Here is a 144,179-nt window from a genome sequence, read left to right on the forward strand (position 1 = left end):
CAACCACTATGAAGCATGAGCAATGATGTCAGAGAAAATGAATAAAAGTATTATAGAATAACACCCATCAGAATAGCTCTGATGAGAAAGATAAATAACAGTAGAGCTGTTGAGAATTTGGAGCAGCTGGATTGTTCATTCACTGCTGGAGGGAGCATAGATTGGTGAAACCACTTTGAAAAAGTTGGTAAACAATACCTGCTAAATCTAAATATATGCATGCCCCATGCCCAAGCCATTCCACTTCTAGGTATATACCCAACCTCTCATGGTCCCTCCCCCCAGGCTTCCAGCCCTGATTGGGACTGGGTGAGATGGCCCTAATCACCGGCCAGGCCAAGGGACCTCACCCATGCACAAATTCGTGCACTGAGCCTCTAGTCCTATATGATAAAAGGCTAATATGCAAATAGACCAAACTGTGGAACAACCGAACAACTGAACAACTGGTTGCTATGATGTGCGCTGACCACCAGGGAGCACGTGTGGAACATAGTGGGTGTCTGCAACAGGAGGCAGAGGGTGGAACATGGCGGGCATCAGCCACCACCGGATGGTGAAGCAGGTGAGGAGGGTGCCAGACCAAGGCACCAGTCACTGTCATTGGGATGAGCCTCTGGTGGTTACTGAAAACTCTTTGCTTCTGCATGCCACGGTCCCACCCGGTGCTCGCATCCACTGCCAGTGCTGGAGCCACCACTCGCACCCACTGCTGGTGCTCAGCACCAGCCCTGATCGCTTGGCATCATCAGCAGGTGCAAGCAGCAGCTGCTGGCCCTGATCACCCTTCAGGGCTTCTCCACCTCCCCCTGCTCCTGAGGGGCGATTGGGGCCAGCAGCGGCTTCTCACACCTTCTGCCAGCGATGGCCCCGCTTGCACCCGCTACCGGTGCCGAAGCCACCACTTGCATCGACTGCCAGTGCTGGCCCCACTCACACCTGCAACCAGAGCCGGAACTGCTACTTGCATTTGCTGACAGTGCCCGGCGTCAGTCCTGATCGCTCGGCGCCATTAGCTTGTGCGAGCGGTGGCTGCTGGCCCCAATCGCCCCTGAGGGCTTCTCCACCTCCCCCTTCTCCTGAGGGGCGATCCAGGCAGTAGCCTCTGCTCACACCCACTGATGGTGCCAGCTCCGCTTGCACCCACTGCTGGCACTGGCCCCAATCACTCTGTGCCATCAGCGGGTGTGAGTGGGACCAGCACCGTCAGCGCATGGGAGCGGTGGCGATGGGAGCAGAGATGCCAGCAGACAGGGGACTGGAGGCCATGGCAGGAGGGGCCGGGCAGGGACACAGAGGATGGGCTGAAACACACCCCTGTGCCCACCACAGCCTCACTGCCCACAGTTCCTTTTAAGGTGCATGAATTTGTGCACTGGGCCCCTAGTCCTATATAATAAAACCCTAATATGCAAATCAACTGAACAGTGGAACAACCGATCACTATGACATGCACTGACCACCAGGGGACAGAAGCTCAATGCAGGGACTCCCCCTGGTGGTCAGTGTGCTCCCACAGAGGGAGCACCGCTCAGCCAGAAGCCATGCTCATGACTGGCAAGCACAGTGGTGGTGGCGGGAGCCTCTCCTGCCTCTGCTACAGGCGGGCAGGGATCCCGGACATCCCCTGAGGGGTCCTGGACTGGGAGAGTGCACAGGCCGGGCTGAGGGACCTCCCCACCCAGTGCACAAAATTTTGTGCACCAGGCCTCTAGTTTTATTATAAGAGCTCTGGAGTCAAGGATGATTGTAGGTATACGATGAAGTGGACAACTATTGTTTTAGCAATAACCATTTACTTATATTTCCCATCCTCTAACTCATATATATTTAACACCCACACACATACTCATGTATACATGCATGCATGTATGCACACACCTTTAAAACTATTTCCTTAACAATCTAACTTTTCATTGCAGAGGACCTTTTAAATACTCAAAGAAGTGTTCATGCCCAAGGTGACTTAGTGGTTTTATTTATTTATTTATTTATGTATTTATTTATTTATATTTCTTTATTGATTTCAGAGAGGAAGAAAGAGGGAGCGAGAGATAGAAACATCAATGATGAGAGAGAATCATTGATCAGCTGCCTCCTGCATGCCCCCCACTGGGGATCGAGCCCACAACCCAGGCATGTGCCCTTGGCCGGAATAGAACCCAGGACCCTTCTGTCCACAGGCCGACACTCTATCCACTGAGCCAAACAGGCCAGGGCATGACTTAGTGGTTTTAGTGATCCAGTTCAAGGACACAGACCAAGAACACACCCACTCACCTGTGTTTCATTTATAATTCCCTTCTCATAGGGAGTGCTCAGAGGTTTGTGGCATGTATCTCAGATCCTAGTTCCTCCCCTTGCTGAGAGTACTAGAACATCCCTAGTGAAACTCTAGTTCTCCATATCCTAATATCTTTTCGCCAAAGAGGCCCCTTCCTGACATCAAATCGTTGCTTTAAAGGAAACAATTCTAGTAGGAGAGGTGGTAAACAAGATAGACTCAGCCCCAGAGTGCAAGACAAGTTTTGAGAAAACAATGTTGGGTGTAGATGTCTTGACCTATGCCAGGTCTTCCCTTATTCCCAAACCAGAACCTTTCAGAACAAGCCCTATTGCTCTCTGTCTTTCTGTCATACTCACTCCCTGAGTCAGGTATCTCAGACTCAGAAGATGCTAATTAGTTGCCATGGTAACCTGTGATTGTGCAGGATAGCCTCTTCACTTAGCCAGTTCTAGGCCTTGGACATCTGTTCTTGGTTTACCTCTTCTAATGTTCCAAAATCTAAGCTCAGGACCATATGCCAAGCTTCACAGCAACTGTGTGTAGGTGATAAATAGGTCCCTACCTACACCCAAGGTAGGAGAAACAAAGTGGAAATAAAATAACAGAAAAGCAGTGTGCTTTAATGGAACTCTTTGGGGACAGGGCGGCCAGGACTACTCATTTAAGTTAATTAAGGGCTTACTACCTGACAGCCATAGTGATGTCCTGTCCCTTATTTAACTCAATTCCCTCAAACAACCTTATGAAATACGAATCATTATATTGATACACTGTACAGATGAGGGAAATGAAAACTCAGAGAGGCAAATTGACTTGTTTAACATTGCACAGCTGTGACTTTAACCTGGTCCTAATTTGAGTTTCCAAAGCCCAATCTCATTGTATTACACTGATTTATGGTTCTTTGTTTCTTGGAAGACATTTTATAGAAATGTCTTTCCTCAATTCATGTAACTGTGCATCCTTCATAGCCTTTCCTCAGAAATAGCCCTTTTTAAAAAATGTGTTTCTCTTGCCTGGCCAGCATGGTTCAGTGGTTAACCGCAAACTATGAACCAGAAGGTCACAGTTTGATTCCAGGTCAGGGCTCATGCCTGGGTTGTGGGCTCAAATCCCCAGTGGGAGCGTGCAGGCAGCAGCTAATTAAGGATTCTCTCTCATCAGTGATGTTTCTATCTCTCTCTCCCTCTCCCTCTCCCTTTTTCTCTGAAATCAATAAAAATATTTTTTAAATGTGCTTGTCTTCAGTCCTCACTTTCTCCTTTATAGAATCCTTTCACCCTCTTTAGCAACCTCTTTCAACCCTTTTGAGGCTCTCTACAATTTCCCTCTGGTCAATTCCACACTTTTCCTATGTATATCTTTGACTTTTCTTTCCTATGGAGTATTTTCCATGGCATGAAGAGAGTGAAATGGGCTAATTTTCCTGACACAAGCAAAACACAAGACACCTGTGTTAGTTTTCTATTGGAATAACAAATTACCACAACATTTAATAGCTTAAAGCAAATCCAAATTTATTATCTTACAGTTCTGGAGGCCAGATACAAAATCAGTTTCACTGGGCTAAAATCAAGATGTTTGTAGGGCTACACTCCTTCCAGAGGTTGTAGAGATGAATCTGTTTCCTGCCTTTTTCAGCTTCAAGAGTCACATTTTTTGTATTCCTTGGTTCATGGTCACTTCTTCCATCTTCAAAGCCATCAGTATAGCTACTTCAGATCTCTCTTTGCTTCTGTCATATTATCTTCTCTGTAGTCAAATTTCCCTCTGCCTCCCTTTTATAAGGCACCTTATGACTACATGCTGTCTACATGTTATGACTACATTATGGCCCACCCAAATAATACAAAGTAATCTCCTCATCTCAAGATCTTTAAGTACATCTGCAAAATCTCTTTTGCTATAAAGCTAATATTTAGAATTTCCAGGGATTAGGACTTGAATATATTTGGGGTTAATTATTCACCTGACCACAGTATTCAAAACATGCAATTGCACCTTCATAGTGGGAACTAGTTGTCCTTCATCTGTGGAGTAGATGAACCAAAATCTCAGGAATTAGGGTAGAAGGTGTAAGTATGGACAAAGTTAGGGGAGTTATATAAATTTGAATTTTGTTGAAATAAAATATGGAGCAGGTGATTTTTGCTCTTAGAGAAGAGGTCTTTTTACATGCACACTACCCCTGCAGAGAGGTGTAGAAAGGAAGACGGACTTAAAGTTGAAGACTTCTCCCCTTCTCTTTTCCAAAATGCTTGTCTTATTGTTTTCATGTCTTGCCTGGGTAGTTTCTCTGGCAGAGGAGAGTTGAAGAAATGGTGAAACTTTAGCCCCAAAGACAAGTGGAGGTAACTAGAATCCCTCTCTTGTTGAACTCTACTCTCCCTTTCCATCTCCATACTCAATCTCCTCTTCACTCTCCTTGTTGCCAATCAGGCACCTCCTCTTTTGGGGAAGTAAGGCTACAATAAAGTGAAGCCCAGGGTAATAAATAGAGAGTGGAGGAAGGGAGGAGTTTTTCTTGGGAGGAGTTTTTCTTAGGAGAAACCCCCATGCCAGCCCACCTCAGGACAGAGTAACGTCTTTTCTGTCAAGCAGTCTGAGGGAAGTGAAGAAATGGTGATAGCTGCCAAGTGAAGTGACTGAGAGTTACAGTGACCGTGATAACAATGAACTTTTTTATCTTGGCACTGAATGTTGTTGTCTAGGATATAGGGGCCCTCAGAAACCCCTTTGCTCAAGGTTCTTTGTATAATGGCTATCACAAGGAATATCTTTAATCAATTGGGCAAAGGCTGGAGTCTAGTGAAGTGAGTGGAGAATAGGAATTTTGGGAGCTCAGATTCTGAAAACCATAGAAAGACTGGCTGGGATTGGAGTGTGGAGGCATGCTTGGCTCCAGACTAAGTTTTCATGGTCTTGGAGTGTCAGCAACAGCATCACAAGCTCAGTGATGTTTTGATTTATGAGCACTAGATGCAAAGTTGTGAACTGGTGTTTTTTTTTTTTTTTTTTTTTTTTTTTTTTTTTTTGTGTGTGTGTGTGTGTGTGTGTGTGTGTGTGTGTGTAATTAGCAGCTGGTTCCCTGTGTTTTGTTTCTGGTCCAGGACTTCATCTATCATATTGCCCAATGATCCTCCTTATATAAAACTTCATGCCAAATTCTTCTCCAAGATCAGGTCCAGGAAAAAGCTTGTTTCCCCTAATGAACGTGTTTGCTTTCTTCTGCAAAACAATGAAAGCAATGAAATCCATCATACAGAAAAAAACACACAAACAAAACCCTTCTATACCTTAGCTCAATGGTTGACATAAACTCTGAAGCTGTATGAGTTTTGAGTCTGCTGAGAGGAGGAGTGACAGAGATGAGGGAGAAGTCAAGAGGAACACACAGAGCTCATTCAAGACTGGGGAAACAGGGCAAGCCACAACTTCTGAAGAGAAGGACTAATCAGCCATATACCAAAACCTGATGTGGAATTCTGAGAATTCCCAGGCATCAATAATGGCACCAGGGTTAGAAAGACCCAGGAATACGTAGGACACAGATTTCAGATGAGTCTTTTCCTTGGACAGCACTGGCTTGAAGAACCAGGAAACTCTGGGGACTGGTAATACTCAGACAGAAAGAAAAAAGGCCTAATTTCCAATGAGAAGTTCAGGAAAATCTGCTGATCTGATAACTTTACAGTACATTGTGATGGGGTACAGGAAATACTTAATTTTCTAAATACCACTAACTCCCTAGACCTGTTCAATTATACTTTCTCGCTACCTTTTAAAATTGACTATGAAGCAAATGGGTCACATCCTGCAGAAATCCATTTAGAGACTAGCATAAATGTTACTATTATAACCCAAGTGTTAACATTGTGTTTTGATTTTTACCTTGGTTGCTAGGACACTCAGTTATAAATTATGTGCTCAATTTTTAAAAATTTATATTGAATTTATTGTGGTGATATTTGTTAATAAAATTATACAGGTTTTAAGTATACAATTCTATAATATGCCATCTGTATATTGTACTGTGTGTTCATCACCGCAAGTCATATTTCCTTATGTCACAATTTATCCCACTTTTACCCTCTTCTACCTCCTCTCACCCCCCTTTCCTTCTGGTAATCACCATACTCTCGTGTCTATGATTTTTTTCTTAATTCCTTTACCTTTTTCACTTAGCACCCCCAAACCCCATCTCCTCTGACAGCTGTCAGTCTGTTCTCCTTATATATGAGTATTTCTATTTTGGTTTGTTAGTTTACTTTGTTCATTAGGTTACACATATAAATGAAATAATATATGGTATTTGTCTTTCTCTGATTGGCTTATATTGGAAGAAACCCAAAACACTAATTTGAAAGAATTTATGAACCCCTAAGTTCATTACAGCATTATTGACAATACTCAAGATTTGGAGGCAGCCCAAGTGTCCATCAGAAGATGAGTGAATAAAACACACACACACACACACAAACTGTGCTACATTTATGCAATGGAATACTACTTGGCCATAAAAAAGGATATTAGTCTAATTGCAGAAAGTATTTACTGATTATTAGCCACTACAAGTTTTTTTAAGTAGACAAGGAATAAATAAACAAACAGATATGTAATGGTTTCTTTGTTGACTTGTTAAATTCCTCATATGTCCTTGCTTGGATTTAATGTCATAAAACTATGACTCAAGCTGTGCTCACTTTTGTTATACAGATTCGTTGCTATTGGGCATGAGGAGGCCTGGGCCAGTGTATGTCCTGCTAGCAGTTGGTAGAGTCATTGCTGCAAAGTAAAGAAAGTACCTCATTTTGTTAGATGCTCTTATTAACTGTGGCCTCACAATAATACTTCTCTCAGGTTTCTTGCTTGAGGAAACCTAATGGAAAGATGCCTTTGATACTTCTGTAACTAAAACTCCTGTAATGGAGTCCATGATGGACTCGCCTTGTTTTGTTCTATAGTGAAAAATGTTATAAGGAAGTTGCAGTATATATTTTGTTGGTAATGATGACCTAAACTATTAAGGCCATTTGTTTTTTTTTTTTTTTTAATTTTTTTATTGCTTAAAGTATTACAAAGGGTATTACATATGTGTCCATTTTATCCCCCCACCCTAGACAGTCCCCCAGCCTCCCCTATCCCCCAGTGTCTTATGTCCATTGGTTATGCTTATACGCATGCATACAAGTCCTTTAGTTGATCTCTTACCCCCCTCCCTCCTGCCCCCCAACCCTCCCCGGCCTTCCCGCTGCAGTTTGACAATCTGTTTGAGGCAGCTCTGCCTCTGAATCTATTATTGTTCAAAAGTTTATAATGGTCTCTATTATCCATGAATGAGTGAGATCATGTGGTATTTTTCCTTCATTGACTGGCTTATTTCACTTAGCATAATGCTCTCCAGTTCCATCCATGACGTTGCAAATGGTAAGAGTTCCTTCCTTTTTAGAGCAGCATAGTATTCCATCGTGTAGATGTACCACAGTTTTCTAATCCATTCATCTACTGATGGGCACTTAGGCTGTTTCCAGATCTTAGCTATGGTGAATTGTGCTGCTATGAACATAGGGGTGCATATATCTTTTCTGATTGGTGTTTCTGGTTTCTTGGGATATATTCCTAGAAGTGGGATCACAGGGTCAAATGGGAGTTCCATTTTCAGTTTTTTAAGGAAACTCCATACTGTCTTCCATAGTGGCTGCACCAGTCTGCATTCCCACCAGCAGTTAAGGCCATTTGTTATTTTCTGAAAGTAAGAGGGATAATGCTCACTAATAAAATTCACTGCACTTCAGGTAGCTCTAAGTTCTTTACAAAGTGTTTCATAGCTTTCCTGGGTCTGCCCCCAATCTTCTTATATCCTCATAAGATGGGAAGGGGGAACAGTTCTTTTAGGGCTGGGAATTAAACTCTATCTAAATCACAAATAAGTCATAAGTAAGAGGTAGCTTAATGCAAACTGCACCCTCTCTTTATAGTCCCCTCTGCTGGCCCTGGCTTCCCTATTTGCTTCTCCTTGTCTTCAGAGTCTAGACTACTTAAACCACTGTTTCTGGCATCTCCCTGAAGACACTGTCCTTTACTCTATTGCTACTCCCTATCCAGATTAAGGCACTGAAGTTCCCCTTAACCCAATTTCTCTCCAAATTGAAAATGCAAATATGCCTGCTTTATTGTCTGTATGTATTAAGCTTCTACAGGAGGCTTTGTGCTGACCACAATGCTCTATAGGAGGCAGTACGGGAAGGTGGGGATGGCAGAGCAGAATGGCCTCTAAACTCCCGTGGGTCATCAGCTGGAGTGGTTTGCACTATTCAGGCCTGTGATTGAGGTGAGAGGAACAGAAGGGGTATGTGGGGACAGAAGCAGGGAGAAGTACTGTGGGCTCCATCAGGAAGACAGAGGGAGTTGACCGGGAGAGTTGAACGCCATCACAGGAAGAGGATTTTGTAATTTCCATCTCACTACAAATCTCTGATCATAAAACTATTCACAATTCTGCTGCTATAAAGACTTCAGTTACCAGTAATGAGAAAACACACACAAACAAACATAAAAGAGGGTAGCAAGTGAGAAAGGTGGCAGGTTCCCTATCTCCTTTCCAGACCATTCCCAAGAAGCCAAAAAAGTAGTTTTTCTCAGGTACAATAAGTTTGATGTTACACACAGGGACTTGAGGCCCATGCAACATGAGTGGGACTCTCTGACAACTTTGTGTGCTAACAGTTTCACCTGTAATACTAAATCAAAATATTTATTTCTCCAGCTTCTATGTTAAAACAGCTACTGGATGTTGGACAATATATAAATTTCAACTTTGACATCTGTGAATTAAACCTACTCTAGAAGGCTGAAAATTTTAATCACTATCTGACTGAACTTAAAAACAGGTTTTTGTTATATTCCCTATGCTGTAATCTACATGTATGTGAAATACTGGGGGACCATGATTTTCTAACCACTGTGCTGCACATCTGAAACTAACAACATAATTTTGAATGTAAACTGTAGTTGAAAAAAAAAGAATAAAAGACAGAGGTTTTCATAGGGACAGGCAGAGATGATGGTGATATGTAATGCATGGATCAACAACTAGCTTATTTTAATGGACTATAAAAGCTATTTCCAGCTGAAATTCTCAGAAACACTATAGGAAATTAGTATAACTGATTGATGTGATCTCATCTAATAGAAATGGGAGCTGAAGCTTTATTCCTCTAGAACAGGTGATTAGAGGCAAATGAGGGTCAGGTTCCCATGGCAACCATTTGGCTATCTCAGACCTGAAGGAGGTCTCTGAATGGAAAGCTTTGAGAAAGAATCTGGGTTTTCAAAGGGAAGAGATAGTAGGCCTTTGCTTTTTGGGGGACATGATATAGTCCTTAGGGAATTAAGGTGATGGGGTAGTACTTCTGGATTTGTTCTTTGAGTGCTACAGAAAGATCTTAGATAATATTCCAGTCTCTTGATGCCTGAAGATCACTCTTACATGAGGTTACTCCTCTTACTCCAACCTCCTTTGAGGGGGCCATAACTAAAAGGAAGCAGGATATCTCTGGACATTACTGCAAACCTGCTCAAGGTCATGGTGGGTGTGGGTGTCAGGTGAATCCATCATGCCCAGACCCTTAATTTCTCTGCACAGATCTTCCTTCTCCTCCTTGAACTCTTATAACAAAGTATTCTATCCAAGAAATGGGATTGAGAAAATCTTTGGGGTGGCTGAGGGAAGTTGGGTAGGATATCATACTTCCTTTTATGAAGAGTTGTGGTTAAAAGCTTCCTGCTGACACTCTTTTTTATTAGATTAAGGTTCTATTTTATGGCAGCAACCAGGGGATAGGGTTATAAGCCAAAGCCAAGAGATACGCCTCTTAATTCATAATGTGGGGACTTATCCAGCCTTCCCTGATCTCTCCTAAATTACTATCAACCTGTTTTTGCTGCTTTCTTCCTTCCTCCTCTCATAAGTAATGTGTTACAAGGTCTTCTGTTATTTCCCCCCCAGCTATTTTCACTTCTCCATGGTTCCAACACCTGCTCCTACTCATCCCTCTCTTCTTCCCACAGGCCTTTGCTGTCATCTTTTTGCCTGCCCCTGGAATCTCAGAGGCCCTAAGGGATTCCTATCTAGAACAACAACATCACTGAAAAAGGAGGACAGGAGATAGGATGTAACATTTCTAAATTCCCTCTGTGTCTTCATGTATGCTGACTCACTGTATCTACAAAATAGCCCCGTAGAGTAGATTTTACTAATCATTCCCATTCTGCAGATAATGAAGTTGAGACTCAAGGTTCAAGTGACTTCCCCAAGGAGTTAGAGTTTATAAATACAAAATCAGGGTTTGAATCCCAGTAATCTGGCTCCAAATCTAGTTCTTTACCACTCCATTAGGAGAGTGTGAGGACCAAGAGAAGATGCCACTGGAGTGACGGAGGGGGATATTTGAAGACTCATTCTGTCTGACTGTTACAACTCCAGGAGCTTTGCAGCAGTGCTTAGCCTTGAGGCCTCTAATGTTTTTTCATTCAGGGTGATGGCAAGTAATTCATTATCTTTCTCCCACAGTAGAATATCCTGTTTCCACCATAGGCCTTGGTTGACCTGAGTCAGGAGTTCTCTTCACACTGGTTTCTTGATTTCTATTCAGTCATTTATTCCTCTATTTATTCATTCACTTATTCATTTATTTATTTCACTTCATTTAGTATGTCTTAGGTGCCAGACACTATGCAAAAAGTTGAGAATCAATTGATGATGAAATGATAGTCTTTTTTTTTTGTAGTTTATGGTTTGGAGGATTCAGAGACTTCAGTAGGTAATGGCAATGTGATATAAAACAGTGACACAACTATGAACTTATTTGCAGCATGAAATATTTAACCAAAGTAGGAGAATGAGGCCAGTTGTGAGGGTTTATCTTTGTAGGAATCAACCTTCACTCCCAGGTACCTTCTCCCTGTTCTGTCCCCAGATTTCTATGAGTAATCACTATTTTATTTTTAAAATAGGGTTGTTTTTTTTTGTGGGGTGGGTGAGGTATGTTTATCATATGACTCATCAATCAATGTCTTTAAAAAATATATAATGGCCAAATGCTCTTTCCCATTGAAATTCTGGGAAATATACTAGGAAATTAGCCCACAACTGACTCATGCTATCCCCTCTAACAGAAATATTTTCATACAAATATATCCAATCAGTCGAGAGAGCTTAGATTGCATTGGTACATAAAAAGTAAATGGGAGACATTTTTTATTACCTGCTTTGTAAGTAAATGTCCCTGTATTAGAACATTATCTTTAAGTGCTGTCCTCTACACAACCCTCTTTCTGTGTCCTTCTCCCTAGGGGTGAGTGCCCATTTGCACAGCAGTGACCTTCTCGCTAATATTCCTCTTGGAAAGCTTGTTTTCTCTTTTTTTCATGGAACAGACTTGATATAGAAATTCACATGGTGGTGTGAAAGGATGAAAACAACTCAATGTTGTACCTTTCATAAGCAATTTGCATTTTAATGAAGGCTGGTCACTTGATTTAAAGACATAAGTCTGTCTTTTAGAATTTTCATGTCTTTGTAAGGTATGTGATTGTCTGGCCACCATGCTATAGACCTGAAACTAATACAGAATGATGTTGAATGTAATTGAAAAATAAAATCTAAAGTTCTTAAAAAATGTTCATACCCACAAGCAATTTATTTTTTATAAACTCATCCACAAGGCTCCACCACCCAAGGTCCTTAAGACTTAAAATTCTATTCAGACCATCAAACTTCAGAGGGAAGGTAGTGGAGGGAGAGAGTCTGAACAATGTCTTAGCACTGGTCGGCAAACTCATTAGTCAACAGAGCCAAATATCAACAGTACAACGATTGAAATTTCTTTTGAGAGCCAAATTTTTAAAACTTAAACTATACAGGTAGGTACATTGTTATCAACTTAATTAGGGTACTCCTAAGGCTTAGGAAGAGCCACACTCAAGGGGCCAAAGAGCCGCATGTGGCTCGCGAGCCCCAGTTTGCCGACCACGGTCCTAGGGGTAAGAATGGACGTGATGTGCTCTAAGGATCCTAAGTACCCCAATCTTTAGGATCATATGGGCCTAGAGGCAAAAATTCTTGTGGGGTAGTAGAGGAAATAATTCTTACAATGGTTATCTGAGGCCATGTTGTGGAGGGTCCAGAATGTTGATACAAAAAATGTATCATTTATTCCTCATCTACTACTTAATTTATTAAATTATTATTGCAGGAGCTAAAGAAGTTTTCCAAAAGTATAAATGAACATATTTTCAGAATTGTGCAGAGGACTTTGGATATAAATCAAACACTAAAGTCTGAACAGAAACATATTTAATAAAAGTAATCATTCAGCACCATGAGGCATTAGATGAGGTCTATTGTAAATTGTTTTCTCTCTGCACGTCACAGAGAAAATATCCAGTACTGTGATTACCAAGGTAATTTGTCCTAAGGTCAATAGGTGGTAAGAGAAAATGATGTTTTGTTGTGTTCCATTCTACAGGAGCCAAAGGTTCTGTTTGGCGTTTACAAAGAAGGTACTGGTCTAATAGTTCCCAGATGACAATCCTGGTAACATCACAAAATGACTTATATTGTTAGATGGAACAATCAGGATTCTAGGTAATAATGGAGATGACTACCTATGTGTCTCTTCCTGACCTGGGAAACCAGGGTCCTGGATTCCAGATCCAGTTCTGCCACTAATTAACTGTGATTTTGAGACAGTCATTCAGTTTCTCTTGAGCTCAGTTTTCTCATTTATAAAATGTTGGAGTGGCAGTAAAGTCCCCAACTATCCTCCTTGCCACTTTTGTGTGTTTATTTTTTAATGTATTTTTAAAATTTCACAGGTAGTATGTGGATATTTTATCATGTAAAAATGTTAAACAATACCAATCCCTTTCTACAGACAACCTTAGAAATCTCCTTGTATACATACGCAAGTATTTCCTTAGCATATATTCTATGATGTAGAATTGTTCGGTCTGAATGCTTCACTTTTATTAAAATACTGACAGATGCTCTCTAAACCAACTTATACACATACTAGCTGTGTCATTGCATTTTTATCAACACTTTTTCATTTGCCATTCTTGTGGGTAAAAACGGCATTTTCAGTTACTTGTAAGTTTGAGCTGCTTTTCCTATGCTAATTGTTCATTTGCATTTATATTTTTATTTTTGGTAAGTTGCTCATTCATATCACTTCCCCACTTATTCTAATGGATTATTTACAGTTTTGGTATTTATATGGTGAGTAACGTTTTATGTTAATATAACTGTAAAATCATTTGAGTTGTAGTTATGCAATGGTAGCCTAGAATCTCATTTTTTATCTTTGCCTGTGGTGAATATTGTTAGATAAAAGTTAATAATTCTTGATCCTTTTAAATTTATCCATTTTTAAATTTATTATTCCTGGGTTTTAAGTCTGCTTTTTAGTTTTCTTTTTTAATTTTATTTTTTCTGCTTTTAAGTTTGTTTTTATTCTTGCATGTTTTTAATTCTTACATATGATTTACAGGTGATTAGAAAAACATTTTTTCACTTTTTGATAGTCTATTGGTTGTTAAATTTATGCTTTATTTATGAAAGTTAAAAATAAAAGTTAAAAATCTCTTTAGGCTTTAAAGTTCAAGTAACAAATCTCATTATTCTAAGTCTAGTGGATTTTAATAACTCACTTTTGGGGGGTCTGAATGATGCTTGATGTCATTTACATACTTAGTAAATATCCTCTAATATTTGAGTTTTATACAAAATTCTCTCAAGTAATCATTTAATTCTTATAAATCTAATAAGTTCAATCTAGTGAATCAAAAATTTTCTTAAAATATTTCTTTAAGCCTGCTTTTTAAAAGTCTTTCTTTTCTGGTACATAGAAACCAAAAAACAAACAAACAAACAAACAAAACAAAACAAAGCCAAAAAACAACAACACCCAAACAGACAAACTAAAAACAAGAAAAAGAGAAAAAAGAGAACCAGTACGAAATGAAGTATACAATATCTAAAATGAAGAATACACTAGAAGGAATTAAAAGTAGATTAAATGCCCTCACCCCCCTGGTGTCTGTGTCCATTTGTTAGGCTTATATGCATGCATACAAGTCCTTTGGTTGATTGCATCAGTGGGGGAGGGGGGCAATGTGGCAATAAGGAAACATATATAATACCTTAATCAATAAAGAAAAAATAAAAAAGTACATTAAATGAAGCAGAGGATTTAATCAGTTATTTGGAAGACAAGGTAGCAAAAAACACCCAATCAGAGCAGAAAAAAAAAGAATTTAAAAAATGGATCTAGTTTGAGGGATCACTGGGACAACATGAACCATAACATCCACATCATAGAGGTACCAGAAGAAGAGAGAGAAAGGAATGAATAACCTATTTGAAAAAATAATGACTTAAAACTTCCCTAATTGCTGAAGAAGACACAAAAGTCTAAGGAACACAGATAGTCACAAACAAGATAAAACCAAAGCAGCCCACACCAAAACATATCATAATTAAAAGACACAGGTTAAAAACAAAAGGAGAATCTTAAAAGCAGCAAGAGAAAGAGAACTACAACCAATAAAGAAATTAAAAAAATACAATACAATAAAATAAAATAAAAGTGGTAATAGGAAAAAAATCATCAGGACTAGAGCTCAAAAACTTATGCTGAATAAAAAAGCAAGTGGCAGAAGGATATGTACAGTATGTTATTTCTGGATACATATATAAGTGTGAAAATTTGAAAAAATTATGTATATTGTGCTATGGGTTGCCTGGTGTGGGAAAGTTGCCTGTGGGGCAGAGAATAAAGAGGGGAGATGAAAAATGAGGTTGGTGGTTGTCAAGGAGAACTTTATTCCTTCCCTTCCTCTCCCTTCCACCTCCCTTCTTTTCTTAAGATAACACAAGCATAAGTTGTTTGTGTAGTTTTATTTAATATTATCCATACAGAAAAGGGTATTAGAGCAATTAATTCAATATAAAAAGTTATTAATTTTGAGGATGGATTGTAGGAATATAGGCGATATTTTTTTCTGTGTTTTAGGGGAAAAGATTATTTACTGAACATTAAGATATATATATATATCTTTAGCGAGCCTTATTTGCATATTTGTTTCACAAAGCAAGTCAATTATGTGAAAAGTCAGTCAAGCCAGTTGGTTAATATTTTTAAAAACAAAAATTGTGAAACCTGTGAATTTAAAACAAATTAATTTGTGTCAAATAAATCTTATAAAAATACTTTGGGCCAAAGTGTGGAGAAAATAAGTCTGTAACATCGGGTCAGCCTGAAGCATGTGTGTCATAAACCTGATGAACACACACACACACACAAAAAGAAAAGAAACTACATACAAGGGTGCTCCCATAAGACCATCACCTGATTTCTCAACAGAAACATTTCAGGCCAGAAGAAATTTGTACAAAATATTCAAAGTGATGAAAAGCAAGGACCTACAACAAACATGTCAAACTTGTAGCCCACAGGCCACATGTGGCCCACAACGAATATTTTTGTGGCCCAGCCAATATAACAGTATGTAAGAAATGTTTTAATAAAAAATTCATAAATTAATTTTTACAATATCCTGTTATACATAATTATTAATAACAAACTACAATGTTTGCTAATGACTGATTACTATAATCGGGTTGCATTCATTTCCCTTACACACCTTACACGCAGGCACACCATTTCTCTCCACTAATACTAGCAGCAAATATTTTAGCAGCCGGTTGCCATGTCATTAGTCTTGTACTGACTTGTTTGGTGTGCATAACATGAAATATTTTGCTTTTGGAGAACAAGAGAAATAAGTTTATTTGAGTTACGCTTATTAATTTGTGCAGTTATTCAGTGTCTGGTAAGTTAATGTTCAAGAACAAATATTATTTTTTATTAAAATGTTCTATTATTTTATGTTAATGATGACTCATTTATTTCAGCCCTTTGTATTCAGCATGTCTCTATAGAAATAAACCTACGTTTCTGTGAAAATTGAAGCTTTTGCTTTTTATAGCCCACATAAACTTAAACCTTGTTTATTTGGTCAATGTTAGCCTCTGAGTTTGACATGCTTAACCTACAACAAAGACTACTTTACCCAGCAAAACTATCATTTAAAATGGAAAGAGAGCCTTAACTGGTTTGACTCAGTGGATGGAGCGTCAGCCTGCGGACTCAAGGGTCCCGTGTATGATTCCGGTCAAGAGCATGTACCTTGGTTGCGGGCACATCCCCAGTAGGAGGTGTGTAGGAGGCAGCTGATTGATGTCTCTCTCTCATCGATGTTTCTAACTCTCTATCCCTCTCCCTTCCTCTCTGTAAAAAAATCAATAAAATATATTTAAAAAAATAAAATGGAAAGAGAAGTAAAGAGTTTCCCAAACAAGAAAAAGTGAAAGAAATTCATCACCAACAAACCAGTATTACAAGAAATGTTAAAGGGACATCTTTAAGAAGAAATAATAAAAAGAGGAATATAGTTATTAAGAATAAAATGGCAATAAGTTCATACCTATCAATAATCATTTTAAATGTAAATGGCTTAAGTGGTATGATCAAATGATATAAGGTATATGAATGAATATGGAAACAAGACCCAAATAAATGCTGTGTACATGAGACTCATCTGAGAACAAAACACACACAGAGACTGAAAGTAAAGAGATGAAAAAAATATTTTATGAAAACTAAATTGAAAAAAAAAAGAGCAGGGGTTGCAATACATTTTTAAAAACTCTTCACCCAAGATATATCTTTATTGATTTTTAAGAGAAAGGAAGGAAGAGAAAGAGAAAGAGAAACATCAATCAGTTGCCCCCTGTAGCCACCCTCACCTGGGATCAAACCCAGAACCTAGGTATGTGTCTGGAGAGAGAATTGAACCTGAAATCTTTTGGTGCACAGGATGAAACTCCAATCAGCTAAGCTCTCTGGTCAGGGTACAATACTTGTTTTAAATTGAATTTATTGGGATGAATTTGGTTAATAAAATTATATAGGTTAAATGGGGTAACAATATTTACATTAGAAAAAATAAACTTTAAAACATATAATGATAAAGGATCAACCCAACAAGAGGCGATAACCCTTGGAAAAATTCATACACCCAACAAAAGAGGGCCTAAATATATAAAACACATGTTGATGGACACAAAGGAGAGATTAACAGTAATATAATCATAGTAGATGATTTTAACACCCCATTGATGTCCATGGATAGATTTTCTAAACAGAAAATCAATAAGGAAATAGCACCCTTAAATGATACACTAGATGAGGTGGATTTAATTGACATTTTTAGAGCATTTCACCCCAAAGCAACAGAATATACATTCTTTTCAAGTGTATATGGAACAATATCAAGAATAGACCACATGTGAGCACACAAGACAAGTCTCAATAAATATAAGAAGATTGAAATAATATCAAGCATCTTTTCTGACAAAAATAATATGAAACTAGAAATAAATTGCAAGAAAAAACTGAAAAGCACACAAAGACATGGAGGTTAAATAACATGTTACTAAATAATGAATGGGTTAACAATGAGACCAAGAAAGGATCAAAAGATACCCTGAAACAAATGAAAATGAGAACATGACAACCCAAAATCTATGGGACATAGCAAAAGCAGTCCTAAGAGAGATAGTCATTGCATTACAGGCCTAACTCAAGAAAAATCTCAAATAAACAATGCAACATTGCACCTAAAGGAACTAGAAAAATAACAATAAACAAAGCCCAAAGTAAGTAAAACGAAGAAAATAAAAATATTAGAGAAAACATAAATGAAAAGAATCTAAAAATAATATATAAAATAAAAGATCAGTGAAACCAAGAGCAGCTTCTTTGAAAACATAAGCCAGATGGATAAATGTTTAACCAGGCATATCAAGAAAAACAGAAAGAGGGCCCAATAAATAAAATAAAAAATGAAAGAGAAGAAGTAACAACAGACAATGATACCCCAAGAAATTGGACAACCTGGAAGAAATGGATAAATTCCTAGAAACATACAATCTTTCAAAACTGAATCAAGAAGAAACAGAAAATCTAAACAGACTGATTCCAACTAATGAAATTGAGCAGTTATAATAATAATAAAAATAAAACTCCCAACAAATGAAAATCTTGTAATGGATGGCTTCACAGGTGAATTTTACTAAACATTCAAAAAATTAACACCTAACATTCTCAAAAAAATTCAAGAGGAGGAAAGAATCCCAAGCTCATTTTATAAGGCCAGTGTTATCTTAATTCCAAACCCAGATAAAGACACTACAAAGGAAGATTATAAGCCAATATGCCTGATAAAAATAGACTCAACAATCCTTAACAAAATATTACCTATCTGAATCCAGCATTATATTAAAAAAGATCATACAACATGATCAAGTGGGATTGATTCTTGGAATGCAAATTTGGCATAATACCCACAGATCAATTAATGTGATACATCACATAAAAAAGGAAAATCACATGATCATATCAATAGATTCAGGAAAAGCATTTGTCAAAATGCAGTATCATTTATGATAAAAACTCCCAGTAAAAAGGGAATAGAGAAAACATGTCTCAAAGAAATAAAGGCCATATATGACAAACTTACAGCTAACACCATATTCAAGGGGAAAAATCTAAAAGCATTTCCCTTAAGATCGGGAACAAGACAGGGATGTCCACCTTCACCCCTCTTATTCAACATAGCATTGGAAGTCTTAGCCACAGAAATCATGTAGGGAGTGGTTATAGGGTTAAGCCTGGGACTGACCTGTTGGCAAAGCCACAAACAAGTCCCAGCTTAGAGGGCAGAGCCCTCTTAGCATAATTAGGCTTGACCTTATGACCTCCTTAGATCTTATCTGGGTAGCTGATGGGCTGAGGGAGATGCAACAAGTGTTGCCAAAACAAGTGAAAATCACAATAACATTGTAACTATGGTGACCACTACCTTGTTTACCTCTGGCTATAAAATAAAGGCTCAGCTTGCTGTCTGGATCTCTCTCTGTGGCCTCAGCCAGGCACAAGAAGATCCACCTAGACCCAGCTTATTTTCTCTTTGTCGGTCTTTTCTACATCCTTTGCCGCCCCACCTCAGGCTCACCGAACCCTTGGCCGTGCTGGCACGACACAAAATCAGACAAGAAAAAGAAATAAAAGGCATTCAAATTGTAAAGAAAGAAGTAAAACTGTCATTATTTGCAGATGACATGATACTGTATATAGAGAACCCTAAAGATTCCACCTGAAAGTTATAAGAACTGATAAATGAATTTAGTAAAGTAGCAATATACAAAATAAATATCCAGAAATCATTTGCATTTTTGTACACCAATAATGAACTATCAGAAAAAGAAACTAAGAATACAATCCCATTTACAATGGCATTAAAAAATACCCAGGAGTAAATTTAACCAAGGAAATAAAAGACCTGTACTCAGAAAATCATAAGACACTGAAGAAAGAAATTGAAGAAGATATAAAGAAATGGAATCATACATTGTGCTCATGGATAGGAAGAATTAACATCGATAAAATGTTCATAATGCCCCAAACAATCTATAGATTCAACACAATGCCTATCAAAATACCAATGGCTGTTGCAAATGGTAGGAGTTCCTTCCTTTTTACTGTGGCATAGTATTCCATTGTGTAGATGTACCACGATTTTCAATCCACTCATCTGCTGATGGGCACTTAGGCTGTTTCCAAATCTTAGCTATTGTAAATTGTGCTGCTGTGAACATAGGGGTGCATATAACATTTCTGATTGGTGTTTCTAGTTTCTTGGGATATATTCCTACAAGTGGGATCACGGGGTCAAATGGGATTTCCATTTTTAGTTTTTTGAGGAAACTCCATACTGTTCTCCACAGTGATGGACCTGGAGAACATTATGCTAAGCAAAATAAGTCAGTGAGAGAAAAATAAATATCACATGATCTCACTTATTTGTTGAATATAATGAACAACATAAATTGATGAACAAAAACAAATCCAGAGACAGAGAAGCATTGATTAGACCGCAAACCTCAGAGGGAAGGCAAGGGAGGATAAGGGGAAGGGGGAGAGATCAACCAAAGGTCTTGTATGCATGCATATAAGCCTAACCAATGGACATAGACACTAGAGGGGTGAGTGAACGAGTGGGACGGAGGGCAATGGGAGGATAAGGACAGATATGTAATACATTAATCAATAAAGAAAAAAATGTGAAAAAAATACCAATGGCATATTTCACAGAACTAAAACAAATACCCCCCAAATTTATATGGAACCACAAAAAACCCCAAATAGACACATCAATATTGAGAAAGAAAAAATAAAATTGGAGGTATCATTCTACCGGATATGAAACTATGTTACAAAGTCATAGTAATAAAAACAGTATGGTACTTGCATAAAGAAACTTGAAACACTACTTCAAAACAATATATGCACCCCTATGTTCATTGCAGCATTATTTACAATAGCCAAGATTTGGAAGATGCCCAATTGTCCATCAGTAGATGTGTGGATAAAAACACAATGGAATACTACTTGAACATAAAAAGAAAAAAATCTCACTCTTTTCTACATTATGCTAAGTGAAATAAGCCAGTCAGAGAAAGACAAATACCATATATTTCACTAATATGTGGGATCTAATGAACAAAGTGAACTAACAAGCAAAATAGAGACTCATAGATAGAGAGCAAGCTGACAGCTATTGGGTGTGGGGTGGAAGAATTGAGCAAAACAGTAAAGAAAGGGAAAAAACTTATTAACATGGACAACAGTGTGGTTTTTGCCTTGAGAAGGGGAGGAAGGAGATGAAGGAGGGTGATGGAAGGGGGTTTGACTTGGTGTGGTGAACACACAATGCAGTGTACAGATTAAGTGTGATAGATTTGTGCAACTAAAACATGTATAATTTTGTTAACCAGTGTCACCTCAATAAATTCAATAAAATGGAAAATAAGAACAGACATAATAGATTAATGGAACAGAATAGAGAGCCCAGAAACAAACACACACATACTAGTATGTGGTCAATTATATTTGACAAAGGAGGCAAGAACATACAATGGGGTAGAGATGGTCTGTTCAAAAAATGTTGCAGGGAAAATTGGAGAGATATGTGCAAAAAAAATGTAAATAGACCATCTTCTTACACTATATACATGGATATAATATAAAACTAATCTATCTTATATAATAAAAGGGTAATATGTAAATAGACCTAACAGAACAACCTAACAACCAATCAAAGTGTAATATGCTAATGATATGCAAAGGCTGCTCAACTGCTCGCTATGATGTTCACTGACCACCAAGGGGCAGACAGTCAACTGGTTGACCAGTCACTATGATGTGTACTGACCACCAGGGGGTAGATGCTCTGACCTGTAGGTTAGCTTGCTGGTGAGGTCCAGCAGATCGGGACTAGGCCAGACACACCCTGGAGCCCTCCTGCAGTGCCTCCCTGGCCTGATCATGCATTGGTGGGGTCCCTCATCCTAGCCTGCGCCCTCTCACAATCCGGGACCCCTTGGGGATGTCGGAGAGTCGGTTTCAGCCCAATCCCACAGGCCACTCCCCTTGTGAGGGTGCCAGATGCAGGGCTTATGGCTAGCAAGTGCTGCTGCGGCAGCATGAGCCTCTCCCGATTGGGACTGATTGGGCTCAAGCCCATGGCAGGCACAGTGGGGCCAAGATGAGCAGGAGTGGCAGGTAAGAGCTGCAGGTGGCTTGGACTGCAGGTTTCAGCCCTATTCTGCAGGCCACCCAGAGGGACCCCACCCATGCACAATTTCGTGCACCGGCTCTAGTATATATATATATAAAATCCTGATATGAAAATGGAATGAATGGGGCAACAACTGAACAACTGAACAACCAGTCAGTCGCTATGATGTGCGCTGACCACCAAGGGGCGTGCGCGGAATATGGCAGGCATAGGAAGCAGGAAGCAGAGCATGGAACATGGTGGGTGTCGGCCAAAGCAGGATGATGGAGCAGGTGAGAGGGGGTGCCAGACCAATGCGGGGAGCTGGTTGCTGTCATCTGGGCGAGCCTCTGGTGGTTACTGAAAATTCTTTGCTCCTGTGCACCGCAGTCCTGCTCGGTGCTCCCACCTGCTGCTGGCACCCGATGCTGGTCCCCGATTACTCAGTACTGTCAGTGGGTGTGAGTAATGGCTGCCGGCTCCGATTACCCTTGAGGGCTTCTCCACCTCCCCATGCTCCTGAGGGGTGATCGAGGCAGCAGCCACTGCTTGCAGCCGCTACTGGCACCAGCCCTAATCACATCCTGCAAGCGGGGCTGGTGCTGTTAGTGCGTGGGAGCAGTGGTGGTGGGCGTGGGGCTGCTGGCAGACAGGGGACCTGGGACCATGGCGGGAGGGGATGGGGGGGCACAAGGATGGGCTGAGACTGGCCCCTGTGCCCACCACAGCCTCGCGGCCCACAGTTCTTTTCAAGCTGTACAAATTCATGCACTGGACCCTAGTATAAAATAATATTGAATATAATTTTGAATATAATATTGAAAAAAATTTAAAAATTTAAAAAATTCAAAGTGGATTGAAGATTAAAATGTAATATTTGAAACCATAAATCTCCTAGATGAAAACCATAGGTAGTAAAATCTCAGACATTTCTTTTAGCAGTATTTTTTCTGATATATCTCCCCAGGCAAGGAAAACAAAAAATAATAAATAAATGGTACTACATCAAGGTAAAAAGTTTTTGCATAGTAAAGAAAACCATCAACAAAACAAAATACAACCTACTGATTGATAGAAGATAATTGCCAATGACACATCTGATAAGTCCAAAATTTATAAATAACTCACATAGCTCAACACCAAGTAAACAAACAATTCAGTTTAAAAAATGAGGAGAGGGAGAAACTAAGATGGCGGCATAGATAAACACCGGGAAATTGCCGCCTCCCACAACAATTGAAAAATACCGCAAAGGACAGAGCAGACATCATCCAGAACAACCGGAAGGCTGGCTGAGTGTAAATTCTACAACTAGAAGAAAAGAAAAGCACGCTGAGAGCCAGAGGAGCTGCGGAGGTGAAGTGCAGAGGTACGGCGGCTCGCGTGAGCGGAAAGGGGTTGGCACCTGAGGACGCGGCTGTCTTTTTGAATCACAAGCTCCCGACTGCTCTGAACTCCGGTTCCGGCAAGTCTCTGGGGACCCAGGACTCATACGGGGAGAAGCTGGTCTGTCGGGCAGGGGGCGAAATTGAGGGTGGCTTTCCCTCAGAGGTGCTTGCAGCCGTTACCAGGACACTGAGACGTGCGACTCCGGGCGGAGAATCAGCCATAGCTGCTTTCTCCGCCCTTTGATTCCCTGAGACCCCGCCCCACCTAGGCTGTGGCAGAGGCTTTTGCATGTGAATGTACCTAACTGCAGCCGAGCCAGGCAGACCCAGAACTTCCAAGAGAAGGCCCAAGGCCCCGCAGCGGCTTGCATTGCTTCACAGCTGAGCCTCTTCGTGGCTCCTGCTGTGTGGCCTCAGGCAGAGGCTGAATTAGCACCTCCTTAGATCCAGGAGCCACTGTACCCAGTGGTCAGAGGGGGACCATCCAGATTGCAACTCCTCAGATCCATAAGGGACACACTCAGGGAGCAGACTCAGTGAGCACCAAAGCCCCACTGAAGCAAGTCTTGCCCCAGAAGGGTGTCTTCAGCACAGAAGTTCTCCCACTTCAGACACAGCTGATTCTCACAGCCAATTGGCTTGGAGGTCAATTCATCCCAGTGATCCTACAACAACCAAGGCACCAAGAGTGCACCAAGAGTGTCCACCCCAGGTTACTGGGGAGGCTGAGCCACTGGGCCCTACAGGACACCTGGCGCACAGGGCCACTCTATCAACACAGGGAAGCAGCCAAAATGCGGAGACAAAGAAACAGGTCACAAATGGCAGAAATGGAGGAAAGCAAACGACTGGATATAGAGTTCAAGGCCACATTTATAAGGTTTTTCAAGAATTTTATGGAAACCGCCGATAAATTTAATGAATCCCTCAATAAGTATAGTGAGACCATGGAGGACATGAAAAAGGACCAACTAGAAATTAAGCATACACTGACTGAAATAAAGAATAATTTACAGAGATCCAACAGCAGACAAGAGGATCCCAAGAATCAAGTCAAAGATTTGAAATACAAAGAAACAAAAAATACCCAACTGAAAAAGAAAAAAGAAAAGAGATTCAAAAAATATGAAGATAGTGTAAGGAACCTCTGGGACAACTTCAAGTGTACCAACATCAGAATTATAGGGGTACCAGAAGGAGAGAGAGGGCAAGATATTGAAAACCTTTTTGAAGAAATAATGACAGAAAACTTCCCCTACCTGGTGAAAGAAATAGACTTACAAGTCCAGGAAGTGCAGAGAACCCCAAACAAAAGGAATCCAAAGAGGACCACACCAAGACACATCATAATTAAAATGCCAAGAGCAAAAGATAGAGAGAGAATCTTAAAAGCAGCAAGAGAAAGACAGTCAGTTACCTACAAGGGAGTACCCATACGACTGTCAGCTGACTTCTCAACAGAAACCATGCAGGCCAGAAGAGAGTGGCAAGAAATATTCAAAGTGATGAATAGCAAGAAACTACAACCAAGATTACTTTATCCAGCAAAGCTATCATTCAGAATAGAAGGTCAGATAAAGAGCTTCATGGATAAGAAAAAGCTAAAGGAGTTCATCACCACCAAACCAGCATTATATGAAATGCTGAAAGGTATTCTTTAAGAAGAGGAAGAAGAAAAAGGAACTCTTACCATTTGCCACAGCATGGATGGAACTGGACAGAGGATAAATACCACAGGATCTCACTCATTTGTGGAATATAATGAACAACATAAACTGATGAACAAGGACTGATCCAGAGACGGAGAGGCATTGATTGGACTGTCGGGCCTTGGAGGGAAGGTAGGGGAGGGTGGGGGTAAGGGGGAAAGATCAACCAAAGGACTTATATGCAAGCATATAGGCCTAACCAATGGACACGGACAACGGGGGGGTGAGGGCATGAGCGGGGGGGTGGGGGGTAGAGGGTAACGTGGGGACAAGGACACATATGTAATATCTTAATCAATAAAAAATATATTAAAAAAAATAAAAAATGAGGAGAGGTCCTGACTAGACACTTTAAATTATTTATTTAATTCTTTATTTCTAAAGTATTACATATGTCTCCTTTTTCCCCCTTTGACTTCTCCTCGGTCATTCCTACCCTCCTAGCACATGCCCTCATCCCCCTATAGTTTGTGTCCATAGGTTATGCTTATATGCATGCATACAAGTCCTTTGGTTAATCTCTCATACCACTTCCCGCCCCCCTCCCCCAACCCTGCCCCGCACCTTCCCTCTGAGGTTAGATGGTCTGTTTGATGCTTCCATATCTCTGGATCTACTTTAGTTCATCAGTTTATGTTGTTCATTATATTCCACAAATGAGTGAGATCATGTGATATTTTCTTTCTCTGACTGGCTTATTTCACTTAGCATAATGCTCTCCAGGTCCATCCATGCTATTGCAAATGGTAAGAGTTTCTTCTTTTTTTACAGCAGCATAGTATTCCATTGTGTAGATGTACCATCGTTTTTAATCCACTCATATGCTGATGTGCACTTAGGCAGCTTCCAAATCTCAGCTATTGTAAATTGTGCTGCTCTGAACATAGGGGTGAATATATCCTTTCTGATTGGTGTTTCTGTTTTCTTGGGATATATTCCTGGAAGTGGAATTACTGGGTCAAATGGAAGTTCCATTTTTAATTTTTTGAGGAATCTCCATACTGTTTTCTACAGTGGCTGCACCAGTCTGCAAATTAGTTTCTTAAGTAAAAGACTAAAAATGTGAAGTAGTGAAAGTCATTCACTTCCTGCACTGTTCTGTTTGGCACGTCTGTTTCCTTGTAGGTAGTCAGCACAGTATTGAAGTTCCCTGCAATCCATGGTTCCTCTGTGTCCTAAGCCACCATTCTGTTTTCAAGCAGGCAGGATCTCTCTGCTCTCTTTGGTTCTCAGTCTGTCTTTAGTTGTATTTACACACAAGAGTCAATTTCTGCCACAGCCCCTGGGTGGCAGTGTTTCTGTCTTAATATCCGGGGCTAAAAGGCCTCTCTACTCTGGCTTTGCATGCATTTCTGTGTATGACTCTGTGCTCGACTCTGCACAGCTGGTACAGTACTTCAGGCTACCTTTCTGGGTCCAGTCCAGCTGTGGGTTAATATCTAGAGTTCCCTTCTGCCAGCAGCCCTGTGGACCCCCTTCCACATTTGAGGGCTACACTGACCCCAACAGCCAGCAGCCCTGTGGAATTTTGTGGGGGGCTGTCTTTCTCTGAGGCTGTAGTTCCCACTGCGCACGTTTCTCCCTCTAGCCTGGATCCTAAATCTCACCGTTCTTTAGGCAATGCCAGCTGTGTTTAATTCGCCAATTCTGCGTGGGTGCTCTTTGATTCAGCTGTTTCTTCTGCTCTGTGAGAAGGCGCAGGGCCTGTCCACAAGTTCGTGCATTTGTCTCCCCTTGAGCAGACCTCCCAGTTGCCCGAGGTTGCAGTTCCGGTGTTTGTGGATTCGCAGCTGAGGTAACTGGTCCCTGGGCGCTGTGGTTGTAAAGTCCTGGGAGGTATCTGAGATCTTCCCTGTTGAAGGTAAGACTGGCGTTCCAATCACAGTCAGTCTCTGATCACAGCTTCTCCCCTTCAAGATGGCATGGCCTCTGCAGCAGAGCCGGCCGCTCCGGGAGAGATTTCAGCCACAGTAGAGGCTGCTCGGTTGGGGGTGGGGGGGGCGCCGGCCTGCCAGTCCCCAACAGTCCCTTGGAGTATGGCTGTCCCTCACTCACAAATACTGACACCCCCCCCCCCCAGCATCCATGCACCCTCCTTTCGTTCTCTCACTCTCACACTATCTAACAGCCTGCAATCCCCTCAGTAGCCATCTTCCCTGCCCTGACTAGGCACTTTTAAAAAGAGGACAAATGGCTAATAGATATATGCAAAGATGCTCAACAAAACTTATCATCAGATATATGCAAATTAAAACTTTCATGAGATATCACCTCAATCAGTCAGAACAAATAGCAAGTACTAGTATTGGCAAGGATGTGGAGAAAAGGGATTTCTGCTGCACTGTTGGTGAGAATGCAGATTGGTACAGCCAGTATGGAAAACAAAATGGAAGGTCCTCAAAAAATTATAAATGGAACTGCCATATGACCCAATGATTCCTCTTCTGGGTTTTTATCTGAAGAAACCCCAAACAGAAATTTGAAAAACAAAACAAAACTGCACTCCCATATTCATTGCAGCATTATTTACAATAACCAAGATATGGGAGCAACCTACGTGCCCATCAATAGAAGACTGGATAAAAAAAGTGGTACAGACCTTGGCCGGGTAGCTCAGTTGGTTAAAGCATTCTCCCAAGATGCCAAGGTTGCAGGCTTGATCCCTGGTTAGGGCACATATAAGAATCAATCAATGAATGCATAAGTAAGTGAAATAACAAATCTGTATTTCTCTCTCTCTTCCACTCTCTCTCTCACTGAAAATCAATATTTTTTAAAGTGGTGATTCATATATACAATGGAATACTACTAGGCCTTAAAAAAAAGAATAAAATATTACTGTTTGCAAAAGTATGCTTGAATCTAGATGGTATTATTATTAGTGAAATAAGTCAGTCAGAGGATACAAATACCACATTATTTTACTTATATGTAGAATCTAAAGAACAAAATAAATGAACCAACAACATTAAAAAACAGACTAATAGACACAGGGACCTGACTGGTGATTGCCAGAAGGGAGGAGGGTTGGGAGACTGAGGGAAAGAGGTGAAGGGAATAAGAATTACAAATTGGACAGATACATGCAAAAAAGTGAGACTAGACCGCCAACTTACACCATATTCAAAAATAAACTCAAAATGGATAAAGGACTTAAACATAAGATGGGAAACCATAAAAAATACTAGAGGAATCCACAGACAGCAAAATCTCAGACTTATGCCGAAGCAATTTCTTCACGAATACCACTCCTAGGGCAATGGAAACTAAAGAGAAAATAAACAAATGGGACTACATCAAAATAAAAAGCTTTTGCACAACAAAAGAAACTATCAACAAAACAAGAAAGCCCACTGCATGGGAGAACATATTTGCCAATGTTACCACTGATAAGGGCTTAATCTCCAACATTTACCAGGAACTCTTACAACTTAACAAAAGGAAGATAAACAATCCAATCAAAAAATGGGCAATGGACCTAAATAGGTACTTTTTGAAAGAAGACATCAGGAAGGCCAAGAGACATATGAAAACATGCTCAAAGTCACTAATTATCCAACAGATGCAAATCAAAACGACAATGTGGTATCATCTCACACCTGTCAGGATAGCTATCATCAACAAATCAACAGTGACAAGTGCTGGTGAGGATGCAGAGAAAAAGCAACCCTCATGCACTGCTGGTGAGAATGCAGACTGGTGCAGCCACTGTGGAGAACAGTATGAAGTTTCCTCAAAAAACTAAAAACTCCTATTTGACCCAGTGATCCCACTTCTAGGAATATATCCCAAGAAACTAGAAACACCAATTAGAAAGGATCTATGCTCCCCTATGTTCATAGCAGCACAATTCACTATAGCTAAGATTTGGAAACAGCCTAAGTGCCCATCAGCAGATGAGTGGATTAAAAACCGTGGTAAATCTACACAATAGAATACTACGCTTCGGTAAAAAAGAAGGAATTCTTACCATTTGCAACAGCATGTATGGCACCAGAGAGCATTATGCTAAGTGAAATAAGCCAGTTAGAGAAAGATAAATATCACATGATCTCACTCATTTATGGAATATAATGAACAACATAAACTGATGAACAAAAACAGATCCAGAGACAGAGAAGCATCGATCAGACCATCAAACCTCAGAGGGAAGGTAGGGGAAGGTGGGGTAGCAGGGAGAGATCAACCAAAGGACTTGTATGCATGCATATAAGCCTAACCAATGGACATAGACAACAGGGGGGTGAGGACATGAGTGGAAGGGTGGGGGGTAATGGGGTGATAAGGACATATATGTAATCTCTTAATCAATAAAGAAATTTAAATAAAAAGATTTACAAATTGGTAGGTATGGAATAGTCATGAGAATGTAAAATACAGCATAGAAAATACAGTCAATAATATGTTGATAACTATGTGTGGTGCCAGGTAGGTACTGGAAATATTGAGGGGACACATTGCAAAGTATATGATTGTCTAATCACTACACTCTACAACAGAAATCAATACAAAATAATACTGAAAAATATTTTATTTTAGTGTTAATGTTTACATTTTTTATGTTAAGGTTCTGTTGGTGGTGATTTTATTTGGAATTATTTAGATGTTCATCATACTATTCTTTAAACTTTCTGTATTGAAAATATATAGTTGGAAAAATAAAAAAATGTATTACATCTCCATGAAACCATGCTGATGTTAGAGAAAGAGAAGGAAAGTTCATGTTCTTTTTACACCTTAAAGTAAGGAGGTGATAAAAGAAGACAAGTCATGCCAAAATGACATAGTTTGTATTTTACTGACCAAATCTTGAACTATTTTATACTCTAAATAATGAATCATTGAACATAATAAGAAATCATGGGTCCATATTGAGATAAATTAATTAATAAGTTATCACTTTGAGGAGAAGGAGGATGTTTATATAGTTTCAAAACACTTCTTTCACATAGTCCTTTCTTTACAAAATACATATTAAAAAGTAAGTTTATAGTAGAAAAGCCTGGCAGATACCATCTTAGTCAAGTGATCAAAGTTAACATCATCATTGGTCAAATAAAAATCATATAGCACCTAAGAGGATTCTAAGAAGATTTCAACATTATTTCTCTAATATTCCTGCCAAAGACTATTAACCAGACCATAATGATGGGAAAACTAGACAAACTGAAATTGATGGACATTGCACAAAATTACTGTTTTTTAATATTCAAATGTGTCAATGTCATATAAGTTGAAGAAAAGCTCAGGAACTTTTCCAAAGCTAAGGAGATTATAGAGATATATAATACTTCCAAGAATTTTAAAGATAAAGTTCAGTGTCTTTGAGATGATTCACAACAGCCTGCCAGATCTGTTCCTCTCACCTGAAAAGTTCCCTTTCTACCTTAACACTCTATATTTAATGGGCTGATTCAGAATTTTGCATTTGTTGTACTATGTACATAAAGTATTTAGAAGAGAGTATGGTTCTTAGTAAGGGCTCTAAGTGTTTGTTATTCTTGTTGTTATATATAGAAACGGTTTTTTCAAATATTATTTAGCATTATATTTAAAATGTTTATTTACATAATTTATTTAACATAATTTGCAATAATCCTCTCCTCAGTTGAAAACAAATATATTTACTTTCTTCAAGACATGCATATGTATAAACAGTCCCCAGAAATTCCTTCTTAATCAAAGTGAAAGATTCATTAATTTATACAAATGTTTAAGTGTTTTTAGTTATACAACACATTGTATATGTACCTATGTCAAACTGCTTTCACTACTGAACCATACTTTAAAACTTCTAGGACATGCATGTTGATGGTTTAATTTTCCTACAATAAATTATCTCTGTGAAATAAAAAAGTCTTCCTCTTCTTTTAAAATATTTCTATGGCAGTGCTAAAGAGCAGCGAGCCAAGCGGTAAAGAGTGAGCAGGCAGGCAGTTAGGAGAAAGCAGGCAGGCGGTTAGGAGGGAGCAGGCAGACAGTAAGGATTAAGCAGGTGGGCAGTTTGAAGTGAGCAGGCAGATGGTTAGGAGCAAGGGGTTCCAGATTGCAATGGGCACATGCTGGGCTGAGGGACCTCCCCACTCCATGCGTGAATTTTGTGCATTGGGCCTCTAGTGTGTGTGTGTGTGTGTGTGTGTGTGTGTGTGTGTGTGTGTGTGTATGAAATTTCCATGGATCTGATTTAGCACCTTATCTTATGTTACATTGATCTCTTTGATTATTCCTCTATCAATACTGCACTGTCTGAATAACTATAGATTTTCAAACATATTTTGATATCTGATAGAATAAATCTTTTTGTTTGTTTGTTTTACTTTCCAATATTGTCTTGGATATTTCTGTCTGGTTTCTGCTTCAAATTCTTTAGACTTTGATCACCCCCTAACCATTTGCCTGCCTGCCAGCCTGATCACCCCCTATCCACTCCACTGCCAGCCTGATTAACACCTAACTGCTCCCCTGCCAGCCTGAGCACCCCCAACTACCCTCCCCTGCCAGTCATCTTGTGACAACATGGGGGCAGACATCTTGTGATGATGTGGGGATGGCCATCTTATGACAATGTGGGGTGGCCATCTTGTGATGACATAGGGGAGGCCATCTTGTGAGGGTGTGAGGGCCAATTTGCATATCATCTCTTTATTATATAGGATTTGTGTTTCTCACTTATTTTCATTGTATCAATGCATTGACTTGGATCTCCAGGACACTGTTGAATAAAAGCAATAATATTTGGTATCCTCATTTGTTCCTGATTTTTATGGGATTTCTTCTATTTCATTATTAGATGTGAGGTTTGCTCTATGTTTGTGGTAGATACTTTTTACAAATTAAGGATATTTCATTCTCTTCTAACTTTACTTAAGTTTTTTATTAAGAATATGGGTGCTATGGCCAAGTAGTATTCCATTATTTAAATGTACCACTGCTTTTTTACCCATTCATCTATGATGAACACTTGGACTCTCAAACAGGGATCACCATTTAAAATGCATGTCTACTCAGCTGTAAAATAGAAGAAAATCTTACCTTTTATGACAGAAACCTGGAGAATAGCAAGTGAAATAAGCTAGTCAGAGGGGAAAAAAACCCATATGATTTCACTTATATATTGAATTGAATGAAAAAATAAACAAACAAAATAGAAACAAACTCAGATACAGAAAACAGATTGACAGCTGTCAGAGAGGAAGGTGGTTGGGGTGCTGGGTGTAAAAGGTAAAGGGATTATGCAGTTTAAATTGGTAGCTGCAGATTAGCCACAGAGATGTGATTTTCAGATGGGAAATACAGTCAATAATTTTGATATAACTGGGTATAGGGATAGGCAGGTGCTTGGGGCAGTAGGGGGACCACTATGCAGAGTGCATGATTTTCTGACTATACATCTAAAACTGTTACAGAATGGTATGGAATGTAAATGAGTGAAAAATAAATTTAATTTTTAAAAAAGAATATGGTGTTAAATAGGCCTATATGAAATGCTAAGGTATGTTTCCCCAAATTCGGCTGAACCTTAAGTTTCATGGGATCACTCCAGCAAATAAATTTCTCTTCATTCAGTGATTACATTGACACTGATGCAGTCTGGTTTTAAGAAGTGATTTTAAAAAATATATTTTCATTTTTCAATTATAACTGACATTCAATGTTACATTAGTTTCAGGTGTTCAGCATAGTGGTTAGACATTTATATAACTTACAAAGTGATCTTCCCCCCATAAGTCTTTTAACATAATACTATTTCATTCATTATTATATATACTTTGGTGTTAATTAATCAAAGTTTAAAAAATTTTAAAGAATGTAAATGTGGTTGGGTTATATGTAAGAATTCTTATTACATAAGTAATAAGATATAAACTAAACTCCAAGACAATAAAAACAGAACATTGGAAAAAGAGAAATGAAAAGAATAAATATCCTTAAGACTAAGTGGAAGGACCACATTCAAATAATCAATGGATTGTAATCAACATGGAAGAGCATCACTTGGAAATATGTTATAACTGTAAGGTTAATGTACTGAATAAAAACAGTAATGCTTTATTAATACCAAAATAAGATCTACAAGAATGGTATGTGTCATAGTGAGAATAGTTCGTTTCATGAAATAATTTGAGTCATCTATTGAGGTGATTATATAATTTTTATATTTCAATCTGTTGATGTAGTGAATTGCATTAATAAATTACCTAATATTAATCCATATTTATTTCATGGGAAAGCCTTATTGGTCATGAAAACTCATGCTATAGTTTCCTTTTAATTACAATGCTGTATCTGAAGTGCTAATATTCCTTTTGTTGGAGAGGGACTTCTTTATGTTATTTTATTTTTTTTTCTCTTTTCCATCACAATTTATCCCCTTTATATCCTCTTCCACCTCCACCCATTCCTCTTCTCCTCCACAATCACCATGCTGTTGTCCATGTCAATGAGTTATTTCTCTTTTTTTCTTTGCAAAATCCCTCCACCTAATATTCTATTTAGATTGTACATCTGCACTAATAAGCAAGATTGTCAGATTGTCCCCAAAGTTTTTCCTGATATATTTGTCCAGTTTTTTTACATAAAAATTATGCTAGACATGCAAAATACATAGAGACTATTATCTTTTACTCTATGCTCCAGAATATTTTATGGTGCATGAGACTGATTTGTTTCTTAGGATATGATAGAATTTGTCTAAACTTTTGGGCACTGTGCCTTTTTCAAGGGGTACATCTATGATTACATTACAGATTATTGACCTATTCAAGTTTTCCACGTCTTCTTGGGTAAATTTTAGCCATACATGTTTTCCTAGAAAATAGTCCATTAAGTATTATTGTTAAAATTTCACTGTCATAAAAGTCTATATAACTACTTTAATACAAAATTAAATCTCCTCCATATATGTGCTTATTTTAGCTATTGCTTCATTGTTTATACCTTCTATATTTTCCTTGCTCAGACTTCCTAAATGATTATTTACTTTAGTAGCTTTTGAAATATATATATATATATATATATATATATATATATGTATATATATATATATATATATATATATATATATTATATTTCATGAATCAACATTGCATGTTTTATTGCTTTGGGTTTTTTGGGTCAAAATTCTTTAGAATTATGTTTTTTAAATTTATATTTATTTTTTTTCTTTCTCTAAGTTAACTTTGTTGTTCTCTTCCTAACATCTTGGACATTTTTATTTTTTATTTATTTTATTTTTTAAATTCTTTATTTTTTTTTCATCTTGACATTTTTAATAAATTTATTTAGTAGGCTGTGATATTTCTTTTGAGTGCTATTTGGGCCATTTTCTTTTTATTTTAATCTTTATTGTTTATATTATTACAGATGTTCCTCTTTATCCCCCCATTGGTCCCCTCCACCCAGTTCCCACCCCAACCCAGGCCTTCTTTCCCCGCACTGTCCTCATCCATAGGTGTAAACTCTTTGTCCAATCTCTTCCCATACACCCCACACCCCCTTCCCCCTGAGAATTGTCAGTCCACTCCCTTTCCATGCCCCTGATTCTATTACCTTCACCAGTTTGTTCTGTTCATCAGATTTTTTTATTCATTTTAATTTTAGATTCACTTTTTGATAGATATGTATTTGTTGTCACTTTGTTGTTCATAATTTTTTATCTTTACCTTTTTCTTCTTCCTCCTCTTCTTAAAGAATACCCTTCAGCATTTCATATAATCCTGGTTTGGTGGTGATGAACTTCTTTAGCTTTTTCTTGTCTGTGAAACTCTTTATCTGACCTTCAATTCTAAATGATAGCTTTGCTGGGTAGAGTAATCTTGTTTGTAGCTTCTTGCTACTCATCACTTTGAATATTTCTTGCCACTCCCTTCTGGCCTGCATAGTTTCTGTTGAGAAATCAGCTGACAGTCGTATGGTACTCCCTTGTAGGTAACTAACTGTTTTTCTTTTGCTGCTTCTAAGATTCTCTCTTTGTCTTTGGCTCTTGGCATTTTAATTATGATGTGTCTTGGTGTGGTCCTCTTTGGATTACTCTTGTTTAAGGTTCTCTGTGCTTCCTGGACTTGTAAGTCTATTTCTTTCACCAGGTAGGGGAAGTTTTCTGTCATTATTTCTTCAAATAGGTTTTCAATATCTTGCTCTCTCTCTTCTTCTGGCACCCCCATAATTCGGATGTTGGTGCACCTGAAGTTGTTCCAGAGGCTCCTTACACTATCTTCATATTTTTGGATTCTTTTTTCTTTTTGCTCTTCAAGTTGGGTGATTTTGGCTTCTTTGTACTTCAAATCGTTGACTTGATTCTTGGAATCCTTTAGTCTACTGTTGAATCTCTGTGTATTATTCTTTTTTTCAGTCAGTGTATGCTTAATTTATGACTGGTCCTTTTCCATTTTTTTTTGGCATTCTCACTAAGATCCTTGAAGGTCTCACTAAGTTCCTCAGAGGTTTCTAGAAGATTCTTGAGTAACCTTATAATTGTGGTTTTGAACTCTATATCCAGTATTTTGCTTTCATTCATTTCTTTCAGTTCTGGCATGTTTCTTTGTCTTCATATTTTGGCTGCTACCCTGTGTTTGTTTCTATGTATTGGGTAACTGCTAAGTATTCTTGAGTTGATAGAGTGGCCTTGTGTGGTAGGTGTCCTATAGGGCCCAGTGGCTCAGCCTCCCCAGTCACCTGAGGTGGACACTCTTGGTGCACCCCTTTGTGGGCTGTGTGCACAGTCTTGTTGTAGTTAAGCCTTGATTGCTGTTGATATCACTGGGAGGAATTGACCTCCAGGCCATTTGGCTGTGAGGACCAGCTGTGTATACAATGGAAGAGCTTCTGTGCAGGAGACACCATTAAGGGGAAGGACTTGCTTCAGTGGGGCTTTGGTGCTCACTAAATCTGCCCTTTGAGTGTGTCACTTATGGATGTGAAGAGTTGTAATCTGGTATGGTCTCACACTGACCACTGGGTATACTGGCTCTTAGATCTCCAAGGAGGTGCAAAGTCAGCCACTGCCTGGGGCCACCCAGCAGTAACTACAGAGAGACCTGCAGATTCCTCCTCTTTGTATTGGGTTTGTATGTGCCCAGACGAGGCCCAGCTGTGTAGCAAGGCAGGCTGCTGCTGCTGCTGCTGCCTGTTTGGCAGATTTCAGGCTGAGAAAGGACAGGCCATCCATATGCAAAAGCCACTGCACAAAGCTTGGGTGGGGTTGTAAATTGGGTGGGATGGGGTCTCTGGGAATCTCCAGGGTGGAGCAAACAGCAATGGCTGCCAGTCAGCCCTGCATAGGAGAGGTCGCAGTGCAGGAACAATGACCACTGCGAGCACCTCCATCTGAAAGAAAGCTGCCCTCGCATTCCTGTCCCGATGCCAGACAGTCCAGTTTTTCCCTGTATGTGTCTGGGTCCTCCAGAATCTTGCCCAGAACTGGAGTTCAGAGCAAGCAGGAGCTTGTATCTCCCTCCCGATTAAAAAAGCAGTGCACCCGGGGTGCCTGCCTCCGCACCTCCTACCAGTCTCAATGCGCTTTCTTCTTCTTCTTTTTTTAAAAAAATATATTTTATTGATTTTTTACAGAGAGGAAGGGAGAGGGATAGAGAGTTAGAAACATCGATGAGAGAGAAACATTGATCAGCTGCCTCCTGCACACTCCCCATTGGGGATGTGCCCGCAACCAAGGTACATGCCCTTGTCCAGAATTGAACCTGGGACCCTTGAGTCCCCAGGCCGATGCTCTATCCACTGAGCCAAATCGATTAGGGCGCGCTTTCTTCTTTACCTCTAGTTGTAGAACTTCCACTCAGCCAGCTTTCCCGCAGTTCTGGATGTTAGTTGTTCTGTCTTTTACTTGTAATTTTGATGTGGTTGTGAGAGGCAGCAAGTACAGGTGTTTACCTATGCTGCCATCTTGGTTCCTCTACATTTGGGACATTTTCTACAGGTTTTGCTATATAGTACTTTTATTCTTGTTCATTGCAAAAATAGTTTGAAATTTTAATTTTGATATTTTTGAGAAGGAACTTAGAAATTTATATGAAGTTCTTAAAATTGTTTTGATTAATCATTATTACTAATTTCAAATTGTATTATTATATGTTCAAAGTATGCAGGCTTAATGTTCTCTGCTTTTCTTAATTTTTTGAAATTTTTGTAAACTTATACATAGTCAAATTCTGTGCATTTCCCGTATGTATTTAAGAAATGTCAATTCTCTGCTTTTTTGATATGTTCATGCATATATCTATTATAGCAAACTCACTAATTGTGTTCTCCAAATTCATTTCGTTGCACTCATGTTTCTACTTGATCTATTGCTGGGTTTTTGAGAGAGAGGTAAGTAAAAGTTTCCTATTAATTTTTGTGGATTCCCAATTACTTCTTGTGTCCTTATTCATATTTATTTCAAAATCATGTTTTTAGGAATAGTCTAATAACTGGTATGTCTGCCTAGTGGATTATACCAATATGAAATATGGCTCTTGTCCCTTTTCTCTATTCAGATACCACTGGTTAATAATCATATATGCATTTAGGTATATAACATTATAATTTGATCTCTGTATACTTTTGGTTCAGCACCAAAAGTCTAGTTTCCATCCGCCATCACATATTTCATCCCCTTTACCTATTTCACCCTCCCCTTAGTAACCACCCTCTAGTAACCACCAATCTGTTGTCTGTATCGGTGGGCTTACTTTTGTTTTGTTTTATTTGTTAATTTTTAACTTTTTAAAAAATATTCCACATGAGTGAAATCATATGCTTTTTGTCATTTTTCTGTTTAACTATTTTCACTCAGCATAAAACCCTCAAGATCCATCCATGTTGTTGCCAATGACAATGTTCCATCTTTTTCATGGCTGGGTAGTATTCCGTTGTATATATACCACACCTTTATCCATTCATTTTTGATGGTACAGGTTGTTTCCATATCTTGGCTCTTATAAATAATGCTATAATGAACATAGAGATAAATCTATCTTTTTGAATTATATTTTTTATATTTTTCAGATAAATATTCAGAAGATGATTGCTTGATCATATGGTAGTTCTGGTCTAAATTTTTTGCGGAACCTCTATACTGTTTTCTGTAGTGACTGCACCAATTTATAAAACCACAAACAGTGTACAAGGGTTCCCTTTTTCTCCACAGCCTCTCCAATACTTATTTCTCATCCTATATAATAAAAGCTTAATATGCTAAGTGTCCAGTCGTCCAGTTGTCCTTTCAACCAATCAAAGTGTAACACGCTGATGATATGTTAAGGCCACTCAACCACTTGCTATGATGTGCACTGACCACCAGGTGGCATATAGTTGACTGGTTGACCAGTCGCTATGACGGGCAGTGACCACCAAGGAGCAGACGCTCCAACTGGTAGGTTAGCTTGCTGCTGGGGATCTGGACTGAGCGAGATGGGCTGGACATGCCCTGGAGCCCTCCCGTGGTCCTTCCCCAGCTGGCCAATATCCACATCCCTCCCTGGCCTCGATTGTGCACTGGTGGGGTCTCTTGGCCTGGCCTGTGCCCTCTTGCAATCTGGGACCCCTCTGGGGATGTTGGAGAGCTGGTTTCGGCCCGATCCCGTAGGCCAGGCCAAGGGACCCCACTGGTGCACTAATTCGTGCACTGGGCCTCTAGTTTTTTTTTTTTTTATAATAGCCATTCTAACAGGAGTGGGGTGATATCTCACTGTGGTTTTGATTTGCATTTCACTAAAAAATTAGCGATGTAGAATATATTTTCATATGTCTGTTGGCCATCTCCACGTCTTCCCTGGGAAAAATTCTATTCAGGTTCTCTACATCAAACGAAAAAGCTTCTGCACAGTAAAGAAAACCATCAACAAAACAAAAAGGCAATCATCCCAATGAGAACAGATATTTGCAAATGATATTTCTTAAAATGGTTTAACATAGAAAATATATAAAAAACTCATACAACTCAACAGCCCAATTAAAAAGGCACAGAAGTTCTGAACATTTTCCCCTCTTTGACTTTTGTCTGTTTTATTTTGCCTGGTATTACTATTGTTACACTTGTTTGATTTTTGTTAGGATTTTCTTCGTGTCTTTCCCAGTTTCTTTTTTGTTTCATATATCCTTTTGTTTAAATTGTATGCCTTTTGATCAAGATATGGTTAGATTTTTTTTATTTGTCCAACCTGAGATTGTCTTTTAATAAGAAGATTTAACTCATTCAGATTTAATATGATTATTGATATTTGTGATTACCCTTGCCATCATGTTTACCTTTATAAATCATCATAAATTCTTATTGTTTTCATTCCAGCAACTTTTTGGAAGATAGCAGTTTCTGAATTTTACTTTTGTTCTTTAATAGGTTTTTTGTAAGTTTATATCACATATTCTAGTTGTCAACCTTTATTGCTTAAAAATTATTTAAACACTTATTTCCCATACATTTCTAGAATTTATAATTCACTATAATCTCATCCTGAAAAAGGCAACCATAGCAATAATTTACCTTTCATTTCTCTTTTCTCCTAAACCTCATCACTTTCCATGTAGAGATTACCTGGGATTTAGATCCACATTGCTATTATTTTTTAATCAATAATTATTTATTATTAATTTTATTTTGTACTGGCTTCTTTGATCACTATTGTTTCTTTTACTGCACATCATCGCTTTGAGTTCATTTCTCATTTTGTTAGAGTACATCCTCCATTAATTCACTCAAAGATGAATTATTGTTAGTGAAATATGTGAGTCTTTGCATGCTCAATGACAAATATCTTCATTTTGCGTGCCCCTCAACCCTCCAATTTAAATGTAAGTTTTTTTGAGTATAATATCCTTATTTCCAAATTATTTTTTTTCATTAATTTAAAGATTTGAAGCTAAGCCATTACTATTTCCTAACATTGAATATTGCTGATCAGCAATCTGATGTTGGCTTTGTTATCAGTGGAACTGAGGTATCCCATTCCCCACTGAGTATGTGGGGTGGGGTCCTGACTATATCTCAAGAAAAACAATTTTCTGAGATTCACACATGAGGACGAATTATTTTTATTTGCATGTAGTTACATCCCTGGGTTTGCAAAGTCCCATTTTCCTTAATGCAGTCCGGGAAGATGTGCAGCTGGAAGTTCAGTAGAGCTAGAAGCAAAGCCAGCATCCAAAGTTTCCTTCTCATGAGTCACATGGGTGAATTCAGGGGCGCCAAGAGAGCGTGCCCCCTACAAGAGACCCAAGAGTCCCCAAAACACAGGAGCACAAACCAAGAGAGCAAACTCCTTTGTTCTGGGGATTAAATATCTCAAATCTTCCTGGACTTGCAGTATCCACACCTACTCTGCCCAATGACCTATTCCCAGTTGTGACTCACAAGCATGTACCTTCCCTATGTCACCCAGACTTTACTGGGCATGTGTCTATTCTTCTCCTGTCCAGTCCCTTCCCCCAGCAATCTGCAGAGAATAGACCTGAGGAGTGTAAAACTGCAGCTTCCTTGCAAAGCTGCACAAATGAATTCCCATAATATTTGGCCTTCCTTTTGCTCCTTTCCAGTTATTCATAACTAGGTTAAATTACAACATATCAGCTTGATTGTCATTCTTGTGCAGAGTTTATTGGTTTGAAACTTTCACAGATTTTGTTTTCATTATTCTTGGAATTTTAAAATTTCACTATGATGTGTCTTAGATACCTTTTCATTAAATTAGCTTTCCCAGTGATTGGTGCATGGTTTCTATATGCACATTTTTGTCCTTCCTCAACCCTGAAAAATTTTATGCAGCTATTATTTGTTAGATCAATTTTCCCTTCGATTTTTTTGTTATTCATTAACTACTATGTACTGTTTCCTTAGGTATTAATACTACTTCTTGAATTCACTATTTTGTGGTGCTTGTTTCCCCCAAATGTTTGTTTTTTGGTTAGTGCTCACCTTGGGTTTTAAAAACCCATATTTTTTTCTAGATGGTGTTTTGTTTGTTTGATTGTTTGTTTTTTTCCTCATAGCCTGCACACTTATCAAGAGTTTGAGAAGGGATAGGGTATACTGCTGAGTGGAATGTACATGCAGTTTATTTTCTGAGCATGGAGGCTCCCTGTTTCTCCGGGGTGTGGCCAGCTACTTGGACCCCTGCCTTGCTTCTCCAGTCCAAGCATCCATAATAATTGTTTCAGCCTGAGACAAACATCAATGCTACCTAATACCTGACACAGTTGGGCAGAGGAGATTTAAGGATAAAACCTCTTAGCTACTCAAAATGGAGTAGTTTAACAAATAATGATTTTCCCATGGGTTCTGTGTGCTACCTTTATCTCATCCCTGGGCTTCGAGATCATCTTGAGTCATATCCACTTTATTCTGCCATACTCTTGCTTCATATATCTTAGGCTGTAGCTTACTCCATTAATCTTTTTTCTCCATTTTAAGACTAAAATTCATTCTTCAAAACATGTTATTCAAATAAATTATGCTAATTTTCAATTTCTGGTTTAAAGATATTAATTTCAAATATGTATTTTCTACCATTTATGGAGACTGGGCTGGAGGAAAAAAAAGACATGTAAACCCAGTACACTTTTAGTCACTTTCTACAGGGATTGGCTAAATATAAGCATAATTCCTTGTTTCCCAACTACATCCCACCTCCAATACAAAAACAACTTTCTAGGAAGTGCTTCATGCAAACTTTGAAGTTGTGAGAAAAGTTGAAAAACCCGTAAGATACTGGTTTGTGAAATATGTCCTGATCTCAAGGGAGTGATTCTAGTAGAGTACAAAAAATGACCTGTGTGGACAAAAAGACGCCACATATTAAACGTGACAAGCTCAGGAAAGGCTTGCATGGCCTCCTTACACACTCCCTAAAGTAACCAAGTAACCATATAGGATGGTCTGAAATTAAAACTTTCTACCTGAAAGAAGTTCACAGCAGGTAGTCATGTCTTACGGCAGTATGTTTTCCTAACAAAGGTCAATCTTTTTTTTTTTTTTTAAATATTTTTATTGATTTTAGAGAGAAAGTGAGAGGAAGAGAGAGATAGAAACATTGACGATGAGAGGGAATCATTGATTGGCTGCCTCCTGCACGCCCCCTACTGGGGACCGAGCTCACAACCTGGGCATGTGCTCTTGACTGGAATTGAACCCAGGACCCTTGAGTCCACAGGCCAACGCTCTATACACTGAGCCGAACTGGATAGGGCAACAAAGGTCAATCTTTACCTTAATTGAGCCTGACTGTTGCCTTTTTGGTTTTTTTTTGCATTTAGGATAACATACCTGATAATATGCCTTTTGAATAACAAAATAATTCCACCTTTGCTTTTTCCCACCTCCCTAATCTATTACCAACAGATTGCATGTAACCCACTTCTGCCTCTTTTTTTTTATTGTAATATATAAAATAAGGTGTAAACTGTCATTTTCCAGAACATTTTCTCAATCCACTGAGGTTTGTCATCAGTTTTGTTCAAATAAACTCATAAACATTCTTACAGGTTTGGATATTTCTTATGTTGACATCTGCGATCACTTAAAAAATGCCCTGAATCTAGCTACAGTGCAGACTGTATGAAACTCTTCGACAACTTTGTAAGCTGATTGTCCTTACAGAACATTGACTGAGGAGGCTTGTATTTAGAGATTCTATTTTTTTTAAAAGAAAGAATTAGTTTTAAAATTCAAACTTGTAAATACCCAAAATTTAAAAATTCAACTTGTTCCACAGATGTGAGATTTTTAATTAAAGATCACACATGAATGCAGTGCATTGTGCCTTAAGGCAAGAACATTTTTTGGCTTTATTGTAACGTGCTTTTTTTTGTTTTAAAATTTATATTAGTTGTTGAAAGTTTTATAGATGTCCCCCTTTCCCCCCCCCCCATTGTCACCCTCTGCCTCCCCCGCCACACACACAGCACCCCCTCCAGGCCTTCATGTACTATTGTCAGTGTCCATGAATTATGCATATCAATTCTTTGATTAATCTCTTCCCACCCCCCACCCTCCCCTGACTTCCCTCTGATATTCTTAAATAGGGGTTGGTCATATTGGAATTGGTACTGATTAGCAGTTTGGTGGAGAAAAGGAAAGGATGTTTTGTAGTGTCAGAGTGGCTTCATTAAAGACAAAAAAAAGTGATCTGCAAATTGTAGATTCACTAGAAAATTAATAAACATGCCTGATTTGTACTTATCTAATAAAACTGAGAGTGGATGCTTGGTACCCTAAAGTCAAAACAACTTAATAAAATTAATCTATAGTGCCCCAAGTGCTTATGTACTGCAAGGCTTCAGTGATGCATTTTTCATTGAATGACTGGGTAAATATAATTGTCTATACCAGAAAGTCTAAGTATTTGTTCTAATTTCTTTAAATTAGAAATAAAGAACTTATTTAATGACCCATTAATGATGGGGAGATAGAGCAGAGGGCATTATTTTATTGTGGTTCCCATGACTGGGTAAAGAGGGATGGTTTGAGTCTTGCTTGGATTTGAGCCAATAGTACTCTTCCAAGACCCATTCATTCCTCCCAGATACCGTTGCCCCAGTTTGAAAGGTAACTTTTACAATGGATGTTTAAGTCTCTGCCCTTATGTAAGGGACAGACTGAGGCAAGAAAAAAAAGCACTAGGCTAGAGCCTGACCTTGTATTTCTGTATGTTTTGCAGAGTAATCTTATCAAGGGAAAGAACAGACCAGGAACAGGGCCAGTAGGGGGCATGTAGGAAGCAGACAACAGATGATTCTTTCTCATCATTGATGCTTCTATCTTTCCCTTCCTCTCTAAAATAAATAAAAACATTTTAAGAGTCTTTTAACATGCAAATACTTCTGGAAGGTATAAATTATTAATATCTCACTAGTCTTTTCAAACTCTGGAATTAGACCCATATCCAAATTTTCATTTGCCTCAGATATTTTCTTGGGTATTAACGTAGTCATAGTTTTCCCATCTGTTAAGTGAGGATAATAATCTCTACCTCAAAGGTTGGTATATTAAATGAGAGCAAATGGGAAAGTAGGAAAATGCCTGACATGTAAGAGCTGTGTCCTCATTTCATTTGTATGACTCAACTTGGGGGGGGGCGTGTGCCAAGGTAAGATACAGAAATGGACTTCAAAATATCCAGAGGAGTGGAGCTCAGCCACGGGGAGCAAGAACAGAAAAGCCAACTCTGGACCCGGGACCTGGAGATAATAAGCAGAAGCAACGGTATAAGCCTACTACCGTTAAGTAACACAATGGTTCAGAAGAAGGCTTCTTGGCTTGGCCTTGGTTCTTAGCCTGTGGAGAAGAATTCTCCTTATTAGTTGTATGATTTTGGTCAAGTCACTAATCTCATTGAGCCTCAATTTCCTCCTCTGTAAAATTAGAATATAATAGTCCCTTTTAAGAATTATAGTTAGGCTTAAATAAATTATTATGTATACAATGGTTAGCATAAAATAAGTGCTCGGTAAATGTAACTTGTCATTAATATCATCAGCATCTTCATTATTATGATCATTATTTTTAATATATATGTGCGTATATTTATTTTACAGGATCTGTAAAATATTTATATATTTTCTATAAATGCTATTTAAATTAAATGTAGTTTCTGGAGTATTTCGGTTCATCACTGTAGCTATTACTTCATCATCATCATTCATCAGGGCTACTAAATTAGTTGGAAGTTCCAAAGCACTCAGTCCTGGGACCAGATTTCAGATGAATTTGGAGAAAACTGAAGATTTTTCTTGGTTTTATCCTATTTTTAGGGTCTTTTTAGGTCTAGTAAACTCTCACCCCAAGGGTACAGTGCCCTGTTTCCCTTTCTATTCTTACCGCTTTCATGAACTGTGCTCTCAGAATTTCTGTAGGGAAGACTCCAATACTAATTTATGCTAAGATATAAATGGGTATCAGTTCAAATGCTGCACCTTCCTTTGAATTTACACTTTTAATAAGGGCTTAATTTCAGAGTCCATTAGTTATTTAATTCCCTTCAAACTCCAGGGATGGATTAGCAGTAAACAAGTAGCTCATGTACAGACTTTTAGGGTCAATTTTTCATACAAACAAGGAAATGAAAAACAGCTTGTGATGGAAGAAGCTTAGACTGACATGACCAGGGCATGTGAGGAATGACCCAGGCCCAAAGAAAGAGGTTCTAATAAACCAGGAAAATGACTTTCTTAACCCCCATTGCTCATTGACGTCAACCCCCAAAACACAGACCCAGGTGCTGAGCAGGCTTGCAAGTCACATCAATTTAAGACCCTTGATATTTGGTTTTCTTTTCAGCCAAATAAAATGGGGAAGAGGGAGTTTGACAATATGCATTTAGAAACCCCAAATCAAAACAATACAGAGGTTCATCTTGACCTTTTGCTTTTGCCATTTCCTTCCTCAAAGCACTTTTAATTAGGTGGATGTTAAATTTGGGGTCAACAGAGGATAAGAAGGCACTTTGGGGACCAGAATCAACTACTAGGTTCTTTAAAGGAAAATATAATATCTATGTGCTCTTCCAAGATAAAATTCTCAAAACCACTACAAAGAAATTAGCATTTAACTGGCTGACGCAATCTTTAACCCAATAGACCCCTACAAATATGTTCAAGTGTCTAGAGCAGTGATTTTCAACCACTGGTGTGCCACAAGAATTTTTAAAACATGCAATATCTGACTATTTAGTCAGGGACACTGACCTCTTTTCCCTTAGATTGTCAAATAAGAAATGACAAGAGCCAACACAAGAGCCGTCTGGTGTGAATGAATCAAAATTATACCTATTTTTTCCCCTCAGATCCTACACACACACACACACACACACACACACACACACACACACATTGGTGTGCCACAGAATTTTACTGATTAGTTTATGAGTGCCATGAGATGAAAAAGATTAAAAATCACTGGTCTAGAGAGTTTAGATTGCTGAAGTTCAGGGAGAAGTGGGTGGAATGATACATTTTGTAATTAAGCAGCTTGGTACATTAAAGTGCCATTGCTAGAACATAAGTTTTAAGTGCTCCTCCATTCCTCAGCTTCCCTCTCTTACCCTCTGATGGCCTTTACTTATTTCTAGCCTCAAATAAACTGTAATTGAAAATAAAAATTTTTAAAAAAACTTCGTTTTCATATGTTTTGTTTTGCATTGAATCAGGCAACAAAAATTCACACTGTGGTGTAAACGAATAAAGAACCCCAGCTCAACATGATATTTGCATTTTAATAAAGAACATCAAGTCCTAGAGATAGAATTTCAGGCACTAATAATTATGGAGTAGGGGGCTTCTTGGCCAGATGGAACTTTATTATGTTTTCTTTTACCATGCGACTGCAATATTTAATTAGGCACTAGTCACATCTATCTGGCCCTTTTAATCATTTAGTTTGGATAAGAGGTTATAGGTACGAGGCAGTAGTTGATGAGAAGAGGCTCCCACTGGCTTAGTGGTAGAGTTAGCAAAATGTGGCACATGTAGGCTACTAATTGTCTTCAAGCAGGCTTTGTTCACCAACAGAGGAAATTGAAACAGTATATGGCAATTATCCAGCATGTATTCAGCAAATGCTATTATCTGTTAGGCACAGTGTTAGATGCTGAGTTACAACAATTAATAAGGTAGGGTTCTTTTCTTGGAAGAGCTCAGATTCTAATGAGACAAATCAGCATTAAAAAACACAAAGTTGGCAACTGTCTAGTTATTTGAATAAATCATTGGGATCCCTACTTGACCCCTTACACCAAAATAAATGTCGCCCCCAATAGCCCTCCCCTGTCTGCCTGATCTCGCTCCCAACTACCTCTGCCTGCCTGATCACCCCCAACTGCCCTTCCCTGCCAGCCTGATGCATCATTCCACCCACCTCTCCATGAACTTCAGCAATCTAAACTCTCTAGACCAGTGATTTTCAATCTTTTTCATCTTATGGCACTCATAAACTAATTAGTAAAATTCTGTGGCACACCGAAATATATATATTTTTGCAGATCTGAGGGGAAAAATAGGTATAATTTTGATTCATTCACACCAGACAGCTCTTGTGTTGGCTCTTGTCATTTATCATTTGACAATCTAAGGGAAAAGAGGCCAGATTGTTCAACAAGTTAAATATTTAAAAAAGGAAAAACCATAAGGTACTAGATGAAAATGTGGGTGATTGCTTTTATAATCTTGTGGTGAAGAAGGCCTTTCTAACTAAACATGCTACAAAATAATATACTGTAAAAGAAAAGGTTGATACATTTAACTACATAAATATTATCATTTCTATATGGCAATAGCAAATAAACAAGCAAGTCAAAAGGCAAATGACAAGCTAAGAAAAAAAAGTTATACATATAACAAAGAATTTTTAAAATCCTATTTACTTTATTTTTATTTAAAAACTAGTGGCCCAGTGCACAAAATTCATGCACGAAAGGGGGGTTTCCTCAGCCTGGCCTGAACCCTCTCCAATTTGGGGCCCCTTGGGGGATGTCCAACTGCTGATTTAGGCCCAATCCCTGGCTCCTAACTGCTCACCTGCCTGCCTGCCTGGCCATCCCTAACTGCCTCTGCCTGCCATCCTGGTTACCCCCAACTGCCCTCCCCTGACGGCCTGATCTCAACCCCAACTGCCCTCCCTTGCTGGCCTTATGTCGCCCCCAATGGCCCTCCCCTTCTGCCTGATCTCGCTCCCAACTACCTCTGCCTGCCTGATCACCCCTAACTGCCCTCCCCTGCCGGCCTGATCTTGCCCCTAACTGCCCTCCTCTGTTGGCTAATTTGGTTCTGATTGGTTGATTTCTATGCCAGTCAGCATCAAAAGCTCTGCCTCCTAGGCAGCCATTGGCTCCTCACACTTCACCCAGATTTGGTTCTGATTGGTCAGTTTCTATGCGAGTCAGAAACTCTGGGCCTATCAATGGGGCCTGATCAGAAAGGTGGGGCTGATCAGCAGTCCCTGTGGAGGCCTGTAGAGAAATGGAGGCGAGGCTGCTGGCCCTGGGAGAGAAAGAGGCAAGTGCTTATCAACAGCTGCCACACAGGCTACGAATCAGACACTGCTTCTCTCTTCAAGCATCTCTCTGGGCTTTATTCGCAGCCCCCTCAGCAGTCAGTGCTGGGTCACCAGGCCTGCAGCCGCAGCAGTCAGTGCTGGGTCCCCACAGCAACCCAGCACTGACTGCAGGACTGACTTCAGGTTGGTCAAGCCTCTGGTGGTGATGGACACAGGGTTTTTATATATTAGGATTTAGTGTTGAGGAGAAGACCTGGGAAAGTCAGGTGTAGAGTGATAGGGGTCAATGGGACAAAAGGGGCACATCTGTAATATTTTCAAAAATAAAGATAATTTTTTTAAAAAAATTTAATGTTGACACTATTGTATATATCCCTCATTTTCAACCCCTTTGCCCACTTCCAGCCACCCCCACCTCCCTCTTCCCTGGCCTTAACCATAATATTGATGGTGTCCATGGGGTGTGCATGTTCTTTAGCTAATCCCTTTGCTTTCTTTATCCAGTCAACTCCAATCCCCTCCCTTCTAGCACCCGCCAGTCTGTTCCATGTGTCCATGCTTCCGGTTCCATTTTGTTCCTCAGTTTATTTTGTTCATTAGATTCCACATATTATTGAAATCATATGGTAGTTTCTTTCTCTGGCTTATTTTGCTTAGCATAACACTCTCCAGGTCCATCCATGTTTTCACAAAAGGTAAGAGTTCCTTTTTTTTTTAAATAGGCACATACTATTCCATTGTATAAATGTACTACAGCTTTTTTATCCACTCATCTACTGATAGGCACTTGGGTTATTTCCAGATCTTGGCTATTGTAAATAACATTGCTATGAACACAGGAGTGCATATATTATTTCTGATTGATGTTTTGGGATTCTTAGGATATATTCCCAGAAGTGAGATCACTGGGTCAAAAGGCAGTTCCATTTCTAATTATTTGAGGAAACTCCATACTATTTTCACAGTGACTGCACCAATCTGCATTCCCATCAACAGTACACTAGGGTTCTCTTTTCTTCACATCCTTGCTAGCACTTGTTGTTTGTTGATTTATTGATAGCAGCCATTCTAACAGGTGTGAGGTGGTACCTCATTATACTCTTAAAATGTTTATTAAATTTATTGGGTTGACATTGGGTTAATAAAATTATATAGATTTCAGATGTGCAATTCTATAATACATATCTGTATGCTTTATTATGTGTTCATCATCCCAAGTCAAGTTTCCTTCCATCACCATTTATCCCTACCTTTACCCTCTTTCACTTCCCTCCACCCCCCTTCTCCTCTGGTAATCACCATCCTGTTGTCTATGTCTATGAGTTTTTCCCTTGGTTTAATCCCTTAATCTTTTTCACCCAGTCCCTCAAACCCCGCCCTCTGACAGCTGTCAGTCTATTCTCTGTATCTATGAATCTGTGGCTATATTTTTTAGTTTATTTTAAAATATATATTCTAAAAGCTTTTACAATTCATTAAGGGAAAAAGCCCCATAGAAAAACGAATAAAATTTTTAACATAAAAATAAATATAAATGTCCAGTGAATCAAATATTCTACTCAAACTTGCTAATGATTATTTAAAGACAAATCAAAAGAATGATATTTAACTTCTCCTACCACACTCAAAATATGATAAAGTTTTATAAAACCTAATGCTTTTGAGATGTAGTAACTCTCATTTACAATCAGTTGAACTTGGAGGTACACTTTTGGAGGGCAATTTGACATATTTGTTAAGATTGTAAAAGGCTATATACTGTAACCCAACAATTCTACTTCTAAGAGTTTATCCTAATGGTGTATACATATAAACAAACAAATATACACTTGAAATGGCCAGAAACCAAATCATCAGAAAAAAGAGATAGACAGTCTCATCAATAGATAAAGGAATCATGATAATTTATCCTTTGAATACTACATAACATATTAGAACAAATATATATTCTGATATATATTTCTAAGATATACAGAGTGAGAAAAGCACAGTGTTGAGTAGTATGATCCTATCTCTATGAAAACAAAGCATATACAGTTATTGTTGTATATGCATCAAACATTTCTTGTCATAAGAAACTGTTAACAAAGATTACCTCTGGAGATTAAGACTGTGGTGGGAAGGATATGGAAATTTTATACTTTTCACTTCATAATCTTCTTCCCTGTTTGTATGTTTTTATCATGTGCATTTATTATTACTTCTATTTTTCTTATTTAATAAATACTATTTTATATGCCAACAACAATTATAACATATATAATATGTGAAAACTATATGTAAAATTATACAGACAGATAGAAAACCAAATGAAAATGCAAGCTTGTTCTAACAGCACAAGGGACAGTCACCTAAGCCAGACTATAGACATAATGTGTGTGACTATGGGTGGGTCATGGGAGAGGCTTATTGGAAGGAGGTGGCATCTGTACTGATTTTCTTTGACAATTAAGAATTACAAAGAAGCCCTAGCCAGTTTGACAGAGTGTGCGCCTGCAGACTGAAGGGTCCCAGGTTTGATTCTGGCTAAGGGCACATGCCTGGGTTGCGGGCTCGATCCCCAATAGGGGGCGTGCAGGAGGCAACCGATCAATGATTCTCTCTCATCATTGATGCTTCTTTCTCTCTCCCCCACTCTGAAATCAATAAATTGTTGCGGCCAAAGGTAAACTGAGTGGGGGTGGGGGGGGAGTGAAAGGATTAAGGAAAGACAGATAAGAGAATGAAAGCTGGGTCTCGGTGGGACGCTGCTCCCTGATGAGGAGACAGTGCCAGTGCCCACAGGCCGTGTCTTTATTTTATAGCAGATGCCACGAGTCAAAGTAGGGGCATGATCACGTTGTTTACAGCATTCTCGTGAGTTCCAACCTCACTCAACTACATGCACCTGAACTCTAGCACAAGGCACGTGGGGCTATGTGTTTGGACCATAGGTTCAAGCTTACAACCACGGCCATTGGCTATAGTTGTGCTGGGAGGGCCCTGACCTCCAGCTGGGACTTGCACGTGGCAATGAGAGGACCCTGCCCTTTCATTAGTCTGAGGCTCGAGCCTGGCCAAAACACCGTAGCCGCGCCCCATAATAAATAAATATATTAAACAAGAATTAGAAAGAAAAAAAATTAGGTGAAAAAGTGATGTAGGGGCTATTCCAGGTAGAGGGAAGTTGTTGGTTTTGGTTAGAGTGTGATGGGAGGTGTTAGGATGGAAAGTGGAGGTAATTGAATCTGGAGACAGAGATAGAGACTAGATGTTGTGAAGAGCTTTGCCTGTCACGTTAACTGCATTAGACTGAAGTATCAGAGACTTGTTGTCTTGGAAATAATAAACTAGAAGATTCACACTGTGGTGTAAATGATCAAAACAGGTATTTGTGTTTTAATGAAGAACAAAATGTTCCAAAGGTCCAATTTCAAGCATTAATAATTAGGGAGGAGGAATTTCTCTCATGCTCCTCAATTCACACATTTATGAGAAGATGACACACCTGGTTGTCTGGGTACCAGACTGTTCTACTTAATGGGGAATCTGCCATCCTACTAGAGTTAGGGGTAGGCTCTATTTTCCAGAAGCCCCTTGCCCAGGATTGGTAATAAGAGGCTAGGGGAGAGAGGATGGTTCCTATGGTAACCAGTCAGTTGTGCTCAGACCCCTGTGGACGTTATTATACTTTTATTATAATAAGAGAGACACAGGGGCTATTCCAGGTAGAGGGAACATTAACATATTAAAAATTGTTGGTTGGGGTTAGAGTGTGAACTGAAAGGCAAACATGTCTTAACCAGCTGGGGCAGCTGGTTGCCCTCCATTCTACAAGATACAGGGAAAAATGCCCAGGATATAGAGTAAGATCTTGATTTTCATGCCGGCTTTTCCACTTGCTAGCCCTGTGACTACGGGAAAGTTACTTAATCTTTCTGAGATGCAAAAGGATTGTGTAAAACAGACTGAGGAATCTCAGAGGAAAGGGGGGAGAGAGTGATTGGAGGAGATTAACCAAAAATTTATATGCATAACCCATGGACACAGACAATAGTTTGGTGAAGGCTTGGGGAGGGGGAGTGGGTCAATGGCAGAATAATAGGGGGCATCTGTAATACTTTCAACAATAAATTCTTAAAAAGAAATGTAAAAATATTCGTTGAGGATTAACAAAAATAAATAAGTAAAATAATTAATTAATTAAATAGTACATATAAAGCACTTAGCACTGACGTGTGGGGAGCATTGATGTGTTAGCTTTTATAATCATAATTATTCTCTTTTCTACATAAGCCCACTAAGAATTACCATGATCTTTGACATATTAATTATAATTATCATTATCCATTCTTATCCATGAATCTTTCTAAAACCTTTTCCTTCTTCACAAAGCCACCAAATATTACTATTATTGCCGTTTTTATTGTATCATTCCTTCTTCCCTATGAGCCTACTGTTGAAGAGTGTTTCTGCTGTCATTATTATTATGGTTGTCACTGATATTATTTGCTCTTCTCCATGAGTTCTCCTAGGTCTAGGATTACACTCTTCACCCTGTCTCCACCTTATGACTTCTCCAGGCCCCACCACTGGAGGGAGCAGCAGAGCTGACACACCACTCCTTGTGAATCTTTCCAGACCTGCATAGCTTGCTTTTAGCAGTAGAGAAGGGGTCAAGAAGGCAGAAGTGAAAGGATTTCCTCTCTCTGCTTTCCATCTTAACCATCTCTTCCCTGCTTGCCAGGGTCATAGTGTCTCCTGTAGTTTGGGGATCTGCTTCTTCTCCTTCTTTCCTCCTTGGTAAATGATTTGAATAAGTAATCTCAACCAATAGGTGGAAATAAGTCAGCTCACGTTTCCCCAGAAAGCAAAAGAGGATCTAGAACAGCGGTTCTCAACCTGTGGGTCGCGACCTCTTTGGGGGTTGAATGACCCTTTCACAGGGGTCGCCTAAAACCATCGGAAAACACATATAATTACATATTGTTTTTGTGATTAATCACTATTCTTTAATTATGTTCAATTTGTAACAATGAAAATACATCCTGCATATCAGATATTTACATTACAATTCATAACAGTAGCAAAATTACAGTTATGAAGTAGCAACGAAAATAATTTTATGGTTGGGGGTCACCACAACATGAGGAACTGTATTAAAGGGTCGCAGCATTAGGAAGGTTGAGAACCACTGATCTAGAAGTAAAGAGAAAGTGAAAGAATTTATTGGATGTGAATGGAATCTGAACACATTTTCAGAAATTCACAGACCAAGCTAATGAGAGCAACTTCTTTTTACTGAGCTCTTACACTGTGCCAAGAACATTATGTCCTATGGCACTCATATGAATTGGGCTCTCTTATCATTCTTCTGGTGCAGATGAGGGAACTGAGGCTGAGAGAAAATAAGGGAGTTGTCCAAAGTCACAGAGCTGATAAGGGGCAGTGCTGCCATGTGATCCCAGGCTGGTCTGACTCCTGGGCCAGGAACTTTCATCTTGACATCAAATTGGAGTTTAAAGAAAAAGTAAAAGAAGAACTTGAAGTTCTACAAGCCTGTGGCAGAGATAGCTCAAGGTTATTCCTATTCATATTTAAGTGATTGTGATTTGTTATTTTCTCTAGTATTTTTCTTTCAAAGTATTGTGATTTTGTAGCCTTCAAATTTTGTTTGCACTTAGTATCTTTTAAACCTCACAAGTTGTTTCCTAACAGGGTCCTTGCTGAAAAGCACTCAGGAACCACAGATCTCCCTAGCTGGTTTTCCCTTTTTAGATTCTTTAATATATGCCCAGTGCATAAAGAGAAAAGATTCATTTGAAGTTGATTCTTTTAATGCTGCAAAGTAGTCAGTAGTGTAATAATGTTGGTACTATTAGCAGGCCTCAAAGTGGCCGTTGTCCCAATGATTGTCAGGTCTGGCGCCAGAAAGAATTGCTGCCTAGGGAGGATTCTTTCCTAGAACTTTTTTGAGACCTGCTACCATCTAGTCTGCTCTTTGTTCCTCTTTGAGCCTGGCCTCATTTGGCTGTTCTCCCTCTGGTATGCCCCTAGCTGGAGTGCCAGCCAAGCCTTTGCCCTTCACACACCCCACCCGCAAATGGATATGCTTTTTCTCTTTGCTTGGCTGCCAGGAAGAGGATTTAGATCAGGATTCCTCAACTAAGAAATGCTCAGCTCCGTAAAATTCCAATTCTTGCTCTCTGTCCATTTTTGTTCTTTTGTAGTATTGATCCTTAATCTTTATGTTGGAGAATCTTCATGGACGAGTCTACCTTTGAAAGATTTTTCTTTAAGTCTTAGGTTTAGTATACTGTGTCTCAAATTCTTTTTATTGCCTGGGCTAGCCCACCTCTTTTGTCATTGAGCCACTATCAATAAAGATAATGTTCACTTCTTCAATAAAGTAAATAATAAAACATATTATTTTTTACATGTGTACTCTGATCAAAAGAGAGATGTTTACTATAAGTGAAGTTCTCTATGGAGGTCTGAGCCAAACCACAACCTGGTCATTTCTATAGTACTTCCTAAATTATCATACAAGTAGTAGTGTTAGATAAAATAACCCACTAAGGAAAAGTAAGTTTTAATTGCTATAAAACTATTTCTAATCTAACCTTCCTCTCACACATATCACATTTCTGGCCTTTCAATTATGTTAGTAGGCAGCAGTAAGAAAGCAAAAGTAACCGTAAAATCACCAACATTGAAATATACTTTCTTCAAATGCTCTTAATTAACAAAATTTTACTTTTAAAAATGTCTTTATGCATGGGCCTATAATAGGCAGGTATAATAGGCAGGGGGGAACTTGCAGTTCAGCACTCACATAAGCCAGGGGATACATTTTGAGTCCTTATGATGATTATTAGCCAAATGATTAAAGATAACTAGTTTTAGAAGAGTGTTTTTAACCTTGGATATGCATCAGAATAACACAAGGAGCTTTCGAAATAATCATTTCCAAGTCCTAATCACAGATATTCTGACTTACTTAATGTGGAAAGCATTCAGGTCATGGGAATTTTTAAAAGCTCTTCAGGTGATTCTAGTGTGTGACCTAGGTCTAGAACGATTACGTTGTCATCCTCAGGCCTAAGAGTCTTGCTATAACAACGTATAATTATAATCAGTGTAACCACATCATCTGGGAGTTTGTAAGAAATGCCTAAACTCAGGCCTTGCCTAGATCTACTCAATCAGCATTGCATTTTAACAGGATACACTGGTGATTCATATGCACATTAAAGTTTGAAAAGCACTGTTATAGAATAAGTATGAGCTCTTGTAAAGCATCTCCTGAAAAAAAGTACTTTTGCATCATCAACCAATCTGCCCATTGACATTCTGGGCTTTCTAAAATATGGCATATAAACCTGACAACCTCAATTGTAGATGGCCTCTATATCAGTCTAAAAAAAGATGAATTCTCCCACTTCAGAAAAATGAGAAAAAGTGGTAGACAAGCTAGGGTCTAGCATTGTTCCTTTCTGGTCTGTATTATAAGCTTGGATACCTCCCTTGGTAGTATTCAAAGACTTGTGGATAAGGAGAGAGATGTCAAAAGATTAAATAAAACAATGATTCTCTGCCCCACCCCCAAAAAAAGCAAGGAGAATCTAAAAATTTCAGTCTGTTGAGTTTGACATTGATCCCCAGCACAATTTTAGAATGGATTAAGATGATTTATCAGCCCTTGGAAAGAGACTTATTAATGACTAGGAACTGGCATGGGTTCATTAAGAGCAAGTCATGCAAGACTGAGCTTATTTCCTTTTGGATGGAGCTTTCAAGAGGATACTGCAAAAAATCATTTACTTGAGCTTCTATGATGTCTTTTCATACAGGATGAAGACACAAGATAGGTTGATAGTATGGATAGTTGAATGTTTAACTCATTAAATGATCATCAGAATGTATACATTTAATCAATTATTGTAAACCCAGAAAGACATGTGCTCCAACACTTGATAAAGACAAAAATGAGACATTGATCAAATTTGGGAGTTAGACCAAGCTTGGAGGGATATTGTAAAAATTATACAACAGAAAATAAGAATCCTATTTGTTGTCTTCCTCAGGCCTTATATAGGCATGATATCTTTTCTTTTTAATTTTAGAGGGCATTTATTAAAGCTGGGAACAGTGAAACAAGGAAAAGCTGGGGAAATGAGCCTAGGGTGGTCTGCTTTGGCTCACTAAAAAGTCAGAGAAAAGGGGTCCTTGGGGAAAGGTTCAGGGGGTTTGCCTGGGACAAACTGCCACTGCCCATTGCTGCCCTAGCTGCAAACCTCGTGAGGTCCCTAGAGTTTAGGAGATGCATGCCTGTGGGGAAAGAAGAGGGGACAAATTTCGGGTATGTTCCTGGGAGGGAGAGTGCACACTGGGACCTTGGTTTTGAGGGGTTTTAAAGGCTGAGTGTTTAGTGGAGATCTGTGGGGAAGATCTCAATAGAATTTTCATCAGTTTTATGCTGAAGTATCTCAATGAGGTTTCTTCTCTTAAATTCATTTGTCCTTAGATGTGGTTGGCAAATGGCACTGATTGAATTTCTACTATATGTCTCCCTGAGTAGGGTGATTTAAGCTATTTACCCCCTGATTGGGAAGGAGAAGTGCAAACCGTTTATCCTTAGGATTTAGTAGATGGTGCAAAAATGTTTAAATATCTGTCTGCTTCCCTATTTCACTTGTCCTGGCTTACTGGCCTGCCTTATCTCCCACTAAGATACTTCCATCCCTACAATATTTAGGGGTGATGGGAGAGGATGGTCTGTCTCCAGTAAATGCTTCCTATATAGGGTATGGAGGTCTCACCCTGCCTTACTTAAAGGGGATAAGGTAATGGAATTTTAGACTAATTCTAGAGCACTTTTACACAAACTGTTTCATTCAGTCCTCACCACAACCTTGCAAAATTAGCATGGTTATGATCTCCATTATATATATATATATAGGAAAGATTCTGTAATTCTCCAAGGGGACAAATAGTTGTGAAGCTGAACACCTTTAAAAAATAATAAAACTTTCTTACTCTAATGTAGTTGGTATGAATATGAAGTTGTATATTTCAGCTCTAAAATTAACTACATATACCAGAGTGAAGGCAAGGCTTAGGAGTACTTCTATAAAAGGCAGGAGGTTTTCAGTTAGCTTCAAACTTAGTATGAGCCCACAGTGTTATGTGGTTGCTAAATATGATATTGAGAACTCAGGGATATATTAACGCAAGTATAGAGTCCATCACATTGGAAGCAATAGTTTCTTTGTGTCTAAAGTTAGAGCATCACTAAAGTATTGTTTTACTCTGGTTGATACAGTTGAGTAAAATGGGGTGTTTTACTTTAAACAACAAAGACTTAAGGAAGAATTTGTGTTGTACATTTTTTTGTGGACCAATGGGTATGAAATCTGGAATAATGCAGCTCTCAGAACATAAAATAAATTTTTCATAATTGGAAGGACAACCACTCCTTATAGGTAGGAAGTCTCCCCTATGTATCACCACCCATCCTCTAGAAGGGTTCAAGCAGAAGTTGGTCAGCTACTTGTTTGGTGTGTTGTAGAATGTTTGTGTACTGTATAATCTCTGATGACCCTTACAATTATACAGTTTTTCAAGTCGAAGATTCCTTCACTGTATTCAGATGTATATGACCAAGTCCAAATTTGGGACATCAATTGTTGAATTCCCCAGATTGACTGCTGGGGTTAAAATGGAACAATTGCTTGAGTAATGATCCTGCAAAATAAGAGAGCTTTGGGTAGTTTTGAAAATTTTGTTTTGACAAGCCACCCTTTATAGAATTTGTTTCAAGTTCAAAACTAATTCTAGTCCCTGATGCACATTCTGCTATGATATAATGTAGATTATTCTTGGGCCTTTAGCATATGGTACCAACCATGTCCTTCAAAAATAAGAAGAGATTCTCTCACAAAAGTCATTCTTTATAAGCCAATAACTATTGTGAATGGTTTGAGTTTCTCCACACACACCATACCCAGTTTAAGACATGATTGTAGTCAGAATCTTATAGAATTAATTTCCCACAATCTATATGATGGTCTGGCCTAGAAACTATTGTTGAGGGTGGGGAGATGACTCAGGGAACATCTCTCTTCTGCAGGCCTCTATTGATGTGCCACAACCAGCCATGTGGTTTCCTTTTTCAGAGATTTCCCCAGAATGAGAGTCATCTATCTATATAAAACCCTAATATGCAAATAGACTGAATGGCTGAATGACCTGTGGAATGACTGGTCGGCGGGGGTGGGGCCAGCCAGTGGGTGTTGCCAGGCCAGCCAAGGCGGGTGCCAGTGGGCAGAGGGAGGTGACTGGCAGTAGCGGCTGGGGGCGGGGCCGGTGAGTGGGCGGCGCCAGGCTGCCAGCCAAGGTGAGTGCCAGTGGGGGCCCCCCCGGTCACCCCACTGGTTGCCCCACAGATCGGCCCTGATCACTGGCCAGGGCTAGGGACCTTACCCTATATATTGGGAACAGTCTCTTAGATTTAAAAATTAAAACCTGGCAAGGCTACTCTAACACTGAAAAAACAGGATGATGCAGCAATGATATGCATGGACTCAGGCTTGCACATTTTGTGGTCAGCCCTGATTCTGACATTTATAACTGTGTGACAAAGCCAATTACTTAACTTCTCTCTGCTTCAGTTTTTCCACACATAAGAAGGGGGAAATGGTACTACTGCCTCAGAAGGATCATGTTATGTACTACTTTTTATAATCAGGGCAAAAAAATGTAGCTGCCCATACAACAGCAAGATGCCTTTTATCTGTATGAAAAGTATGGTCACTGGTGCATGCAGTGTCCCGGATTGCAAGAGAGATGTCTGACTGCCATTTTAGGCCTATAAACCGGCAGTCAAACACCCCTCAGGGCCCCGGATTGGGAAAGGGTGCAGGCTGGGCTGAGTAGTGCCCCTGTACACAAATTTCATGCACCAGGCTTCTAGTTTCATTATCTTAACTCCCTTTTAAGGGGAAAGTTGAAAAAATTGGTCTACAGCAGAATTGAGTGTCTTGGAGTTCTGGGAGGGAAGGGGAAAGATCAAGAATAAGTGTGAGGACATGAACAAGTTTTCCTTCTTGAAGAAAAACTTCCTCCTTAAACTGACCCATTGACAAAGAAGAGGAATGAAAAAGAAGGGAGAGGCAGAACTGGATTTCAACAGGAAGGCCACATATTTAGCATTGGGCAGTGGACAGCAAGTTAGACTTTTGAGGAACTGCTTTCTCTAAAAGAGTGCAACATCAAGATCTCAGAATAGCCTGAGACAGCATGGCTTAGTGGTTATAGATCCAAATTCTTTGGAGCCAGACTGCTTGGGTACAAATATTGTCTCTAAAACTTGTTGACTATTTCACCTAAATCTCTATAGGGCTCTGTTTCCTTCTTTGTAAGAAATATGAATAACGATAATACTTACCTCATAGACTTATTGTAATGATGAAGATGCTTAATATGTAAAACTCTAGAATAGAGCCTAAAAATTACTAAGTTAATATGAGTGTAAGTACCACAAAATAAAATAAAAAGTAGGGTACAAAGGTGGTCAATTTAGTCAATATTTATTGCATACCTCCCATTTCCAGATACTGTGCTATCCAAGGTTCAATATGGGAGAATTTGGCTTTTGAGTCAGGCAAAATTGGATTCTAATACCAACTCTACCCTTGTCTCTGAGCTAGGTGTCATTGGGCATGTTATCTAACCTCTCTGAGCCTCTGTTTTTTTCATGTGTAAATGGTAATAACAATAACATGAGGCCATAAAGGATTGTTGCTTGGAGTAATTGAAGTAGTGCCTATATATGTGGCCTATGGAATGGGGCTCACTAAGTGCTAATACATTATTTCTTTAACCTGGAGCCTATACAATGAAATAAATGTCAAACCAAGTCTTAGATAAATTTTAAAATAACACATCAGGAGAAGAAAGGATTGAACTGGCAAGAGCTTGTGTGCAAAACAGCTATGAGTTTTGGTTGACCACAAGTTTCCTATGAGCCAACAGTGTGATTTGGCTACCCAAAGGCTAGTGTAATTTTAGATGATATTAAGAGAAATGGTGAGTTGAGATCCCAGAAAATTATTATTTTACTGTCCTCTGTACTCTGTGTTGGTCATATCACTTCTGACATATAGGCCTGCATTTTGCTTACATGTTTCTGGATGGACAATGACAAACTCATTGACAAACTGTCCAGAAATGGTGACTTGGGTTGTGAGGCAATGGAAAACTTTTCCTTGAGGACGAGATTAAAATAACTCAGGAGGGAATCACTAAGGCAATATTTGAAACAGTTCTTTCTTCTATGAAAATGTTTACCAAACACACCCCACATCCAATCTGTCAACAAATCCTGTTGGCTCTTTTCTCATATTTTGTTAATAATCTAACCATTTCTTTTTAATTGTTTTTTTTTCTTTATTGATTAAGGCAGTGGTTATCAACCTTCCTAATGCCGCGACCCTTTAATACAGTTCCTCATGTAGTGGTGACCCCCAACCATAAAATTATTGACAAACTGTTGCTACTTCATAACTATAATTTTGCTACTGTTATGAATTGTAATGTAAATATCTGATATGCAGGATGTATTCTCATTGTTCACGACCCACAGGTTGAGAACCGCTGGATTAAGGTATAACATATGTGTCCTTATCACCCCATTGTCTCCCCAAACCCCACTCATGCCCTCACTCCCCTGTTGTCTGTGATCATTGGTTAGGCTTATATGCATGCATACAAGTCCTTTGGTTGATCTCTCCCCCTCACCACCACCCTCCCCTACCTTCCCTCTGAGGTTTGACTGTCTGATCAATGCTTCTCTGTCTCTGGATCTGTTTTTGTTCATCAGTTTATGTTGTTCATTATATTCCATAAATGAGTGAGATCATGTGATATTTACCTTTCTTTGACTGGCTTATTTCACTTAGTATAACGCTCTCCTGTTCCATCCATGCAGTTGCAAATGGTAAGAATTCCTTCTTTTTTACTGCAGCGTAGTATTCCACTGTGTAAATGTACCATGGTTTTTAATCCACTCATCTGCTGATGGGCACTTAGGCTGTTTCCAAATCTTAGCTATGGTAAATTGTGCCACTGTAGGTAGAGGTGCATATATCCTTTCTGATTGGTGTTTCTAGTTTCTTTGGCATATATTCCTAGAGGTGGGACCACTGGGTCAAATGGGAGTTCCATTTTTAGTTTTTTGAGGAAACTCCATACTGTTCTCCACAGTGGCTGCACCAGTCTGCCTTCCACCAGCAGTGCACGAGGGTTCCTTTTTCTCTGCATCCTCGCCAGCATTTGTCATTTGTCATTTTTTGATTTGTTGATGATAGCCATTCTGACAGGTGTGAGATGGTACCTCATTGTCATATTAATTTGCATCTTGCCGGGAGCCAGTCCATGCTTGCTGTTTCAAGGGACCTGGCATATATGGCATACTGCTTGCTGTTTCAAGGGACCTGGCATATATGGCATACTGTTCTTAATATGTTTGCTCACCTTCTTGGCACTATGTGTTTTAACCAAGGTCTCTGAGAAAGGTTGTTTCCCCAGGTAGGGATTTTCCCCTGAAGTTAGGGAGGGAATAAAAGTGCCAGGCGGGTAATTAATCACTTTAACTATGAACAATCATGCTTAAGCTACATAATCTTTACTCCCTGGAATGGAGATAAGAAACGCCCTAACCTTTGGAATAGAGATTGATAGGATTGGAATCAACTGGTATAAATACAGATGTGAGAAGACAGAACTTAGAAGACAGAACCTACACACAGAACTTGGAAGACAGAACCTACACAGAACCTGGAGACAGAGGAACTTCGCTGGAGAGAACATGGCAAAAGATCCTGGACTGAACCTGACTACAAAAATTGGCAAGAGAACCTGACTAGAACCTGGTGACTGAACCTGGCTGGAGAACCTGGACAGAACCTGGCTGGAGAACCTAGCGAGGGAACATGGCTACAGAATTTGGCTGGAGAACCTGGAGAACCTAGCAAGAGAACATGGACACAGAACCTGGCTGGAGATCCTAACCAGAACTTCGCTGGAGATCCTAGATAGAACTTGGCTGGAGATCCTGGCTAGAGGAACCTGGCTATGATGATCACCCGAAGGCTGCCTCCGTGTCATTCCTTCTTCGCCGACTCCGTCCACACATTTGGGGACCCCTGGAAAAGATCCTGGACAGAAACTGGCAACAGAACCTAGTGAGAGAACCTGGCTGAAGAACCTAGAGACAGAACCTGGCTACAGAACCTGGGTAGAACTTGGCAAGAGAACCTGACTAGAACCTGGTGACTGAACATGACTGGAGAACCTGGACAGAACCTGGCTGGAGAACCTGGAGAAACTAGCAAGAGAACATGGACACAGAACCTGGCTGGAGATCCTAACCAGAACCTCTCTGGAGATCCAGACCAGAACTTGGCTGGAGATCCTGGCTAGGCTGCTGATCAACTGAACACTGTCTCCATGTCCTTCCTTCTTCACCGACTCCGTCTATGCCTTTGGGAACCCCTGGACCTGCTGGGGTTGGACCCCGGCAGCATCTCTCAGATGACTAGTGACATGTTTTCATATGTCTCTTGGCCTTCCTGATGTCTTCTTTTGAAAAGGATCTATTTAGGTCCATTGCCCATTTTTTTATTGGATTGTTTATCTTCCTTTTGTTAAGTTGTATGAATTCCCTGTAAATGTTGGAGATTAAACCCTTATCGGTGACAACATTGGCAATTATGTTCTCCCATGCAGTGGGCTTTCTTGTTGTTTTGTTGATGATTTCTTTTGTTGTGCAAAAGCTTTTTATTTTGATGTAATCCCATTTGTTTATTTTCTCTTTAGTTTCCATTGTCCTAGGAGCAGTATCAGTGAAGAAATTGCTTCGGCATGTCTGAGATTTTGCTGCCTTTGGATTCCTCTAGTATTTTTATGGTTTTCCATCTTATGTTTAAGTCCTTTATCCATTTTGAGTATGGTGTAAGTTGGTGGTATAGTTTCATTTTTTTGCATGTATCTATCCAATTTTCCCAACACCATTTATTGAAGAGACTGTCTTGATTCCATTGTATGTTCTTGCATCATTTGTCAAATATTAATTGAGCATAGTGGTTTGGGTCAATTTCTGGGCTCTCTCTTCTATCCCATTGGTCTATATGTCTGTTCTTGTGCCAGTACCAAGCAGTTTTGAGAATAGTGGCTTTGTAATACAGCTTGATATCTGGAATTGAGATTCCCTCCAATTTGTTTTTCTTTCTCAGGATTGCTGCAGCTATTTTTTTTTGTTTTTTATTCCAGATGAATTTTTGGCGACCTCGTTCTAGGTCAATGGGGAGTGCATTGAACCTACAGATTGCTTTGGGTAGTATGGATATTTTAATGATGTTGATTCTACCAGTCCATGAACATGGTATGTTTTTCGATCTGTTTATGTCTTCCTCTATCTCTTTTTTCTGTGTCCTGTAGTTTTTGGAGTAGAGGTCTTTTATCTCCTTAGTTAAGTTTATTCCTAGGTATCTTAATTTTTTTTGCATGTGTTATGATAAATGGGGTTGTTTTTTTAGTCTCCCTTTCTGTAAGTTCACTATTGGTGTATAGAAATGCCATAGATTTCTTGGCATTAATTTTGTATCCTGCTACATTGTCAAATTAATTTATTAAGTCTAATATTTTTTTGATGGAGTCTTTAGGGATTGATATGTACAGTACCACGTCATCTGTGAATAAGGACAATTTTACTTCTTCTTTTCCAATTTGGGTACCTTTTATTTCTATTTTTTCTTGTCTGATTGCAATGGCTAGTACTTCCAGTATTACATTGAACAGGAGTGGTGAGAGTGGACATTCCTGTCTTGTTCCTGCTCTTAGGGGAAATTGTTTTAGTTTTTGTCCATTGAGTATGATGTTTGCTGTGGGTTTGTCATATATGGCTTTTATTATGTTGATGTATGATTCTTCTATTTCCACCTTGTTGAGAGTTTTTATCAAGAAAGGGTGTTGGATTTCGTCAAATGCTTTTTCTGCATCAATTGATATGACTATGTGATTTTTATCTCTCAATTTGTTTATGTGATGTATCACATTTATTGGTTTGCAGATATTGTACCATCCTTGCATCCCCAGGATAAATCCTACTTGGTCATGGAGTATGATCTTTCTGATGTAATGCAGGATCTGATTTGCTAGAATTTTGTTGAGGATTTTGGCATCTATGTTCATGAGGGATATTGGCCTGTAATTCTCTTTCATTGTGTTATCTTTTTCTGGTGTTGGTATTAGGAGGATAATGCTGGCTTCATAGAACGAGCTTGGAAATGTTCCTTCCTCTTGAATTTTTTGGAATAGTCTGAGAAGAATAAATTTTAGTTCTTCTTTGAACGTTTGGTAAAACTCCTCTGTGAAGCCATCTGGCCCTGGGCTTTTGTTTGCTGGAAGCTTTTTGATGACTGCTTTAATTTCTTCCATAGTTATCAGCCTATTGAAATTTTTAGATTCTTCCTGATTGAGTTTTGGAAGATTGTATTTCTCTAGAAATATGTCCATTTCCTCCAGGTTGTCTAGTTTGTTGGAATAGAGTTGGTCATAGTATTTTTTTAACAATTCGTTGCATTTCTGTGGGGTCTGTTGTTATTTCGCCTCTTTCATTTCTGATTTTGTTTATTTGGGTCCTCTCTCTTTGCTCCTTGGTGAGCCTGGCTAGAGTTTCATCAATCTGTTTATCCTTTCAAAGAACCACCTCTTGGTTTCATTGATCTTTTGTATTTTTTTTTTTTTGGTCTCTATGTCATTTATTTCTGCTCTGATCTTTATTATCTCCTTCCTTCTGCTCACTCTGGGTTTTTCTTATTTCTCTCTTTGTAATTCTTTAAGTTGTAGAGTTAGATGATTTACTACAATTTTTTTTCTTGTTTTTTTGAGGTAGGCCTGTAGAGCTATAAACTTCCCTCCCAGGACTGCTTTTATTGTGTCCCATAGATTTTGGATTGTTGTGTTTTCATTGTCATTCATTTCCAGGATGTTTTTCATTTCTTCTTTGATTTCTTTCGAAGTGTTTAAATTTTTTTATGGTTTTTATTGTAGTTTATTTCTAATATTATGACATCGTGGTCTGAGAAGATGCTTGATATGATTTCAATCTTCTTGAATTTGGAGAAACTTTGTCTATGATGCAATATGTGATCTATCTTTGAACATGTCCCATGTTCACTTGCAAAGAACGTATATTCTGTGGCTTTGGGGTGAAATGTTCTGAAGATGTCAATTAAGTCCATCTGATCTAGTGAGTCATTTAGGATTGCTGTTTCTTTGCTGATTTTTTTTTTTTTTTTTTTTTTTGTCTAGAGGATTTATCCAGTGATGTCAGTGGGGTTTTAAAGTCCCCTACTTTGATTGTATTGTTGTTGATCTCTCCCTTTATATCCTCCAGGAGTTTTTTTTTTAATGTATTTGGATCCTCCTGAATTGGGTGCATATATGTTTATCAGGGTTATATCATCTTGTTGTATCGATCCCTTTAGTATTATGAAGTGGCCTTTCTTATCTCCTGTTATGGCCTTCATTTTGAAGTCTATTTTTTTCAGATATAAGTATTCCTGCCCCAGCTTTTTTCTCATTTCCATTTGCCTGAAAGGTATTTTTTCATCCCTTCACTTTCAGTCTGTGTGAGTCCCTTGTTCTGAGGTCTGTCTCTTGTAGACAGCATATATATGGATCATGTTTTTTAATCCATTCAGCCACTCAATGTCTTTTGATTGGACCATTACTCCATTTATGTATGAAGTTATTATTGATAGGTACTTGTTTGTAGCCATTTTTACTTTTTATGCCTGTATTCCTTCTTATTTCTTCTTTCTACACCAGTTCCTTTAGCACTTCTTGCATTGCTGGCTTGGTAGTGATAAACTCCGTGTGTGTGTGTGTGTGTGTGTGTGTGTGTGTGTGTGTGTGTGTTTGTCTGTGAAGCTCCTTATTTCCCCTTCAATTTTGAATGATTGCCTTGCTGGATAGAGTATTATTGGATTCAGTCCCTTGCTTTGAACCACTTTGTAAATTTCCTTCCATTCTTTTCTGGCCTGATGTGTTTCTGTTGAGAAATTTTTTTGATAATCTGATGGGAGATCCCTTGTACGTACCTTTCTGTCCCATGTAGACTTTAAGATTCTCTGTCGTTAACATTTGGCATCATAATTATGATGTGTCTTGGTGTGGGTCTTTTCGGGTTCATCATGTTTGGGACTCTCTGTGCTTGTGTGATGTTTTTCTTCTCCAAATCAGGGAAGTTTTCTGACATTATTTCTTCAAAAAGGTTTTCTAACCTTTGTTTCTCTTCCTGTCATTCTGGCATCCCTATTATTAATATGTTGCTTTGTTTCATCTTGTCCCAAAGCTCCTCTCCTCCTGTCTTTTAATTTTTTTTCTCCAATTGCAGTTCAGTTTGGGTGTGTTTTGCTTCCCTGTCTTCTAATTCTCTAATTCAGTCCTCCGCTTCTCCTAGTCTACTGTTGAAACTTTCCATGGTGTTTTTTTATCGTAGCTATATCACTCTTTATTTCTTCTTGATTCTTACATAAGTTGTTGATTTTTTCTTTTTTTTTTAAATATATTTTATTGATTTTTTTACAGAGAGGAAAGGAGAGAGATAGAGTTAGAAACATCGATGAGAGAGAAACATCGATCAGCTGCCTCCTGCACATCTCCTACTGGGGATGTGCCCGCAACCCAGGTACATGCCCTTGACCGGAATCGAACCTGGGACCTTTCAGTCCACAGACCGACGCTCTATCCACTGAGCCAAACCGGTTTCGGCAAGTTGTTGATTTTTTCACATCTGGTTTATGAACTGTATGACTCTTATTCTGAATTGTTTTCTGACATATTGCATGACTCCATTGAGCTGTTTTTCTGGCGATTCCTCCTTTCTTTTCCTTTGGGGGTTTCTTTGTCTACCCATTTTTGTTCTTACCAAAAGATCTAGGTGTCGAGTTGTACAGGGGCTGCTCCTTGGGTAGTCATAGCAGTGGCTGTTCCTCAGTTGGTGGCGGCTCTTCTGGTGGGCACTGTTTGCAGCAGTGGTGGCTCCTCTGCCTTGTGGGGGGAGGCAGCTCATGCAGCTACTGCTCCTCGGATGGGGATGGGCTGCTCATTAGGCTGCTGCTCCTCTGATGGGGGTGCTCAGCTGTTGCTCCTCGAATGAGGGTGGGCTGCTCACACAGCTACTGCTCCTCAGATGGGGGTGGGCTGCTCAATGGGACTGCTGCTCCTCGGACAGCGATGGGTTGCTTGTGCAGCTGCTGCTCCTCAGATGGGAGCAGGTTGAGAGGGGCTGCTGCTCCTTGGTCATGGGTAAGCTGCTTGTGCAGCTGCTGCTGCTTGGGTGGGGGTGGGTTGCTCCTTGGACTGAGGTGGGAAGCTTGCACAGTTGCTGCTTCTCGGATGGGGTTTGGCTATGCGCATGGCTGCTGCTCCTCAGACAGGGGGGCCGGATTCTCATACAGCTGCTGCTCTTTGGCCTGGGGTGGATTGCTCTTGGGGCTGCTGCTCCTCAGACGGGAGCGGGTGCTCACGTGTCTGCTGCTAGTTTGGTCTCAGTACCCTGGGTTAAAACATTGGGTCAGTCAGAGGGGATCACACTTTGGAATTTACAGGAGCCTGTGCCCAGGGTGACTGGAGTCTCAGTGACTGTGGGACTGCAGCCAAGGTAGCAGGTCCCTGGCAGGGTGGATTTAGAGTCCCAGTTGTTATCTAAGGGCACCCTGGGTGGAGGTGAGGCTGGGCTCCCAGTCACAGCAGCTCTACCCTTCAAAAAGGTAAGACCTCTGAGGAAGAGCTGGCCACTCTGGGACTGTTTGCAATGGTAGCAGAGACTGGCTAGTTAGGCGAGCCCGGTTAGCCTGCCCCCGAAGGTCCTGCGAGATCTAACTGTGCCTCATTCACACACACACACAGACACCCCAGACAACCACACACTCCTCTTTTACTCCCTCACTCACTCACACTCTCTCCCTCACTGCCACCTTCTTCCCGCCTCTGTAGTTGGGTCTGGAGTGTTATTGACCTGTTTGTGGATGGAATTTCCTCTTCAGGTGTCTGGTTATGTGGCTCACTCTCTAGCACATTGGCCAAACAGGGTAAAATTCACCTCGACAAGACATGACACAAAGGGAACAAAACACGAATGTAGTCATGACACTGATAACCCCAATATAAGTGACCACCAGAGAAAAGAGAATTAGGGGGAAAGAAAAGAGCACAAATGATATTGAAGAGAGAAAAAAAATGGTATGAGAGAAAAGAAAAAGAAAAAAAAAGAAGAAATAAGAAAAAAAATTATATATATATATTGGGAGAAAACACCAGAGAATAAATAGGTAAACCAAAACATACAAACACCAAATTCCCAGTAAAGAAGGTGGGGACAGAATCTTATATACAGAAAGTAAGGTTAAGGAATTGGATGAATATGGGGAGGACCTCAGTTCAGTATAGAGGAAGTAGAAAGAGGATGAGTAGATAAGAAAGAGAAGAAAATAATAATAATAATAATAAAAATTTAAAAAATTGATTAAAAATAGGATAAAAAAGAAAATAAATTGGAATGATAAAAATAATGCAAAAAGAAATAGAAAATAAATGAAAAAAGGAAAATAAAGATAAAAAGAAAAAAGAGATAAGAAAAATAATATTAAAATGAAATAAAATAAAAATAAAAATGCAAAAGTGAAGTGTCGTTCCTTTGTTTTAAGATCCCACTCTTCTGTACTGTCTGTGATTGCTCAATTTCCTGTTGCTGGGACTGAAGGCCTTTCTTTAGGCCAGTCCCTGTGGACTCTCAGGGACTATTCAGATTTTTTTTAATCCTTTGTACCACTCAGGATGTAGTCTGGGTGTGGCTGTATTGGAGAAAATGGCTGCCTAGGTCCCACACTTCAGGTATGACTCAGCGCCAGACTCGCAGCCACCTCTCCCAGGCCCTCTCCTCACCCCAGTCTCTCTCCAGACTCCACAAGTCCACACCTCCTCCTGCACCTCAGCCACAGGTGAGTGTCTGTATCCAAAAGGTCCTATGAACTAGGTTCAAGGAAGAAAAGCAAAGACCAAAAAGCGGGGAAAGAGCTGCGCCTCTGTAAGCCCCTCTCCTCCCGGCACCGCACAGTCTGGGCAGCTATCCAGAATGTCCCCTCTGGGCTCTGTCTTTCATGATTATGGACCCAGATCTAGAATCCTCTGCCACCAGCAGTCCTATGGACCTCCTTTTCACAGTCAGACACTGTGTATGACCCAAGGGATGCAGCGTCAGTGCCGTGCGGTTTCCCTCTGACCCTCTGGGCTTGGAGGTCTCTCAGTTCTCTCCAGCCCAGATCCCTGATTTTACCATTCTCCAGGTGTCCTCTGCCCTTCCCTGCTGTGAATTGTCTCATCAGCTGTGTCTACTTCACCAGTTCGGGGTGGATGTTATTCTATTTAGTTGCTCATTCTATCTGCTCTGGGACAAGGCTCAGGACACACTCGTCTATTCCGCTGCCATTTTGTCTACCTGGACAGACTTTTTAGGTGCCCACGGTCGGGAAGGCTAGAGTCCTGGTGTTCGTGGGTTTGCAGCTAAGGAAGCTGGTCCCTGGACATTGTGGTTGTAGGGTCCTGGGAAGTATCTGAGGTCTCCCTGGTTGAAGGTAAGGCTCTGATCACAGCTGCTCTCCCTTTTAAGATGGTGCTGTCTCTGCAGCAGAGCCAGCCACTCAGGGAGAGATTTCAGCAGCAGTAGAGGCTGCCCGGCCAGGGGAGCCCAGTCCACCAGTCCCCAACAGTCCTGTGGAATATAACTATCCCTCATTCACAAATACACACACTCCCCACATGTCCACAAACTCTCCTTTCGTTCTCTCACTCACACACTATCTTGCAGCCTGCCGTCCACTGTTTGCAATGGTAGCAGACAAGATGCAGCCATTTTGGATCTCCTCAATCTAACCATTTCTTATCACCTCTCTGCTACTGTGATGACCTAAGTCACCCACTTTTGCCTAATTATTGCAATAGCTCCTAAAAGATCTCTCTGCTTCCACTCATACTGCTTAGTCTATTATTTACACAGAAGACTGGATGGCCCTATTTAAATGTTAATCTAATCATGTCACTCCAGAGGCTTCCTATTTCATTCAGAGTATAAGTCAAAATCCTTACAAAGACTTATGAATGACTTGGTTGGCCTGACTCCCATTACCTCTCTGACTGTAACCCCTTTTACTCTCTCCATAGCTTACACTTCTCCAGTAGTAGTCTAGTCACAGTTACTCAAAGCAACCAGGTATTCTCCTGTTTCACAGCTGTTGCATTTGCTTTTCTCTCTTATCAGAACCCACTTTGCCTATATATTTGCCTGGCTTGTTCCTTCATGTCCTTCATCATCATAAGTCAATGTTATCTTCTCAGTGAGATATTCTCAAGTCTCCCTTTTTAAATTGCAACAATCTCCCCACAAAACTCATACTGTTGTATTCCTTGCTCTGCTTTATTTTTCACCACCATCATTTATCTTTGTTTCATATTCTATATAACTAGAGGCCCAGTACATGAAATTCATGCATTGTGAGGGGGTCCCTAAGCCTGGCCTGTGCCCTCTTGCAGTCCGGGACCCCTTGCTCCTTACCGCCTGCCTGCTCACCGCTCCTTATCACTTGGCTCGCCTCTCCTTGGTGCTACGTGGAGGCGGGAGAAGCTCCTGCCACCACTGTTTCGCTCACTAGCTGTGAGCCCAGCTTCTGGCTGAGTGGCATTCCCCCTGTGCACTGACCACTAGGGGGCAGCTCCTGCGTTGAGCATCTGCCCCGTGGTAGTCAGTGAGCATCACAGTGACTAGTTATTCTGGTCGTTCTGCTGTAATGGTCACTTAGGCTTTTATTATATAGATTATCCTATGCTAAGTGTCCAGTTGTCCTTTCAACCAATGAAAGTGTAATATGCTAATGATATGCTAAGGCCACTCAACTGCTTGCTGTGATGTGCACTGACCACCAGGGGGCAGATGCCCTGACTGGTAGGTTAGCTTGCTGCTGGGATTTGGCAGATCAGGACTGAGCAAGACAGGCTGGACACGAACTGGAGCCCTCCCATGGTCCCTCCCTGGTTGGCCAAACTCCCGCACCCTCCCTGGCCTCGATCGTGCACCAGTGAGGTCCCTCAGCCTGGCCTGCACCCTCTTACATTTGGCTCTATGGCAGAATGACTGGTCACTATGAAGTGCACTGACCACCAGGGAGCAGATGCTAAACACAGGAGCTGCCCCCTCGTGGTCAGTATACTCCCACAGGGGGAGTGAAGCTCAGCCAGAAGCTGGGCTCATGCTAAGGAGCCCGAGGGCCCCTGGACTGTGAGATGACACAGGCTGGGCTGAAGGACAGGGCCCCCTGCCCCACCCCAAGTGCACAAATTTTATGCACTGGGCCTCTAGTTCTATATAATAACAGATATATAAAATATATGAAAGAACTGTACTGCTTGAATCTGGCAGGAGTTGGGTAAGAATGAACTCTGCTTTCTCTGAAACCTGGATAATTAAAAGTTAACTACATAAAGATAGATTTGCAAGTGAATTTTAGCCCAATTCTGGAAGAACCATTGAGTGAGATATTCTGAACTCAGGGAGGACAACTCATATTTTCCAAATAATGTAAGACTATACTGTGTAAGAAGTAGATTTCATCTAGGTTGCAGCTTGAATCAAAACTAGAGCCAGTGAGTATAAAAGGAATACAAACAAACAAATATGGGATCAATCAAACAATTAGAAATTCTCAGGTTGTCTCATAAAGTGATGAACTCCCATCCCTAGAGGTGTACAGAAAAAAGCTGTGTGCCTCTCTGTCAGCTCTGCTGTAAATGAGATTCTGTAATGGATTGTGGATTGGGCCATGCCACCTAGACAATCTGTAGCTCTGAGAAGTTGGGGCCAAAGTTGTGTGAGCTTAAGGAGCAGGTGGAATTAACAATTTTTTTTTCTAACTGAGGAAAAGATCTTTGGCCTTTGTTCCTAGAGTCCCAGAAACAAATTCTCCTCTCAAAGGTCCATTCCACCCTAATTGACATTCCATTTCCCAGAAATTACCTAATGCTGGGCTGATGATTAGAGGCCAGCCAGGGTAAAGGGACTGATTCCCATGGCAACCAGGTTGAAAAAACATACCATGTGGAGCATTTTCAGCAACAAGCTACGTTTGTATTATAAATAGATATTTAATTCATTGAGAGTTTGTGATGACTTTTGCATGATAAATAGATATTTAATTCATTGAGATAGCTCTGACAGTGAGTAGGAAAGTTAAATCTCAAAACCACTCTTTGTCTTTAAGTATGTCACAGTTAATTGACAACTATTTTTTTTTCCTTTTAAATCATGTAGAACTTTGGTTTTGTAAGTGAAAGAACAGTATATGTGTTTTTAGAAAGCGAACTAACAGTCCAGTGTCACAATATTTCCCACTATTTGTTTCTCTCTGAAAGGTTTATAAAATTTTTCTGATAGTGTATTTCTGTCTGAATCTTTTCGACACAGGACACCCCAGATTCAATGTCATTTCCACAAGAATCTTTTTTGTCGTGTTTGCCTCATATTCTTTCTGTTTTTCTAACTCAGAGGCTTCTCTAAATTTCAGTCCTTGGCCCTTTGCTCTTTTCTTCTCTTTTTTTCTTTTTTTTTGATGAACAGTTAAAACAATCAACTTATCGCTTGCTAACATGTACAGCCCTGCCACTAGCCTTGACAATACACTTTGGAATACCCAATGATTGGGAAACAAAATTAGATCTTATCAAAGGACTTTTATCCTAAAACCAAGGACTCAGTACAGGCCTCTTTCCCGTGTTTAAAGTGTACAGTTTGATTGAGGGTTAGGGATGGAGAGTTTGAAGGCAGAGAGTGGTTTCAACAGAAAGCAACAATCAAGTTTTGATAAATTCAAATGTAAAGCACTTTTGAAATGCAAATTTTAAGAACACTATGAGAAATTAGTATAAGCAACTAACAGAATCTCATCAAACGGAAATCAGAGTGAGACTTTGTACTGCTACATCCCAAAGAACTTAATATAAATTAGTCTATATAGCACTCAGAGTGTTTCATTCTGTAAGGATTAAAGGAAATAGGATTCATTTTTTCCCCATTAAGTTGCTGGGTAAATAAGCTTCCTAATGTAAGAATATAAGTGTTGCTTTCTAAAATTTGTTGTAAACAAGTATAAAAAAACCCGCTGTGTATATATCTTTATTGAACAGTGTTAGCTTAGAATTAAACAATATTGGGAGGTGAGGAATTTTAGGGTCAGATTTGAAGAGATCATGACCTCCTCTAGAACCCATAGTATAATTCTTCTGAGGTTTTGAATAGGTTCAAGGAACTAGGCAAGTTCCTTTTCCCAATCCAAACTCCCAATGTGTGCTGAATTCCCACCTATGGGGAAAGTTACATACTGATCCAGGGAGGATGATCAGAGGCTTAGAATGTGAGCAAGCCTCCATTTGATGTCCTGGGAATGGACACTGGTAGATCTGCTCCAAACCACCCACCTCAACTGCTTACTTGCTCCCTGGTATCTCACCACCAAAGGTCTAAAGGTCTTTTCTTTTTTTTTTTTTTTGGAAAACAAGGTTTTCTTTAGGAAGGGGCAATTATTCAACTTTATCATTTGTGCACACTTAAGAATGAATTAATGTACACCCTGCGATTGTGAGGTAAGGGCTACAAAGCATACTTTGCCAATTTCAAAGTTCTACAGGGGGCTAATCCTGACGTTTGTGTACTACAGACCTGGAAGTAACAGGGTGAAAAGGATTTAACTTCATTGTTTGCCCTCCTCAGGCTCAACTTGGAGAGAACTTTTGCATTCACTTTTTCATTCATCATTCATTCAGTAATGAAATGGATTTACAATAGGACATTCTGTTCAGGGATCATGTCTCAAATCAAATTGCTAAGTATTATTTTGGAGCCTTCCTTCCTCCCACACCCGATCCTTGAGTTCCTTTCTCTGTATTGACTTCCCAATGCCCTCTTATTCTGCTGTGGAGGTCAGTTCCAATACGCCATTCATGCTAAGTTGTAAGTGGACAACGGACCAATGAAAAATCACTGCCATAGTTTTTGCAGTTAAATACTGAATACTCTCTTTATTCAGAAGAATACATTTTTAATAGAATTACATGCACCAGTAAATCAGTACTATGAGGAATTACAGGGCTTTGGAATCTGCATTCAGGAAACATCTCACCCTATATCTACAGTTGAAAGTAGAGCTCACAACTCACAGAATCCCAGTGACACAGCTCAGGTGATTAGTGGCCAAGGAATAGAAGATGGGGCTGACTCCCAGGGTAATCAGTCAGATTTGCAGGTTTCTGAGGATAAAAGAGAGAGGAGGGGAAAGCTCTGGTAAAGGAGGAGATTATTATATTGGGACTGGCAGGTCCACTGAGGTTCCCTAAGAGATTGATGATGAAGAGTTGGAGTTGGTGCCCAGTTCTTCTTCTTGGTTATACTCTTCAAGAGCTATAGTCTGGTCCCTTCTATCTGTCTCTGAGTCTCTGTGAAAAGAAAAAGACATGACTAAATGAGTATCCAGAACTATCAACCCGAAAACAGGTTACATTGTGGGGCTAAGATGCTAGAGACATATTATTTTTCCAGCAGTCCTGGGTTCACAAAATGAGGCTCACATGAGGTATTTACCTGGTTTGGAGTCGAGGCCATTTCCTCCACTCTATGGCTAGCACCACCCCCAAAGCTACAATCACCACTACAATCAGGGTACTTCGCACAATGTTCCCCACAGTGCACTCCTGAGCAGCAAGCCCTGTGATGATAAAAGAGGAGAAACCAAGGCCATAGATGTTAATGCATGTATGTTATAGTTGATCTCACATTGCCTACTCATCTGGCCTCCTCCAAGTTTTTGTTTGTTTGTTTGTTTTTGTTTTTGTTTTTTAGAACCTTGTGTTGAGACTGTGGAGGGGTGATCAGAGGCAATGTTTATGCTAAGCAGAAGCAGCCCTCCTTTTGGGGAGGGTAAAAGAGACCTTGAAGAAATCTGGCTCACTATCTTTGAGCAAATCTGAGCTCCCACCTCCTCACCATCCTTAGAGAAATATCACCATACCTGTGTCTGACTCCAAACCCATCCTCTCCATATTTGGGTTGTCTCCATGGGGACTGTCTCTGGGATACCAGGTGTGTTGTGCCAGGACCTGAAGGGATTATCCACTCACCTGCTGCACCCACCAGCTCCAGGGGGTCACTTGACTCTGACCAGATACCAGGGTGGTCCTGGAGGCGGTAGCTGCAGCTGTAGTTTCCAATGCCTTTTCCTTCTACGTTGTTGATGACAAAGTCTCCATTCTCTGAGAACTGTCGAGGCACTTTGTCTCCGTCACGTTTCAGAACAAATTCAACACCTGGCATGGGTCCTCGGCACTGAAGGGTGATGTCCTTCCCTAGCTTGAACACAGTGCTGGGCCAGGCTGACAGGGAGGGTTTAGGGGGCCTATCTGCAACCAACCAGAACACCAAGTTAGAAGAAGTGGCCCTGAACCAAGCCCTTTACTCCTTTAGAGTAAACTACTAAAAACACTATAAAATCTAGACTCTTACTGAAATCTTCAGGACCTTACCAGTCACCCAGATGTGCAGGGAGTCACTGTGATTTGAAGCTGCAAGGGGAGCAGAGTCTAAATAATAGACACAGCTATAGATCCCAGAATCTTCACCTCTCACCGCTGGCATCCAGAAGTCAGCCCTGTAGCCACTTGGTTGCTGTTTCTCTACGGGTTCTGGGGAACCATCCTTCAACAGGACAAATGTTGAGTCTGGTAGTTCTCCTTGACATTGAAGAGTCATGTTTTTTCCAGGGGCCACCACGGGACTAGGCTGGGCTAATAGGCTGGGTTTGGGGAGCAAACCTAGAAAAAATTAACTCTTGGTCAGAGAGAAGAAGTCACTTGCCAGTGCATCACCTTTGGAGACTGTTCAGTAAAGAAGAAAGATTATTAAACTTTTTGAAAACCAGTCTCTTCCCTCCTTTTTATACCCCATGACCACTTCAGAGCATCTTCTTTTTACCTGTGACTATGAGTTCCAGGGTGTTGCTAGTCTGTATCTTGATAGGGCTGACCCAGTCAGGGTGGTAGCAGCAGGTATAACGTCCTATGTTAGCACCAGATATATTGGTGATGGGGAATGCCCCATCATAACTGGTGGATCCCCAGGGCTGCATTGAAGTGGCTTCTTTTTCTTTGTGCAGAATGTACCCTACTCCATGAACTGGCCCTTGGCACCAGAGAGTAACATTCTGCCCCATGGGAACCACAGAACTGGGCTCAGCAAACAACCATGGCTTGGGGAATGTGTCTAGGAAGAGACCAAAGATGTAAAGTGATGAGTGTGAAAACTTAGCATTTGGTGAATTAACCATTTATCTTTCTCCTTCTTGCCACAATAGTTCCCCTCTATAGCCTAGCCTAGCCTTCCAAGAGGAATTACTCTCTCTAATCCCTAGAGCAATTGTCTCAGTCCCAGTTCCATGTTTTGTCTGTCCTTACCAGTCACCCAGATCATAATGGGCTTGCTGAGATGTGATCCCCTGTTTGACATGGTTGTCTCATAGTAGACACAGCTGTAGTTCCCAGAGTCCTCTGCTCCAATAGTGTGCAGGAAGAAGTCAGCTGAGTTCCCTGAGGTACTCTGGAACTGTAAAGGAACCTGGGTTCCCTCATGCAAGAGGGCGAACCTCATGCCCTCGAGAGCCCCTTGGCAGTGCAGGATCACATTCTTCCCAGGAAGAACCACAGGACCTGGCTCTGCCAGGAGAATAGGTTTGGGGTAGAATTCTGAAATTAAAGATACCACAACATGAGAGAAGCCTACCCCTCATATTCTGTAAATTGGTGTGTGTTTTTTTTGGGGGGGGCGGTATTGTAAGAAACAATATGTTTATTGTAGAAAATTAGAAAGTACAGCAAAAAACCTAATGAAAATAATATAATTCTACCACACAACAATAACCATTCTTTATACATGTTTATATATTTCTTTCCATTAATTTTTCTATACATGCCCATGTCATTGTAGCTATAATTATTTGCATAATTGGGATCCTACTGTGTGCATGGTTATGTAGGTTAATATTTTTCACTTAACTTCACACTGTAAATATTTTCCGATGATGTTACACAGCCTTTGAAAACCCTTATTTCTATTAGCTGCATAATATGCAGCTGACATTTCAAGGTCTTCACCCTTTCTTGAGGGCCATCCAGCCCACAAATCTCTGACCACCCAACTAAAGAAAAAGTGGAAATTGAGCCTAAAGGGAAAGGCCAAACAACAAAATAATTGTAGAAATAGAGCAACATGAAATTGGCTCTAGGGATTTGACACCCCATCTACCTCACTTCTTTTCCCAGAAATTAACTTGTCTCCTCCCTCTCCTTTGTCTCTTATTCCTGTATTGATAATCATATCAATAGCTGCCTTACATATACTGTTTACCATCTGCCAGTCACTGTCCTAAGCACTTTCTTGGTGACTTTTAGAAGGAACATGTATTCCTCTCCTGCTGACAGGCCTTCCAATTACTGTCCCAGGGTCAATAAACCCCTCCACCTTTAGTTCCCCACTCCTGACCTGTCACCACGAGCTCCACAGAGTTGCTGGGTTCAGACCAGGTAGAAAAATCATAATATCGGCAGCTGTAATTTCCTCCATCACTGATGCCCACCGAAATGATTACAAACTGAGCTGCACTGGCCCCTGAGCTTGTCCAGGACTTGTCACTGGATGCTATTTCACTCCCATCTTTGTAAAGAATAAAGCTCATGTGCTGCTGGGGAGTAGAGCAATTGAAAGTCACTCGGGCACCAGGAGTGACCACTGGGCGGTCCCATGTGTTGAAGAAGGGCTTTGGGTACATGTCTAGAAGATTAAAGAAAAAAAAACACACAACAAAAAAACAACTTAAAGGGGGGTGGGGGGCGAATAGTTCATATATTGTTTCTAGGAAGGTGCTTTGTATTTTATAGTATTGCATTCATAATTAGATGGATTTTAAAATGTAGGCAAATTCACTGCAGATGAACATCTCACAGGGACCTCTCACTCCTACCCCTCACTTCCTGTGGCAGAATCCTCACTGTCATCAGGGCAGACAATGGAGGATAGCTAAAAGAGTGAATTGTCTTTGGGCCTCTGCTGGTTCCCTGAGTCTCAGTTTGTTCACTTGGACAAGAAGGGGAAATAGTATCTGCTCTACAAGGTATCATTCCCCTTTCTTGTCCAAATATCCTTTGAATGTTTGCTCTATAACTGAATAAAATAATTGATATGAAAATAATTAGAAAAATTAAATCACCCTCCACAAACCCCAGCTATTAATAACAATTACTGCTATTAATATCGTGCAGCCAGAGGCCCTGGCACTCCCAGCGACACGCCTGCCTGGCTCTAAGATTGGACACAGGCTCCTAGGACCAGCAACAAAGTTTGCTGTAGGGAGAAGAGTGTCTGACCCAGAGTTTTGCCTTCCCCCTCCTCCCTCACATACCCTTTTCAGCTTTACCTTTTATAATAAGTTCCAGGGGCTCACTGGGCTCAGACCACTTGAAGGGGTGCATTTCAGTGTGAGTGCTGCAGCTATAATTGCCTTCGTCTTTATCCTCCATTCTTGGGATTGTAAAGAAGGCTTCTCTTCCAACTGCACCGAGTTGTTGGACAGGTTCCTGCAATCCCTCTTTATACAGAGCAAACCCCATGCCTGCCAGCCATCCTTTGCACCGGATTTGCAGTTCCTGGCCTCGGATTGGAGGGGGCGCAGAAATGACAGGTTTGGGGAGCATGTCTAGAAAACAAAACGGGGTGAAAAAGGAGCCCAAAGTTTGAAGGTGCCCAAATGGGATACTTGGAGTCATTTTGTCGATAATAAAAAATATCCATTTTGGACTGGTATTTGGCTCTTCTTGTCAGTCTCCTCTCATTCTTTTACCCACTCCCTGCCTTATTTCAGTGTCCCTTCTCTCCTACATGCAGCACAAGCCCCTTGGCTCTTAGTTTTTGTGCATTCGCCCATACTCAGCAACAGTATTGGAGTCCCAGGGGTTCTGGGGATTACTCCGGAAGGGCCCTTGGACATTTCTTACCTGTCCCTACCAGCTCAAGTGCCTCACTGGGCTCCGACACAGCCATCTCCTCCCATGAATGGCAGTGGTAACTCCCGGTGTGACTCTGGGTCAGGGCGCCAAGGGGGAAAGCAGCCCGGACCTGCTTTGAGGCTGGGCGAGTTGCAATCCACCCGGTTCCGTCTTTCAGCAGCACAAACTCCTTTGTTGAGCCAGAAGGGCTTCTGCACCACAGGGTTAAGTTCTTCCATGGGGCCAGAGGGAAGTTGGTCTCTGCCCATAGCTCAGGCTTAGGAGTTGGCATGATTATTTCTAGAAACAGCAGAGTTAATGAAGCCATCTTCCTCTTCTCCCCCTTTCCTTACCCTTGAACCCCCTACCCAGATCACACTGCCCACCTCTCCTTTCAACTCAAATCCAAACTTTTCCCTTCTTTTGGAAGGTTCAGGGAAATGGAGAACCTAATGTTTTAGATGAGACTCAGAAAAGTGAAGAAGCTTGGGGGAAATTTTGCACAAAAACAGAGTTAGAGGCTGAATTTTGCCAGCAACTTTAGCAAGTGCTCCTTCCTGGCTGTCCTTCCCTTCCAATCAGTCACTCCCTGTCCACTGACACTGACACTATGTAGTTATTTCGGATCTCTAGGGAAGAATGTCCCAGTCTGTAGCAGAAAAAACTCACCAGTCTCTTCTGTTAATACCCCATTGCTCAGTCCTGCAAAAGAAATTGCTGCCAGGACTCTGCCCCCTCTCCCACGGGATTTTACCCCAGCCTTCTGCCCAGACCCTTACCCCACCCCCTTGTACTCACCACAGCAGAGAAGTACCGTGATTATGAACAGCATGATGACCCCTTGAGCTGTTCCCAGCAACCAGGCTTCTCTAGTGAGACCAGAAAAGAGATGAGAGGAGTTGCTGGGATTAGTAGGAGGGCGGAGAGAAGGGGGCGGCAATTTATGTCATTGGCTTACTCACCACCCAATAGGGATTGATTATGAGCAGGATAATGGGAAATAATCTTTTCTGACACCAATGGCTTTTCTTTTTGAGGGCATCGCCACCTACAAACCTCTTACTCTTTCATGACCCACGTACCCCCCGCCCTCCTCCTCCTCAGCCTATATCAGATGTCAGCTCCCCATGGCCCCTGGTTAGGCTGTTGCTGAAACTGAGATGTCAGATGTAAAAATGCTTTTGTAACTCTAGCTCTCAGAACCTCTGGAGTTCAGTGTGATCGGCAGCTCTGGGTGGTGGGTGTGGGGGTGGAGGGAGAAATCTTGGGTGTTTCACCTTTATCATGTTTAAGTTTGGAAGAAGGTTTTACTATGGCAATATTGGTCCTCAGACTGACCTGCCTCACCTGCCTTTGTTATGGAAGAGTTGCCTAGGCAGCCGCAGTGAATTACCAGAGGATTGTCAGTGCTGAGTTAAGCTTGTCATAGAGTGGGATCTCTCTACCCCACCCTCCCCCAGATTATGACTAGAAATATGCAGCAGCTTTGGGTTATTGGTCCTATAAAATTAGATATTAAGCCAAAATCCATTTGAAATATTTTACTTAGAAAACACTAACCCTCCTTCCTGGTCAGGAAAACCTGCTTTTCAAACTGCTTTTTTTCTGAAGTCTGCTTTCTAAACTCATTCTTTGTTATAGTGGTCCTGGACTGAAGTAGGGCACTTTAAGCTACATTCTTTCAAATCCCAGGTTTGGAGGTTACCCTAATGTATGTGGGACTCAGGATAGATTATAAGGAGAACTAGAATTTGTCCTCCACTGAAACTTTGAAAACTCAAGGGATGGTAATTTTTGCAGAAGGCTTAGGTGGTGGCTCCCTTCTTGCTATTGCAGCACTCTGACCCTCAGATCCTATTGGAAAACACAGACAAACACAATCGTAGTTATAATCCATTGTGTATTGAATACTCCCAGACGCACAAAGTTTTATGCTCATGGTGGTGGTGGGCATACAGCCAGAAGCAGAGGATGGGGAGATGTAGGCAAGACATCCAGGAGCTGAGGCTCCCACCAAGCCAGGAGCTGTCATTTGTCTTCTCATTTTTAAACAGAATAGCTTGATCACAGGCCATGGGGATGGAAAGAGAGGGGAATGGCATCAAAGATCAAAGGAAATGTCAGGAGAATCTGTTTAGCTTGTCATTTTCTGTGTCATAAGATGCCATCTGATTCCCTGGCCCAATCAATATCCTCATCAGATGCCCATCCAAGTTAAGATTATATTATCAGAATGTCTTGCACAGGTAGTTGGAGGGCAGAGTGGCATAAAGACTGGTTTACATGGCAAGTAAGATAAACCACAAGACTATCCCTTCAGAGCTATTGGTTAAAGATGAAAAAAGTTGGGATGGGAGTTGGATAACAACTAGGGAGACAGGAGAGCATGGCTTCTTTCAAAATAAAGAGTTCTGACAAATTAATATGGGATACATAAATTATCTTGGAGGGACAGGATGGTATAAGTATGAAATTTGGGCACTCTCCTGGGGGAATAATTTCTCCAGCTTCTGAAAATTATTCATTTTCCACCTTCTGGCTTGGGTAATGTCCCCTCTGTGAGGTGAAAGAGAAAGAGTTGGGGATGAGAAAGTTTTGTGTCTTAAACCCAGAGGATGGGGAATACAAAAGGTGTACCCCTGTGGCTTGTCTCAACCTGAGCATGCCTCATGCCTGAGTCTGGACTCAGCTAGATATAGGAACAGGGTGCAGAGACAAGACAGTTACCTGATTCTGAGTCTCCAACACTTCCACCTTATCCACAGCACTACCAACAGCAAGGTGACAAATTGCATGGTTAGGGACAACCTGATAGCTTCATTCAGAACATAATTCCAGGTGAGCAAGCCTGTGGTCAGAGAAGAAGAGAAGCAAGAGCCCTGATAAGGATAGGGACAGATGAACACATTCATGGGGGAAGAGAGAGCTGGCTACTGACAGTGAAGGTAAGGTGAGACAGAACTGGGCTTCTTTTCATGAAGAATGGGAGCCTTGAAAGTATTCTGCTCACTGCCTTTGAGTGATTGTGAAACCACCCCAGGGGAATGGTGCCCAGACCCGAGGGCCCTGACTTACAAGCTCCTGACTCCCCTTTCAATAACTATTTGGACACTGATCTGGGATCCCAGGGTATCATGGCCAAATTTATGAAGGGGCATCCCTATGAACAGTTGTCCTCTCACCTGCTGGTCCTATCAGCTTCAGAGGCTCACTGTGATGTGACCAGATGTTAGGGTGTGCTTCTATGTGATACATGCAACTATAGGTCCTTGTGCCTTTTCCTTCAACATTACTGATGATGAAGTCTCCATCCACTGAGAATGCTTGGAATGTTGCTCTTTCTTCCCATTCCAAAGAAAATTCAAGTACTGGATGAGGTACTCAGCACTGAAGGTCCCTTTCTAACTTGAACATGATGCTGGGCCAAGCTGATAGGGAGAGTTTGGGGGGCTTATCTGTAAGCAGTCCAGAGACCAGAGTTAGAGGTGACCTTGAACTCAGTACCCACTCCCCCAAGAAATGTTTTTCAGCTCCCTATTTTCTCTTCTCTTAGTTTCTACTTTCATTAGATCAGTGGCTTCAAAATTTGACTGTGAAATAAACCAATCAGAGAAAGACAAGTGTCATATGATTATACTTACATGTGGAATCTGGTGAACAAAATAAACTAGCAAACAAAATAGAAACAGACTCATAGAGAACAGTCTTACAGCTGTCAGAAGGGAAGAAGGTTGGGAGGCTGGGTGAAAATGGTGAAGGGATTAAGCAAAGAAAAAAACCTCATAGATATAGACAACAGTATGGTGATGATCAGAGGGAAAGGGGGATGGAGGGAGATAAGAGAGGGTAAGCGAGGGATAATTGGTGATTAAAGGAAGGAGACTTGACTTGGGATGGTGAACAGATGATGTATTATAGAGTTGTATACCTGAAACCTTTATAATTTTATTAACCAATGTCACCCAAATCAATTCAACAACAGCAAAAGAAACAAAAAAAATCCACAAAATGTGACAGTGCATTAGAACCCCTTGGCACTCCTTGGTGCCCACACCTACCTTTAATCAGGACTTCATACCTATAAGTTTCCCTTGGCATGAAAGAAAATAACATTTCTAGGAGTTAAAATGGGGTTCCAGCGGTTCTCAACCTGTGGGTCGCGAACAATGAAAATACATCCTGCATATCATTACATTACGATTCATAACAGTAGCAAAATTACAGTTATGAAGTAGCAGTGAAAATAATTTTATGGTTGGGGATCACCACAACATGAGGAACTGTATTAAAGGGTCGCGGCATTAGGAAGGTTGAGAACCACTGGTAGGCCATGCTAAGACATAGGGCTTGAGTAACAACTCTGGGATAGAAGGTACCTAAAGTTTTTGAAGAAAATTCTACATCAAACTCCTAGAGTGTTTTTCCTTGTATCATAACTCCAAGAGGATACAGGTCCACTAAGACCTTTTTTCAGAGCATTGTAATGATAATAAAAACAAACAATAGTTGTTAGCATTTGCCTACAACCATAAACTCCATGGTATTATGTGATGTCATCCTGAGAGAGGTCTTCCAAGAGAGGAGACAGTGTTAGCTATAAATGCTAGCATCACTGTTGGTCATATTGTTGAGGAAGAATGACTTGTTATCATCAATGTTGGTGGCATCCCAGAGTTGAAGTGGTATGTCTTCTTTTTTCTTATAGAGTGTAAACCCTACTCTATCCACTGGTCCTTGATACCATAGGCTCATGTTCTGACTCATTTGGACCACAGAACTGGGCTGAGCAAGTAGCCAGGTCTTGGGGAAAGTGTCTAGGATGATACCCAAAATATAAAGGGCTAATAATCTGACTTCCTCCTTCCACTACTTGGGGTTTTTCCCCTCTTGTTCCTAAAATCCACCCTTGGCAAATCCCACTTCTGTCCCCACTGTTAGCCCTGGCTACATGATTAGGTTCTCCAGGAGGCCCAAAGGGAGTTGTATATTCTTAGGCCCTAATATGGGTCCCATGGCATCCTCCTCTCTTACCAGTTACCCAGATTTTCAGGATATGACTGAAGAGTGAACCTCTGTATGACTCATCATAGTAAAAACAGAGGTAATGTCCAGCATCATGGATTTTCAAAGCCCAGAAGAAGACATATGCCTCATTTTTTATTGGTCTTTTGTGGTAAAAGGACTTCTTCTAGTCTTCAAGCTTTATTAGAGCAAAGGTCATTCCATATATTGGCCCTTGACACCTGAGATTCAGGTTGTCTCCAGGTGCCATGATGGGCCCAGGATAAGCTGTCAGAGTTGGTTTGGGATAAAGTCCTAGAAAGGGGAGATACCCTGAGTTAGAGGTAGGATGATTCTTCCCTATTATTTTCTCTTTTTCTTTCCTACTTTCTTTAAATAGGAAGTGATAGCTGAAATTTACCCTCTGTTTCCTCTCCTTCCTTGAATCTCTCCCTCTTCTAAAAGGTAATCAAGGGTATGTTTACTTATGCCCCTGCCCTCTCACCAGACTCCATAAGCTCCACTGAGCTCTATCTATGTTTAGGGGTGTGTCTCAGTGGAATAACTACATCTGTAATTCCTTATATCTTTAGGTCCCTGAAATGACACATGTAATTTTTCCACCTGCTGAGAAACAAATTTCTGAGAAATGACTTTGATTCTATCTTTGTAGAGCATGACTGCAAGTGCAGTATTTAAGGATGGATTTTGAACACATGTAAGACCCTACTTCCCAACAGCAGATTGGAAGAAGACAATAAGGAAGGATTGTGCAGTAAATCTACAACCCAAAGAAATCTCTGTTAATGGGGCCACACCCTTGTTTCTATGTATTGTTCTTCCAAGGAGATCATACAACAAAATAGAAGGCAAGCCTTTCACATACCACTCCTTCTTATCCATCCGTTTCAGGTAGACCCACCCACCCATTATTGGAAGGATCAGCTCTATCACATGCTCACTGAGCAATTTCTGATGTGTCAGGAATCATGTAGGACTATGGATATGAAAGTAAAGAAGACCCAGTCTCTGTCAGCAAAAATCTCATGGCTTAAGGGGGATACCAGTGAACAGGTAACTGCAGAAGTATGTGCTAGTGGAATCTATTCTGAAAGGGCATTCATAAAAAAATCATACATAGATGCAATTCAAACAGAAAGACCTCTGTTTTTGATCCTCAATAAAAAGCTATACTAACAAAATTAATATCTACCATTTATTGAGAACTTATATGCCAGGCACTGTACATGTGTTATATTTAGGCAAATCCTCACAACAACCCTGTGAGGTAGGCATTATTATTATACCAATTTTTCAGATCAGGAAAGTGAGGCACAGAGAGGCATCATACAGTAGATTGGCTAGATACTGTTATTCCATGTTTGAATGGGGGAAACCAAAGCACAGAGATGTGAAGTCACTTACTCAAGATCACACAAGGAGGCAGTGTCAAAGGTAGGATTAGAAACCAGGATTACTGCTTCTAAATCCAGGGTACTTTCTGTAGCACCACAGCCTTCCCCAACCCTATTTAGCTTGACGGAGAAACTAAAGCAAATGTGACCAATTCTGTCTAAGAAGCATCCAAGTCATGGCATGGGGGAGTTGGGGCTAGGGTGTGCATCTGGAATTTGGACATTTTGGGGAGCCCTCCAATGTGCTTAAAGCTTATTGCTACTATACTGGTTCTGTAGATACATGACTAAAGCAATTTATACAGTCATTTCTAAAAGTATACACTTCCTTTGTCACTTTTGCTTATTTTTATCACCAGTACTAGCAATTCATTCTATTTTCCACACTAAAAATTAATAATCACAAAAGAATAAAAATACATTAAATAATTTAAATATCAGTTTATAAGACTGCAGTGCAGTCCCTGGCACATATTATGTGCTCAATAAATATAGTCTAATGAATGCATGCTATTCAACAAAGATGTGTTGAGTTGAAGCTGCTGGACATTTGTCTGGGCCTACTCACTAGCCAAGAAAGTGGCTCCCACAGGTCTGCCTGGTAGCATGTGTGATACTAATTTGCATCTCGCTAAAATGTCAAGGCTCTAATTAATGGGCCTTATAGGGCCTAGGAACTGGCAGAGGGAAGTAAAATCAGAAACCCTGTCTCATCCAGCCATGATCCTGGGTACAACAATAATCAGACCCCAGCAGCCATAACCACACCCACCTGTCACAATCAGCTTCAGGGGTTTGCTGGGCTCTGACCACAGGGTGGGGAGTATCTGAATAAGAGTGTGGCAGATATAAACAATTTTGCTTTCAGGTGTCACATTGGCAATAGAGAAGATGGCCACTGTCCCGGTTGGGATTTGGTAATCCACGGGATCAGCATATCCCTCTTTGAACAGCATGAATATCAAATCCTGAAGCCAGCCATGACAAAGTATATTAACATTACATCCAGGAAGAGGAGAGGTCTCAGACTGGATCCAGAGGATGGGCTTGGGCAGCTGGCCTGGAAGGAGAGATCGAACTGGAATTCAGGTAGAACAAGCACAGTGGTTTCCATGGAACAGACTGGCTGGTGCCCAAGAGGAGGGGTTTAGGGGTGTTTGGATAAAGAAGGTGAAGGAAACAGCTAAAAACATATGTGCATAATTTGGTAAAGGCCAGGGAAGGGGGAGGCAGGGAGGGTGGAGGTGGGCAAAGGGGGTCAAAAAGGGGGACTCCTGCAATAATGTCAACATGTAAAACTTTTTATAATAAAAATTAAATGAACTTTCCTGTATGATCCTTATTTGCTACTCCTCCTTCCCCCACCTTGGATTTCCCCTAAGTTGAGAGCTTGCCCTCTAAATCTGTTTGAGTTTGCATCCTTACTCCTCATTGCTTATAGAGAGTAGGCAGTCATTTACTAATTGTGGAATGCTCACATATATGTATGCAGGTAAATCGATGAAAGAATTAAACTCTGCATTGGAAAGGCAAGCTTGAATCCCAGGAGTTGGAGTTTATTATTGATTAGCTATTTCTGTCTTCTTACCTGGTGCCTCCAACTCTAAAACTTTACTGGGCTCTGACCAGGCTGTCTCCTTTCAGTAGCAGCACCTGTAATGGCCTGTATTGGACTTAGTAAGGGCACCTATGGGGAATGAAACTTGGAAGGTCTTGTAGGAAGGGTGGATCCAGGTCATCTGTGTCTTATCCTTCAGCAGCAGGAACTTGCTTAGAATTCGAGAAGGGCTTTTGCACCAAAGTGTGATGTTCTTCCATGGGGCCTGGGGGTATTTGGTCTCTATACACAGCTCCAGTTGAGTTTGTATCACTGTCATTCCCAAAGATCACAAAGATGTGAGTAGTACAACTCTCCCATAATGTGCCCCCAATGTCCCTTAAAATTAGCCCTGACCTAGATTATTCTTTTTGTCTTCCCTTGGGAATAGGAGTGTCTGCTCCTGTGGGAGGTGGGATAGGGATCCCAGACTATTTGTTCAAGGAATCCATGTGAATTGGGAAATAAAGTTCAAGCCTGGCTTCTTTTCCATCTAAGATAAAGCTCTTCACTATTCTGTGGGAAACCAAATCATGAAGTGAGGGGCTTTTATTCCCAACCAGCTCAATCTGAGAATTTTCTTTGGGATCTCAAGGTAGTTTGGTTCAAGGCCATAGAAGCAGGCCTATGTCTTGGAACCTTCAGAATGGAAGTTACCTGAGGTATCAGGACTCACTTACCTATTGATGTCCTACCCAGACTCAGCCCTGAAAAGAGAGATTATGGTAAAGGAACGCCCCCCCCCTCAGTGTCCCCACCCACTCACAAACATCAATATTCTCCTCTCCCTCCCCAAGGTGCCCATTCATAAGGGTACTTATGACAGAGTTACTTACCCCTCACCCTTTCCTTGTACTCACAAATACGAAAGAGCAAGAGAATGAATGTCCGCAGCATAGTGGCCTTCTCCCCTGGGCTGTCCAGGGTCATGGGGCCTCTGGTGCTCAATATGTGCTTCAAGGCTTAAAGGGTTTTGCCTCTCAGCAGGTGATGCGATCTAAAAGCAGAAATGTTTTTACTCAAAGACTTGTCCTGCTCCTTAGAGTTTAATTTGGATCACGAAACTGTTGTTGCCAACCCTACTCCCTTCTACTCACTCACAGGCATGCAAGGAATTACAGTACAAGGTATTACAAGGTCTTACAAGGTCACTTGCTATTTCCTCTCCTTCCCCCTTTCCCCCCACTTCCCCCTCCAGTCACCCAAGGTCTTATCTGGTATCTAAGATTCAGACTTGTTGAAATGTCTGTTTTTCCCTGGGATCTCAAAGGCCCAGAGATGTGATCTAATCCAGGACAGCAGAAGAGCCATGGGATAAAGGAAATGGGAGTTGTAGAGAGTCACCTTTTCAGAATGCATATATATTGCTTGAGTCCTCCAACAACATAGCAAAGGAGGAGTTTCTGCCATACCCATTTTGCTGGCAAAGGAGACAGAGGCTTAAGTGAGGATGTATAATTTGCCCAAAGTAAAAAAAAAAAAAAAAATTAAATATCAGAGCTGAAATTCTAATTCACATTGAACTCCAATGCCTATGCTCTAAAACCAGTATTTAAACTCCCAGAGACAGTCCTTTCCCCTATTCTCACCTTCCCATACCCCTCCTATTTCATCCCTTCCAGACCTTCCCTTTTGTTGAGTGCTTCAGATACAATATTATTCTCATTCTTATATCTTACCCCCTAAACTCAAAACTCCTAACTCTAGTAGGTGTTGGGGGATCAAGCTGCTTGAGTTAATTAATATAATGTGCAAATGATTTATTGGCTGCCTGTAATTTGTAAGCCTTTTTGTTCATGTCTCTAAAGAGAAAAAAGGAATTGATTGAATTTCAGGGAATATGGCAAAGATTTGAGTTCAGAGAATCCTTCTCATTTTCTAAAAATCACTATTGAGCACATAGCCTGAATGTACATAATGTAGACCCCTATGTTTTCCTGCCTCCTTGCACCCCATCCAGAGTATCCATTTGCCAAGAGGAGGTGCATCCCCACCACACAGACTCAGGCTAATCTCCTCCACCAACCCTGTCTTCAGAGTCTGAGGTCTTGGCGGAACCCAGGTGTTTAATCCTATCTTGGTAGAGTGGGGTAAAGGCAATTCCCAGAACAGAAAGGGGCTGATTTTCCTTCCCAAATTGATCCTAGTACCACTGCTTCTAACTTGCTCCAGTGCAAACACAGGGTGAATGGAATAACAGGAAAAGGGGGATTCATTTTCAAACATCTGGGCTGTAGGAAGCAGGTGGACAGTCAGAGATCCAGGAAGGCATAGTTTCCTTTTGCATTTCTTTCATTGCATTGAAGGGTGCTCAAATCACCCTCTCTGAACTTTTCTTATCTGTGAAGTAGAGGAATAAAATCTACCTAAGCACTGTTGTTGTGTTGGATCAGAGATAAGATATGTACAGTGCCAAGCACATAGTAAACATTTCTTTAAAAGAAAGTTTATTTTTCTTCTTCCCAAAGGGTACATCAACTTGGTGTAGGAGACTAAGGATGCTCTTTCCATTTCAAGCTCTTTGCTCTATTCCTTTTAGGGTCAGGGTCAAGGCCAGGTTTGGGTGCCACCCTGTTGCTTTGTTGCCCTGAGGTTTTGGGCCAGGATTTATTGGGAAAGCCAGGTTCTACTACCAAAGGAAAAGTGCAATCTGGGATTCTGCCCATGAATACCATCTGAAGTTTCCTTGTCATCCTTGTCACTTGGACCCCTAAACCAGAGTTTTGCCTCCTGAGGGCTTGAATGGAATCAGGGAAGCTGGAATGCTCAGCATGGCTGATTCCTCCCCAATTACTAAGAAAACTATACCACTTACATTCAACCAAAATGATGAATTTTATGCCAGGAAATGGACAGTAGCTGCTAGTTTCAGCTTAATTGGCCACCACCATTTTGGCCTTTCACACCCACCCACCCCCAACTTCAGCAGTCTAGCCTTTTTGTCTTCCTCTTCTACTCCACCCCAAGCACTTTCCCCACCCTTAAGCACCTCTGCAGTGTTTTTGAGCATATCCCAAACTAGAAATGCTAAATGCCTCCCCACCGCATATCTTTGAGGGCTCCAGGAATCAAAGGTGTTGGGCTCAGCAAGGTGCGCTGCGAAAGGTTTGGAGGGAAGACTGAAAAGATAAAGGGAAGATATCTACAGTGTCCAGAGATTCTCAGCAAGGCAAGGCTGGGATGATGAGGAAAGACAAAAGGAGAGGATAAAGAGGGTGGGGAACATACTAGGGAACAGTTTGATTAAGGGCAATTAATTACAGCGGGAGACTATTTCGGGGTTTTCTTTAGGGGCCAGTATTTAATCTTCAGTCACTGGACTATGCGTTCATTTGCAGGTACTTAACGGTAGTTGAAGGCCCGCTCCGATGTTGGAGATTCTCCAGTGAGCTCCTCCAGATGCAGCAAACTTCCCAGCACGGGAAGAGCTAAGGACAGCGCTCCGCGCCCCTCCTCCCTCTCTACCCTGCTAGCTTGCTGGCCAGCTCCAACCTACCCCATCTCCCTTTGCCCTGCTCTGGGAGTCCACCTACACTAACTCTGCCTGACACCTTCAGTCCTCTGACAGCCAGGATTTCTATGCCCCTCCCAGTTCTCAGCCTGTCTCCTGACTCCCTACAGAGGTGGCTGGAGCCAAATTCAGGTCCCAGCCACCTCACCTGTTCCTCAGAGTTTCACTAGGTCACAGTTTTCTGGAGGGGAGAGGGCCAACTCTTAAGACTGCCTAAGCTGTAGATTCTTCCTCTGCAGCTCCCAAATGCCTTTAAAGGTATCTCAGATCTTCCTCTGTTCATTTAATGTCCCACAATGCATAAACATTGCCTCCATGGTTTAAAGGTTTAAATGTGTGCTATGTACCTCTGGTCCCTGGGCATCTATTATTTCTAATTTTCGTAGTAACCCTACAAGGTGTGTTACTTCCCTCAATTTTACAGATGAAGAAACTGAAGCTCAGAGAGAGTTAAGTAACATGGACAGCCTTTAAATTCTAGCTTGGGATTAAAAAAAGAAAAACAAAAACAAAACAAAAACACACACACACACACACAAACAAGTTTTAGAGACATATAAATTTGGATTTCAGTTCAGGTTCCATTATTCAACAGTTGAGTGACCCCGAGTGAGTTAAACTCTCTGAGTTTCAGTTCCTATCTATAAAATAAAGAAAACAACAAAAGCTATTGCAAAAGGTTTCAATGGGATAGTGCAAGTAAAACTTATGGCATAGTAAGCTGGGTACTTGGTAGGTGCTTAATAATTAGTAGCTGCTGCTACTACCACCAATGATATAGACAATTGTTCACAAATTCAGTTGACCATGAAAGACTTTTTGAAATGATAATGAATGAATGAGATATTCAACAAATTTATTCTTGTGTATGGTGAAAGTTGGTGGTCTAGTTGCATTTTTTGCATGTATCTGTCCAATTTTCCCAACACTATTTATTGAAGAGACTGTCTTTACTCCTTTGTATGCTTTTGCCTCCTTTGTCAAAATTAATTTCCATAATGGTGTGGGTCGATTTCTGGCATCTCTGTTCTGTTCCATTCATCTTTATGCCTGTTCTTGCACCAGTACCAGATTGTTTTGATTACAATGACTTCATAGTATAGTTTGAAAAGTTACAAAATGACGTACTATGTAGCTGTAAAAAAAAAAAAAAAAAGAAAAGAAAAAGAAAAAAAAAGGATCTCTTACTCTTTGCAACAGCATGGATGGACCCAGATCCTTATGCTGAGTGAAATAACCCAATCAGAGAAAGACAAATATCACATGATCTCACTTACACATGAAATCTAATGAAGAAAATAAACTTACAAATGAAATAGGTCCAGAGGCATGGATACATGGTTGAACACAGTAGTTGATAGTCAGGAATAAAATATGCATGCTGATTTTCAAGCTTTTATATAATAAACATTATGATAGTACCAGACACCATAAATACTAACTCATTGTGTTCCCATAACAATATGGAATAGCTGTCATTTTCAGTCACATTTTACAGATGAAGAAAGTGAAACATAAAGCCATTAAGCAAATTGCCTGACATCTACACAACCAGCAAGAGGTAAAGCTACGATTCACAGAGCTAGGATTTACATCCAGACAGTTTGTATATACAGTCTTAAGTTTTGTTTTTACTTAAACCACTTTACTGATTTTACTTTATATCTGAATAGGTCTTATATAGAATATATTTCTGAAACTTTTTATACTAAGTAACAGAACAACTTCCTAACTAACTTCTTAGACCTTTCATTCTTTTTATAAAAACTGAGGTATAATTGACAAATAACATTATATTTTACATAATGTTTCTTTCAGGTGTACAATATAATGATTCAATCTTTGTATTTATTGTGAAATGCAGTCCCATTTTCTTAACCACTACCCTATGCTGTCTCTGCATCGGATGCTTGTAATGATAAAAATAAAAAATTTTAAAATTTTAGAAAAGATGAGAAAATAAGCAAAATAGAAAAGCACTAATCAAATGCATTGTTATTAAGGTAGAAAAAGGAAATGATAGTATTTCCCTGCTCTCTGAAAGTCCTTGGGCTGAGGCTTTTGTTCTTGAAACTGCAGCCTGAATCTACAGCCCAGAATCCCCTCTAACTGGCCATGGATGCTTTATAAAAGTCCTGGGACTGTGTAGGTGAGAACATCACTCACTCTGAACTTTTGGGTCACTATGGAATCTTGAAGGGGCTTGTTCTTCAGGCTTCATAGAAGCCCCTCATTCAAACTATGGCTGGCAATTGAGATGCCTGAAGTTCCATCTCTAGGCTACCTCTGTGGGTCTTAAACCTTGCAGCCTGCCTACAGCTGGAGAAACAATTTCTGACCAACTTCCCCAGGAAAAATTGAGTGGCCCAATATTATAAAACAGGGTCTGGGACTGTGAGATAACTGAGATGGAGTTCTTTATGTTGGTTCTGCTGGCCTTTCCCCGTAAATAAACCAATAGTCCAGCAGGCTTGTGGCTCCGTGACTCTGAATCTTACACATACACACACACACACTCCAAGAAGCCTGGTTTTCTCTCCTTGTTTGAAAGTTGGCTAATATTAAACAACTCCTCTTTCAGGAAATGCTTTGAGAATGACCAGTCTTATTTCTAGTGGCCAAGTCCCCTTTAACTCTCCATTCTCTTAAACTAGTGCAGCGGTTCTCAACCTGTGGGTCGCGACCCCTTTGGCGGTCGAACGACCCTTTCACAGGGGTCGCCTAAGACCATCCTGCATATCAGATATTTACATTACGACTCATAACAGTAGCAACATTACAGTTATGAAGTAGCAACGAAAATAATTTTATGGTGGGGTCACAACATGAGGAACTGTATTTAAAGGGCCAGAAGGTTGAGAACCACTGAACTTATGGGATGGATAGGAGGGTGCTGGTATGGGAGTTCTCACTCTCACTGACCTGGAAAGTAATGATACCAGAAAATATTCCTGAATCACACCCCTTTTCACACTCACACCTTGAGCATGTTGGCTAGGTTCCTCCTGTGAAAGCTTCAGAATCAACTCTTATGAATTGTAAGACAACGGGTAGACGTAGAGTTTATTAAGTACATACTATACACATTGGAGTAGGTGATGTGTTGGAGTGTAGAGGAGGGACTAATGTGATTTGTAAGACAGGGTTTCTAAGCTCCAAAGACTCTCAGAATAGACAGAAGAAAAGAGCAATTATTTCACAAAAGCTGTAATGGGGACCAGAGGAGTACTAGAAAGTTTCAAGAAGATGGAACTCAAAGGAGGTGAGGCAACAAGGACCATGTACATGCACAGGGTAGTCTGGGGAGCCTCTTTCTATAACTGAGTCCAGAGTAGGACGATATGATTTTTTAAAACTAAATCTGCCTTATAGTCCAAACAAGAGAAGCACAGGGCAAATGTGGCCTCTTCCGAGTGATGTACTGGAGCTGGCTAGCACTGGCTCAGGAGAGATGAATGTCTCATCTCAACCCAGCATTCAGTAATATCATGTTGGTAGCTTAAAATTAGCCATGGTTGCCGTAACCGGTTTAGCTCAGTGGATAGAGCGTCGGCCTGCGGACTGAAGGGTCCCAGGTTCGATTCCGGTCAAGGGCATGTACCTTGGTTGCAGGCACATCCCCAGTAGGAGGTGTGCAGGAGGCAGCTGATCGATGTTTCTCTCTCATCGATGTTTCTAACTCTCTATCTCTCTCCCTTCCTCTCTGTAAAAAAATCAATAAAAATATATTTAAAAAAAATTAGCCATGGTTAAAGAATTTACACCACTGAATAAGTAAATGTTATAAACTGCCCCCGCCCCCTTTCCCCGCAGAAGCTGTTATTTAAACATATACTAGCAAATGATTTTTCCCCAGTTTTATGTTGCAGGATAGTGATTCTCACTGGTAAATAGGAACTACCAGGAATTCTAATAATTTCTTACACTCTCAAGAGAGCAATAAGCCTTGTGATCCACTCTGTACTTCAATGCTGTGGTAAGCCACCTAACTGTCAGATCAGTGTATTTGGTGCATTCAAAAGTTGTTAATATGTTTTAGCACCTCTATCCACTCCCCAGTAAATCTAAGCCAATATCCTCTTCTGCAGTGGAGAGGATATGTGGAGCAGACAAATAAGGAACTAAGATGGGACTAGGCAATTAGTGTTGAGGGACAGTGAGGAGGCCCAACCAGACAGATTAGGTTTCAACATAAAGATCTAGTGGAGGTTTGAACCTTGGATGTAGGAAGTACCTTCCTTTAACAGTGGAAAAGGAAGCCGGGGCCCACCCACAGAGTTTGAGTTTCAACTTATTCTTTGTCAAGCATTTCAATAATTAAGGGCTCAGCTTGGGGCACTAAGTCACTTCCAGAAGCTATAAAGGAGGGTATTTTCAGGATTGTGAAATTGAAAAAATCAAACACAAGTGATGAACCAAACTAAAACTTATTTGATCAAGACACTCATTATTAGCTATAAGGCATTATGAGCCATAGGCATAAAGTCCTGCATGATCAGGCTTCTGGATGCCTGTCACAAAGCAATCCCAGAGTGGGATTATCTAGGTAAATTTAACTTAGTTTAATGGGAGGATGGAGAAAATGAGGCTTTCTTTTGCTCCAATCTAGCCTGGCCACAGGTTCTGCATGGCCCACATACCATTTTCTCAAAAAGTAAATTATTGGTCCACTGTTCCCAAATAATAATCCTCCTAGCATCACAAGATGCCTGTCATGAGGAACAGCAAGAAATATGAATGTGCTTACATGTTGTGTGTATCTGATACATGGGGTGGGAGTTCAGGGATAGACATAAAATGAAGGAGGGCTTTAAGAGTGGGCCACCAAGCGTTTCAGTGTCCCCTTTTCCAGTGCTAGGCAAAGTTGATAGCCCCAATAGAAAAGGGGTGGGCAGGAGAGTGGCCCTTATGAGCAGTTTAGAGTGGCTCCTATAACATAGGCAGGATGCCTTAAAGTGTCTGTGCTAGGAAAGCTTTTTTTCTGCATCACAGTTTGACTTGCTTTCAGTGTATCCAAATTGTTGGCATTTTGATGGGCTTGGAGAGTACGGAGATGGGAGAGGGAGGAAATATCTTTTGGGAACTTTTAAAAATATATATTTGTATTGATTTCAGAGAAGAAGGGAGAGGGAGAGAGAGAGAGAGACAGAAACGACAATGACTAGAGGGAATCATGGATTGGCTGCCGCCCCTCCGCTCACCCCTCACTGGAGATCAAGCCAGAAACCTGGTTACATGCCCTTACCGGGAATTGAACCATGACCTTCTGGTTCATAGGTTGACACTCAACCACTGAGCCACACCAGCTGGGCTCTTTTCGGAACTTTTAATCACTTATCCAAAATAAAGTACAGAAGTCAACAACTGTGTTCTTTTATTCCAATTTATTGTATAATTAACCAATTATATAATTAAAGTTAAATGGAGACGTCTAAACTGCAAGAGCAACACAAATTAGCAATTTAAAAACACATCACTGCAAACATCACTCATTGTTTACAATGTTTCTAAAAATATCAATTTATAGGAAATCATTTCAATGCACATGCATCTCTTCGAGTTCTACTTGTTATGTGCTGGAGGATATGGTCAAATTTTCTAAAAGATCCAAGTGTCCTTGACAGAGGGTAAAGGAAATTTTTAAATACACTAGCATGTTAATTTCATATAATTTATTGCTTTCATATCCACAATAAAAATTAATTTTTCTCATTTTATCTATCATATTCCAATGTCTACCTATTCCACCCGCCCTTAATTATCATCATGCTATATTCATATCCTCTTTCTCATTTAGCCCTCCCTCATCCCTTCTCATTTTGTTTTTCATTTTTCTCTTCCTTTTTCATGTAGGATGGCTGGCTGGATGGATGGATAGAAATATATATATATATATATATATATATATATATATATATATATATAACAAATCAGTCAACATTCTATTTTTACTTCACTTTCACTAATTACCCTGATAATTATGCAATTAATCATAAAACTAAGATTTACATTCTTTCAAGAAACTTGGCTTTTCATGTCAATTTAGTCACTTGTCTCCAGAGCACCCTCTCCCTGGGGTGCAGCTGTTTGTGTAAAGCCAGTAGTTTTGGAGTTTTGCTGACAAATGCTTTGAAGTCATCTCTCTTCTTCAAATAGAGAAGATAGATTTCCTGAATGGTGCACTTGGGGCTTCAGATCCAGGAACTTGAGTTGATAGTAGATCTTGTTCTAACTTTATCACTTCCACTGATAAGTATGGCATTGTCAGGTGTCAGTCCTGTCCTCACATTGTTGAAAAGCAGTTCTCTTGTTTTTTTGTTTTGTTTTGTTTTTTTGTTTGTTGTTTTTTTTTTTTTCTGAGCAACTTGCCAGATGACTTCTTTCTTTTCTTATTATATCTATCATATTCCTATGTCTGCCTATCCTACCCTTAATTATTAATTATATATAAAGTTTAAGAACTGTATAATTATGTGTCTGAGACTTTCATTTTGAGAGGTATATTTGAGTGGGTGGGTACCTGTAAATTCTCTCTGTATGTAAGTTGAGATCTATGTTTAACTCTGGAAAAATATTTTAATAATTTCCTTAAAATTGTTTCAAGATTATTCTCATTTCCTGCACCTTTGGGGGTAGCACATACACAAATATTTTACCTCCTTGATGTGTTTTCAAGATCCATAATGATTTCTTGTACTGTGAAGAGCTGTTTACTTACATTTTTTATCTTTTGAGACTGAAGCTCTATTTCATCCTAATTGTACTGATTCTCTTTTCCATGATATTTATTTGGTAATTATACTTTCTCAGAGTTTCTTTCAATCCTTTGATCTCATTCATGAGTGTCCCATAGGCTTTGATGAACTCTTTTCTATGTGTTTTTAAAAATGTCCACATGTTCCTGTATCATTTTCATGGTAGAAAACATAAACTCCCTCACGTTGGCTCCATTCTCTGGGTTCTGCCTGCTATTATTCTAGGCCAGCTAAATCTCTTGAAATCTCTGAGATCCCTAGTTTCTCTGCAGCATCACAGTACTTATTGCTTGCTCCTAAGGTTGTTTTAATAATTTTCTCATTGTCTTTTAAGCTTAGGTAATTTTTGTTTTCCTTATTTGTCCTCTGGTAGCTGAGGCTTCTCTTGGTTTCAAGTTCTTTCCAAAGCTCAGAAATTTGGTTCTGCACACAGCTACTCTCTGTCATCTTCTCTAGAAACCAAAGAGTTGGGGTCTTTTAATCAAAATTCAACACCTATGTTAAGCTGAAATTCTCAAAAACACCTTAGGAAATTAAGGTATAATTAACTGATGTGCTCTCCTGTAATAACATTGGCTGTAACAACTTCATAGCCCTACGTGTAAGATAAAGAAATATATAAATGCATAAGTAAAAATTAAACACATATAAATGCATAATTCAATAAATACCTGAGTACATAAATATATTCAAACACAAAAGTAATGCAAATTAAGGCACAAACACATAAACATGTAAATCAATATGTATATAAAGTGAGCCTCATGTGTTTAGGACATTTAGTTTCTTCCTGGCTGAAGGTACGCAGAATATTTATGATTAAGCAACTCGGTGCATTAGAATTATAAGGTAGAAAGTGAGAAGAGTTCATCTAAACGTTTCAGTGATTGTGGAAAGAGATTTTGACTTTCTGTCAGGGGGCTTGAATTTCAGTCCTGGCAGAGCCACTTACTAGCTGTGTAATCGTGTGACATTTGGCAAGCTACTGAAAGTTATTTGAGTCACCATCTCCTCATCAGTCAAATGAGTATTCAATAACTGAGTTAAATCTGAATATAGAACTCTCTGTTAGCCTCAGCTTAATCATATTTTTCAAAATATCTCTTTACAGTGATACCTGGGATTTAGGTTGTTGATGATCTTGGAGGTGGAGACGACAGTGATAGGTAGGGGGAAATTTGACTAGAACTCAAGTGGATACTCTTGAGTCCCATAATATCACCTCTCTTAAAAAGTATGTATGCATATATGCATAACCCATGGACACAGACAATATGTGGTGCAGGCCTAGAGGGTTGTGGATACAGGGTGGAGAGGGTTAGGGTCAATGGGGATAAAAAGGGGACATCTACAATACTTTCAACAATAAAGATAAATTTTTTAAAAATATATGTATTCAGCTTGATTATATCCAAAGTATTATAGAAAGTAATGAGATGAGAAAATAAACTCTGCCTTCAAGATTATGCTCTAGTGGGAGATTTACCCATATTCACAGCTAAGTATAATATGCAGAGCACATGGTAAGATTTGAAAGCAATAGTATCAAGTAGAGCATTATAGGAACATAAAAGAGAAAAAAATAATTATAATTTGTAGTACTTAGGAGGTTCTTCAAGTTCCCCAGACTCATGCATCCCTATAATTAGATATGGTGAGGGCACCTATAAGGCTTCCTACTCCAAAACATCTGTGTCACCTACTTAATGCGTCCCTGAAATCTCACCATTTAATGCACTTCTTAAAAATACAGAGCAAAGAAGTGCAAAATACAGCAGCACAAGGCATGGGGAGAGTGATTGAAAACGAGGCTAGAGGCATGGTCAGGAGCCAGATCATTAATGGCCATGTCTGCCCCATAGCATTTTTTTTTTTAGTAAAATCTCTTATTTGTGCAAAATTGAAAGGCCAGGTCATGATCCAAGTCCATAGGGAGGGCTTCCACCAACCAAGCAGAAAATGACCTACTCTAGCTCCTAGTGCTCCCTAATGTTATATTATCCTGGGCACAGATCCTTAGGGACAGACTCAGAGGCCACTTCTTGAACTGACAGTCCACCTGTCCCTCTAATTCAGGATCCTAGTAGTTCAGGTTTCTGTTTCAAAATAAAACAAAAACTGGAGATGGGGTAGTTTGCTATTAGAGTTATGCATAGGAAATACCCATATATGAAAATGTTGGCTCTTTTCAGAGGCCCGGTAATTTTCAAATCAGGGTCTGTCTTTGATTCTAATGTGTAAAAGCAGATAATTTTTTATGAGGTTTGGAGAAGGACAATTTAGTGTGGAATATGGTGTGTAGGAAATAGAAAATCAAAATTAGGTGCATTACATTCAAATGCAAAAGCCGATTTCATCTGAATTCTCAGATGTACTCAAAATTGCTGTAGGAAATTAGCATAAACCCATGATGGGATTAACCTAATAAAAATTAGAACAGCTGTTCGGTACCTCTACATTTCAAACAACTAAAAAATAGTCCTAGTGTTCAGAGTGCTTAGGTACTTTGAGATCTTAGGCAACTGGAATTTATCCATTTGTGCTTTTATTTTTAAAATATTCATTGTATACCTACTTTATATGGGTAAATACATATTTCTAATGCTTGAATATAAGAAGATATGTTCTTATAACTTTATTGTTACTAAAGACAAAAAACTGAATTTTGCTGCAAACTTTGGCAACTGAATTTTTGGGTGTCATTTAGTAGTGTCTGGGATTGCATGGGGCATGAATGACTCTGAGGAGATTTTTGGATGGTACTTTCAAATATCCTTTCCCTGAATCCCTTTATTCAGAATCAAGTTAACAGGTGAGGGAGGAAGGGTAGGAGTGTAGGAGAAAGATTATGGAAAGACTTTTACGTTTAGAAAGGAGTAGAGGAAAAGGTTTGGCTACTTAGCATTAAAGATTTTTTTTAATTATTATTATTAACTATGTAACCTTTACCTACAGAAGATTTTTTTCTTAGTATTTTCAACAAGATCTCCAGGATGGCATAATCCAGGAGGGAAATTGCAGTGCCAAGGGAATCTGGACTACAATTGTCGTTAGGCACTATGATGTTAAAAATATATATTAACTAATGGAAATAGAGCTGGGCACTAATTAAAGTATCCAAATGACTTATCATTATTAATAACTCTGCACTTCAACAAGGAGCACTTGCTGTGGAAGTTCTGTGACTATCCTGGGCACTTCATGACAATATTTAAAAAATATGTACACCACGAAAAAATCCCACTTTAAATAGCTGTAATATGGTGCCAAAAAGTTACCAAGTCGAACTTAGCACAATTTTAAAATGAAGTGGAAATTTGTTCTTATGACTTCAGGAAGTAGTTTAAATTTTATACTTTTTGAAAGTATGTGAGACATAACTTAATGACATATGGTGCTTTGAATTTCAAATGGTTAACTTCAATCTTACTCATTTAACCAACCTTTATTGAGTGCCCACTATAAATAAGGAACTCTCAAATATTTAGTGGAATAAGATGGGTGGAAGATGGAAGTAAGGAAGGACAAAAGAATATAAAACCTCCTGCACATATGTTGGCAGCTAAAAGATTAATAAAACACATTCACTGCCCTTCTAATAACTAAAAGTTTAGAAGTGGAGCAAAAACACGTAAACAAAAATAAAAGTACAATGTACTAATGTTTGATAAGAAAACTCAGGGAAAAAAATGATCATAGATGTTCAGTAAAAGGCAATAGTCTTAATATTCTTTCCAGATGTGGGAATCAATGAAAGCCTTACGTATAAGGTCGCATTTGAACTGAACTCTGAAATATGGTCAGATTAATCTGGCAGCTGTAAACACTAGATGGTTAGTTCTCCAAGAGTAGAGAGGGTGACTTACTCATCTGTGTATCTCCTATGCCTAATACAGATATCACATTGATAATTGCTACTATTTCTTACATGCTTACTATTTGCCAGGCATATGCTAAGAATTTTTCATACATTGTCACATTTACCTTCACAATACTCTTATAACAGCAGCAGCAGCAACAACAGCAACAATATTTGTTGAATGCTCACTGTGATCCAGGCTGTTTTAATAGCTATATGTTGCTGTTAGCATTCCTTTCTAATATGTAAGAAATTGAAGTTCAGAAAGTTTAGGCAACTTGCCCAAGATCACCAAGTTAGTCAGAAGTAGAGTTGCAATTGAAATCAAAGTCATCTGACTCTAAAACATGATTTTAAAAAATATATATTTTATTGATTTTTTACAGAGAGGAAGGGAGAGAGAGAGTTAGAAACATTGATGAGAGAGAAACATAGATCAGCTGCTTCCTCCACAGCCCGCTACTGGGAATGTGCCCACAACCAAGGTACATGCCCTTGCCCGGAATCAAACCCGGGACCCTTCAGTCTGCAGGTCGATGCTCTATCCACTGAGCCAAACCGGTTAGGGCTCTAAAACATGTTTTATCATAGTTCGGTACGTGTTACTTAGAAAGGAGTTAAAAAATTTTGAATAAATAAGTGAATGAAGATTGAGGAAAGAAGAGAGATATTGTGAAGACAGAAACCAATGAATCTGTAAACTGGGGGTAAAAATGTAGGAGACAAAATTGTCATTTTTTAAAAGCATAAACTAAAAATTGTAAACATTTGCTACCATGATAAGCTACCATGTACTGAATTTAAAAATATATATTTCTATGAAGCATTTGATAATGTTATGATGTGTTTTACATATACACAGTGATATCCCATGAAGGTTACATAGAAAACAGAGTGTGCATGCAGGTTATTTTTTATGTGGTGGACAATTATTGGTGATGCTGTTCTTTTTTTCTTCATCTCTATTTTCTATGGTGACAACAACTAATTTCCGATTTAAAAAACTTTTACATGGCTGTATATCTTTTTAGGGAAGATTTAAAACATAATCAGAATGCCTTGTTGTTGGGAAATACACAAATCTAAATATTTAGGGATGATGTGGATATTATATTTTCTTTTTTATATTTTTATTTTATTTTATTTTTATTATATTTTATTTTTATTGTTGAAAGTATTATAGAAATAAATTTTATTGATTTTGAGAGAGAGAGAGAGAGAGAGAGAGAGAGAGAGAGAGAGAGAGATCGAGAGAGATCTGTTGCCTCCCGCACATGCCTGGAATGGGAATCAAACCTCGCAACCTGGGTTTGTACGCTGAATGGAATCAAACCTGCCACCTTTGGGTGTTTGGGACGATGCTCCAACCAATTGAGCCGCACTGGTAGGGCTATTTATACTTTTATAAATGTATACACACACATTATGGGTAGTATTATACTACAATAATATATATATGGAAAATATATATGGAGAGAGCACACAAATATACTAAAATATCAAAATTCACAGAATGTGAGAGAAAAGTATTATCTGGGAATTTTTTATATTAACCTTACAACATTTCTTTAAGTCTCAAGTTATGTTAAGAGTAGAAAAAACACTAGTTTGAACATGTAAAGCAAAAAAAAAACACAAAAGAAAATGTGTGTATAACGTGTATAGTTTATAGTGTATATATAAAACAATTTAGATTTAATAAAGAAAATAAACATAATCATAAAATTTGTACTCTTCCTATAGCACTTATTTCTTTTGACTTTCTTTCTTTTGTCCCTTTCAACCCACCCTTTCAAAAGTTGCCATTTGTACCTGAAGAAAGCCATTCCTAGTTTGCACAATTTGGCATGTTACCTACAGTACATTTTTATTGAGCTTATTGGGGTGACATTGATTTAAAAAAACATATAGGTTTCTCTCCCCCTTACCCCCAGGACTTGTATGCATGCATATAAGCCTAACCAATGGACACAGACAACAGGGGAGTGAGGGCATGAGTGGAGGGGTAATGGGGGGAAAAGGACACATATGTAATACCTTAATCAATAAAGAAATTAAAAGTAAAAAATAAAAAATTATAAAATAAATAAATAAATTCAAACAACTGGAAAAAAAGAAAATTAAAAACAAACAAACTTATATGTTTCAAGTGTACTACTTAACAAAACATCATCTGCACATTGCATTATACACCAACCATCCCATCCCCATTTTGTTATGTCTCCATTTTATTCTGTCCCAATCCCCCCCCAACCCCATGCTTTGCCCACCTCCACCTCCACCTCCACCTCCACCGCCCCTTTCCCCCTGGCTATCTCCACACTTTTGTCTGTGTCAATTTGTGTCGTGTGTGTGTGTGTGTGTGTGTGTGTGTGCTTAATCCCTTCACCTTTTTTTTCATCTAGTCCCCCAATGCTCTCCCTTCTGACAGCTGTCAGTCTCTTTCATGTATCTATGCCTCTATTTCTATTTTGTTCACCAGTTTATTTTGTTCATTAGATTCCACATATGAGTAATATCATGTAATACTTAACTTTCTCTGACTGCTTATTTCATTAGCATAAGAATTTCCGTATTCATCCATATTGTAGCAAAAAGTAAGACTTCATTCATTTTGTTTTAATTTACCTTTATTTTTGAAAGTACTACAGATGCCCCCCCTTTTCATTCTTTTAAATGACTGAGTAAGATTCCATTGTGCATATGCCCACTACTTTTTATCCAATCATCCATTGATGGGCACTTGGGATTTTTCCATAGTTTGTAAATAATGCTGCAATGAACATAGGAGTGCATATATTCTTTTGAATCAGTGTTTTGAGATTCTTCGGCTATAGACCCAGAAGAGGAAATACTGGATCATAAGGCAGTTCCATTTTAAGTTTTTTGAGGAATATCTGTACTGTCTTCCACAGTGGCTGCACCAGTCTGCATTCCCACCAACAGTGCACGAGGGTTCCCTTTTCTCCACACCCTTGACAGCACTTGTTATTTGTTGATTTATTGATGACAGCCATTCTGACAGGTGTGAGATGATATCTCATTGTGGTTTTAATTTGCATCTCTATGATGATTAGTACCTTGAGCATCTTTTCATATGTCTCTTGGCCATTGTATGTCCTCTTTGGAGAAGTGTCTATTCGGGTCCTTTGCCCATTTTTAATTGGGTTGGTTGTCATCCTGGTGTTGAATTGTATATATAGTTCTTTATATATTTTGAAAATTAACCTTTTACCAGATGTATCATTGGCAAATTATGTTCTCCTATTCAGTGGGTTCCATTTTCATTTTATTGATGGTTTCCTTTGCTGTGCAAAAGCTTTTTAGTCTGATATAGTCCCATTTAATTTTTTTACCTTTGTTTCCCTTACCTGAGGTGTTATATAGGCAAAAAATAAACTCAAAATGGTTAAAAGATTTAAATGTAAGCCACAAAACCATAAAAATCCTAGAAGAAAACAGGCAGTAAAATCTGAGACATCTCTGTACTTATAGTACTATTTTAAAGGCTAACTTCTGTTCAACTTCTTTAAAATTATCTTAAGATTGTCAATGCATTTTTACCATTTTACTAAGATAACTAGTTGTTTAGTTGAATTTACTTGGATATTTGTTTAAATAGACAGTTGGTAGGAGACTTTTGAAAAGTGAGGTGGAGAGAAAAGTTGGAGAAATTGAGCAATTAATACAAATGGTGAGCCTTTTACACAAATACAGATTGACTTAGAAACAAAAACACAAAACAAACAAAAGTAAAAACTAAAAAAGAAGGTAGTTGTGAAAGGTTTGTGAAATTGTTTTAACTTCTACTGTCTAATTTCCATTAGGTCAGATCTGACGACTATTATTATTTTTATTATAATTATTTATCTATGTATAACACCATTGTTTCTTTCCCACAAAGTGCTCATAGTTCCATTTTGTTAATTTACCTTCATAACAATGGTGCTAAATACAGCCTATGTACATGGGGTCAATGCTTATTTTCTTAGTTAACCTAATATACAGCAACTAACTGCAGAAAAACTAATCTGTTAGGAGGCAATGGTATCTTCGGACTAAATGTTGATATGCCATATATAATATAGCTATTATAATTGATAATGGATATAACAAATTATAATATGTTTGAAAGATGTTCCTGAGTATTATTCTTAGCAGTTATAAAGGACTAAACATAAAAGGAGCAGAATTGGAGATATACTAATTGAAATATACTAAATATACTACTTGAAAAAGTTTTCTTTGAGTTTGTGTTCTCTCAGAGTTCAGGAAGTGAAATAAAAGCCAACAACTTGAGTTTTCTCTTAAAATGAGATCGTGCTGTGATTTTATAAATTCACCACCTTATTACTTAATGTCATCTGCTGGAAATCATTTTAAAAGAAAACATTAACAGAGGTTTGCCTAAGGCTCATGTTTATCAAAAGGTAATAAGGTTAGATTGTGTTCTTTTAATGTAATTTAATTTTGGCTCTAAATAACTTGTGTCTCTTCCAAAGTTAAAAACACAGAAAGTACACATAAACAGTAAGTAATATCTGAACATTTTCTGAAATACATTAACCATCTCATCTCTATAACAAATACCTTTTTTATTTGTGACCATTTCAACATTAAGCTAGGTAAATAGAATAAAAACTGAAAGGTGTTTGATTTTTGACCTATCCATTGTCCAGCAATGAAGGACTATGGTTGTTTTGCAATATTGCACTATGTTAGGAGGCTGGGGACAGTCTAGGCATATGCTAGTTTTTTGTTTTGTTTTGTTTTTTTTTCCCACTGAAGGCTGAAACAGACAACAAAATGAAGAATTTAAATCTATTATTTATCAACAGGTTAAATTTGAGGACATTTACATTTTAAAGATGAATTTTGAAAATCTAAATGTTCTTGAAAGCCTAATTATCTGTGCTTTTACTCTGAAAATTAATTGAGAACAAAAACAGAACAAATAGGACATTTACTTGATTGCAAAATTGATGAGTTATTTTTTAAAACCTCTGAATTCAGATTAATAATACATGCATCAAGAATAATTTTTCAATGTTCACAATCTATGGAACATAGCATTTGAGTCCAAAACAAGCAGATGCACAAGCAAGGAATGAGATGTGGCTAAGTAGTAACACACCTAAAGAAGATTTAGGGGTTTTCCAGGACTATAAGCTCAATATTATTCAGTTGTGTGTGTGGCTCTACAGAAAACTAAATCCATCTTCATCTGCCTTAATGGAAAGATAGAGTTGGAAACAAGGAAGTGATAGTGTAACCCAGCTCTGTGCTTGGCAGACCTGTACTAGAAGTGTTCAATGAAAACAGTAGCATGGGGGTAGGACATTCGGGTAACGGCCACAAGCTAAAATGAATCTAGAAGGGAGAGAGAAGGATGCTGAAGAATCTGAAAGTATGCTGATGAAGGACTGCTGAGAGGCTTGGGCTTCATTAGATTGGAAATGAGATTATTTTGAGGAGAAACAGGAGGCCAAAGTTGTCTTTGAATCCGCTTTATCTCTATTATCTTCTTCTCCCACCCTTTCCTCTCTCCTTTGTCCCTTCTCTCCTCCTCTTTTTCTTTATTTTATCCTTCCTCCCTAAATCTATATTCCAAGATAGTGATGTTCCAATTTGGTCCTTTGACACTCATCTTACTTCTCTGCATACCCCATACACCACACTTTCTTGCAGTACCTTTTCACTTGCCCCTTTTTGTGCTTCCCTGTTCACAGCTACCAGGACTGGACCACAGTAAGCCCCCCCTTTTACATTGCATTTTTAGGAAGGACTTCATGACCCTGGGAAAGGAAACAGAATATGAGTTAATTAGCACAGACTCTTAAACCCAGGCCATGTGAAAAAGTGCCTGGGTACAAAAGGAGCAATTCTAATAAAACTACAAAATGAACTTCTTTTGTTTACCTAATGCTCACTGGCACTAGACATGGGAATCTGAGTGCAGATGGTCATGGGTGGGCTGAAAGTGCACCTGTAATACTAGGATGCTTAAATATCAGGTTCCCATTTAACAAGAAAAAGAAAAGAGTTTGTTAATACAAAAGCTTGAACATAGAACACCACCTGAATGATTAAATCTATTTCAAGGGCAGAAATACTAATGACTCCAATTTGTCAAAACATAGGAATTTTAATGGGGGACAGGAAGGACTGGCAGTGGTATGCAGCATAGGAATCAACAACTGCATACTTTAAAGCAAAACATAAAAGCTCTATCAAGCTGAAATTCTCAGAATCACTATAGGAAATTAGGTGTAATTGACTGATGTTATCTTATGTAATAGAAATGAGTGCTTAGTATACTCACAATTAAAACAAGTAAATTAAAGAACTTGGCAGCAAAAAATGCTATTATTCATGTAATTTGCTACATCCTTGATTTAAACACCTTGTAAATATAAATTTTTATGCTAGAAGATGATGGGGGAGGATAGAGGAAAAGAAAGGAAATAAAGAAATAAGATAATAGGGAAAGGGAAGGACAAATGGAAAAAATAGGGAAATGAGTAAAGAGAAAGAATAGGAGAAAATATGTACAGAAATATAGGGGAAATAAATTTAAATAGGGAAATACAGGAAATAGGAAGGGAGAAAGAGAGAAGATACAAATATTTGTAACCACAATGTATTTATATTTATAAAACACTTTAATTGAGAAGTAAGATATCACTGTTTTTTCAACATATGGTCACCAATTAAAAAAACAAAAACTTGTAATAGTGCTAATGAATTAGACTCCATGGAGGGGAGAAGAGTATAAATCCTGATTGGTTCTTGGTCAACAGCCTTTTCCAGGACCCGTTTATCTCTTGCCAGTCACCTTTGCTCTGCGTCGAGGGGTTAGGCAAGTACATAACTGTAACTTGAATGTTCACAGCAACTTTATTCATAATAGTCCCAAATGATACACATTCCAAATGCCCATCAATTGGTGAACAGATAAATAAATTTTGCTACATCCAAACTCAATAATACTACTCAGCAAAAAAGGAAAATGGATTATTGATACATGTAACTGAAATAGATGAAACACAAAGGTATTTTATGCTGAGTAAAATAAACCAGGCCTAAAAGGCTGTGGTATATTATATGCTGCCATTTATATGGCATTCTAGAAAAGGCAAACTACTGGTATGGAAAACAGATCAGTGGTTGCCAGGAACTGTGGTTCGGAGTATGAGATTTTTGTGAAGGGCAATGAGGGACTTTTGGGAGTGAAGGAAATATTCTTTATTTTGTTTGTGGTGGCAGTTACGTGTTTATATACATTTGTCACAGTTCATAGGGCTGTCTCCTTATAATTGGTGAATTCCAATTATACCTCCATATAATGGCTAATAAAAACAAACAAAAAAGTTTGTCCAATGTCAATCTACTAATCAGTGGTGTTGCCCTTGCTCTTATCCCCTTATACTTCAGAAGAAGCAGTATTTAGGAAGCAGATATTTGGTTAAAGCAGAGATTTAAATATGTTTTCAGTATTTCTTATAGCCTTTTTCATCAAATTGAAATTTTTCACTCTGGCATTCAAGGTCCTCCATATTCTGACTCCATTCTGCTTTTCCAGCTTTGACTGTCACATTGACTGTATTCTCTTGACTACTATCAGGCAGCTCTGCTCACTTCATACAATGTGCCCTCCCTGTTTACTCCCCTAGCATACATGCACCATGCTTTTAAAAATCTGTTTGTCTTTACTTATCCTGGTTTCCCTCCATGTTCTTGTATGCTTTACTCTCATTTATTCAACGAATTATTGAGTACCTACTAGGTTCCATGTAAAGTGTTAATAACTGGCTATACATTATCAAGCTGTCTTCACACAGCTCACAGGCTAATGGAATATGGAGACAAATAAGCAGGTCATTACACCATAGTATGAAAAGGACCATATGATAGTGAAAAATAAAGAAAACACATAAGCCATTAAATGGTTACCAGCTGGATGTCAAAGGCTTGGTGTCAGAGTGACTGGAGGTGAGGGTGTTTGAAGGTGGCAGAAACTTAAATGGTAGCTAAAGACATTATGAGTACTGGACAATGTTCAGTTGTTACCAAGCTACTGCTATGTGGAGGATGGTTGCCCCATCTTGAGAAAGAAGTTATTCCATGGTCAAAAAATGGGTGGACTAAGTGAGATAGCACTGAATTGGTAACGTATTTAAGAAGATAAAATAGGATTAGAGTAAGCATATAATGGTTGTTTGTTGGTATCACTATCAGGTCACCAGAAAAATTGCAAAGACAAAGAATTCTAACCCATGAAGATTCACACATCCAAGGGAAACACGTTTCGTGGTCCTTGTCACATATGCCTTTTGCTTACTATTAGATGTGCACTAGAGTACTGGCTCTTAACTAAGTTCCATCCATTAGGACGTGTTTGGGAAATTGTGGGGACATTTTGTTTGCCAAAATGCTTGAGAGGTTCTCCAGACATTCAGTAGATGGAGGCCAGTGGTACTAGTTGTTCTGAAATGCATGGGATGATCTTGTATAATAAAGAGTTATCCTGTAGCCCATACAGTTTTCAAAATCCCAGTGAATTTTAATAATATAGGTAAGAAAAACTGTCTATAATTATATGAATCCTGTTGTATCTCAACAGTAGCTTTCATCTTACTGTTTTCCTATATCTCTGTTTTTTATATTTTCCTTTCTTATATGTAATGGCTCCCAATCCTCTTACTTTTCTTAAATATAAACTTATTCATTTTAAGTTGGTGCAAACATGTATTTCATTATGTTGTTTTGATATAGTCATGCTCTTGAATTTATATCACTATATTGATTTTTGTGAAATTATGAATGTAGGTAGGTTATATCTATGAACTTTATTTCAGAAGAGTGAAGGGGAGTCACAAAGTATTTGTTATTAAGAGGGAGTATGAAGTCTAAAAGAAATGAGAACTACTGATCTAGAGCTAAGAATAAAAAATTAATATGTATAATAAATAGGTTTTCAATTGTTGAAATCCTGGCTCATTATTACCAAAGTAGGAGGAACAAATCATCAGTGTAAGTGAGCCACTGGGGCAGAAAGTTTCTGTCTAAGAATCATTACTAGTTTGGGTCAGGCCCTTTTCATTAGCTTGTCATTTCATCTTCACTAACTTCTATTATTATTCTAATTTTTTGGATGAGATCACTGAGTGGAAGAGCCTAGAGGGAGTCCAAGTCTTCTGTTACCTAAGACACATGCTTTCTATTATCTTACTCAGGCTTTCCAAGAGCAAGCTGGAGAAGAAAGTGCTAGATATCCCCATCCCTCTTCAGAAAAATCAGTCTGTAAAGATTGATGAGTGAGGCTCTCTCAGCATTTTTTAAAAATCCTCACCTGAGGATATTTTTCCATTGATTTTTAGGGAGAGTAGAAGAGAGGGAAAGACAGAGAGAAACATCAATGTGAGAGAAACACATTGATTGGTTGCCTCCTGCAGGACCTGACCAGGGCCTGGGGCCTGGGAGGAGCCTGTAATCGAGGTACATGCCCTTGACCGGAATTGAACCTGGGACCCTTCAGTCCTCAGGCCAACGTTCTGTCCACTGAGCCAAACCGGCTAGGCCTCTCAGCATATTTGAGTGTTTCAAGGAGTGCTAAGAGACCAGAAAAAAAGTAACACAGAAACCCCTTTCTCTCAATGAGTTTCTAACCTAATTGAGTACATAAGATGTATAATAAGGCCAAGCTTAAATTAGAGGAAGGAGAGAAAATAGTAGTAACTGGAGGGATGGTAAGTGCTGGTGTGTGTGTGTGTGTGTGTGTGTGTGTATGTGTGTGTGATTGTATCCCATGCGTGTCTTGAAGGAAATTTGCACAAGGATTTACAGAGTGCCTACTATATGCATGGCAAAAAGCAGGGAAAGAGATGAAAGATGGTGAAATACTGGGACAGGAAACCTGTCCTTGAGGAAGTAGAAGGACATACCTATTTTTCAGAGGTCAGAGGCTCACGGAAGAGGAAGACTGGATTATTAAGAAAAGTTGGGGGGAGCAGGGACTGGGAGGATTGGGGTAAAGGGGGAGAAAGGGGAGATATCTATAACACTATCAACAATAAAAAATTATATTTTAAAAAAGACAATTTGGGAGCCAGAGCAGGGGGGGCATTAGCTGTGCAAGGCAAGAGAGGAGGGGATAAGTTGAGAGGCCAAGAAGACAAGGTTTGAGACATGCTGTGGGGAATGAATAAGGCCAAAGAATCAACAATAAATAAATAAAAGATTGTGGAGCTCCTGCAGGGCTCTGATGAAGCTAAGCAGCAGGGATGTATGCATTTGTTGATTATCCACTTTGTGTGCTATACATAGTAAATATTCAACGCCAGGCAGCTGCCTCTGCAACTTCTGCACTCTTGGTCCCCCAGACAATGTTCTGTCTCATTCTTTCCTAAATCGTGAGAAATCTGAGCAACAAATTCTGAAGACAGAGCATACACATATAGGGTTTGCTGTTATAATCAGAATTTACAGCACAATTAACCTGACACGTATTTAATGATATGCATAATTGTTATTGTGCTTGGTGGCAATTAGGCATGAATTGTAAACAGTTCACATAAATGCCTGTAATTTGAATTACTTCCACACAGTTAAACCAAATTCTTAGTTTCTTTCCTGAATTTCTCAGCTCTTGTATCCCTCATCTGCATTCACATCAGCAGTGCAGCTACTGGGCTGGTGTTAATCATTACTTTCATCAAGTACTTGTTACTTTTAGAGAATAAAATATGGGGTCTTCTGGGCCAGTAATTACCTCTGGCCACCACCCATATGGCTTTCATCTGAAGTGCCCATCAAGAACCACTTCTCTCTCATTAGGTCTTCTTCCAACCTCAGAGGGTGATTCCTGCCCCTTTCCAAGGGATTTTAGTTGGGGACAGAGGAGATAACTTTGGCTAAGTGGTGGCATCATAGGGGAAAAATGAATCTCATCTGGAACTCCAGGGTCAAGTGGATTGCAGAGTAAGGCAATATGATTAAATTTAGCCCACCCACCCTTATCCTTGCCTCTGATCCTATGAAGTGATTAATACAGTCATCTTCATAGCTGCCCTTAAGGCAGCGGTTCTCAACCTGTGGGTCGCGACCCCTTTGGGGGTCGAACGACCCTTTCACAGGGGTCGCCTAAGACCATCAGAAAACACATATATAATTACATATTGTTTTTGGGATTAATCACTATGCTTTATGTTCAATTTGTAACAATGAAATTGGGGGTCACCACAATATGAGGAACTGTATGTATTAAAGGGTCTCGGCATTAGGAAGGTTGAGAACCACTGCCTTAAGGGGATCAATTCATACTAAAAACAAAACCATGTTCCAACCTAACCCTTGAAACATCTCTCCCTTCATTAAGTGAAGCAATTGCCTGAAATGCCTTTAAATTCCAGATATGTGTTCTTTTACTTTTGTTATTAAAAGAAAGTGTGGGGGTTTTTTTGAAGTTATCTGAGACTTTTTTTTTAAAATATATTTCTGTATTGATTTCAGAGAGAAGAGAGAGATAGAAACATCAATAATGAGAGAGAATCACTGATCGGCTGCCTCCTGCACACCACCTACTGGGGATCGAGCCCGCAACCCAGGCATGTGCCCTTGACTGGAATCGAACCTGGGACCCATCGGTCCGCAGGCTGACGCTCTATTCACTGAGCCAAGCCGGCTAGGGCAAAAGAAAGTGGTTTTAAACCAAAGAATTTATGTGCCCATATGCATAACCCATGGACACAGACACTAGTGTATTGAAGGCCCGAGGATGGGGGCAGGAGTGTGGAGGAAGGGGTCAATGGGGGCAAAAGGGGACATCTGTAATACTTTCAATAATTAAGATACATTTAAAAATAAAATAAAATTCTCTAGATAAAAAAAAGAGAAAATGGTTTTAAAAATCCAAAGGAACCAGCATATTGATGGGTATACTTGTCAGTAGATTAAGCTTTGGAGTCAGATCTAAATGCTACAATTTGCTAGCAGTGAAAATTTTGTATTTACCCTTTCTGAACTTCAAGTTCCTCATCTGTAAAATGATGATAATAATAGTGTCTATCTCATATGACTGTTGTGAAGATTTTGTGGTATGCATGTAAAATATTAGTTCATTGACTAGAGCATAGTAAATTTTTATTAACTATTTGTTGCATTTATTATTATCATGATTATTGTTACATTTAGCTATAGTCTTGGCTTCCTCATTATTGTGACCATCCCTCAATGTGTTTATTTTTGTAAGAAGCAGAACTGCAGGAAATGAATGTAGTGCTAAATCTGGGTGTTAAAAGTTACAGATGACCTTAAATCAAACAGAACAGAACAGATGGCTCAGACCCTCATCTATATTCCATATTTGTTAGAGGGAGGTTTGTGCCGACCTGGTGCACAGTGAAACCTGACATTTAGAGAAGACTGAAGCCAGCCCAGATTAAAATGAATATTAGAAATTCATTTAACCACAAAAAATATATTAACTGAACCCTCAGTGCAAAGCACTGAGGAGGCAGAAGTGATATAGACAAGATATTTAAGGAGAGGAGAGAAAACATGTGCAACAGTGTAACAGGGACACTAACAGAGGGGCATCTTTGACACAATGGTAGTACCTAGGATGGAACAAGTACTCTTCTCTGCTTGAGAGGAGCAGTAAAGCTTCTCTTCAGAAAAACAGGTCTTTAAGTCAGTGAAGAAATGATATAGTTTACATATTTTAAATCTAATGTGGGTAAAGCTGCATTTTCCCATATAGTTGAATTTTCTGAACTTACTTTTCACTTCCTAAAATGACATGGATTAAATGGCCACTATTCTGATGACCATTTCTCTATAACAGAGCACCTAAGAAATAGTGGAATAAAACAATTGAATTATGCTTATTAATTCTGTGGGCCAGGAATTTGGACAGATCACAGCAAAGATGTCTTGTCCTCATGTTGAAAAACTTTATGACTGGAGGGGACCAGACAGATAGGAAGTGTGAACATCTAGAGCAGCAATTTTCAACCTTTTAAATCTCATGGCACACATAAAATAATTACTAAAATTTTGTGACATACCAAAAAAAAATAGGTATAATTTTTATTCATCCCCACCAGACAGCTAATGTTATGTTGGCTGTTGTCATTTAAAAATATACTTTAATTGATTTTTAGAAAGAAAGGAAGGGAGAGGGATAGGAAGAGAACCATAGATGTGAAAGTGAAACATTGATCAGCTGCCTGCTGCATGCCCACTACCAAGGATCGAGCCTGGTTGTAGTCTATATGTTTGGTACTATGTAGGTGGTCTACTGGGTAAACTGAAGAGTTTTCAAGGTAAATTCACATGAACCTTATTCTTTTTGTTCCCAGAATAATGCTATATACATAGTGGAGGTTTATTTTTAAGTTGATATTTAACATATTTTCATGTTAAATTTATATTTAATGACCATGTTAAAAATATGGATGTATGAATGAATGAATGAACGAATGAATGAATGAATGAATGAATAATTTAGGATGCCTTTCTAAGGGATCAAGATAATGCTCATCTCTGACCCAAACAGAAAATGCTCAAGATTTTTCACTCCTCACTAAAATTTTCATTGTCAAATTTGCTCCAAGACCAATCTCAGACTTTGAGAATTAGAAGTACCCTTAAGGCATTAAATAGTTAAGCCTTTACTTCAGGCAAGCAAACAAGTACCCAGCAGGATAAATAGCAGCATTGTATAATACAATAGAAATTAATTAAGAGTCAAATAGAGGCCTGACCCACCCACTAATTGTGTGACTTTAATCAAGTCAATTAACACTTGTATTTATTTTTAAATGTTTATTTGAATACCTATTCTGTGTCAGGCCCCATTCTAGGTGCTGAGAAGAACTGGATGTACAAGTGAGGTAGAGACAGAAATGAGTAAGACATGTTTTTGTACTCAAGGAACTTATTATTAAGTGGAGAGACAGACACACATGTAAAAATAAACACTGTATAATGTCATCAATACTCACATAGAAATATATTCAAAGTGCTTTAGTAATATAGGAGGGAAAAACCTAACTTTAGAGGGGCAGTAAAGAATCAGGGAATATTTCACAGAATTTGTGACATTTGACATTTGATATTTGACTTGGGCTTTGAAGGATGAAAAGTTAACCCAGAAGAGGTGAGACAGAGGTAAAAGTGGAAATAGTATGTTTATAGTCATGGAGTAATAAATATTATAAGACCTTTATTCTATTCTTAACTGGTGATTTTTTTTTGTCAGAGGTTGGTTAAACACAAGAGGGATTTGAACAAATTTCCATTGCAGGAAGATCACTCTGGTGACAGTGTAAGGAAGAGCCTAGGAAGCAATTCTCACTTCATGCCCATCCCCTTGGCAGCCTTTATGTTTGTACTGCCATAGTGGACTGAGAAGAACATCAGATATGGAGCTCATATTTTTCCTCATTGGGTTTTCTATTCTAGAAATAGTAACTCATCATGTTGTTAGGTATTGTGATGCTCAATGGATGTTGAACTCTTCTATCTTGGATAATAGTAACATATGCTAAATTAAACATATATGCTATGTACATTTTTTGTATTAGTGTATAGTGATGATAATACACACTGTACCTTGTTTTTTGTACTTACAATAGATCATAGAGACTTTCATATCAACTCATAGTTGACTCACTATTTTATGTTGTTTCTGTTTGTTTATGGATACATTATATTTTACTGAATGGATTACTTTAATATATTTTACCAGTTAGGTTGATTTTAATCTTTTGTTTTAATAAATAATCCTAAAATAAAAAATAAAACAAATTTTAATCTCATGGCATTTTTATCTTATACATTTTTATCTCATGCATTTTTATCTAGACTTTAGCTGGGGAAAGGAGACAGACTGGGATTTAGATTGCATTAAATTACTTTTATCCTTCTCACCTCACATCCAACTCATGTTCCCCTAAGAAAAGTTATCTGCAGTGATGTCTTCCATGATTCAAGAAAATAATTTTTGATACTCTAAGATTCTGGGCTCCCCTTGGTTATTAGAAAAATCACAGATTTTGTGTTAAGCAAACCTTGGGCTCAAATTCATATTCTGGTTTCATTTCTGCCTAGCTGGATGGTCTTGAGCAAATAAATTAATCTCTGGGACTCATTTGTGATATCTGTAAAATGGGGATCATACCAGTAGATAGCTCACAGTGTTTCTGTAAGGATTTAGCACAATAATCAATGCAAAGAACTAAGCATAGCTTTTGGCATCTACAAAATGCTTAGCAAACAAAACTTAACACATTTTCTGTTTATTAATGTGGAGAACATTGATGGGACAAAGGAAAACCCATCAATTTCACTGTAACTATCCATTAACACTAAAAACATTGCCACTTTATTGGGGTTTTCAGAAAGTGCCAAGAATCACTACAAAAAATCAAACTTTTCTTTGATAAAGTATACATTCCTTATTGCACCAATTTTATCAGAGCTACCTTTACATCTTTGTTCTTTAGGGTGTAAATGATAGGTTTTAGGGCAGGGATAAGTACTGTCTACTAAAGAGAAAGAAACTTTAATAAGTCTTCATACTGAGGCCCTGATGGGAAGCCATAGGCAATACTCAGTGTCCCATAACACAGACTGACCACTGTCAGATAGGAGGAACAATTGGAGGAGTCCCTCTGCTTCCCTGTGGTAGAAGAAAACCTCAAAAAATGTGGAGATAATGTAAATATAAGAAGCTAGAGTTAGCAGGAAGGGGTTAAGGACAAATAAAGAGGTGCATATAAAAAAGGTAATTTCAGCTACTTGAGTATCAGTGCATGACAGTTTCATGATGGGCTTCCAATCACAGAAGAAGTGGTTAATCTCATTGGAAGCACAGACTGTTAACTGAAAAATGAGAACCACTAGAAGAAGGGGTGCCAGAAATCCAGCCACACAAGAGACAACAGCTAGCTATAAGCAATCTCAGTAGTCCATGATGCTGGAGTTATGCAATGGGTTACAGATGGATATGTAGCAATCATAAAACAGGACAACCAGGAAGAAACATTCTGTAACCACCAAGGCAGCAAAATAGTAAAATTGGCAAGCACAACCTGAGAAGGAAATAATCACATGAGCTGATAACAATGTCTTCAGTATCACAGGCTCAACGGTAGTGTTGTACCCCATATCTAGGAAGGAGAAGTAGCCAAGAAAGAAATCTAGGGGTGTGTGAAGGGAGCAATCAGCTGACACCACAGTTAGGATTACAATGTTGCCAATGAGATTCACCACATAGATGACCAGAAATACCCAAAAAGAAAAAAATGAAGAGCATGGAGATCCCCCAAACCAAAAAGGATGAATTCTGAAATTTGAGTTATATTTTCTTCAGTGTTAGCCATGACTTAGATATAAATAAAATAAATATTAAGAATGACCATTGATTAGATGTTATGTTTAGAAAAAATAAAACTGCTGAGCAGCATCATACATATCAAACATAATTGGTTTCCTTCTGGATGTTCAGGATTCTTAATCTTAATTAATACATTTGACTACAATCTTCCAGATGTCATTTGGAAAGATAATCTATGACTTCAGTTATCCTATCATATATGTAATGCATGGGCCCTTGAAACAGTGAGCTATGACACAAAAATATGCACATTTTTTCTGATATTTATTTTGAAAAAAATGGAGGGAAAATGTCCTATCCTTAGAGACCTTGCTCTGCTCTGTTTTTTCTACTGCTGCTATTGGTATTATCAATAACAATGAATATGATGAATCATTTATGTATAAGTTATATAAGTTCTGTGATCAAATGTGTTTTCTGTTTGAGGAATTTTATACCAATTAAATTATATTAATTTAATTTCATTATATTGAAGGATGTATAATCCTTAAAGCTTATGTGATAGCAAGCTTTCTAAGATTTAGTAGAGGAGGCATAGTGGAGTGAGGATGAACTAGACATGGTAAGGAGATGGTATAGCATAGTGGAAAGAGACATATCTGAATATAAATTCCAGCTTGCCACTTAATATCTGTGTGTCTTTGAGTAAGTCACATCACTTGTCTGACAGTCAGTTCCCTCAGCTATATAATAATATGTTAATTCTGGGCAACATGTTTTATGCAATCACCAGGCCATATCAGCCATTTAATGCATTCGTTCATCTATCCATTTAACAATATTTTGAATGCCTAGTATGTGCCAAAGTCTTTGAAAAGGTTCTTAGAATAAAACAGTGAAATAGTTAAGAATTTTTAAAGTCAGAAATACATCATCTCATGGAGTTATAATTTTAGTTGGAAAGGAAAACTAAAAACAAGGAGAGATCCATAAAATAATTTTGAGTTGTGTACTATGAATATGAAAAAACAAGGAGTCAAAATAAGAAATATGCTATATGTATGTATGTTTGGGAGGGGAGTATTTTGTTGGTATGGTTAAGAAAAACAAAAAAAAAATTGAAACTTAAAAAAATGGGAAGGAGATAGTTATGCAAGACTTGGGAATGAGGGTAGGAGACATAATTAGAGTGTTAGAAAAACTGAAATAAAGTGGAAAAAGTATAAAGTAGAGTGGGGAGTTGTAGAGAGAGAAAAATAGGGATGAAGAAGAGAGGAGTGAAAAAATAAGAGGGCAAGATAATCCAGGTTCTTATAGGCCATGGTATGCAATGTAGATTTAAAATATGGTAGGAATTCATTAGAGGGTGTTAAGCAGGACTGTGATCAAATTTACAATGAAAAATAACTTTTGATACTGTATAATACATGAATTAGAGGGAGAACTTCATGGACTGAAGGATACAGTTAAGGCACTATTTTAGTGAACCAAGTGAGATATGATAGTAAAACTGAATAAAGTGGTTGCAAAAAAAGATGAAGAGGGTACAGATTCAAGATACATTTTGGAGGTAGAAATGCCAGGACTTACTAATAAATTGGATGTGAGGAGTGATGAAAAGTTAACTATCAAAGATAACTCCTGGGTTTCTGGTTTGAGTAACTAATGGAATTTATTTGAACGGTGATAGTGTGGAGGGAAAGTTTAGGAAAAACACAACTTCAATTTGGAGGTATTAAGTTGGAGATGTTTATGAGAATTCTGAGTAGAGAGGAGAGGCTGACAGGTGGATTTCAGCATATGTATCCCAGAGAAGAAGGCTGGAATGGGATATAAATTTAGGATTCATCAGAATATAGATGATATTCAAAGCCATGGGAATGGATAAGGTGAACTACAGAGAGACTATGAATATAGAATAATGGCCTACCCTGAGCTTTAATGCCCTCTTTGTCTTAGCCTGACAGAGGAGAATATATAAAAATGAAGATTTAAAAGAAGGAGTCAGTGAGGTAGGATGAAAACCAGGAGGAAATAGAATATAGAACCCATGTTTCAAGAGAATTGCTGATTATGTTAAAAGCTGTTGTAGTCTGGCCGGTGTGGTTCAGTAGTTGAGCGTCAACCTGTGAACCAAGAGGTCACTGGTTAGATTCCCAGTCAGGGCACATACCTGGGTTGTGGGCTTGATCCCCAGTAGGGGGGTGCAGGAGGCAGTTGATTGATGTTTCTCCCTCATTGATGTTTTTATCTCTCTATTCCTCACTCTTCCTGTCTTTTAAAAAAACAATCAACAGCCGAAGCCGGTTTGGCTCAGTGGATGGAGCGTCGGCCTGCGGACTGAAGGGTCCCAGGTTCGATTCCGGTCAGGGGCGTGTGCCTTGGTTGCGGGCACATCCCCAGTAGGAGATGTGCAGGAGGCAGCTGATCGATGTTTCTCTCTCATCTGTTTCTAATGCTCTGTCTCTCTTCCTTCCTCTCTGTGGAAAATCAATGAAATATATTTGAAAAAAAAAAAAACAATCAACAACAAAAAATTTTTTTTAAGCTATTGTAATGTTAAGATAAAGACAGAAAACAGTCTCTCATATATGGTTACATGGATAATAGATTCAGTGAAGTAGTGGAGACTGAAGGGGAACAGAGAAATTGGGTGATAACTCTAGAGAAATGAGCACTGACCCCACCTTTTGTATGCTGATGAAACGATCCAGCGAAGAGGGAATATTAATGATGGATAAGTAAGTGAGGAGCTAATTTTGGAAGTAAAATCTTTTAGAAATGAAAGGGATGGGATACAGACCACAAGTAGAGGGTTAATGTTTGGTAAAGGCAGGAACACTTTGTACTTTTAACAAGATGAAGGGTAGAGAAAAGAGATACAATTGTAGCTAAGTTGCTGTATTTGATCTGAGAAAGATGATCGAGTTTGCTTCTAATGGTTTCTGCTTTCTCAATGAAGTTGGAAAAGATCATCATGTAAAAGTGAAGGTAGAGGAGGATATATGGGAGGTTTGAGGGCAGAGGAAAAACTGTAAAATAGTCATATCTATAAATGGGAAAGCTGTCCTACTAGAACAAATACTACAGTTTCCAGATAGTATTGGATGACAATTTAACCTTTGAGATTATACATTTAAGACGGTGAATCCAGACTGTCTTCTTGCATGATTTTCTCTTGCAATGGTTAGCTACCAGAGTTGAGTAGGAAACTAGTTGGTTTCAATCAGCTTTGGAATTTGCCAAATGAAAAAAATGGAAGAAAAGAGAGGAAGTGAGTTGGACGCTATTTAGAAATTAAGATTATATGATGTGTTAAGTCTCTCCCACTTACTTCCACAAATATTAAAGACAGGAAGTACTTTAAAAATATCATTTGACCAATCCTTTAATTTTGTAACAGGACAAAGAAGATTTAGGCAGCTAAAGTGCTTTCCTTAGGATTTCAGATCTAGTCAGTAACAGAGCACGAACTGACACCCAGGTTGCATTTTCTAGTTCTTGCTCCTTTCATTATAGCATGCTCATATACTTTTTGCTGTCTTTTATTCTCTCTTCATTACCCTCCCTTAATGTGTAATATGCAAGTACCTGAAGAAAAACTTACTTTCAATTTAGTAATTTACATGTCAAGAGTTTAGTATCTTTCAAATAACTTTCAGATCCATTATTTTTAATCTTCTCAACTATCTTGTTAGGTATTTTGGAGAAAGTCTTTGATTTGTCTCATCTGACTTTTCAGATGAGAAAACTGAGAATGATGATTATTACACTACCACATTGTACTTGCATTTCAATTATACTCTACTGGAGATTAAAAGTTAACCTTATGCATGTTGATGTAAATGTGAATTTACAATATAATAATTTTATTATGATCCAGGAATTTTTGTCAGGTAATTGGATAATAGAAACAATATGGAGATCATCACTATCTGAGCTAAACAACAAATATAAAAAAATTGAGATAGATTTCAATGATGGAGATATAAAAAAAATCACTTTAGGAAAAAGGGGTTTGAAGGTCAGGATGAAGTAAACTGTTTCAGAGCTATGGTGGGTGTCCAGCAAATGTAGTACCTTCTTAGGAGAAGACGAGAGAGAATGCATTCCAAGCAGAGGGAATAATGTGAGAAAAGGTCCAATAACCAGAGGATCATGTTGCCCATTGATCTTGGAAAGATTGAGCAGAATGAGTAGGGGGCTGAAGATGAAAATGGGGCAAGCATATACATTTTTGGATAAAGGAAAAAATATTGCAATTAAAAAAAATGGGTCCAGGGGAAGAAAGGAGCCATCAAAATTGTTACTAAGGAAGGCACAATGGATATTGGAGTACTGGAGCAAGTATCCTGACTGCATGGAGGTGGGTAGGTAAAAAGTAAAAGCAACCAATGTGAATTACCATTTCAAGAAGACTGTTAATGAGGTAGAGGAGAAGGAGAGAAAGTATAAAATTAGAGGTAGAAAGGTGGACTGAGATAAGATATTCTTGTTTATTCTAGTTTTTTGCTTTTTAGTAAAAGAAGCTTGACCAAGATTCTAAATCCAGAGAGGAGGAAATATGAAAGACATGCAAAGGGATGAGTGGTGAACAAGGAGGATCTCAGAGGAAGTTAGAGGGGATAGAATGGGGAAAATTCACAAGTGAAGGCACTATCTTCAGGCATGAAAGAAAGGTAATTTTTTTTAGAAGAAAAGGGGGTAAATAAGGGTGTGGATAGTGATTATCAAGATAATTACCTTATATTTTTCCTTCCATTTGAGTTTGAAAACTTAAGCCATCCTTAGATGGCTATGATGAGCCCATGGTAGAGATGTTCACTTTGCTTCCTCAGAGCCTGTCTTCTTGTTCCATCTGTATATGTGGAGCCCCAAATACTTAGTGGAGACCAAAGTGGGTTGCTAAGACTGGTAGCTGGTTTGCTGTATCACTACTATGCTGTTTGACCAGGTGTAGATACAGCAACAGCATGACAAGCACACTATTATATGTCCTTCAAAAAGATCCAATAGCATTTTAAGAATAATAGCTTTCCAATTTTTCCTTTTATATCTGCACAATTACACTTTTCTCCTGAACTTCCCTGGAGCCCACCAGGCTTCCAAAAAGCAGAACTAAGGATACGTCACCTAAAGACACTTAGTTTTCAGAAAGTGTGCCCAAAGCATGTTTAGCTCCTGCAGTGACCTCCTTTTAGTTTAGAAAGAGCGTAATACTTGCTAGTGTATCTTTTCTTTTAAACACTCCTACAACCTTCTGCAAGCAGGGACTGGTAGATACAGTTCAAACAAGAAAACCAATTATCTTTAAGCTTGGCTCCCAAGGGAGCTTTGCTTTTTTAATTGAGAGATCAATGTTGGACTCTCATCACATCCTGAACTTCCATTCAGTGAGTGCTGACTACTGGTGTGAAATTGGATATTGGAGTATCTGATATGTCACATGGGTCAAGGGCCTGATTCATCTAGACTAGCCTCCGGAGGCTGCAGAAAGCACCAAGCAATATTTTGGGGAGGGTACAAAATGAAATTAATGACAGAAAATCTATGTTCTAGAACTGGATATCCCACTGCACTTGCTGTCTGGTACATCACTTGTCTTTACTGAATCCCAGTTTTTTTTTCCGCTTTGAATAATTCCTGCCATGCTGACCTCACAGGTTTGTGGAATCCTCACCCGAGGTTATTTTATCCATTGCCTTTTTAGAGAGAGTAGAAGGGCGAGAGAGAAGGGGGGAGTGAGAGAAACATAGATATTAGAAGGACACATCAATTGATTGCCTCCCACACTCACCCCAACCGGGGCTGGGATCAAACCTACAACCCAGGTATGTGCACATGGCAGGCATTCAAATCTGAGACCCCTTGGTGAACAGGCTGATGCTCTAACCATTGAGCAGGATGATAGGTCTGGGTTAGGATAGTTTGTTTTTGTTCTTCCAAAGTACTTTTCCATGTATTATTTCACTAAACTTTATAATGCATTGAATTCTGAAGGATGAATAAAAATCTTTCAAGCCATTAAGGGGGTGGGAAGTGTTTTCATCAGAGGGAATAGCATATGCCACTAAGTGACAGGAGAGGAACTGGAGATATAGGCACGCACAGCAGATGGACCCTGTACACCATTCTAAGGAGTGTGGACTTTATCCTAAGGTCAAAGAGAAGTCATTAAAGGATTTTTAAATAAGGAAGTGGCATAGTCATGTTTGTGTCTTAGATTATGCAAATAATAAGTTAGAGGTAAAGAAAAAGACTTGAGGCAGGAAGTCCAGTGAGGAGGTTATTACCTCAATTCAAGAAAGAATGGTGGCCATTGGAAAAGGAGAGGAGGCAATGGCTTTAGGCACTAATAAACACTGTTATTGTCACTAAGATCATATTTTCCTTTCATCATCATTCAACTTTATCAAAAGTAATTTGTGGGGAGAACCAAGATGGCAGTGTGGGTAAATCCCAGTACTCACATCCTCCCACAAGCACATCAGAATTACAACTAAAATACAGAAAAGCCACAATTCAGAACCACCTAAAATCTGGCTGAATGGAAGTCCTACAGCTAGAGAATTAAAGAAGAAAGCACATTGAGACTAGTAGGAGGGATGGAGGTGTGAAATGGGCTGGTCTGGCATTCACATGTGGCATGTTTTTTTATCGGGAGGGATGTCTTGGATGAGGAGGTTTCCTGTGAGGAGCAAGAGGTTTCCTGTGAAGAGCACACCAGACCCCTAAGTCTGGGGTTCCAGTGCTGGGAAGAGAAGTCCCCAAAACATCTGGCTGTAAAAACCAGCAGAGGTTGAGGCTGAGTGACACAGAGGAGCCAGAGACCCAGACAGGTCCTCTTAAAGGACCCACTCACAGACTTACTTGGACGCCCTCCCTCTGAACTCCAGTGCTGGGGCAGCAGCTTGAAAGGATCCAGGGCCATATGGTGAGAAATTAAATTGTCTGGGGTCATGGCAAGAACTCAAAGGAAGCTTTTTCCCAGACAAAAGTGCTGGGACCTCCCCCTCACAGAGCTGAATGGCAAATGCTATATCTGAGTCTCTATAAACCTGGTCCATACTGTTCGCCTGCCCTGGTGATTCCCAGAGAGCCCACACCACCCAATTTGCAGCCTCATCCAAGCTGTTTGCAGTGTCTTTTCTATATGAACTAGAGGCCTGGTGCATGAAAATTCATGCACTGGAGGCAGGGGGTGTGTGTTCCACACCTGGCCTGCCCCCTCTCACAGTCTGGGAGCCCTCGGGGGCGGGAGGCGACCCAGTGATCAGGGGAAGGTGACCCCCCATCACACCTCTGCTGCTGCCTTGGCTGGCCCTGGGTGACTTGGCAGCTGCCATCCGAGGCTTGCCTGAACCTTGGGCCAGCCCTGGGTGACTGGGGTGCTGAGGGAACTGGGAGACACCAGAGGCAGGTGCACGAAGTGGGCAGGCCTGCCTGCCACCACAACGGAGCTGAGGTGACTGGGCGCCGCCATCTTCTGGCTGTGGGTACCGCCATCTTTGAGATGGCGTGAGGGTCAATTAGCATATTCTCTCTTTATTAGATAGGATGGCCTGCTCTATCTCAGGCTTCAGACTTCCCTAAAATCTCTCAAACAAGCAGCAGCTGGACTCAGTGTGCCCCATACCTCTTGATAAGTGGCCCTTAGCTTGGCACAAGCAGCAGCTTGCCAAAGTTCACATCTTGGCCTCTTCTGGGCACATCTAAGCTCAACACAAGTAGCAACCATATGAATATCACTCTGTAGGTCATGTCAGGTGACCCCAGGCAGAGCACAAGCAGCGGCTGACTGTGAACCTCCTGGAAGGCCCCAGAACCAGTGCACCCAGTGGACAGCTTTAGAACATGCCAGATTACAACTTTACCACATCCACGAGTGACACACTCAAGGGGCAGACTCTGTGAACACCAAAGTCCCACTGAAGCAAGTCCTGCTCCATAGGGGTGCTGCTGCCACAGCTGGTCCTCAAAGCCAATTGGCCTGGGGGTCAATTCCTCCCAGTGACACCAACAGCAATCAAAGCTCAACTGCAACAGGACAGTGCACACAGCCCATACAGGGGCACACCTAGAGGGCCCAACTCAGGTGACTGGGGAGGATAAACCACTGGGCCTACAGGACACTTACTACACAAGGCCAATCTACCAATTCTAGGACACATAGCAGCTCTATGTAATACATGTAAACAAACAAATGGAAGCACTCAAAATGCAGGAATAAAGAAACATGTCATAAATGAAAGAACAGAAGAAATCTCCAGAAAAAGAAATAAATGAAATGGAAGCAAGCAAACTACTAGTTACAGAGTTCAAAACAATGGTTATAAGGAAGCTCAAGGAACTTAATGAGAGCTTCAAGGAAGCTAGTGAGATGTTCAAGGAAATTAGTAAGAACATCAAAGACACAAAAAAGGACTAGTCAGAAATGAAGGTTACACTAACTAAAATGAAGAATAATTTACAGGGAATCAACAGTAAAAGACACTGAGAATGAAATTAGTGATTTGAAATATGAGGAAGCAGAAAACACCAAAATCAGAAGAGCAAAAATAAAAAGGAATAAAACATATGAAGATAGTATAAGGAGACTCTGGGACAACTTCAAACTTACCAACATTTTCATCATGGAGGTACCAGAAGTAGAAGAGAAGGAGCCAGAAATTGAAAACCTATTTGAAAAAAATAATAAACAGACATAAAAGTCCAGGAAGCTCAGAGAGTTCCAAACAAGGTGAATCCAAAGAGGCCAATGCTAACACACATCATAATTAAAATGCCGAAGTTTAAAGACAAACAAAGAATCTTAAAAGCTGCAAGAGAAAAGGAATTAGTTACCTATAAGGGAGCACCCATATGACTGTCAGCTGACTTCTCAACAGAAATGTTGCAGGCCAGAAGGGAGTGGCAAGAAATATTCAAAGTGATGAAAAGCAAGGACCTACAACCAAGATTAATCTACTCAGCAAAGCTATCATTTAGAATTGAAAGTCAGAAAAAAGCTTCCCAGACAAGAAAAAGCTAAAGGAGTTCCTCACCACCAAACTAGTATTACATGAAATCTTGAAAGGTTTTCTTTAAGAAGAAGAAGAAGGGGAAAAAAAAAAGACCAAAGATATGAACAATAATATGGCAATAAATACGAATCTATTAACAATCGAATTTAAAAATAAATAAGGGGGGATGGGGGAGGCTGGGGGACTGTCTAGGGCGGGGGGATAAAATGGACACGTATGTAATACCCTTTGTAATACTTTAAGCAATAAAAAAATAAATAAAAATAAATAAGGAATCTAAGGAACAAAATAAATTGATGAATAAAATAGAACCAGAGGCATGGAAACATGGAACAGACTGATGACTCTTGTTAGAAAAGGGTGGGGAAGGGCTGAAATAGGTTAACTAAAGGACTTATATATGCATATATGCATTACAAATTGACACAGACAATAGAGTGGTGAAGGCCTGGGGTAGTATGCAATCAGGGTAGAGGAGAGCAGTAGGAGGGGGGGGGGTGGTAGGAGAAGGGAAGAATATCTGTAATACTCTCAACAATAAAAATATTTTTTAAAATTAATTTGTGGAAGAAAATAATTTTTCTGAGTATTTGCAAACATGAATGAATAATAACCCTGACGTTTACATATGACTTGGTTATTTGATGTCAAGCCACATTTGCCAATTTTCTGGTCATGCAGAGAAATCCATGTAAGGTAAAAGTACTCAAAAAGCTTTATGTTTGCAGTAAAATATAGTTGTTCTTCAATAACATTTGTTGCATGAATACTCGAATGAATAAATGAAGGAATAAGTGTACACACATATGTATATAATTTGCTAACACAAGTAAGAGTCTGCACTAGGTTTGGTAGATGCAAACCTAGGATGTAAAGAAATCACAGGTATAGCTATTGGCTTTGAGGCAAATTTAAAAAATCTTTCTGCTGGACAGCTTACCAAGTGACACCTCCTCCCTAATTGCCAGTTTGCTCGTCACTAAGGCTCAGCAGGAAAATTTATTAATAGAAAATCCAATAAATGTTATGTAATCTTCAATACACAAAGAACACTAACCTGAAGATCATACAAGTTATAGGATTTTATTTTAAGTTCATGAATTTTTCAAAAACTAAGTTTAATGAGCAATGCATAATTTGTACATGGCGAATGATTAAAACCTATAAATAATCCACCCTCCAACCCCAGACCACCAATCCCTCTCCCTCATTTTGTTGGTGGTTCAAGAAATTTTATATGCCTATACCAGCATTTAGCTATATTTACAATTTTTTTCATATTTACACAGAAGTGATTACACAGTACATAATTTTTCAGAACCTTAAATTTAATATAACTTGGAGCTCTTTCTGTATCTGTACACATAGATCAATTTTATTTATTTTAACACTTGCATAATGCTCTGTCATGCTTATAAACTATTGTTTATTTTTGTTACAGATCTGGTTTTCTAAGAAATAAAACATTATAGGTATAGTGAAAATTCCTTTGGTCCTACCTCCATTTCTCTTGAGCTCCAGAGACATCCAGTATCCCAAAGTTTGTCCTCCATGTTCAAGTTTTTATCCTTCTACTATATATGTATGTATACATAAGCAAAATGGTAACATTTTTTATGTTCTAAATTTTGCACAAATGGCATTAGAACTCTTTTGAACTTTCTCTTCCCCCTACTTCACTTTTGTTTTATTAGACTTATATCTATGGATACATGTAGTGCTCATTAATTAGTTGCTGATTTATCTTACTCCTCCTTATACTGAATACTGTGGGTTGCTTGGTTTGTATTTCTTCATAGCTTACTTGCTAAGAATAAGAATCCTGCAATTAAAATTATTTTTCCTAGATATTTGCTTTGAGTTTCACTGGGTGCATTAATAAAAAGATTGATGATCCTTACAAATTGATCACCTGAATTTTTTTGGTGTAGAAAAGGATGGATATTTATGTTAATAAGTTTTAGCCATTACACAGTGTTGCAATAAATGTCCTTGATTTTGTTTATCATATTTCTTTAAGGTAAATAGGAGTTGAATTGCTGGCTTGAAGTATATTCATATTTTTATATTTACTAGGTATTACCTAATTGTTCTCTAAAATGGATGTACAAACACACATTTCCACAAGTAGTGTATAACAATATCCATTTTCTCACATTCTTGCTGGCATTTGGCATTAGCAATTATTTTTTGTTTGTGGAAATTTGATTGCTATGTAATAGTATCTCTGTGCTAATTTAATTTGTACTTCCCTAATTATTAGTGGGGACAAAAGCATGTTTTCATCTATTTAATGGTCATTCAAATTTTCTCTTCTCTGCATTTTCCAATAATATTTTGTCTTGTTAATTTGGAATTATTTTATTAAATGTAGTCCTTTATGTAGTCTATATCTGGGTTATATATTTGTTGTAAATGCCTTCTCCAAGTATGTCACTTGTCTTTTAACTTAGCTTATTATAATATCTTAAAACATAGAAGGCTAGAGGGATTTTTTCCTTGATGTGGACAAATTTATCAATCATTTATAATTTTTGCTTTTCATATCTTATTCAACAAATCATTTCCTATGCTGACATCATAAATATACCATTTTAATTTTTTTTTTAAATTTAAAATTTTCAAAATACTTATTTATTAAATCCATCTGGAATTTATTTATGTACTAGAAGCCCGTTGCATGAAGATTTGTGCAATAGACATTCCTTCCCCTGGCTGCTGACACCGGTTTTCCTCCGGCATCTGGGACCCAGGCCTTTGGTCAGGCTGCAGCGGAGAAGCCAACCCTCTTCAGTCTTTAATCTTCAGTCTTCACTCCAGCTGGAGCCTTCAGTCTTCCTTCAGCAGCTGTGTATGCAAATTAACTCCCATCTTTGTTGGGTTAATTTGCATAGTTGCTCTGATTGGCTGGTGGGCATAGCGAAGTGACACCAATTTGCATGTTTCTCTTTTATTAGTGCAGACTAGAGTCCCGGTGCACAAAAATTTGTGCACTGGTGGGGGAGGGGGTGGAGTGTCCCTCAGCCCCACTTGTGCCCTCTCACAGTCTGGGACCCCTCGGGAGATAACTACCTGCTGGCTTAGGCTCACTCCCAGGTGGCAGAGGGGAGGCCCAATCCCTAGGTGCAGCCCCTGGTCGGGCTCAGAGCAGGGCCAATCAGGGGGTTGGGGCGCCACCCCCTGTCACACTCAAGGCAGGGTCGATGGGGAGGTTGTGGCGCCACACCCTGTCACGCACAGAGTAGGGCCGATAGGGGAGTTGGGGCACTGCCTCCTGTCACACACAGAGCAGGGCCGATCAGGGGGTTGGGGAGCTCCCCACTGTCACACACAGAGTAGGGCCGATAGGGGAGTTGGGGCACCGCCTCCTGTCACACACAGAGCAGGGACGATGGGGAGGTTGGGGCGCCTCACCTGTCATGAACAGAGCAGGGCAGATAGGGAGGTTGTGTCCCCACTCCCTGTCACACACAGAGCTGCAGGGAAATCAGGGGGTTTGGGCGCTGTCCCCTGTCACGCTGCTCCAGGGGCCAGGAGGCCTCGCGGTTCCACTGATCCCAGTGCTGGGAGGCCTCTCGGATCTGCTTGACACCAGGGCAGTGAGGCCTCGCTGCTCAGCTAATCCCAGTGCCAGAAGGCCTCACAGCTCCGCTGATCCCGGTGCCAGGAGGCCTCGTGGCTCCGCTGATCCCGGTGTTGGGAGGCATATTACCCTTTTACTATATAGGATAGAGGGCTGTTGCACGGGTTGGGGCCGGCTGGTTTGCCCTGAAGGGTGTCCTGGATCAGGGTAGGGGTCCATATTAGGTGCCTGGCCAGCCTGGATGAGGGGATGATGGCTGTTTGCAGCTGGTCACCCCCCCTTCAGGGTGGGGGTCCTCACTGGGGTGCCTGGCCAGTCTGGGTGAGGGGCTGAGGGCCGTTTTCAGGCTGGTGGGTGACTGAAGCTCCCAACCTCTCCTTTTTTTCTTTTTTTTTAATTCTGGGATTTATTTACCTTCTATGGCTGTCACTGGAACTGAGAGCCAGCTTTAGCTCTGAGGCTTGGCTCCAGCTCTGAGACCTCGGCTGCTGAAAGCAGGTATCTGGTTTCTTTGGTTTCTATAATTGAAACACTTTTGCAACTCCAGCTCAGCTGGCTGGCTGAAAGCATGGGGATTGTTTTCCTTCTATAATTGCAACATTGTTTCTTAGAGTGCAAGCTCAGAGCCCAGCAGCGGCAGGCGGGGAACCTTTGCTTCCTCCATCACTGGAGCAAGCAAACCTCCTGTTCGCTTCAGCTGCCTGGGTGCTGGCCGCCATCTTGGTTGGCAGTTAATTTGCATATCGCCCTGATTAGCCAATGGGAAGCGTGTCAGAGCTAAGGTTAATTACCATGCTTGTCTATTATTAGATAGGATATGATGCAATGTAGGGAACTAATTTTACTTGTCCCAGTATGAATAAGCAATTGTTCCTATATCATTTATTGTATAATTAATCCTTTTGTCTCGTGATCTACAATGTCATTTCTGTCATATGCCAAGGTTTGTTATATTCTCAGACTTGTGACTGGGTCTGTGTTTTCTCCAACTGATCTGTTGCCTTTCTCTACACAAATACTACACTCCTTTAATTACTATGGTTTTCTAAGTTTTTATATCTATGGGAAAATTTCTTCCTATTTGTTCTTCATAATTGTCTTGGATATTCTTGGTTCTTTAATTTTTCATATGAATTTTAGAATCAGCTTGTTAAGTTCTATGAAAAATCCTATTGAAACCTTAGAAATTCATTGAATGTATTGATTAAATTTTGGAACTGTGAACATCTTTAACATAATAAGTTTTCCTTCATGTAAAAATGATACATCTCCCTTTATTAAAATACTAGAGGCCTGATGCACAAAAATTTGTGCACTTGGGGGGTCCCTCAGCCCGGCTTATGCCCTCTTGCAGTCTGGGACCCCTTGGGGGATGTCCACCTGCTGGTTTAGGCCCACTCCCAGGGGGATCGGGCCTAAGCTGGCAGTCAGACATCCCTATGGCATCCCAGGAGCCCTTGGGGGATGTCCACTTGCCAGCTGGGAGCAAGCCTAAGCTTCAGTCGGACATCCTTAGTGTTGCTGAGGAGGCAGGAGAGGCTCTTGCCACCATCGCTGTGCTGGCATCCATCAGCCTGGCTTGTGGCTGAGCAGAGCTCCTCCATGTGGGAGCACACTGACCACCAGAGCGCAGCTCCTGCATTGAGCGTCTGCCCCCTGGTGGTCAGTGTGTGTCATAATGACCAGTCATTCCCAATTGTTGTGCTGTTATGGTCAATTTGCATATTACCCTTTTATTATATAGGATAGAGGCCTGGTGCACTACCAATCAGGTAGTCCATGAATAATGACACCTTCTTCCTTTTCAATGCCTAATCTATTTCTATTCTTTGTCTTACTGAATTGACAATGATCTCTTCAACGTAATATGAAATAGCAATTTGGAAAGCAGGTATAATCTTCTCCATTACTCTAATACAAATATTTCTAAAGTCTTACATTAATTCTAATTTTATTGTAGGTTTTTGGTAGATATCCTTTATCAGATTAAAACTTTTCTTTTATTCTTGATTTGTTTAGAGTAGTTTTTTTCCATAGAGAGGTATGGAATTTTCTTTAAATTTCTAATCTATTCAGATGAGCACACATTGTTTTTTCTTTAATCAGCTTAAGTGGTAACTTGTAGTAATGGATTGCCTAAAGTTAGACTATCCTTAAATTCCTGTAATCAAGCCCATTTGATCATATAGCATTATATTTATATTTTTGTTCAATTCAACCAACTAATATTTAAATTAAGACTTTTGAGACTTTTATAAAAAATGATATTGGCATATAATTTTGGTCTTTCTAACATGCTTGTCCGATTTTGGTATCAAGGTTTACTAAACTCATAAAATAAACTAGGCAGCCATTCTTCTTTTTCTATTGTCTGGAATATTTCATATAATGTAGAGATTGTCTGTTTTTTGAAAGATTGATAGTTTAAAACTTGTCTGTTAAAGAATATAGAACTGGTGCCCTTGGTAGCAGAGGGATTGGCTGCAGATTGAATTTGTTCAGTGTCTAATGGCCTATTCATGTTTTTAATTTCTTCTTGAATAAAATTGTGTTGACTTGTAATTTTCTAAAGAATTATCTATTCCATCAAAATTTTCATGTGTATTAGCATAAAATATTTCCTAGCTCACACATATAATTTTAAAAATCTGAAGTATTTATTTAGTAATGTTCCCATTTTTATTGCTAAGAATGGTTATTTGATCTTGATTTTTTACTTACTCAATCTTATCAGAATATTGCCTATTTTATTTTTTCCTATTTAATTAATTTGTTTTGATATTTGATATTCCCCCTCTTTTACTTTATTCTGGTTAGTTTCATGGTTCTTTTCTATCTTCTTGAGTTGAATGCTTAGCATGTTAATATTCAGTTATTTTGTTTCATATTGCATGCATTTTCTTATGAGTATCACATTAGTTACATGCTATAATTTGATGTCATTTGGTAATAATTATAGTGTTTTCTTTATTTCCTTTAGAAATGTTTTTTCTTCAAATGTCTGACAGTTCCTTAGATATTATTTATTAACTTCTATTTTATTGAATTTTTAAGAGAATGTTATTAATATGGCATTACTTATTTGGAATTTATTGTGACTTCTTTTGATACTCAATTTGTGCTTTAGTTTAGAATGCAATTGAAAATAATGTATATCCTATAATTTGGGGGTCCAGGATGTGATGTGTATGTGTGTGTGTGTATTAACTCAAACTTCGTAATTGTGCTGTTTAATAATATATATCCTAATATATCTGCTTTAGCAATTTCTGAGAAGGATGTGTTAACATTTCCCTTTCAGTAGTAAGAATTTATCAATGTTATTCTTTTCTTAATATACATTTTTATTGATTTCAGAAAGGAAGGGAAAGGAGAGAGAGATGGAAACATAAATGATGAGAGAGAATCATTGACCAGCTGCCTCCTACACCTCACTCACTGGGGATCGAACCTGCAACTTGGGCATGTTCCCTGACCGGGAATTGAACTGTGACCTCCTAGTTCATAGGTCAACACTCAACCACTGAGCCATGCAGGCTGGGCTGTCAATGTTTTTCTTGTTCTTGTGTCAAAGTACTTCATCTTTCAGAGCCTAGGGTTTTATTATTGTTGTTGTCTGTAAAATGAAATGAGAAATTATGTATAAAACAACAGGTACTGGGATCATAGGCATTCATTCAGCCAAAGGTGCTCTTGTTTGGTTGTTATTACTGTTATACATAATATTAGTAAATCCAAGCCCTGTATTTTCAAGGTGCTCTCAACATGGCTTAGTTTTGGAGTGAGTGTGAGGCATATCAGCCAGAATGGGGCCAAAGCAATAAAGAGTAAATCAAGTTGACTAGTTCATATTACCTGAGAAGAGACAGTGACAATTATGAGTTACACCATTCACCAAGTGAAACAGTTGCTTCTAAAATACACATGTCTTGTGAACTTTCTTCAGGTCACCTAAGGGATAACGTAGAGTCAGACCTCAGAGAATCTTGGACCTTTTATAGATCTGCCCCCAGCTTTAACCTGAAGGAAACCAACTTTGTACACAGATTGGCTCCTCCCATGCACACCCAGGCTGAGTAGACTCAGCCACAATCTGTTAATAGTGTTGCTCCATATAGGTAGCCCAGATCAGTTATACACTATGATTGACAACAATCTGTACCTGAACCATGCCCAAGTGAACCCAGCATCAACACAACCAGTGGTGGACTTCAGACCACATGAGAGCTCAACCCAACTAGACACACAAGTGTCATGCCCAAAAGGGGATTCCAGCAGGCATCAGACCCTGCTGGAAACAGCTCTGCCTCAGGGGGCAGCCCATGCACAGTGACTCATGCATGGTGATAAAGGTTTATCCTTATAGTCAGTCAGCTTGAAGGGTTAATTCTACCCAGGAAAGGGTCAACAGCAGAAGACTCAACTACAATAGGAGGGTGCACATAAACCACAAGAAGCATTCCCGGAGTACCATGCTCAGGTGATTTCAAAGATTGTGCCATTGAGCCCAACAAGATATCTACTTCATAAAGCCATCATAACAAGTTTGGAGTCATAGCAAATCTTCCCAATGCACAGGGACAAAATGGGGAGACAAAGAAATATACCCCAAATGAAAGAACAAGAGAAATACTCAGAAAAATATAATAAAATGAAATGGAAGCAACCAAGATATCAGGTACAGAGTTTAAAACAATGGTTATAAGGATGCTAAAGGACCTTAGAGGAAGAATGAAGAATGGATGCTCTCAAATGAGAACTTAAAAAGAGGTAGTAAGCATTCAAATGACATAGAAACAAAAAAAAAGAACCAGTCAGAAATGAATAATACAATATCTGAAATGAAGAATACATGAGAAGAATCAACAGCAGGTTACGTGACGCTGAGGTCTGAATCAGCAAATTAGAAAACAAGATAATAGTAAGCACCCAAGCAGAGCATTAAAAAGAAAAGAGAATTTTAAAAAATGAGGAAAGTCTAAAGGAACTCTGGGATAACATAAAACAAAACATCTGCATTATAGGGATACTGGAAGGAGAAGATATTGAGCAAGGGGTCAAGAACCAGTTTGAAGAAATAATGGTAAAAAAAACTTTCCTAACCTGATGAAGGAAAAACGCATTCAAGTTCATGAAGCACAAAGAGTGCCAAACAAAATGTACTCACAGAGGCCCACACTAAGATATTATAATTAAAATGGCAAGGGTTAAGACAAAGAAAACATCTTAAAAGCAGCAAGAGAAATTCAATTAGTTATGCAAGGGAGCTCCAATAAGACTGTCAGCTGATTTCTCAACAGAAACACTTCAGGTGTGAAATATACAAAGGGATGAAAAGCAAGGACACACAACCAAGACTACCCTGTCCAGCACGACTATCATTTAAAATTTAAAGCAAAATAAAGAGCTTTCCAGACAAATAAATAAACAAAACCCAAAAAATACCTAAAGGAATTTATTACCACCAAACCAGTATTGCAAGAAATATTGCAAAAAATGTTAAAGTGTTCCTGCTTTAAGAATAAATTATATATACATATATATATATGATCAATATATATGTAATCAATATATATAATCAATCCTATCTAATAATAGACAAACATGGTAATTGACCGTAACTTTGCTATGCCTCCCATTGGCTAATCAGTGTGATATGCAAATTAACTACCAACAAAGATGGCAGTTAATTTGCATATGTAGGCTCCAAGCAGTGGAGCAAAGCCTGATGGCCCAGGGCCAGCGTAGCAGCGAGGCCTGATGGCCTGCGGCTGGCGGAGCAACGAGGCCTCACAGCCCCGGGGCTTGCAGAGCAGCGAGGCCTCATGGCCCTGGGGCCGGCAGAGCAGTGAGGCCTGATGTTTCCGGGGCCGGCTCCAGCCAGAACTTGGCCAGAGCGAAGGCCTGGGCCCCAGGTGCCGGAGGCAAACTGGTGCCAGCAGCCAGGGGAAAGGAAGGCCTATTGCACGAATCTCTTGGTGCAACAGATATATATATATAATAATCTTAAATGCAAATGGATTAAATGTATTTAATCAAGAGACATAGGGTAGCTGAATGAATAAGAAAACAGCCATATATGTGTGTGTGTGTATATATATATATATATATATATATATATATATATATATATATATATAGCAGGACTTACCTCAGAAAAAAATAAACACAGACTGAAAGTAAGAACTTGGAAAAAATATTTCAATGAAATATAAAGGGAAAAATAGCTGTGGTAGCTATACTTGTAGCAGGCAAAATAGACTTTAAAACAAATTCCATAACAAGAGACAGAGAAGGTCACTATAACACTAAGAGGATATAACTCATAAACATATATGCAGCCAACATAGGAACACTTAAATATATAAAGGAAATCTGGTTGGACATTAAGGGAGAACATGAGAGCAATATAGACATAGTGAGAGATTTTAATACCCTAGTGATATTAGTGGATAAATCTTAGACACAGAAAATCAACATGGCAACAGCGACCTTAAACACCACACTGGATCAGATAAATTTAATTGAAGTATACAGGACATATCATCTTAAAGTAGCAGGATATACATCTTTCTCAAGTTCACATGGAACATTCTCAAAGGTAGACAGCATGTTAGTATACAAATCAAGTCTTAATTAATTCACAAAGATTAAAATTATGCAAGAGTCTTCTCTGACCACAATCGTATAAAATGAGAAATCAATTACAATAAAAAATTGAAAAACATTCAAACACATGTAGGCTAAATAACGTTATTAAACAATGAATGAGTTAACAATAAAATCTAGGAAGAAATCAAAAGTTACCTGCAAACAAATGAAAATGAATATACAACAACCCACACTCTATGGGACACAGTGCAGTGAAAGGGCTTAAGAAAAAACTTAGCTATAGATAGATATAGATATAAATATAGATAGACATAGACATAAATATACAGATATATACCACATAGACATATACAACAATGTGGTGATATTCAGAGGGAAAAAGGGTTGGGGGTAGTTGGAGGTGGGCAAAAGGGGCATGAGTGGGGAGGGAAATAGCCTTTCCTTTGGGCAATGGGTGCACGATGCAGTGTGCAGATGATGCTTTATTGAGTTGTACACTTGAAACAGGTATGGTTTTATGAACCAATGTCATCCCAACAAATTCAATTAAAAAAGTAAATACTGGAGAGGAGGTAGAATATTGAAAAAAGAAAGGGTGTGAATTAATAACATACTTCTTAAATTTTTAGAGGGTTCAAAACTAAACAAAAATGCCCAGGGTAGAGCCCAAAGATGTAGTATATGTATCATTCTTCCCATGAATATTATTAAATGCAACTTGGTTCCAAGCAGTGAGTTGGTTGCATATCTCTGAGACAATATGGTTCTCCCCTCTGAAGTATACAATATAGTTATAAGTATATGAAAATTAGAATAGAATAAGATAGTATAGTATTATAGGATGACTTTATGCTGCAATTATTGGTTCTAGAGTCTCAAGGAAGGAGTGAACACTTTTGGTCAACTCAAGAGGAGGGCAATGATTAGGGACATGGGGAGGATTTTTCACTGATGAAAAGTGAGGGCATTGTGAATGAGGAGAATATTAAGTGCAAAGCAGAGGACATAATATGTGAAGAAGGGAAGAGTGGTAGTGAAAGATAACATTTGAGAGGTAAGAGTCTTTTTTACTTATTTCTTTTATTGATTAAGGTATTAAAAATGTGTGGTTATTCCCCTATTGCCGCCCCCCCCAATCCTGCCCTCACCCTCACCCTCTGTTGTCTGTGTCCATTGGTTAGGCTTATATGCATGCATACAAGTCTCTTGGTTGATCTCTGCCCCTTACCCCCACCTTCCCCTACCTTCTCTCTAAGGTTTGAGCATCTGATTGATGTTTCTCTGTCTCTGGATCTGTTTTTGTTCATCAGTTTATGTTGTTCATTATAATCCATAAATGAGTGAGATCATATGATTATTTATCTTTCTCTGGCTGACTTATTTCACTTAGCATAATGCTCTCCAGCTCCATCCATGCTGTTGCAAAAGGTAGGAGTTCCTTCCTTTTTACAGAAGCATAGTATTTGGACTTTATTTTGAGGATAGTGAAGAGTCATTGAACAAAGTCATGTGGTTAGAATAATCATAAGGTAGCAGTATGGAGGATAAAGCAGTCAGGGCAAGCTTGGTGGTGGTGAGACTGGTTAGGAGGCTACTGCAAAAGTCCTGGCAAATGATACAATAGAGAAAAGCCAGCTCTAGGACAAAGGAATTCCTAGTAAGGACAGTTTTAGGAAGGAAGCTCCTCCTCAGGGCCTTGCTGCCTTTAAGACTTGAAGCGACTTCACTAGGTCACACTTGTTTAGACCTTGCCTAAGCCTAACTTGGCCACATGTTTTGAGTCAAGAATTAATTCTTTGTGACTAAGGGCTCAAAATTTTTGGTCATCTGGCTAATTTGAGGAATGTGGACTATACAAAAAAAGAGTTAAGTTTTATGGAGGTCTTGGCCTCCATAAAACATAACCTTTAAGCAGCCACAAATTCAGAGCCATCTGCATCAAATTAGGAAAATCAGAAATCTATGTGAAATTTTCCACATATAGTTGTAATGGATTGTTTCAATGTTAGTAAGACCCACAAAAAAGGTATATGAGCCCTACCCAATTATCCCTCCATTTCCTTAATAGCTTTTTTTCCTACACAACCATCTCCCCATTTTTTCAATATCTTTTGCTTATTTATTTATTTATTTTTATATATTTTATTGATTTTTTACAGAGAGGAAGGGAGAGGGATAGAGAGTTAGAAACATCGATGGGAGAGAAACATCAATCAGCTGCCTCCTGCACACCTCCCACTGGGGATGTGACTGCAACCAAGGTACATGCCCTTGACCGGAATCGAACCTGGGACCCTTCAGTCCGCAGACCGACGCTCTATCCACTGAGCTAAACTGGTTTGGGCTATCTTTTGCTTTTTAATTTGCCTTGTACCCCGCTCCAACCAAACCAGCCCTCTATGTACCAGATTCTTCTATCTTAGCCTCTGATCCCGTTACCTTCCGTAGTCATCCATTCCTACCAATCCCCACTCTTTATAGACTTCATTCAAACCACCCACCTCTTAGAGGTTCTCATGTAAACCCAGTCCATCCTTCTTCCCTTGCTTTGAGTCCCAACCTCACAATTTATATTCCCGGTACTTTTGATAGGCACCCCAGTAATCGAGGAGGTGATATAGCAGAGTGGAAAGAGCATAAACTCTTTGGACAAACAAACCTGGATTCATTCATTAGTGGTGTGACTTTGAGTGAGCTATTTAACCCATTTTAGCTATAGCATTCTCTTCTGTAAAATGGGAGCAACAATAGTAACTATGCTACAGAGTTCTTGGGAGGGTTATGAGATGGCTGATTTAGCACATATAAATAACTCAATAAATGTCAGTTTAAATAAAAAGTCATAGTTCATTTGCCATTTGGGTGGGATCTTTTGTCTACCCTAAATGAGTTGGAAGCTGCCAAAAGGTAGTGATCATAGCTTTCTTTTTGCCTTGTGGTCCATCTCCACCCCTGTTTCTGGTATAGAGCTATGCATACAACAGATTTTCAATTAATTTAGTAATGTAACTAGGCATGATCCACAGTTACAGAATTGACTATGGGAAAGAAAATGGGTTTCAAGTAGCTAAATCTACTATAAATCTGAGAGTCCAGATTTACCAGAAAGGGAAAAACAAATTGAAAACCTTGGACTCTGTGCTTGAAGAGAGAGCATGGGATCTTGCTTTCTTTGAAACAGTGTAATATAGTTGAAAGGGAGTTTCAGTCACACAGTCCTGAATTGATCCAAGTTCTACTGCATACAAGCTATATGACCTTGAGCAAATCACTAAACCTCTCGGGGCCTCAGTTTCTTCATCTACAAAACGAAAATAATAATATTCAATTTTTAGAGTTTTGAAGAGGAGGAGGTAAGGCATAATCTATTTAAAATGTTTTAAATAGTGCCTGAGACATGGTGGGTGGCCAAAAATATGTCACCTCCTTCTCCTTCCCTTCTCTATACCCCCCCCCCCCTTTTAACTACATTTAACCTCATGGAACTCTGAGTGCAGGGAAGGAGAACAAATGTGGAGCCTTCTTAATAATGTTCCCAAATGTTTCCTTTATATCTTTGTTCCTGAGACTATACATAATGGGGTTGAACATGAGAAGTACCACTGTGCAGAATAGAGAGAACAGCCTGTTCTTGCCTAGTAAATATTCAGAGGATGGACACAAATAAATGAACACTGTGGTTCTATAGTACAGGCTGACAGCAGACAGGTGGGAAGCACAAGTGGAGAATGTTTTGTTTGCCCTGGAATGAGGGGATTCTGATGATAGCCAAGAGGACACATGTGTAGGAGACCAGGATGATTGTAATTGATAGAGATATATTAAAGCCACCACAATCAAAGAGGATAAGCTGGGGAATCTGTGTGTCAAAGCAGGAGAGTTTTAAAAAGGGAGGAATATCACAGAAGTAGTGAATGATGACATGCAATTTACAAAAGGTCAGATGAGAGGTTTTGTTAGTGAGGAGCATCATGTTCATCAGGCCCACTGCCTAGCTGGCAGCCACTAGCTGCAAATAGAGCCTTGAGGACATTATAATATGGTAGGGCAGTGGGGTGCAGTTGGCCACATAGCAGTTACAGGTCATGGAAGCCAGGAGGAAGGACTCACTGATATTAAGATAAAAAAAGCAGCTTATCTGGACAAAACCAGAGAAGGACATTGTTTGGCAACCAGAGAAAAACCCCATCACCATTTTTGGGACGGTGACTCTGACTCCACACTCCCATATATTTATTCCTCATTTTATGATGTGTCATATCACCTTATTTACTCAACTATTTACTCTGATTATAAAATATAAATTACTTTTAAACATTGAATAATTCTCTGATTAGTTTTATGTGGTGAATAAAATATCTGAGTGTCACTCGGTGTTCTAATAAAATACTCTCATACTGGAGACATATGTAGTGGCCAGCTGCCTTGTACCATACTTTTCCTTTAAAAAAATAAATCCAGGTTTGAGTAGTGGAAGACTTGTCCTAAACATTTGTTTTATTTTTTTTCATTCAATAAATGTTTATTAAACATCTATCATGTACCTATCATTGTCTAGGAACTAAAAATAGAAACTCAATAATAAATTAATAACATTCCCTATTTATACTTCAATTCCACTCTCTAATACATGCACATATGTGAGTGTGCTCACACACATACATACACAATCTTTTATTTGGGAGGCAAAAGTAGCCTCAATCTCCTTTGGTGCTGGCTCATTAGTAGTTTTTATAGAAAATATTAAGCTATTATATATTTTAAAGGGCAAAGGTATTGATTTTAAAGCAAGGAGATTATTTAAAAAGTAGACTTTAGACAAGTGTCTTGTAGGGAGATTAATTTAATTCTGTTGCTTGACGATGCAGAATTTTGTAGTTATTTTAAATAGAGAAATTAATTCTTTTTCCAAGCTAAATTGTGGTACATTAGGTGATATTTGAACTAGTTTATGAGCTTCTGCTATGGCATGATGGGCTGACTCCACATATTGAAAAACACTGTCCCAGATTTAATTATCTTGGGGCATCACCACCTCAAAGGATAAAATGAGCCATTTTGTTCATTACGACTGCAGTCTTTGCTGAAATGGAGGTTATGGAATAACAACTTAAAGGCTAACTCATTAATGCTCAGGGATAAATGAGGTAATGTGCCAGTAGACCAAATTGGTGCCCAAATGCTTTCATCTAGACACCCGTGTCTCTTTCTCGTGATATATTAATGGAATGTCTTTATCCATTTTCACTGCCTGTAGACATTTGAATAATGTAGATGAAATACTTTGTGTGTACTCAGCCCTGTGCACTATCAATTTCTCAAATTCCAAAGATCTCTCAGTGACTAAGAAGCAAAATTCTGATGGTTCCATAAAGTGCCAAATTTATAAATATTCAAACGATGGCATCAGTGCAGTCAGTCCCTGCACTTTTTCTCATATGTGTTTATTAGTGAGCATTGCACCATTTCTAACTATTTGGTGGGGGCAATGGAGTAAAGTAGTCTTCCAAATGGTGAAAGCTGTGGATTTATGCCTCACTTAGAGCATTTCTGTCCTCGTAATGTCGAAGCAGGTGACCTTTCTGACATTAAATTTGTTTCTCCATCTGTGCCATGCATTTCAGGAGGACGTGAGGAATAGGCTTGATGATACTCAGATGTGTTTCCTCTTTTTGTACTACTGTATTAATGACCTGGGGGAGGAGTGACCTATCATGGTGACAGATAATGGGAGATGTCATGTCACCTGTCTGCAGTGAATGAGTGCAGGGGATCCATCTTCATGGAGCCTGAAACATGGAGGTTTTAATTATCCTCCTGGAAATGAGTGTCCTCCCTTAGTTATGATGTCATCCTGGCCATTTGCTTTTCCAAATGAAATTTTCTCTAACTTCTCCCTGGCTTCTGAATGTGTACAGTGCCGCTTAGAAGTTATAGTTTCATGCTATATACTTTTAAAGAAATTTATAGAGTCAGTCAGGAACTGTGCTAAATTCAATCACAAAATTTAAGTTAATTTTACAACAGCCCTATGAGGTAGGTACTATCTTTATTTTTATTTTACAGATGAATAAAATGAAGCACAGAGGAAGTAATAATTTTCCCAGGATCACATAGATGATATGTCACTAAGGCAGGAATGCTGCCCAGGTTCCTCTGACTCTACAATCCACCAATCTTTGTTCTTTCTGCCATTGCACTTTGAAATCATCTTAAAAAACTTATTTGCTAATCATTTCAACCCCCTTCTTTAAAACTAATGATTCTTAACACTAGTCTCACATTCAAAATACTAGAGACCTTAAAAATGTACCATACCCAGTTCTCATTCTCTCTTGGATATCATAGACCAGCCGTGGGCAAACTACGGCCCGCGGGCCGGATTCGGCCCGTTTGAAATGAATAAAACTAAAAAAAAAAAAGACCGTACCCTTTTATGTAATGATGTTGACTTTGAACTTATATTAGTTCACACAAACACTCCATCCATGCTTTTGTTCCGGCCCTCCGGTCCAGTTTAAGAACCCATTGTGGCCCTCGAGTCAAAAAGTTTGCCCACCCCTGTCATAGACTCACCTTAAGACCAATGTATACCAAACCAAATATCTTCTATTCCCTTTGATCTGGTCTTCTTACTGTATCTGCCATTTCAATTCATCACCCAATGATTTACAATTCAGCAGCATTATTTTCTTCCTTGTGTTTATGCTCCATGTCAGATCAGTCACAAAGTCTTACTGATTCAAACTTCCAAAAAGTTCTCACATCTGTGTAAACGATACATGTCTCTACCTTTATTGCTTTACTTCTGGCCTTCAACCTTTCTTATAAGGGCTATTGTAATAACAACTTTAATTTTCTTTCTTCTCAGCAACCCTCCCTCCAATCCATCCTCCACCTGCTCCTAGAGTTACCTTGCTAAATGAATTTAGCAAGATAAATCCTCTGCTTTGGAAATATTTAGAATTTTCCACTGTATTCAGTATAAAGTATACCCAATTTGGCATATTATTTTCAGACCAACACAATCTGGACCAAAGTAAATTTTCCAGGACTACTTTCCATCATTCCCTTCATGTGCTCTACACTCCAGCTCCACTTAAGCTACAGTTCTCCAGCACATGAAATTAAAACATAATGTGAAATCCTCTATTTTATTCCTGATTGCATTTTTATTTTTTTATTTTTTATTTT

General features: G+C 39.3%; 1 protein-coding gene and 1 pseudogene across 2 annotated transcripts; both read right to left on the bottom strand.

Annotated features, from left to right (window-relative positions):
• Positions 1-74,558: 74,558 nt before the first annotated feature.
• IGSF1 (immunoglobulin superfamily member 1) lies at positions 74,559-88,230 on the bottom strand (the record flags this gene model as incomplete). The annotated part of the gene is given in 24 exon segments (XM_081081368.1): positions 74,559-74,591; positions 74,595-74,694; positions 74,840-74,963; positions 75,376-75,654; positions 75,778-76,065; positions 76,226-76,513; positions 76,705-76,992; positions 77,789-78,076; positions 78,720-78,998; positions 79,297-79,587; positions 79,957-79,989; positions 80,086-80,156; positions 82,015-82,135; positions 82,470-82,668; positions 82,672-82,742; positions 83,808-83,877; positions 83,881-84,101; positions 84,319-84,475; positions 84,479-84,603; positions 86,476-86,763; positions 87,292-87,343; positions 87,347-87,573; positions 87,981-88,007; positions 88,161-88,230. Coding segments are annotated over 24 exon segments (3,990 nt in total).
• Positions 88,231-116,886: 28,656 nt separating this feature from the next.
• On the bottom strand, positions 116,887-117,813 carry LOC308510919 (olfactory receptor 10A4-like; annotated as a pseudogene). Its single transcript has one exon. The product of its transcript is annotated as an olfactory receptor 10A4-like (transcript).
• Between the last annotated feature and the right edge of the window lie 26,366 nt (positions 117,814-144,179).

Source organism: Myotis nattereri (genome assembly GCF_964212035.1).
Source record: "Myotis nattereri genome assembly, chromosome: X".
Classification (NCBI taxonomy): Eukaryota; Metazoa; Chordata; class Mammalia; order Chiroptera; family Vespertilionidae; genus Myotis; species Myotis nattereri.